The sequence below is a fragment of the Oryctolagus cuniculus genome, chromosome 15, assembly GCF_964237555.1.
Source record: "Oryctolagus cuniculus chromosome 15, mOryCun1.1, whole genome shotgun sequence".
NCBI lineage: Eukaryota > Metazoa > Chordata > Mammalia > Lagomorpha > Leporidae > Oryctolagus > Oryctolagus cuniculus.
Genome location: NC_091446.1, coordinates 70,900,483 through 71,031,493, shown reverse-complemented (window position 1 = coordinate 71,031,493; position 131,011 = coordinate 70,900,483). Strand labels below are relative to the sequence as shown.

The following is a 131,011-nucleotide window of genomic DNA, read 5'->3' as shown; positions in this document are numbered from 1 at the left end:
TTCTTCACATGGTGGGTAACGAAAAGAGCTCTTCTGCTCCTGCAGCTGTTGCATCGCTCCCTGAGCACTGGGAACACCGGGTAGCAGGGAAGGCCAATCAGGCTGCATGACCCTCATCTCTGACCTGGACCTCCCAAAATACGGTGCAGATGAAAAAGGATGAATAAACCTTGCTCCTGGAACGCCACGGGGAAAAGATCCACCTCCTACGTTCCCTTGATTCTCCAGAGCATAGCTCGGTGCCTCTTGAGCACCTCGAACCCCAGAATCCCAGGAGCCGTAGAGCGGGCTGGGAACCTCCCATGTGGGTGGAGTGGAGCAGACAGCTCCGCCCTGCACAGATGCCTGGGCAGCCTTGGGAGACCGCTCCTGGGAATTCTGCAGGCTTACACCTGGGGGACCTTGGACAGGGAGTGCATACGGCATCCTGACTTCAAGCACTCTGCGTCTCTTCCTGGCTGGTAGCCTGGCTCTTTTATTTTGGAACCAGTTCTAAAAAAGAAACAGAAATTATTTTCGAGTCTATATATCCCACAATGTAAGAGAATTTTGTAGTTCATCTTAGGATCAGTGTCATCACTGATTTGCTTCGTGACATTGAGTAAGACATGAAAAATGCAAGCACGCTTTCCTAGGGCTTCCTGTGTTATTATATTTATAATATGAGAATGCATTTACAGTAAATATGATATGTAAATGTATATATAAGTATACATTTATAATAATTAAAATCATGTAATTGTGCACAATTCTGGATTCCCATCTGCCTTCACAGGAGGCACGGGCCCTTATGTATGAGCAAATCCCTACTTTTCCAAATCTTCTACCAACCTATTTGCACCCTCTGCATTTAGACGTGAAGCAGCTGTTCTCAAAATACATTCTCTTAGCTTGCTTATTTTACTCCAACTGCTTTTCCAGAATGAATTCCTAATTCAACGTATTCTAAATCGTATTTTAAATGTCATTTTCTTCAAAGGCCATACCCAAAACAAACAAGCGTCTGCCATAACTTAGCAGTGTTACTTCATACCTTACCCTAAGTGTTTCGTGGAACCTCTACTCCTCTTTTTTCCTTTGTAAAATGAGGATAATTGGGGCCAGCGCTGTGGCGTAGTGGGTAAAGCTGCCACCTGAAGAGCTGGCATTCCTTATGGGCACCAGTTCAAGTCCTGGCTGCTCTACTTCCAATCCACCTCTCAGCTATGTCCTGGGAAAGCAGTGGAAGATGGCCCAAGTGCTTGGGCCCCTGTACCCACATGAGAGACCCAGAAGAAGCTCCTGGCTGCTGACTTCGGATCAACATAGCTCCGGCCGTTGAGGCCAGTGGGGGAGTGAACCAGTAGATGGGAGACCTTTCTCTCTCTGCCTCTCCTTCTCTCTCTCTGTGTAACTCTGACTTTCAAATAAATAAATCTTTTTCAAAAATAACACATAATATGTTTTAATATAGTCACATCCACAATGAGATGAAGAAGAAATGGGACCAAATGTCAACCCTGTCTTATGTGATGAAATGCTGTTATACTTTTTCATAATTAGTTGCTTTTTTATTATTGTCCACAAAGACATATTCATGTAAATACCTATGTAGTTTATGTACCTCGATTGTGTAAAACGAACAATGGAGTTTTTTGACCAGTTCCTCCTTGGTCGTATAGTCGGGATAAGGACTCTGCAAATGATTGATTCAGTATGTGCAGTTCCTCAGGTGTAAATTGATGGCGTGCTTTTCCTTGTCTTCTTCCATGTTGTGTTTCTATGTTGTCATGACCATCTCCTGAAAAATACAGAGAGAGAAAACATGAGAATATTAGCAAGATCCAGAAAAACAAAAGACCTCTGTGATAGAATAAAATTTTAGAAAGGTGATACCTTCCCTCTTACCTAGTCATAATAAAATGAATAATGGACTGTGGGCATATCTTTTGAAACTTATGGTGAGAAGATGATAGTATTTAGGTCATAAAGATAACAGGAGTGAAGAAGGTTTTCTTTAGCAAAAATTGATATACTACAAAGACAGAGATGGTGGGAAAACACCCAGCCACATTAGTACTTGAGGCAATGCAAATAAAGCAGCTGACAACAATGTGGTAAACAATAATTTAAATATATGGGGGCAAAGTGTCAAAGGACTAACACGGATTGACAAGGATAGGTCTGGTACCCCTATTGCTTGTTATCACCGCGTGGGCTTTTTTGCTCAATGCAATGAAGTTGAAAGTGGGCATACCCTCAAATGTGTCACTAAATGGCACTTGAAGATTTAACACCAAGTCCACAGGTCATATCCTTCACCCATGTCAGACATGCCAGCGGGAGGAAAGCACCGAGGGTCTAAACCTGTCCTCCGGTATGTGCTCATCTGTTGGATGCTGGAAGGGGAGTAGACTTTACGGACAAACCAATGTGTGCACAGTTCTCTGCTGCAGAGGCCACTAGAAGAACTGACACGAGGCAATCCTGTTTTTCCTAACTCAGAATTTAAGTGAAAAAACTTACAAGGACTGCAAACCGAATTAACAACCTTCATATGCCTGCTTCTAAGGGTATAACCTAGCTGCCAGGGGTTGGGCTGCAGTATGTTAAGCTGCCCCTGGGGACATCAGCATCCCACATGAGCAATGATTTGAGTCCATCTGCTCTACCAGTCCAGCCCCCCGCTGAATCCCCTGGGAAAGCAGTGGAAAACTGGCCAAGTGCTTGTGCCCCCACCACCCATGTGGGAGACCCAGATGGAGTTCCATGCTCCTGGCTTCTGCCTGGCCCAGCCCTGGCCATTGAGGCATTTGGGGAGTGAACCTGCAGATGGAAGACCCCTCTCTCTTTTCTCTTTATCTCTCTCTCTCTCTCTCTGCCTCTCTGTAACTCTGCCTTTCAAATAAATAAAACAAATATTCAAAAAAATTTTTAAAGAAATATCTTAAGCATTTAGCAGTGAAATGGGGTTTTGTGGGTTTTTAAAAAATATTTATTTATTTATTTGCAAGTCAGTGTTACTCAGAGAAAGGAGAGGCAGAGAGAGAGATCTTCCATCTGATGGTTCACTCCTCAATTGGCCTCAATGGCTGGAGCTGCACTGACCCAGAGCCAGGAGCCAGGAGCTTCTTCCTGGCTTGCGTGCAGGGGCCCAAGAACTTGGGCCATCTTCTACTGCATTCCCAGGCCATAGCAGAGAGCTGGATTGGAAGTGGAGCAGCCACTTCTCAAAGTGGCACCCATATGGTATTCCACCACTTCAGGCCAGGGCACTAAACTACTGAACCTTAGCACCAGCCCCCAAAAGGTATACAAGCAATTTGTATCCCTTTAACATACATTTAGAAACACACTTGTTGTTGTTTTGTTTTAAATTCGGGGCTGGTGTTGTGACATGGCAAGTTAAGCCTCTGCCTCCAGTCCAGCATCCCATATGGGTGCAGCTCAAGTCCCAGTTGCTCCACTTCCCATCCAGCTCCCCGCTAAAGCCCTGGGAAAGCAGCAGAGGATGACCCAAGTGCTTGGGCCCCTGCACCCATGTGGGAGGCTGGGAAGAAGCTCCTGGCTTCGGCCTGGCCCAGCCCTGGCCATTTGCTGCCAACTGGGGAGTGAACCAGTAGATGGAAGATCCCTCTCTCTATCTCTCTGTAACTGTGCCTTTCAAATAAATATAAATAAATATTTTTAAACATATAGATTATATGAGTAATTTGTGTAAAGCATTTTGTATGAACCCAAATTCAAACAGAGAACACACTGTTGGTTGTAACTCTTTCCTTCCAGAAGAGGCAAAGAGGGGATAAGGGCACTTTCTGTTCCCAGCAAAACTTCCCTGGGGAGCATCTATCTCTGAAATGCTCCAGGGTATCTGGTCCCTATCCCTGTTACCGGAAGAAATGCAGGGTTCTTGTCTTCATGCAAGAAGAATTCAGGCGTGAGTCAGAGTGTAGTGGGAGGTAAAATAGCAAGGTTTATTAGGGAAGGGGCATCCATAAGGATGGATGGGCACCTCTCCAGACAGGACCTGGGAAAGAGTGCAGTCGCTGGGACTGGGCGGGGGGAGGGGAGGAAAGAGTGAGGTTACATGGTTGAGTGGAGAGAGTACACCTGGCCAGAACAGGCGGGCAGCTCAGCAGAGAGGCAGAGGGCTGAGTGTGCAGTCTGGTTGAGGCCAGGGGTTTTTAAGGAGATGGGTCTTTGTCTTCACACATCTCCTCCTGAAACAAAGGATTTTATGGCTGTAAATATTAAGAAGCTCCTATCTGAGTTTTCCCTTGAAGGTATCAGACAGGAGGAAGCCTAGCTAGCACCATCCTGAGTTCAGAGGAAGGGTGAGGAGGACCCCCTAGAGAATGGGGATCCGGAGCAGGGTGTTTGAAATGCAGACACTGGGCTGCATCTGGGAGATTGTGGATTTGTCAGGCAGAAGGGGTGGGGACCCCCCCCCCACCTGGAAGGTTATCAGGAAGAAGGGGGTAGGGCAGAATGTGAATACCGGGCTGCCCCTGAAACATTGTCAGCAGATGCATATGCTGAACATAGATGTCTTCTCTTTAGGCCTTTATGTCACACACACACATAAGCTCATAACTGACTTCCTACCTAACATTCTCCCCTCAAGAGGCAATACCCAAAATTCTTCTTTGGGATTATGGGTGGAGTTCCATTTTCTGTAACTTCTTCGAAGCTGGCATGTGAGCATCGAGGAGGATTTGGGTATTTCCTCTTGCTATTTGTCTTATGGTGTGCAACAGTGGCCTTGGAAAGACTGTCCTGCTCGGTCCAGAGGGCTGCTCAGGTCGTCCAGTGGAATGGGCTGGAAGCCTTGTCTGACGACCATTTGGAATTTGACAGCTTTTAGTCTGTTAGAGACAAAACAAACAAGGGCATTAAAAACACACAGTCCAAAGAGAAGCAGCAAGATTACAGAGTTATTGGGCCAAGGAGAGGAAATAGCCAGGATTTCCATGACCAGATGTCAGGCCAGAAATCCCAGTCCTGCTTGGCCTGGTCCCGGAGCTGTTTGGCTTTATCCAGAAAAAGTACAAATTTGGGTCTGTACCTGTCCAGTCTGATTGACCCAGAGACAACATTCTTCCTGGAACATGGCACAGATACCTCTCAGAGAAGCAGTTAGCATGTCCAATATGTCTTTCTTTTATAACCTTTTGTAACTTCCACGCACCCTCTTCAACTTACTTGAAACATTCCATCATTTCCATTCCAGTCTAGAGTAAACTAGCCATCAGGATAAAGTCATTCTTACAAACCATGTCCTTTCCTCATTTTAAAAAAACTCTTTGCTTCTTAACCTTTCTTACCAAGAACACTCTTTCCTTCTTAACCTTTCTTACCAACCACACATTTCTATACTCGTGATGTTTTCCATAGAGCCTCGTTGGCTCTTTCTACCTTACTGGAAGACTGAGGTCTCCATGCAGAGTGAAGGGATCAGGTTATTCCTAGGGCCTTACAAATCCCTTGTGTAACCTGGGAGATGAGGGAAGACCCATTGTCGCTTTGTAAAGATTTTGGAAGACCAAAGCATGGGATAACTTCCTTCAGGACAGTTTTGCTCACTTCCTGAGCTCTTTTACTTCTGGCTGGGAAGGCTTCTACCCATCCAGTAAAGGTGCCTATAAGTACAAGCAGGCAGGTACCTATAGCATTGACAGAGGCTGTGTAAAATCTGTTTGCCAGCCTTCCTTGGGGTAAGTTCCCTTTTGCTGTATAGACCCCTGGGAGTTATTTTCTCTTATCCTTACCTAGTTCTAGAGCTCTAGTTAAGTGATCAGTTCTGCTAACTGAGCAGAACTTCCTGGGGGCAGAGCACGCTTCAGTAACGTGCCATGCCATAACTGTTGCATACCCTGAGAAGCAGGTCCCGTCTGACAAAGCTGCTTCCATCTATGAACCAAACTTCATCTGTGATAGTCAGGGAGCTGTCTTTTAGGTCCCTTCTGCTGGCATAGATCAAGTCTATAGTCTCAGCACAGGAGTGGAGGATACCCCTTTCTCCTGGAACTGGCATTAAAGTAGCTTGGTTAGATTAGAGCAATGCCTTATTTTTACCTGAGGGTTTTCTAGAAGGAGGACCTGATATTTTAGTATTCTGCTATCTGCGAGCCAGTGAGAGCCCTTTTGCTCTAATAGAGAATTTATTTGATGTGGGGTATAAAGGGCGATGTCTTGTCCCACTGTAATTCTAGATACCTCCTCTGTCAGCAAGGCAGCTGCTGCCATTGTCTTTAGGCAGAGAGGCCATCCTTGTGCAACCATGTCTAAGGTTTTAGAAAAGTATCCCACAGGTTGCTTAACAGGTCCCAGATCCTGAGTTAACCCTCCTAAGGTGCCTCCCTGCCTCCCAGTGATGTACAGCTGGGAGGGTCTCTCTGGATTTGGCAGTCCTAGCACAGGGGCTTTAGTCATAGCATCCTTTTGCTGAGCAAAGGCTGTGGTTTCTCTTTCCCTCAAAGGAGGGGGCTCTGCTTTGGCTGCCTGTCAGGAGCCTGGTTTAGGAACTGTGCTGTTTCCCTGTATCTAGGAACCTGATAGAGAAAACTGGGACTGCCTGAAGTTTGCAGAAGTAGGAATTTGCTGCATGGCCCATATCCTCTCTAGGGCTGGTTTTCTCTCCCCAGGGGTGAGGATAAGGGTTAAATAATTAAAACTCTAATGGACTAGCAATGCTTTGTTTTCCTCTTGTCGCTCCCCCTCTTCGTGGAGGAACGACACAGGACCCTGCGTTGTTCTTTTGTCTGCTCGGCCCTTCCCGGGTTTGCTGCTGGTCCTTCCTGGGTTGGCTACCGTCCCTTCCACCTCTGTGGAAGGGCGGCTCCCCCTGCCACTTTCCCCACTTCTGCGGGGGAGCGGCACACCGCCGACCGGCTCTCTCGGGGGCTGCTCAGGTGTTCCTTCAGATAGATGTTCCTGGTGCATGTTGTCTCTCTCCTCCTTTATAGTCCTCTTCCACCAATCCCAACTCTGCTACCCACACGCCGAGTACGCTGCTCTCCTCCAATCAGGAGCAGGTCCTACAGTTTATTGGTTGAACTGGAGGCAGCTGTGTAGAAGCTGTTTCCTCCTCTCCCAGCGCCATATTGTGGGAGAGCAGATGCATAGAATAAGTCTTAATTCCAGTAACTTAGTCTAGTCCGAGTTGCTCCCAGTTGCTCCCCACACCTCTGGATACCTAATTGCTAGTTTTGCTAGAAAGTTAAGCCAATGTACAAGACTAGAGTCTCAGGCTGGGAAAAGACAAACCAACAAATCATTTACATTTAACCATCTACATTATGGATTATTGTGCACCCCCCTCAAGAGATAGGCCCTTTAAGTCCTCAGTGAGGACCTGTCCAAATAGGTGCAGGACTATCTGAGTTAGCTGTTACTAAAAGCCCTGTTTTTAGGAACTGGCAGGGAGGGCTTTCTAAGCTTAATACTGTTGGATAGACTTTTAAGGCCTGGCTGGGTGTGTGAGGCCCAGACCTATCCATGAGGTGCTGGAAGAGAATCACAAGAGATGCAAATCTCCTTTAAGGGAGGCACCCTGTTGACTTGCATTACATGGCTGGAGTAGGAGGAGAGCTGAATAGGAGGCTGATAGAAATAGGCAACTTACGTTTCACTGACCCTAAGCCATCCCCAATAGCAGTGGCTGGAGCTGGAAGCTGGGCAGAGGCTGGGCAGAGCCAATGGCTTTTTAGCTCAGGGCCACAAGGTCCGCAGTTCTGAACCAGGAGTCCTTCGACACCCAGGGCCGTTCCGTGTCCAGTGGCTTTGCTCTTGGCAGAGCTGACAGAAGGCAGTTGCTGTCATGACAGCTGCTTGCCCAATACCCTGGCTCCTTATATCAGCAACAGGTGCCATTTGGGGTGCACTGGCCTTGCTGGGTCTCCTTGATGGCAGATCACCGTGCAGAACAGCTATTGATTGGCCTGTTGCCCATCCCTACATCACTCCTGCTGCTAGCTTGCTCCTCATTCTCCTGGTCTCTAATAAAGTAGACCATGGAGGCAGCCTCTATGATGTCAGTCAAGGGGGTGCTCAACCCATCCCTGATTTTTGAAGATTTCTTTAATATCAGGGTGAGCTAAAAACCTATGGTCATGGGCAAATTCTGACACTTAGTATTTTCCTGCAAGTTAAGACCATACCCATGAGGAGAACTATGACCTTTTAGGGAAGATCAACTGTGGTGACCTGCTTGCATACTTTGAGGTCATCAGTGCAATTTCCTATCTATCCCTCAGTTTGGTGTAAAGGGGAAGTTCTGCCCATTTACCGCATACACTGAAAAATCAATCTAGCTGTCACATTATTTCATAGTTTAACCTATTTTTCTGGCTATGCTGTTTGGTCCTCTATACTGTGGCCAGGCATTATTATAGAAAAGGTCAGTCATCCCTTACATAAGGTCTGGGGATCAAACTGTACATCACAATGGAGAGTCCTGCAGAACTATAGTAACTTCCCTTCTGGAAGAGAAAAGAGAAGTGAGGCAGCAAATTGGGTCTCTAGCCTGACTTCCTGGGCTTTCAGATTTAACTGGCATTTGACCAGTGTTTACTGCATAGCCTGACTTAGAGGAGAAGTTGTGGCAGACGTCTCTGCCATCCTTTGGCTTCCAGATATTTACCATGTAGCCAGTGGGTTATGGGCCTGGGTTTCCGGGTTTAACTAGTCTTACCGTGTAACCCATAAGTTTAAGTTTTTGGGCTTCTGGGCTTTCACTGTGTAGCCTGTGGACACTAGAGCTTCTTGGGATCCTGGAACCCAGTTCTCTAGCATCTGCCGCATAACCATCCCCCGTCGTCTCTAAGTCTCTTTTGGAACACTTTCTCCCTTTTGGCTAGACCTCCCATTTGATGCACATTTGAACTAGCAATACATTTGAACTAGCAATGCCTGGTTGTTCAGCATTAGCTGGACAGAGACTTTGTCAGTCCCTCTTTAAAGGATCTGGCTTCTGAGCCAGAGACTGGAGCAGCTAGAAAGAAACACGTTTATAACTGAAGTTTAGCATCATTTCACATCTTGGCACCACTTTTAATCTAAACAGCTGATTGGTTATTATCTCTGCAAGATGAGAGATATCTCTTTCGACATCTCCAGGGGCCCTCTGGGGATGTCAAAAGTCCAGATAATTTAGAACTTTGATTTTCAGAACGTCTGTTAAAGGTGCCAAGAGAACTTAGAGTATCTGGTCAAAATTCCTTAACATCCTGAAATGATAGCCATTCAATAGTCAGGGTGATTTTAACACTTTTAGACCAGATCTAATCATAATGATATTTAACAATGCTTTTCATCAATCTGAACTTAACAGAGACAGTAGAGTACACAATAGATTACTTTGGCAGAACATGAATGCTATGTCTCTTGTTGTCGAATAAACCAGAAATAAAAACCTTGAACATTAGAGTTAGCACACAAAATCATCACATAACTCAGAATTATTTAACAGAGTCAAAAAGAGCTTACAGGACCTAACTTTAGAAATGGCAGAGTAACCGATTAAGCAGACACTGTTAAAAAGAGACGTTACAGTTTTTGCAAAAACAGATTTAAGATTTACGATTGAGACCATTTACTAACATTAGTACACATTTTTTAAAAGCCCCATTGTTGGCCGGCACCGTGGCTCACTAGGCTAATCCTCCACCTTGCGGCGCCGGCACCCCGGGTTCTAGTCCCAGTTGGGGCGCCGGATTCTGTCCCAGTTGCCCCTCTTCCAGGCCAGCTCTCTGCTGTGGCCAGGGAGTGCAGTGGAGGATGGCCAAAGTACTTGGGCCCTGCACCCCATGGGAGACCAGGATAAGTACCTGGCTCCTGCCGTCGGATCAGCGCGGTACACCAGCCGCAGCACTCCAGCCACGGTGGCCATTGGAGGGTGAACCAATGGCAAAGGAAGACCTTTCTATCTGTCTCTCTCTCTCACTGTCCACTCTGCCTGTCAAAAAATAAAAATAAAATAAAATAAATGAAAATCCCATTGTTATAATAGAAGATCAGACTTCAACTTTAGGTCAGTGTAATTTTGGCATTAACACTCAACTTAAAGAAAACTCTGTAAACAATTTTAAAATTGTAAACCTTTTAAAACTTTTCATGACTTGCTCACACCTTCTGAAACTTTACATGTGTAGTTACTTTTACATAGTCTTGAATTGTCATGTATGGACAACCTATGAGAATACATGCTAACAAACTCAGTCTCTCTTATCAAATTTGAGATGTTAAAAGTACACATAATACATTTTCCCAAGTTTTACTTAGCACCGATGCCTAGATAACTTAAAACAGAGTTATTAATGAATACCACACCATTATCTGAATTAAAAGTCAAAATTACATTTCCCATGCTTTTAAGTAACATAAGGATAACACCTGAACAGCAACAGGGACACTAGTGCATGTTTACAACTTTGAAAAGATCTTCATCATTAAGAGAAACAAGTTTAAAGCATATCAAAGACATGTAAAACTGAGCAAGTGAGCCAATGAGCAAACCTAAGGGCGTTTGCATTAACTCAATTCTCTGAACCAATCTGTATTGGCTTACTTTAGTTAACAACATAAAGGCCTGTATACACAGAATTTACTTCTCATTTTCATAAGACCACTCTAGCTGGAAAGCAAAAACATGAATACAGCATAGGTCTGACACCATTTACAACATTTTAATACATTTCACATAATCTGAGTTGACTCAAACAGCTGTTACTTTAACAAATTTTAGAGTCTCGTCCTTTGAGAGTTCCAGGGATCTGATTGGAAGCTCAAAGTTGGAAGACTTGGTTTAGAATTTAAGCTGTCAGAGAGTCAAGTGGTTTAGTCAACAATTAGTATGTTTCTGATCAGTTGGGTAATCACTCAAACATTAAAACAGACAAATAATGTAAACAACTTCGCGTTGCAGTTTTCCCAATCAAGACTCATAATGGCAATAGAAAAACACAAAACCTTCAAGGCACGTGAACGAATGCTCTCATCAGATGAGTCAGGGACAGCAGCACAGAAAAGAACTAGTCATCAGCATATGAGCCCATTGCTTAGGCTTCCATGAACTGCAAAGAGAAACCCATCAGGTTGGAAAGGGTTAATGGATTACGTGTTCTGGCTCCCTTAGGTAAGGCCAGCAGTAGTATTGAATTGGAAATTCCTCCAGGGGAGAAAAAAAGCAGCCCTGGGTGGGTGGGGGGAGTGCTCTCCCTAGAGATATCTGGCTATGCCTGCCTGGGTGCAGCAGGCCACAAGGACTGGAATAGAGTGCAGAGAAAGGCTGGGATCCCCCATTTACAGGGAAGACTGCGCACGCCGGGGCCTAGCAGGACTGGCCGTGGGGTTGGGTAGGTGTGCCATTTCACCAAGAGTGCTGGGAACCTCCTATAATTCAACCAAATCCAGATCAATCAGGACTACTGCAGACACTCAGTCAATTAAAACAGATGGTTAACTTCAGCTCCTTTCCAGATTCAGTCCTCAGGCAATCAAAGCTTAGCAACAGTAATGGTTCACAAAAACTTTAAGACGCACCAGAGCTACCATAAGCTGCAAAGACAGAAAACCTTCTACCAGGTTGGAAAAGGTTAACATGTAACAGCTTTTCCCTAGGTGGAGAGACCTGTGGAATTCCCTCTCCCTTTCTCCAGGCCAGCAGTGTAGGAATGGAGATGAGCAGAGCCTAGCCAAGAGTGGGGGAGGGAGACGGAAAGCTACAGAGGATGAGACTTGAGCGACTGCCCTCACCTTCCCCTACAAATCCCAGCTGGAGGAGAGCATAGGGAAAAGCCCTGATGTCTGGGGCTGAGTGGGTGTTTGAAATCTCCTATCACTCAAGATTGCCCACTACCTAGTTGTCCGAGTTTACCTGGAGGGCCAATATTAGCCTCGGCCGAAGCTAAGCCCTGCTCGCGTAGCAGTAGGCAGCGTGACCAGGCATCCCTCCGAGAGAGAGACCTGGTCCTCGGGTCACAGTCCGGCTGCCGGGAAGCCAAAGAAAGCTCAGGGGGTCTCCAGGCTCTCAGCCAACTGCCCTTCCTAATTTCCCTCCCCTTCCTTACAATCCCTCTGGAGTTTCGGCCATAGCTAAGCTGTAGCCTGGGGGACTCCGTGTTCTCAGAGAGCTGTGGGGTGCTGGACACTCAGTGGTCACTTCCACAGATCTGGTCCTGCTTGAGGGAAGGAATACTGACCTCCAATGTCTTCTCAAAGTCCCTCCGTGGTCACCAAAATGTTACTGGAGAAAATGCAGGGTTCTTGTCTTCACGCAAGAAGAATTCAGGCATGAGACAGAGAGTAGTGGGAGGTAAAATAGCAAGGTTTATTAGGGAAGGGGCATCCATAAGGATGGATGGGCACCTCTCCAGACAGGACCTGGGAAAGAGTGCAGTCGCTGGGACTTGGGGGGGGGGGAGGGGAGGAAGGAGCGAGGTTACATGGTTGAGTGGAGAGAGTACACCTGGCCAGACCAGGCGGGCAGCTCAGCAGAGAGGCAGAGGGCTGAGTGTGCAGTCTGGTTGAGGCCGGGGGGGGGGGTGGGGGGGATAGGGTTAAGGAGATGGGTCTTTGTCTTCACACATCTCCTCCTGAAACAAAGGATTTTATGGCTGTAAATATTAAGAAGCTCCTATCTGAGTTTTCCCTTGAAGGTATCAGACAAGAGGAGCCTAGCTGGTACCATCCTGGGTTCACAGGAAAGGTGAGTAGGACCCTCTAGAGAATGGGGATCCGGAGCAGGGTGTTTGAAATGCAGACACTGGGCTGCATCTGGGAGATTGTGGAAGATTTGTCAGGCAGAAGGGGTGGGGACCGCCCCCCACCTGGAAGGTTATCAGGAAGAAGGGGGTAGGGCAGAATGTGAATACCGGGCTGCCCCTGAAACATTGTCAGCAGATGCATATGCTGAACATAGATGTCTTCTCTTTAGGCCTTTATGTCACACACACACATAAGCTCATAACTGACTTCCTACCTAACACCCCCAGCCCGGCCACTCACTAGAGCTCCACAGGAAAAGTTCCCAGTATTTCTGACCAGCAATGTGTATACCTTTAACACACATTTTTTTTTAAACTTTTATTTAATGCATATAAATTTCCAAAGTACGACTTATGGATTACAATGGCTTTCCCCCCATACCGTCCCTCCCACCCACAACCCTCCCCTTTCCCACTCCCTCTCCCCTTCCATTCACATCAAGATTCATTTTTGATTATCTTAATATACAGAAGATCAGCTTAGTATACATTAAGTATGGATTTCAACAGTTTGCTCCCACACAGAAACATAAACACACATTTTAAAAACACACTGGTTGTTGTTTTGTTTGAAATCAAATTTGTTTGTTTAAATAAAATCTCAGCAGTAAAACTGGCAGCTGAGCCCACAATCTTCACCTGGGAGGCCCCTCCCTCCCCTGTGATCCAGAGCAGCTTCTGGAAGGGCTTCACACCCTAAGGGCACCATTGTTCTGGGGCCTTGGATTTTGCCTCCAGGACAGAGTGAGGAGCTGAGAGGGCTCCCCCTCCACCATGGGCACTTTCCAAGGATTTTCTGAAGACCTCCTAGAGCTGGGAGGCCTCTGCGAGTTGATTGAGATGTCACACTCACAAGCTGCCAGACAGACTGGTGCTGACCCAGGACTTTTCTCACCCAGTGCTTGTTTAGAGAAAGAAGTCAGGGCCAGAACCCCAAGACCTTGCAACTCCAGGTTGTTTTTTTTTTTTTTCACAGGCAGAGGTAGAAAGAGAGAGAGAGAGAGACAGAGAGAAAGGTCTTCCGTCCATTGGTTCATTCCCCAAATGGCCATAACGGCCGGCGCTGCCTGAAGAATCTAACTCGGCTCCAATAGAAGAAGTCCTCAGAGAAACGAATATCATGAAACACCTATTCTTGGTTTCAAAGTGTTTTTTTGCATGAAAACATTTCTGAATTCCACTTTTCCACTGACACTGTGAAGTTCCCTGCTCCAGCAATACACGACCAAAGCTGGTTCCTACCCCTACCCTTCCCATCTTTCCCCACACCTCCCACCCCTTCATTCTGAAGGGAACCCAAGACACTGTTCTACCTAAACTACTTGCACGTACATCTTTAAAATGCAGAAAACTTTTTAAGGCAACCCCAAGTTGGGTTAATTTTTAAACACCTGAGCCTTTGGGAAATCCTACCCCTGCATTCAGCCAGGTGGTAGCCAGAGACAATGACACCTGTGACACTAGTGGCCCCTGGACCACGAGCCTGTACTTCTGATAGACGAAAGCTCAAACCCCCACAGAACACCAGGACAGAGAGAACCCAGCCTTTCGGACAAAGCCGCACACGGAAACTCACCATTGGAAGCCATGTCTGGGAGCCCTCCTGAGACTGTCTTCCTGGGCAGTGAAGTGAGGGAGGCTTGCACAGTATTCATTTAATATAAACCTGGGATGGCCACCCTAGGCACGCCTTAGATCCAGCCCCTCTCCAGCCCCTGCCACACCCTACACACAGCTCCCCCTAGGCACAACTGGCCTTCCAAAATCTCCATTTGTATCTCCAGTCACTGAACACCCACTGGAACTAATTTTCTCATTTAGCCCTGGCCAAATGATAACTGATAACTGAGAGTTTGGAGGCTGGTGAGGCCAGAGACTCACAGCGAATGAGGACGTTAAAGAATATAAGACTGCAGGCATTGTGGCAAAGCTTGTTAAGCTGCCACGTAGGATGCCCCCAGCCCATAGCAGAGTGTGGGTTCCAGTCCCAGTTACTCTGCTCCCAATCCGGCTTCACACCAAAGTAACCAGGGAAGCAGCAGGTGATGGCTCAGGTGCATGGGCCCTATAGCCTACACTGGGAGACCTGGATGCATTTCTAGGTTCCTGGCTTCAGCCTGACCCAGCTTTGGCTGTTGTAGACATTTGGGGAGTGAACCAGCAAACAGAAGGTTTCTCTCTCTCTTGCTCTCTCTCACTCAGCCTCTCAGGTACACAAAAATAAACGGTTTTCAAAAGTCAGCATAAGGGGCCAGCATTAAGGTATAGCGGGTATGGCAGCATCCCACACGGGTGCTGGCTCATATCCTGGCTGCTTCACTTCCCATCCAACTCCCTGCTAATGGCTTGGGAAAGCAGTGGAAGATGCCCCAAGGGCTTTGGACCCTGCCACCCACATGGGAGACTCAGAAGAAGCTCCAGGCTCCTGGCTTTGGCCTGGCCCAGCCTTGCCTGTTGCAGCCATCTGGGAAGAAGATTCTTCTCTCTCTCTCTCTCTCTGTAACTCTTTCAAATAAAACAAATCTTAAAAAGTCAATATAAGTCTAACATCATACAGTAATTAAATCATTGAAATAATTCATTCAAAACAGCCAAAACCTCCATAGAATAGTTTGAGAACTGGACGTCTGAAAGGACACTAGGGCTGAGAGAAAATGAACTAAAATTAAGTTGGGGAGCCGATGCTGTTGCATAGTGGGGAAAGCCACGGCCTGCCGTGCCGGCATCCCATATGGACACTGGTTCATGTCCAGGCTGCTCCACTTCCGATCCAGCTCTCTGTTACAGCCTGGGAAAGCAGTAGAGGATGGCCTAAGTGCTTGGGTCCCTGCACCACATGGGAGGCCTGGAAGAAGCTCCTGGCTCCTGGCTTCAGATCAGTGCAGCTCCAGCCATTGCAGGCAATTGGGGAGTGAACCAGAGGATGGAAGATCTCTTTCTCTCTCTCTCTTCCCCCCTTCTCCTTCTCTCTCCGTGTAGCTCTGACTTTCAAATAAATAAATAAATCTTTAAAAAATTTAAGTTGGACCTAGCCTGGTTTCCCTGGCTTTTTTTTTTTTTTTTTTTTTTTCTGTAATTCAAAGTTCAGTACCTTAGCACCGAGAATTTCCACTAGATGGTGCCTTTCCCTCTTCCATCAAACTTGTTTCAAAGAATATTTTGACCAGGTAAATTCACTTGCTGTTATGCTCTCCCCAACTCCAGGCAGTCACTTCTATTCTCATGCCATTATTTAGACATCACTGGCAAAGGTCAACATACCAGCTCCCACACTGCCCAATCTTAGGGTTCACCTTCTAAATCATCAACCTCTATTGGACAATCTCTCTTTTTCTACCTGAACAACTCAGGAGAGTTTTCATATTTTTCCTGTGGACCTTGACTTCGCGGGATGTTCACGGAGTAGTGCATTGACCTTGCTTTGTTAAGATTTACAGGCGTTGCTGGGGCATAGTAGGCTGAGCCTCTACCTGCATCACCAGCATCCCAGTTCCAGTCCCAGCTGCTTCTCTTCGGATCTGGCTCTGTGCTGTGGCCTGGGAAAGCAGTGGAAGATGACCCAAGTGCTGGGGCCCCAGCACCCGCATGGGAGACCAGGAAGAAGCTCCAGGCTCCTGGCTTTGGATTGGCCCAGCTCTTACTGTTTCAGCCATTTGGGGAGGAAACCAGCAGATGGAAGACTTTTCTCTCTGTCTCTCCCTCTCTCTCTCTATAACTCTATCTCTCAAATAAATAAATAAAACCTTTAAAATGTTATTTATTTATTTATTTGAAAGCAAGAGAGTGAGAGAGAGAAAGAGATCTTGCCTCTGTTGGTTCCCTCCTCAGATGGCTGCAATGGCTGGAACTGTGCAGATCCTAAGCCAGGAGCCAGGAGCTTCCTACAGGTCTCCCACACGTATGCAGGGCCCAAGGACTTGGGCCATCCTCCACTGCTTTCCCAGCCCACAGCAGAGAGCTGGATCAGAAGTGGAGCAGCCAGTTCTCAAACTGGCACCCATATGGGATTTCAGTGCTTCAGGCTAGGGTGATAACCTGCTAAGCCACAGCTTATCCTATATGCCTGCCTATGACACCAACACACATCCAATCCTGTGTATTGAGCCCTGCAGTGTAGGTGTGACCAGCACAAATATAGTCCCTGAAATAAGTATTCAGGTGAACTTTAGAAACACATGCCTCCCAATTATCACCTACAAGGAAAAGCCAGAACTTGGGGGAATTCCTGGCAGCTTTATGACCTGGCTCCCACTCCCGTTCAGCTTGGCCTTGGAGAATCACCACTGGCCAACTGTGAGCTCCCACCAGGCTTGTACATGTCTGAGAACTGAAAAACTCCGTCCTGCCAGCCTGACACCTGTTTCAAGTGCTACAGGAAGAGTTCCCAGTGATGCTGGAAGAAATTTGACCACAATCAAGTTATCAGCATGGCAATTTTGATAAAGGTCATCAGTTTAAAAAAGAATAAAACAAAGTGTGGTAACAAATGAATTTGAGATTCTGGTGCTCTACAGAGTGGACTTGTGTTTCCTAAATGTCTTTTCTCTGGACTTTTTATTATTATTATTATTTCCCAGAAGTTTGGAATTTTTTTCACTTTTGGGATCAATGACTTATATATTCATTTCCCCCATTGTTTCTGTGATGTCAACAGTTTAACTTAAAGTCCAAACCTATGTTCAGTTCTTGGTTTACCCGTTCAAAATGTAGTATTTTCAGAGCCAGAGTTGGGTGCAGTGGGTTAGGCTGCTGCTGTCTGCAATGCCAGCATCCCACATGGACATCAATTTGATTCCTGGCTGCTCCACTTCTGATTCAGCTCCCTATTAATGTGCCTGGAATGCAGTGCAAGAAGGCCCAAGGCTTTGGGCCTCTGCACCCACTTAGGATACTAGAAGAAGCTCCTGGCTTCAGCCTGGCTCAGCTCTGGCCATTGTGCCCATTTGGGGCATGCACTGGTAGATGAAAGATCTCGACCTCCATATCTCTCCCTTCCCCCCGCTTCGTCTCTGTAACTCTGCCTTCAAATAAATAAATAAATCTTTATTATTATTTGAAAGGTAGACTTACATAGAGAGAAGGAAAGACAGATCTTCCATCTGCTGGTTTACTCCTAAAAGGCTGCAACAGCCAAGCCTGGGCCAGGCAGAAGCCAGGAGCTTCATCCAGGTATCCTGTGTGGGTGCAGGCGAAGTAACACCTTGACAGTAGGGATTCCATTTTGGGGAACCTGAGACTCCATTCTGGGAAGGTGCCCTCCCCCCCACACATACACCATGAGGCTCTGCTCTGAAACTATGGTCTAAAACAGTTGAACAATAGCAGTCCACTACATCACACTGGCAGAGCATAGAAACCCCCTAGCATGATCGCTCAAGCTTGGAAGTGGATAGGCTGCACCTGGGTTAATGATAAAAATGTAATTTGTCTATGCCCTACATATGATTAAAACCAATACCTGGATTAATGTCAAGATTATAATTGAAATTGTTAAGATTGCAACTGGCATTGTCAAGATTATAATTGATACTCGTTTCGCATCGGTTTTAGGTCAGCTTGACCCCCATAACCATGTATTCCCCCCGATCCTAGCAACCATGTATTCCCATCCCAATTTTGCAGTTTTTGCCTTTATAAACCCTGTTGCTTTGGGCTTCAGGGTCGAGAGTTCTTTTGGGCATGAGCCCACTCTCCACCGCCGGCAATAAAGGACCATCAAATTTTATCAATGTGTGGTGCTCCTTTGTTTACACTCACTCAGGTACAACACAGGGGCCCAAGCAACTGGATCACCCTCTGCTGCTTTCCCAGGCACATTAGCAGGGAGCTGGATCAGAAGTGGAGTTCCAGCTGTTGAGGCCATCTGGGGAGAGGACCAGCGGATGGAAGACCTCTCTTTCTCTCCCTCTCTGCCTCTGCCTCTCTGCCTTTCAAATAAATAAATACATCTTTAATAATAAGTGGCACCACTGGGAAACAAATGGATGCCCATATGGGATGCTAGTATCGCAAGCAGCAGCTTAACCTAGTGAACAACACTGGCCCTAAGAAATCTTTTTTTCTTTTAATGTAGCATTTTTTTTCCATGACCTGACATGTTAAAGCCACAGCCCATCAGTTTGGTGAATCCGGTAAACTGTAAACTGGTGATTCATCAAACTGACTTCCAGCACACTGAGTTTTCCTAATGATTTTCTGTCAAATGCCCACTTAATGAGATTGCAGTTTCTTTTTTTTTTTTTTTTTTTTTTTTTGGACAGGCAGAGTGGACAGTGAGAGAGAGAGACAGAGAGAGAAAGCTCTTCCTTTGCCGTTGGTTCACCCTCCAATGGCCGCCGCTGCAGCCGGCGCACCGCGCTGATCCGAAGGCAGGAGCCAGGATCCAGGTGCTTTTCCTGGTCTCCCATGGGGTGCAGGGCCCAAGCACCTGGGCCATCCTCCACTGCACTCCCTGGCCATAGCAGAGAGCTGGCCTGGAAGAGGGGCAACCGGGACAGAATCCGGCGCCCCAACCGGGACTAGAACCTGGTGTGCCGGCGCCGCAAGGTGGAGGATTAGCCTATTGAGCCACGGCGCCGGCTTGAGATTGCAGTTTCTTTATCTTTTTCTCTTTATCTTTCTTTTCTTTTCTTTTCTTTTCTTTTCTTTTTTTTTTTTTTTGACAAGCAGAGTTAGTGAGAGAGGGACACAGAGAAAGGTCTTCCTTCCATTGGTTCACCCTACAAAGGCCACTACAGCCAGAGCACTGCGCCGATCCAAAGCCAGGAGCCAGGCGCTTCTCCTGGCCATCCTCCACTCTCTACTCGGGCCACACCAGAGAGCTGGACTGGAAGAGGAGCAACTGGGACAGAATCCGGCACTCCAACTGGACTAGAACCTGGAGTACCAGCGCCACAGGCAGAGGATTAGCCTAGTGAGCCGTGGCGCCAGCAATGAATGTGCATTTTCCCAAACCCAACTTTAGCTACCTGCTTGACCCTTTCTCAGACATCTCAATGCTTAATCCACTAGACTGCAACAATAGTAAGAACAACAGCCAACATTACTTTTTTACTCTGTGCCGCCTCTCACCTAACCATGAAGCAGTTATGAACGAATGTCCTCCATACCCAATTCCTGCAGGAAACCTACTGAGCATCATCATCATCAGTCATCACAATGATTTGAGCTTTACACCCTTGGGCAAGAAACCGCCCTGGTCCCACCCATATCTCAATACCACCTCCTGGGGCCAGCGCTGTGGCACAGTAGGCTAAGGACCTGGCCTGGAGCGCCAGTATCACATATGGGCGCCAGTTTCAGAACTGGCTACTCCACTTCCGATCCAGCTCTCTACTATGGCCTTGGAAGGCAGTGGAGGATGGCCCGGGTCATTGGGTCCCTGGACCCGATGAGACTGGGGGTGGGGTGTTGGGGGAGATTCTGGCTCCTGGCTTCAGATCAGCACAGCTATGGCCATTGTGGCCAATTAGGGAGTGAAACCGGCAATGGAAGCTCTCTCTCTCTCTCTCTCTCTATCTATCTTTCTCTCTCTCTTTCTGCCTCTCCTCTCTCTGTGTAACTCTGACTTTCAAATAAATAAATAAATAAATAAAAATTTATCAGATTTGTGAGCTGGAAGATCAGGCCTCCACCCCACCCCGAGTGACCTCATGCCCCTATCTGACCACACCTCTGTGCCCACCTACCAATCAGGGTAATTAACCTCTTGTCTGGAAAGGCAGGGACAGCCCTGCTATGAGTGGCATTAGGAATCAGAAGAGTTTTGATCTGCGGACAATTTCACAGTTTCTTCTAGCAATGAAATTTAATTTCACATTGTTTCTTCTAGCAACCAAAAACTACCCTAATTCTCCAGATGCATGATGCTTTCTTCATGTTGTTCTCCCCATCCGATGACACTGGGAGAGTGTGGGGTGTTTGCTGTGACTCAGCACATGCCCATCCTGCTCTGCAGACATCTCATCACACTCCTCTGGCACTACTGGACAGCCCTCTACTGCTGCACTACGTGTGAATTTACATGTGGGAGAGGAGAGTTCGAGTCCTGGCTGCTCTGCTTCCAACCCAGCTTCCTGCTAATGTGCCTGGGAGGCAGCAGAGGGTCCAAGTACTTGGGTTCCTTTCTCCACACGGGAAACTCAGATGGAGTCTTCCTGACTGTGGCTTCAGCCTGGTTCTGGCCCCACCCCAGCTGTTGTGAGCATTTGGGGAATGCACCAGAACATGGAATGGTTGTCTCTGTCTCTCTCTCTCTCTCCTGCCTCCCATCTCTGTCACTCTGCCTATGGTAACTAAGCGTACCTAAAAGGTATATATAGAAGTGAAATTGCCACTCTGAGATGCAATGATGGTTTACAGCCCTTGTCTCTACAGTTTGTTGAACTCTTTACTTAGTGTAGGGATAATGAGTATAAAGTATATATAAAGTATATATAAAGTATAAAGTAAACTGAAAATAAATCTTTGTAAAAATTAAGATTGGATGGCTGGCGCCGCGGCTCACTAGGCTAATCCTCCGCCTTGTGTGCCGGCACACTGGGTTCTAGTCCTGGTCGGGGCACCGGATTCTGTCCCAGTTGCCCCTCTTCCAGGCCAGCCCTCTGCTGTGGCCAGGGAGTGCAGTGGAAGATGGCCCAAGTGCTTGGGCCCTGCACCCCATGGGAGACCAGGAGAAGTACCTGGCTCTTGCCATCCGATCAGCAGGGTGCGCCAGCCGCAGTGCACCACCTATGGCGGCCACTGGAGGGTGAACCAAAGGTAAAGGAAGACCTTTCTCTCTTTCTCTCTGTCCACTCTGCCTGTCAAACAAAAAAAAAAAAAAAATAGGATTGGGACTAGGAGAGGGAGGAGGAAGAAGGATGGGAGCGTGGGTGGGAAGGATCACCATGCTCCTAAATGTATATATGAAACACATGAAATCTGTATATAATATTTGTATATTAAACTCGTTGCTGGAGACCAGCGTTACCCTGATACTCAAGCCAGACAAGAACAAAACAAGAAACGATAGGTGAACATCTCTGATGAACATAGATGGAAAATTTTTAACATACTGCCAAATCAAAACTTACAGCAATCAAAAACATCCGTCATGGTCAAGTGGTCATAGTTCAAGGATGCCTATATGTGGATGCCAGGGCCACAGGTGGTGGCCTAGCCCACTGCACCCAGCGCCGGCCCCTATTTATCGTTTTTTAAAAAACATGTATGTATTGGAAAGACAGTGTTACAGAGAGCGACGCTTGGAAAGGATGTCCCCTACAGATAGTGACCAGGCCAAGACGGGGCTGGCCGGGCCTCCACCAGCGCTTGGCGAGCCGGGGGCCCTCTCCCTCCCTCGGGCTGGGCGGAGCTGCCGCCCAGGTCCGCCCCTGCTGGTCCCGCGTCCACCACACTAGTAGCGCAGCCGGCCGCGATGCCAAGAACACAGCTGCAGCGATGGCGATGGCGATGATGGCAGGCAACGCGGCCTACTTCCAGAGGGGCAGTCTGTTCTGGTTCGCGGTCATCATGCTCTCCTTAGGCTACTGCACGGTAGGGGCCTCGGAGTTGGGACAACCGCCTGGAGCAAGCGCTCCTCTCATCCATGGGTCCGCCTCCACTTGGAGGAGAGCCCGCGCAGGCGCAGTTCCAGCTCTTCCCCAGAAGGAGGCGCAGGCGCAGGCGCAGGCGCTGGCGCTGGCGCTGGCGCTGGCGCAAGCGCAAGCAAAGGTTTTTGGTAGGTGTTCCTGGCCCTGCGAAACCAGTTGGCCTGGCTTTCCTCACGTGGGGGCGGGCACGTCTCCCCACCTGACCACTGAGAGCCATGGTACTGGCAAACACGATGGCCGGAAGGGATGCTACCGCCTATTGCGTACCGCCTGACCATTGCCATCCCTGCTCACGGGGCTGGGGCTGGGATACTTTGCGGTGAGGGGCGGGGCGCGAGCGCGGGCACTTGTGTTTTGGCCCTCCGGGCTGTCATAGCGCGAGGGGCGCCGTGGGAACGGCGTCGGTACGCATGCGCGCCTGGCGGTTGCCTAGGTTACGAAGCCAGCGGGCGCTAAGCCGGGTTTTAGAAGGTTTAGAGTGTTTGAAGCAGGGGGAGTTGCTTGGAAAACAGCGGATAAAGCCAAGGGATGGCTAGGATTTCACTGGTGAGCAAGAACCGGTGTGACAGCAGGAGGACAGCTCTACTGCGGGGAGGAGTGACTTTCGTCTCACTTCCAGGATAACGAACGGGAAAGAAGCCCGGAAACCGGTTGGGGGTAAATCGGTATCATGTAGGAGGAAGGCGAAGCTAGTTTGGATCTTTCCCGGGAGATCCTGGAACCTGGACGGGTGTCATTTCCACAGCGGCGTCGCTCTGACCACCTCCGCCCTCCTTTCACCTTGTGCAGGATGGAGGCGTGGGACTCTAGTTTTCCCGAGTGCCCTTTCTGTGCCAGGATCCCGCGACCCTGTTCGAACACACAAGCTGGGAAACTGAAGATTCGAGTTGGGATTTAGTGGAACTGGCAGATGCCAGCCCCTCTCCACCGCGTGGTTAGGAGGCCGCAGTGATATGTTGTACTTTATTGGAATATTGACTTTAAACAGCATCCTGGGAGAAGTAGTGTTGCCTTTGGTGCAGATCTAAGTGGAGCACTAAACTTTGGAGGGGTTGACAGTGATTCACAGAAAGGCTTGTAACAGAGCCTGAGGAGGAGTTGGTAAGGTCACCACAAAAACCTTACATGAACGAGGAGTTGCTGTTAAACCTTCGCGAGCCTGATTTTCCGAGTGTGTCTGCGTGGTGTGCAAGAGTGGAAGAGCATGATTCTAACTGCGAGACTGAGCCCAAGCCACCGTTTGCAGGACAGAAGCTGGCCAAAGCACGCAGACTCTTAAAGTCTAGGAAATAATGTTTGGGGTGGAATTCATGAAAAATCGGATCCACTCCGCCAGTGCACGGAGCCTGATCATCACCTCGTTTCTTTGGTGTAAACTGCCATTGGAGCTGCTTTTTAGAAATAGAGGATGGAGATTCGGGTGCCCTCCTTCAGACCCTGTTTCCCCGGTAGTTACTTTGGTAGAATCATTGTTCTTTCCTACCTGCCGGTCTTCAGGTGCCCTAATGGTTTCTCTGTGCCTCTGGTTCTCTTTCAGTGGTTGTCCTCTGGCCGCAGAGCATCCCTTATGAGAGCCTTGGGCTCCTGGGCTCGTTCACTCAGTCCCTGGTGGACCATCATCACACCCTCCTGCACAACAGGTAAGGAGAGCTACAGAAACGACACACTGGTCTCGATGGAGACCTTGAAGGCCTACACACCAAGTAGCTACTAGAGCAGGACTGTGGGGGACAGCATGACAGAGAGGTGCCAGTAAGAAGTGCTGGATTGGGCTGGCGCTGTGGAGTAGCAGGTAAAGCTGCTGCCTGCAGTACTGGCATCCCAAATGGACACTGGTTCTGATCCAGCTCTCTGCCACAGCCTGGGAAAGCAGATGATGGCCCAAGTCCTTGGGCCCCTGAAACCACGTGGGAGATCTGGAAGGAGCTCCTGGCTTCAGGTTGGCACAGCTCTGGTCATTGCAGCCACCTGGGGAGTGAACCAGCAGATGGAAGGACCCTCTCGCTATTCTCTTTCTCTCCCTCTCTGTCTGTCTGCCTCTCTGTAATTCTGCCTTTTAAATAAATAAAATAAACATTCAAATAAAATTTTTAAGAAGTATCTTAAGCATTTGGCAGTGAAATGGAGCTATGTGGGTTTTTTTTTAAACATTTATTTATTTGAAAGTTAGAGTTACACAGAGAGAGGAGAGGCAGAGAGAGAGAGAGGTCTTCCATCCAATGCTTCACTCCCCAAGTGGCTTCAATGGCTGAGCTGTGCTGATCCCAAGCCAGGAGCCTGGAGCTTCTTCCAGGTCTCCCACGTGGGTGCAGGGGCCCAAGGACTTGGGCCATCTTCCACTGCTTTCCCAGGCCATAGCAGAGAGCTGGATTGGACGTGGAGCAGCCGGTTCTCAAAATGGCACCCATATGAGATACTGGTGCTTCAGGGGAGGGCGTTAACCCACTGTGCCACAGCGCCAGCCCCCCAAAAATTTTCAAAAAGTGTTATAGTGCCGGGGCCTGAGGCTCACTTGACTAATCCTCCACCTTCAGCGCCGGCACCCCAGGTTCTAGTCCCAGTTGGGGCACCGGATTCTGTCTCCATTGCCCCTCTTCCAGTCCAGCTCTCTGCTGTGGCTCGGGAAGGCAGTGAAGGATGGGCCAAGTGCTTGGGCCCTGCACCCACATGGGAGACCAGGAGGAAGCACCTGGCTCCAGGTTTCGGATTGCTACAGCGCGATGGCCGCAGTGCCCATTTTGGGGGTGAACCAACGGAAAAGGAAGACCATTCTTTCTGTTTCTCTCTCACTGTCTAACTCTGCCTGTCCAGAAAAAAAACTTATACATTCAGGGCTGGTGTTGTTTCATGGCAAGTTAAGCCTCTGCCTCCAGCCAGCATCCTATATAGGTGCTAGCTCAAGTCCCAGTTGCTGCACTTGTCATACAGCTCCCCGCTTAGCCCTGGTAAAGCAGCAGAGGATGACCTGAGTGGTTGGGCCCCTGCACCATGTGGGAGGCCGGGAAGAAACTCCTGGCTTCAGCCTGGCCCAGCCCTGGCCATTTGCTGCCATTTGGGGAGTGAACCAGTAGATGGAAGATCCCTCTCTCTATCTCTCTGTAACTATGCCTTCCAAATGAATATAAATAAATGTTTTTAAACATATTGATTATATGAATAATTGGTGTAAAGCATTTTGTATAAACCCAAATTCAAACAGAGAACACACTGTTGGTTGGAACTCTTTCCTTCAGAACAGGCAAAGAGGGGATAAGAGCGCTTTCTGCTCCCAGCAAAACTTCCCTGGGGAGCATCTATCGCTGAGGTGCTCCAGGGTATCTGGTCCCTACCCCCAGCCCGGCCACTCACTAGAACTCCACAGGAAAAGTTCCCAGTATTTCTGACCAGCAATTTGTATACCTTTAACACACATTTTAAAAACACACTGGTTGTTTTGTTTTAAATCAAATTTGTTTGTTTAAATAAAATCTCAGCAGTAAAACTGGCAGCTGAGCCCACAATCTTCACCTGGGAGGCCCCTCCCTCCCCTGTGGTCCAGAGCAGCTTCTGGAAGGGTTTCACACCCTAAGGGCACCATTGTTCTGGGGCCTTGGATTTTGCCTCCAGGACAGCGTGAGGAGCTGAGAGGGCTCCCCCTCCACCAGCCCCCAGCCCATAGCAGAGTGTGGGTTTCAGTCCCAGTTACTCTGCTCCCAATCTGGCTTCACACCAAAGTAGCCAGGGAAGCAGCAGGTGATGGCTCAGGTGCATGGGCCCTATAGCCTACACTGGGAGACCTGGATGCATTTCTAGGTTCCTGGCTTCAGCCTGACCCAGCTTTGGCTGTTGTAGACATTTGGGGAGTGAACCAGCAAACAGAAGGTTTCTCTCTCTCTTGCTCTCTCTCACTCAGCCTCTCAGGTACACAAAAATAAATGGTTTTCAGAAGTCAGCATAAGGGGCCAGCATTAAGGTATAGTGGGCAGGTGGCAGCATCCCACATGGGTGCTGGCTCATGTCCTGGCTGCTGCACTTCCCATCCAACTCCCTGCTAATGGCTTGGGAAAGCAGTGGAAGATGGCCCAAGGGCTTTGGACCCTGCCACCCACATGGGAGACTCAGAAGAAGCTCCAGGCTCCTGGCTTTGGCCTGGCCCAGCCTTGCCTGTTGCAGCCATCTGGGAAGAAGATTCTTCTCTCTCTCTCTCTCTCTCTCTCTCTCTTTCTCTCTCTCTCTCTGTAACTCTTTCAAATAAAAAGAAATCTTAAAAAAAGTCAATATAAGTCTAACATCGTACAGTAATTAAATCATTGAAATAATTCATTCAAAACAGCCAAAACCTCCATAGAATAGTTTGAGAACTGGACATCTGAAAGGAGACTAGGGCTGAGAGAAAACAAACTAAAATTAAGTTGGGGAGCCGATGCTGTTGCATAGTGGGGAAAGCCACGGCCTGCCGTGCCGGCATCCCATATGGACACTGGTTCATGTCCAGGCTGCTCCACTTCCGATCCAGCTCTCTGTTACAGCCTGGGAAAGCAGTAGAGGATGGCCCAAGTGCTTGGGTCCCTGCACTGCATGGGAGGCCTGGAAGAAGCTCCTGGCTCCTGGCTTCAGATCAGTGCATCTCCAGCCATTGCGGCCTGTTGGGGAGTGAACCAGAGGATGGAAGATCTCTCCCTCTCTCTCTTCCCCCCTTCTTCTCTCTCTGTGTAGCTCTGACTTTCAAATAAATAACTAAATCTTTGAAAAAAATTAAGTTGGACGTAGCCCGGTTTCCCTGGCTTTTTTTTTTTTATTCCTGTAATTCAAAGTTCATTACCTCAGCACCGTGAATTTCCAGTAGATGGTGGCCTTCCATCTTACATCAAAGTTGTTTCAAAGAATATTTTGATGAGGTATATTCATTTGCTTTTATGCTCTCCCCAACTCCAGGCAGTCACTTCTATTCTCATGCCATTATTTAGACATCACTGGCAAAGGTCAACATACCAGCTCCCACACTGCCCAATCGTAGGGCTCACCTTCTAAATCATCAACCTCTATTGGAAAATCTCTCTTTTTCTACCTGAACAACTCAGGAGAGTTTTCATATTTTTCCTGTGGACCTTGGCTTCAGGGGATGTTCACTGAGTAGTGCATTGACCTTGCTTTGTTAAGATTTACAGGTGTTGCTGGGGCATAGTAGGCTGAGCCTCTACCTGCATCACCAGCATCCCAGTTCCAGTTCCAGTTGCTTCTCTTCAGATCTGGCTCTGTGCTGTGGCCTGGGAAAGCAGTGGAAGATGACCCAAGTGCTGAGGCCCCAGCACCCGCATGGGAGACCAGGAAGAAGCTCCAGGCTCCTGGCTTTGGATTGGCCCAGCTCTTACTGTTTCAGCCATTTGGGGAGGAAACCAGCAGATGGAAGACTTTTCTCTCTGTCTCTCCCTCTCTCTCTCTGTAACTCTATCTCTCAAATAAATAAATAAAACCTTTAAAATGTTATTTATTTATTGAAAGCCAAAAACAGAGAGAGTAAGAGATCTTGCCTCTGTTGGTTCCCTCCTCAGATGGCTGCAATGGCCGGAACTGTGCAGATCCTAAGCTAGGAGCCAGGAGCTTCCTACAGGTCTCCCACATGCATGCAGGGCCCAAGGACTTGGGCCATTCTCCACTGCTTTCCCAGCCCACAGCAGAGAGCTGGATCAGAAGTGGAGCAGCCAGTTCTCAAACTGGCACCCATATGGGATGCCAGTGATTCAGGCTAGGGCGATAACCTGCTAAGCCACAGCTTATCCTATATGCCTGCCTATGACACCAACACACATCCAATCCTGTGTATTGAGCCCTGCAGTGTAGGTGTGACCAGCACAAATATAGTCCCTGAAATAAGTATTCAGGTGAACTTCAGAAACACATGCCTCCCAGTTATCACCTACAAGGAAAAGCCAGAACTTTTGGGAACTCCTGGCAGCTTTATGACCTGGCTCCCACTCCTGTTCAGCTTGGCCTTGGAGAATCACCACTGGCCAACTGTGAGCTCCCACCAGGCTTGTACAATTCTGAGAACTGAAAAACTCCGTCCTGCCAGCCTGACACCTGTTTCAAGTGCTACAGGAAGAGTTCCCAGTGATGCTGGAAGAAAATGCTTTGACCACAATCAAGTTATCAGCATGACAATTTTGATAAAGATCATCAGTTTAAAAAAAAAGTGTGGTAACAAATGAACTTGAGATTCTGGTGCTCTACAGAGTGGACTTGTGTTTCCTAAATGTCTTTTCTCTGGACTTTTTATTATTATTATTATTATTTCCCAGAAGTTTGGAATTTTTTTCACTTTTGGGATCAATGACTTATATATTCATTTCCCCCATTGTTTCTGTGATGTCAACAGTTTAACTTACAAGTCCAAACCTATGTTCAGTTCGTGGTTTACCTGTTCAAAATGTAGCATTTTCAGGGCCAGAGTTGGGTGCAGTGGGTTAAGCTGCTGCTGTCTGCAATGCCAGCATCCCACATGGACATCAATTTGATTCCTGGCTGCTCCACTTCTGATTCAGCTCCCTATTAATGTGCCTGGAAAAGCAGTGCAAGAAGGCCCAAGGCTTTGGGCCTCTGCACCCACTTAGGATACTAGAAGAAGCTCCTGGCTTCAGCCTGGCTCAGCTCTGGCCATTGTGCCCATTTGGGGCATGCACTGGTAGATGAAAGATCTCGACCTCCATATCTCTCCCTTCCCCCCACTTTGTCTCTGTAACTCTGCCTTCAAATAAATAAATAAATCTTTATTATTATTTGAAAGGTAGACTTACATAGAGAGAGGGAAAGACAGATCTTCCATCTGCTGGTTTACTCCTAAAAGGCTGCAACAGCCAAGCCTGGGCCAGGCAGAAGCCAGGAGCTTCATCCAGGTATCCTGTGTGGGTGCAGGTGAAGTAACACCTTGACAGTAGGGATTCCATTTTGGGGAACCTGAGACTCCATTCTGGGAAGGTGCCTCCCCAACACACACATACACCATGAGGCTCTGCTCTGAAACTATGGTCTAAAACAGTTGAACAATAGCAGTCCACTACATCACACTAGGCAGAGCATAGAAACCCCCTAGCATGATCGCTCAAGCTTGGAAGTGGATAGGCTGCACCTGGGTTAATGATAAAAATGTAATTTGTCTATGCCCTACATATGATTAAAACCAATACCTGGATTAATGTCAAGATTATAATTGAAATTGTTAAGATTGCAACTGGCATTGTCAAGATTATAATTGATACTCGTTTCGCATCGGTTTTAGGTCAGCTTGACCCCCATAACCATGTATTCTCCCGATCCTAGCAACCATGTATTCCCATCCCAATTTTGCAGTTTTTGCCTTTATAAACCCTGTTGCTTTGGGCTTCAGGGTCGAGAGTTCTTTTGGGCATGAGCCCACTCTCCACCGCCGGCAATAAAGGACCATCAAATTTTATCAATGTGTGGTGCTCCTTTGTTTACACTCACTCAGGTACAACACAGGGGCCCAAGCAACTGGATCACCCTCTGCTGCTTTCCCAGGCACATTAGCAGGGAGCTGGATCAGAAGCGGAGTTCCAGCCGTTGTGGCCATCTGGGGAGAGGACCAGCGGATGGAAGACCTCTCTTTCTCTCCCTCTCTGCCTCTGCCTCTCTGCCTTTCAAATAAATAAATACATCTTTAACAATAAGTGGCACCACTGGGAAACAAATGGATGCCCATATGGGATGCTAGTATCGCAAGCAGCAGCTTAACCTAGTGAACAACACTGGCCCTAATAAATCTTTTTTTCTTTTAATGTAGCATTTTTTTTCCATGACCTGACATGTTAAAGCCACAGCCCATCAGTTTGGTGAATCCAGTAAACTGTAAACTGGTGATTCAGCAAACTGACTTCCAGCACACTGAGTTTTCCTAATGATTTTCTGTCAAATGCCCACTTAATGAGTTTGCAGTTTCTTTATCTTTTTCTCTCTCTCTCTTTTTTTTTTTGGAAAGCAGAGTTAGACAGTGAGAGAGGGAGACAGAGAGAAAGGTCTTCCTTCTGTTGGTTCACCCTACAAGGGCCACTACAGCCAGAGCACTGCGCCGATCCAAAGCCAGGAGCCAGGCGCTTCTCCTGGCCATCCTCCACTCTCTACTCGGGCCACAGCAGAGAGCTGGACTGGAAGAGGAGCAAATGGGACAGAACCTGGCGCTCCAACCAGACTAGAACCTGGAGTACCAGCGCCACAGGCAGAGGATTAGCCTAGTGAGCCGTGGCACCAGCAATGAATGTGCATTTTCATAAACCCAACTTTAGCTACCTGCTTGACCCTTTCTCAGACATCTCAATGCTTAATCCACTAGACTGCAACAATAGTAAGAACAACAGCCAACATTACTTTTTTACTCTGTGCCACCTCTCACCTAACCATGAAGCAGTTATGAACGAATGTCCTCTATACCCAATTCCTGCAGGAAACCTACTGAGCATCATCATCATCAGTCATCACAATGATTTGAGCTTTATACCCTTGGGCAAGAAACCGCCCTGGTCCCACCCACATCTCAACCACCTCCTGGGGCCAGCGCTGTAGCACAGTAGGCTAAGGACCTGGCCTGGAGCGCCAGTATCCCATATGGGCTCCAGTTTGAGAACGGGCTACTCCACTTCCGATCCAGCTCTCTACTATGGCCTTGGAAGGCAGTGGAGGATGGCGCGAGTCCTTGGGTCCCTGGAACCGATGAGACTGGGGGTGGGGTGTTGGGGGAGATAATGGCTCCTGGCTTCAGATCAGCACAGCTATGGCCATTGTGGCCAATTAGGGAGTGAAACCGGCAATGGAAGCTCTCTCTCTCTCTCTCTCTCTTTCTGCCTCTCCTCTCATGTGTAACTCTGACTTTCAAATACATAAATAAATAAAAATTGATCACATTTGTGAGCTGGAAGATCAGGCCTCCACCCCACCCCGAGTGACCTCATGCCCCTATCTGACCACACCTCTGTGCCCACCTGCCAATCAGGGTAATTAACCTCTTGTCTGGAAAGGCAGGGGTAGCCCTGCTTGTGAGTGGAATTAGGAATCAGAAGAGTTTTGATCTGCGGACAATTTCACAGTTTCTTCTAGCAATGAAATTTAATTTCACATTGTTTCTTCTAGCAACCAAAAACTACCCTAATTCTCCAGATGCACGATGCTTTCTTCATGTTGTTCTCCCCATCCGATGACACTGGGAGAGTGTGGGGTGTTTGCTGTGTCTCAGCACATGCCCATCCTGCTCTGCAGACATCTCATCACACTCCTCTGGCGCTACTGTACAGCCCTCTACTGCTGCACTACGTGTGAATTTACATGTGGGAGAGGAGAGTTCGAGTCCTGGCTGCTCTGCTTCCAACCCAGCTTCCTGCTAATGTGCCTGGGAGGCAGCAGAGGGTCCAAGTACTTGGGTTCCTCTTCTCCACATGGGAAACTCAGATGGAGTCTTCCTGACTGTGGCTTCAGCCTGGTGCTGGCCCCACCCCAGCTGTTGTGAGCATTTGGGGAATGCACCAGAACATGGAATGGTTGTCTCTGTCTCTCTCTCCTGCCTCCCATCTCTGTCACTCTGCCTATGGTAACTAAGCGTACCTAAAAGGTAATCTATAGAATTGAAATGGACACTCTGAGATGCAATGATGGTTTACAGCCCTTGTCTCTACAGTTTGTTGAACTCTTTACTTAGTGTAGGGATAATGAGTATAAAGTAAACTGAAAATAAATCTTTGTAAAAATTAAGATTGGATGGCTGGTGCTGCGGCTCACTAGGCTAATCCTCCGCCTTGTGTGCCGGCACACTGGGTTCTAGTCCCGATCGGGGCACCAGATTCTGTCGCAGTTGCCCTTCTTCCAAGCCAGCTCTCTGCTGTGGCCAGGGAGTGCAGTGGAAGATGGCATAAGTGCTTGGGCCCTGCACCCCATGGGAGACCAGGAGAAGTACCTGGCTCCTGCCATCAGATCAGCGTGGTGCGCCAGCCGCAGTGCGCCACCTATGGCGGCCACTGGAGGGTGAACCAAGGTAAAGGAAGACCTTTCTCTCTTTCTCTCTGTCCACTCTGCCTGTCAAACAAAAAAAAAAAATTTAGGATTGGGACTAAGAGAGGGAGGAGGAAGAAGGATGGGAGCGTGGGTGGGAAGGATCACCATGCTCCTAAATGTATATATGAAATACATGCAATTTGTATATAATATTTGTATATTAAACTCGTTGCTGTAGGCCAGCCTTACTCTGATACTCAAGCCAGAAAAGAACACAAGAAAGGATAGGTGAAAATCTCTGATGAACATAGATGGAAAATTTTTAACATACTGCCAAATCAAAACTGACAGCAATCAAAAAGATCCATCATGGTCAAGTGGTCATAGTTCAAGGATGCCTATATGTGGATGCCAGGGCCACAGGTGGTGGCCTAGCCTACTGCACCCAGAACCGGCCCCTATTTATCGTTTTTTAAAAAAGATTTATGTATTGGAAAGACAGCGTTACAGAGAGCGACGCTTGGAAAGGATGTCCCCTACAGATAGTGACCAGGCCAAGACGGGGCTGGCCGGGCCTCCACCTGCGCTTGGCGATCCCCGGGCCCTCTCCCTCCCTCGGGCTGGGCGGAGCTGCCGCCCAGGTCCGCCCCTGCTGGTCCCGCGTCCACCACACTAGTAGCGCAGCCGGCCGCGACGCCAAGAACACAGCTGCAGCGATGGCGATGGCGATGATGGCAGGCAACGCGGCCTACTTCCAGAGGGGCAGTCTGTTCTGGTTCGCGGTCATCATGCTCTCCTTAGGCTACTGCACGGTAGGGGCCTCGGAGTTGGGACAACCGCCTGGAGCAAGCGCTCCTCTCATCCAGAGGTCCGCCTCCACTTGGAGGAGAGCCCGCGCAGGCGCAGTTCCAGCTCTTCCGCCCCGGAAGGAAGCGCTGGCGCAAGCGCAAGCAAAGGCTTTTGGTAGGTGTTCCTGGCCCTGCGAAACCGGTTGGCCTGGCCGTCCTCACGTGGGGGCGGGCACGACTCCCCACCTGACCACTGAGAGCCATGGTACTGGCAAACAGGATGGCCGGAAGGGATGCTACCGCCTATTGCGTACCGCCCGACCACCTTTGCCCTCGCTGGTCATGGGGCTGGGGCTGGGATACTTTGCGGTGAGGCAAAAGGCGCGAGCGCGGACACTTGTGTTTTGGCCCTCCGGGCTGTCATAGCGCGAGGGGCGCCGTGGGAACGGCGTCGGTACGCATGCGCGCCTGGCGGTTGCCTAGGTTACGAAGCCAGTGGACGCTAAGCCGGGTTTTAGAAGGTTTAGAGTGTTTGAAGCAGGGGGAGTTGCTTGGAAAACAGCGGATAAAGCCAAGGGATGGCTAGGATTTCACTGGTGAGCAAGAACCGGTGTGACAGCAGGAGGACAGCTCTACTGCGGGGAGGAGTGACTTTCGTCTCACTTCCAGGATAACGAACGGGAAAGAAGCCCGGAAACCGGTTGGGGGTAAATCGGTATCATGTAGGAGGAAGGCGAAGCTAGTTTGGATCTTTCCCGGGAGATCCTGGAACCTGGACGGGTGTCATTTCCACAGCGGCGTCGCTCTGACCACCTCCGCCCTCCTTTCGCCGTGTGCAGGATGGAGGCGTGGGACTCTAGTTTTCCCGAGTGCCCTTTCTGTGCCAGGATCCCGCGACCCTGTTCGAACACACAAGCTGGGAAACTGAAGATTCGAGTTGGGATTTAGTGGAACTGGCAGATGCCAGCCCCTCTCCACCGCGTGGTTAGGAGGCCGCAGTGATATGTTGTACTTTATTGGAATATTGACTTTAAACAGCATCCTGGGAGAAGTAGTGTTGCCTTTGGTGCAGATCTAAGTGGAGCACTAAACTTTGGAGGGGTTGACAGTGATTCACAGAAAGGCTTGTAACAGAGCCTGAGGAGGAGTTGGTAAGGTCACCACAAAAGCCTTACATGAACGAGGAGTTGCTGTTAAACCTTCGCGAGCCTGATTTTCCGTGTATGTCTGCGTGGTGTGCAAGAGTGGAAGAGCATGATTCTAACTGCGAGATTGAGCCCAAGCCACCGTTTGCAGGACAGAAGCTGGCCAAAGCACGCAGACTCCTACAAGTCTAGGAAATAATGTTTGGGGTGGAATTCATGAAAATCGGATCCGTTCCGCCAGTGCACGGAGCCTGATCATCACCTCGTTTCTTTGTGGCACACATCCATTGGAGCTGCTTTTTAGAAATAGAGGATGGAGATTCAGGTGCCCTCCTTCAGACCCTGTTTCCCCGGTAGTTAGTTTGGTAGAATCGGTGTTCTTTCCTACCTGCTCGTCTTTCAGGTGCCCTAATGGTTTCTTTGTGCCTCTGGTTCTCTTTCAGTGGGTTGTCCTCTGGCCACACAGCATCCCTTATGAGAGCCTTGGGCTCCTGGGCTCGTTCACTCAGTCCCTGGTGGACCATCATCACACCCTCCTGCACAACAGGTAAGGTGACCTGCAAAAACAACACGCTGGTCTCACTGGAGACCTTGAAGGCCTGCAGTTGCCTTTAGGTATTGAAAATGGATCTAGTTCACGTTTAGGAATCTTTCCAGATTTCTGTTAGATTTTATCATTAGAAATCCCCCTTAAACTAGACTGTTCCCTGCTGCCACTTTAACTGCAGGTGAAACTTCAAGCAGATGCATAGGTAATCCTAGTCACTCTGAGATGTCAGGAAGTCCAGCTGTTAAAGCCATAAGCTTTGTTCTAAATCAGATCATCCGATCATCGAGCAGGGGCTGAGGAGCCTGGCTTAGCGAACAGGGTGCAGCTGGTGCCTTCTCTCTCGTTCTTTTTTCCCTTGTTCCCCAGCAACAGCTGCCTTTGGACCCCTTGGAATGGTGGGAATAGTTAGGGCATGGAGGACATAGTCTTCAGTGGGTGCTGCCTGGGGACCAGGCGTCTGGGAGCTGGGTATGCTGCAGACACAGTGCTGACTGTTTGTCTCTGGGAGGTCCTCAGAGGGATCCTCCTGTGCAGTTCTCTATGGCTGCTGCACGTGCCTCCTCCAGCCTGCCTCTTGCAGTTCCATCCTTGGCATTTGTGTTTAGGGGAAATCATCCTCTTAGTGAGGTTACCTTTGTGTTGGGCCTCCAGGTCAGATTACCATTTAACCCTCCCAATCCCCCATATCAAGTGCCCTCCTGCAAGACCTGCAAGGCTCACAGTAAGCAGCCTCCAGTTCTCCCCGCGGGACCTTCTGCAAGTGGGGTCCTCAGGGAAGTCCTGTTCCTTTGCTCTCCCTCCGTGCAGGCTGAACCCATCTCTATGCTTTGGAGTGACACAGTCGCCCTTTGCCAGAGTGCAAGGGGATTTCCAGGTGGCTTTGTTGAAACTGTTCTCTGGGCTTGAGACTGTGGTAGGAAATGCCCAAGTGTTCTGAGACTCCTTCCCAGTGGCCTCTTGGGCCTCCCTGAGGTCTTAGCCGAGGATGTTTGGCCCAGCCCCACAGCTTGACAGCTCTTGTGACTGGCATTTGGAGCCTCTAATGAAAACCAAAAGACTGTGTTGTGTTGTACACTTCTTTGAAGGGAGAAGGAGAACAAGCCCAGGGAGGTTGCGTCTCTCTTACTGTGTTCCTAAAACCAGTCCTTTAAGGATCTAACGTGTTAGAATGTGCCATAGCTCACTATCAATCAGAATTAATACTCCTTTTGATTTGTGAGATCAATGAAAGAGTAAATAAATTTGAATGCATGAATACATGAAGACATGGTATAAATTTGGAGCTTCCCAAATCCTACTGCCCAGGAATAACTACTTGTAATATTTTGTTGAGTTCCCTTTTGTTTTAATCCATACCTGGTAATTTTTAATTCAGTCATCATCCTGTAGGAAAGAGTACTTTGTGCTGTATGTAGATACAGAACTGACCTTGGAGGTGGCAGGAAACTAACATTTACTAAGCACCTTCCATGTGCCAGTCCCTAAACAGGAGCTCACGGACACAATCAGGTTATAAAATAATCTCTTAAATCCCATGTTTTAAAAATACATACCTTTCTGAATTTCTTTTAACCAGAGATACGATTGGACTATATGTTTAACTTATGAGGGAAGGTGACATGCCAGGTGGCCCTGGCCAGGGGAAAGGGCCTGTGGGACGTACGAGCAACTACCCTACAGGACATCCAGTTACCACCTGACAGGAGATGGAAACAGCACGGGGTAAGCGCAGGACCCGGGCCACTCTCTGCATCTGGGTGTCTTCCTGCCAAAGAGAGAAACCATGAAGTAATGACGGTGGATGTGGGAGTCTTAGAGGCTGGATATAGAGCCAAAGGGAGTCCTGCAAAGAAAAAGGTCAGCAGGCCAGCTCGGTCAATGTCAGGAGAGGGGCTACCTGGCCAGAGGCGCGCCTCTCCAACAGCTGATGATGGGCCATGCAGGCGACCCCTGTATCTCACCACCATCTTACACTGTTGAATTTGCCACCTCCTTAGGCTACCCACAAGCCTCTAGAAACACTAAGCTGAGCTCAAAGGCTTGCACTCGTCCTGGTAGAGCCTTCCTGATCACCCAGGGGCCGACCCAGGCCAGAACGTGAGCAATGTCCCCTGTCCCACAGCTGTGTCAACTCTGGGACCCTGAGACTGATTTGGGGGGAAAAATGAAAGCAATAGACATTTTCACACCAGCTCAAGACGGCTCAGAAATGCCATCACCCATTGCTGAAGGAAGGATCCAGACACAGGCAGGCTCAGAGGTCTCAGACCTGAGATTCAGATGGATAAGGCAGCCACAGCCCCTCAACCCATGCAGGGTTCACTTTAAGCTAAGACTCCAGAGTAAGATTTTATAGGAAAAAAAGGACTCCTCTGGACACATGGTTGGAAAGCCAGAGTCCTAATTCATTAAGAATCATTTTAAGTCAAGTCTAGAGGCCAAGAGAGAAGCATCAGGATGGGTGTCGAACCCAAGCCTGTGAATGCCAGATCTGTTTCTCCTCTACTACTTTTCTGAAGAAACCAGGAGCAGACAGGGAGCCAAGAGAGAAGGTGGAATTGCACTGCCCACCTGAGGCTTCCAGGCAAGAGCATCTAAGAGAGGGTGTCGCATCCTACTCACCCACCACTATTTAGCAGAAATAGCAGAGCTATTTCTCCAATATCCTCCCTTGGCCACCCACTGGTACTGCTCACTTGCTCCTGGCTTTGGATATTCTTGGTGGCATCTCCTTGCATAATGATAAATGTACAATGTCACATTTCCCAGACTGGTGAAGAAAGGTTGTTTTAAAAAATATTTATTTTTCTGTATTTGAAAAGCAGATATACAACAGAGGCAGAGACAGAGACAGTCTTCCATCCACTGGCTCATCCCCAAATGGAAGCAATGACTGGTGCTGAGCCAGGCTGAAGCCAAGAGCCAGGAGCTTCTTGTGGGTCTCCCACAAGGATGCAGTTGCCCTCCTCTGGTGTTTTCCCAGGCATTTTAGCAGGGAGCAGGATCAGAAGTGGAACAGCTAGGACTCAAACTCAGGGTCCACTCCAGTACACCGTAGGGTGGGAAGATCCTGGGGATGGGTGGCCGTAGCCAAGTCTTCTCAGCAACCACTTTCTACTGGAGGACCAGGAGCTGAGCTCCGGGGTTGCCCCACAGATGTCCATGGCTGATGCTTTGATAGGGCTCAGTGTGACTTTGGGACATTGTAGGAAGGGCATGCAAAGAGGATGATGTGCCCCCTACCCCCACCCAGACTCTCCTGTGGGTCTGGATCACACAGTCTCTGTTGAGGAAACCATCAGCATGTCTGTGGCTGCTGTGAATCCACTGTGGTGGCGATTGGACAACCAGGCTCACCAAGCTAAGAGGGACCTCGGTGGAGATGGAGAACTTAAAAATACCTTCGAAATGTCCTCTAGGAGTTGATTTTGACCACATCTCACCTGAGTCAGGTACACTAAGGTACACTTTGTCCACCAAGAAATTCTGCAGTACAACCACCCTGCCAGCAGAATTCACAGAGGAACATGCAAAGACCTTAAAGGGGAGGCACAGAGCTGAACAGGGACTGCCCCAACCCCTTAGCAGGCTCCCCATTGCAGCTGCCCGGACACACGTCACCCTGCTGTTCCTGATTCTGGCTCCCTGCTGGAAGTATTGCACTGTGCCGCACTGCACAGTGGGCCCCTTGGAGCCTCCACACACCAGACAGAGTGAAGGTCTGTAGTAGCCAGACGCAAAGTCCCAGTTCCCACCAGAAACAATTCTTGGGCTTTTCTCTGCACAGTTTCAGATGCAAGGTGCTAGGGCCAGAGACTCAGTGCCTGCTGCCTCAGGTTGTCACTGGGTGGTGCCTGACAACTCAAGTGACCAGGACAGGACCTGACACACTTGCACACTTCCGGTCCCCAGTCCTGCTTTGAAAGAGGTCGCAGGAAATGACTGGCTGGCTTTCCAGGGTTCTGTGCATAAGGAGCAACTGTGTATTGAGAAGGCCCCAAACTACAGGACAAATATGGCCGCATGCCCACCCCTCCAGCTTGGAGTGGACACCTCTCATCAAGTCCTAGAGCAGCTCCCCTGCCCCTCCATATATCAGACAAAAGGGGTTCATTTGCCTGGGGAGTCAACAAATGATTGGACTCCCACGACAATTCAAAGGACTGCTTTATTGTGACAAGGAGATTGGAAAGTACAGCTCCCTAAAACTACTGCCTCTGTGAGAAGCCATTTTTGAGGGATTGTAGAGTGAGGGCGTGGCTGGGATAGAGGAAAAAGAGAAGCAAGAGGGCCCTACCTGCTCAAGCAACCCACAGCAGCACGCATCGTGTGTTCAAAACCCAACTCCTGCTGGGCTCTTGCAGCTCTCCTTGCTGTGAGGCCCAATCCCTGGGGGTACAGCATTGCAAGATCACCCTTCTTGGAATATTCTTGGGAAAACAAGAAAGAGAATAAATTGTTAGATGCTGTGCCCCTGCCCATGCCCCTGCCTGTTGTCTAAATACTACTGTCTGAGTTACAGAATTTTTTTAAAGATGTATTTATTTGAAAGGCAGAATGACAGAGAGACAGACAGGCAGACAGAGTCTTCCATCCACTGGTTCACTCCCCCAAAAGGCCGCAACAGCTGGAGCTATACCAGGAGGAGGAGCTTCTTTCGGGTCTCACACATAGGTGTAGGGGCCCAAGGACTTGGACCATCTTCCACGACTCTCCCAGGTGCATTAGCTGGGAGCTAGATCAGAAGTGGAACAGTTGAGACTTGAACTGGCAACCATATAGGATGGCGGCTTTACCCGCTGCACCAGAGCACCAGCACCTGTAGAGATCTTTTTTTTTAATATTTATTTTTTATTTGAAAGTCAGAGTTTCACAGAGAGAGAGAGAGAGAGAGAGAGAGAGAGGACTTCCATGTGGTGGTTCACTCCCCAGTTGGCTGCAATGGCCTGAACTGTGCTGATCCACAGCTGGGAGGCAGGAGTTTCTTCTGGGTCTGCCACACAGGTGCAGGGGCCCAAGGACAAGGGCCATCTTCTGCTTTCCCAGGCCATAGCAGAGAGCTGGATTGGAAGCAGAGCACCAGGTTTCATACCGATGCCCATATGGGATGCCGGTGCTCAGGCCAGAGTGTTAACCCGCTGTGCCACAGTGCCGGCCTGGGAAGTAATGTTTTTTCACAGTTCCCTACTGGGAGGCAGCAACATACACTGCTCAAGACCAGGGACCGCACCCATGGTGAAATTTAAAGGACTCCATGCAATCTGGGTTTTTCTCCAAACTTTTCTTCCAAGGGACAAATAGCTGGCAATAAAACACCAAGATTAGAAGATGCTAGTCTAAAACTTGAAAATAACACATTTTCCATACACAAATACTCTAGGAATGAAAGCCCTAATGGTACTTCAGATGATTTATAGCAGTAAATTTAAAACCCTAGATGAAATGGACTTAGTATTAGCAAACATAATCACAAATTTTACTCAAGGAGAAATGATAGTTTTCTAATCACCTATAATGAGACCAGCAGGCAAAATCTCCCTATAATGAATCTATCAGAGCCGTCATTGTAAAATCCAAACCTTTAATGAAGGGCTAAGTGCAGTGTTGTACAAAATTATAGAAAATAGTAAGAAAGGTAGCATAACTAACTCCTATAATCCTAGTTTAACATGACACAAACCCCTACAATAACTACCAGTACAAAATGTCCTTCAAGAATATAAATGCCAACATGATAGAAAATATGTTCACAACCCTAACCAGCCACGCACACAAAGGATGTACACTATGAGCTAGTTCCTTTCTTTCAAGAACCTTCGACTCCCAGGTACACAATTGTAGTATCACAGGCATCTGCTGACTCAAAAGCCCAACGCCATTTCCTGCAGCCACATTTCTAGTCCCAGAAGTTGGCACCGGTGTGTTCCTCTTTCAAAATGTCCTGGATTTCAGAACTGGGCATCTCGGGCACCACCTTGCTGCGTATCTTGCTCGTGAGATTCTGTTGGAGAACCGAGTACCCGCAGAGCTGTGCTCAACACCTGCAAGAACATGAGCTCTACATCACCTTGACTATCTCCAGGCTGCTGCTGGGACAGAGGAAAAGGCACCCTGTTCTCTGCGCTGTTGTGATTCTGCTGCATTGGAAACTGGTCCTGGGAGGGCAGCTCCTGCCAGTAATCCGGAGGCTGCTGGGGCTGCTGAGGGTGCGTTCCCCAGCCATTCTGCTGCCATTCTTCACATAGTGGGTAACGAAAAGAGCTCTTCTGCTCCTGCAGCTGTTGCATCGCTCCCTGAGCACTGGGAACACCGGGTAGCAGGGAAGGCCAATCAGGCTGCATGACCCTCATCTCTGACCTGGAACTCCCAAAATACGGTGCAGATGAAAAAGGATGAATAAACTTGCTCCTGGAACGCCACGGGGAAAAGATCCACCTCCTACGTTCCCTTGATTCTCCAGAGCATAGCTCGGTGCCTCTTGAGCACCTCGAACCCCAGAATCCCAGGAGCCGTAGAGCGGGCTGGGAACCTCCCATGTGGGTGGAGTGGAGCAGACAGCTCCCCCCAGCACAGCCACCTGGGCAGTGTTGGGAGACCACTCCTGGGCACGTGGAGCGTTGTAGACAGCTCCGCCCAGCACAGCTTCCTGGGCAGCATTGGGAGACCACTCCTGGGCACGTGGAGTGGGGTAGACAGCTCTGTCCAGCACAGCCACCTGGCCAGCGTTGGGAGACCACTCCTGGGCTTGTGGAGTGGTGTAGACAGCTCTGTCCAGCACAGCCACCTGGGCAGTGTTGGGAGACCACACCTGGGCACATGGAGCGGTGTAGACGGCTCCACCCAGCACAGCTGCCTGGGCAAAGTTGGGAGACCACACCTGGGCACGTGGAGTGGCGTAGACAGCTCCACCCAGCACAGCTGCCTGGGTAGTGTTGGGAAACCGCTCCTGGGAATTCTGCAGGCTTACACCTAGGGGACCTTGGACAGGGAGTGCATATGGCATCCTGGCTTCAAGCACTTTGCGTCTCTTCTTGGCTGCTAGTCTGGCTCTTTTATTTTGGAACCAGTTCTAAAAAAGAAATGAAACAGAAATTACTTTCGAGTCTATATATTCCCCAATGTAGGAGAATTTTGTAGTTCATCTTAGGATCAGCGTCATCACTGATTTCCTTCGTGACCTTGAGTAAGACATGCAAAATGCAAGCACGCTTTCCAGGGGCTTCCTGTGTTATTATATTTATAATACGAGAATGCATTTATAGTAAATATGATATGTAAATGTATATATAAATATACGTTTATAATAATTAAAATCTTAATTGTGCACAATTCTGGATTCCCATCTGACTTCAAAGGAGGCACGGGCCCTTATGTATGAGCAAATCCCTACTTTTCCAAATCTTCTAGCAACCTATTTGCACCCTCTGCATTTAGACCTGAAGTAGCTGTTCTCAAAATATGTTCCCTTAGCTTGCTTATTTTACTCCAACTGCTTTTCCAGAATGAATTCCTAATTCAACGTATTCTAAATCATATTCTAAATGTCATTTTCTTCAAAGGCCATACCCAAAACAAACAAGCATCTGCCATAACTTAGCAGTATTACTTTATACCTTACCCTAAGTGTTTCATGGAACCTCTACTCTACTTTTTCTCCTTTGTAAAATGAGAGTAATTGGGGCCAGTGCTGTGACATAGGAGGTAAAACCGCCACCTGCAGAGCCGGCATTCCATATGGACACCAGTTCAAGTCCTGGCTGCTCCACTTCTGATCCACCACTCAACTATGGCCTGGGAAAGCAGTGGAAGATGGCCCAAGTGCTTGGGCCCCTGAACCCACATGAGAGACCCAGAAGAAGCTCCTGGCTGCTGACTTCGAATCAACATAGCTCCGGCCATTGAGGCCAGGTGGGGAGTGAACCAGCAGATGGGAGACCTTGCTCTCTCTCTCTCTGCCTCTCCTTCTCTCTCTCTGTGTAACTCTGATTTTCAAATCAATAAATCTGTTTCAAAAATAACACATAACATGCTTTAATATAGTCACATCCACAATGACATGAAGAAGAAATGGGAACAAATGTCAACGCTGTCTTATGTGATGAAATGCTGTTATACTTTTTCATAATTAGTTGATTTTTTATTATTGTCCACAAAGACATATTCATGTAAATATCTACGTAGTTTATGTACCTCGATTGTGTAAAACGAACAATGGAGTTTTTTGGCCAGTTCCTCCTTGGTCGTATAGTCGGGATAAGGACTCTCTGCAAATGATTGATTCAGTATGTGCAGTTCCTCAGGTGTAAATTGATGGCGTGCTTTTCCTTTTCTTCTTCCATGTTGTGTTTCTATGTTGTCATGACCATCTCCTGAAAAATACAGAGAGAAAAAACATGAGAATATTAGCAAGATCCAGAAAAACAAAAGACCTCTGTGATAGAGTAAAATTTTAGAAAGGTGATACCTTCCCTCTTACCTAGTCATAATAAAATGAATAATGGACTGTGGGCATATCTTTTGAAACTTATGGTGAGAAGATGATAGTATTTAGGTCATAAAGGTAACAGGAGTGAAGAAGGTTTTCTGTAGCAAAAATTGATATACTACAAAGACAGAGATGGTGGGAAAACACTCAGCCCCACTAGTAATTGAGGCAATGCAAATAAACCAGCTGACAACAATCTGGAAAACAATAATTTAAATATATGGGGGCAAAGTGTGAAAGGACTAACACGGATTGACGAGGATAGGTCTGGTACCCCTATTGCTTGTTATCACTGTGTGGGCTTTTTTGCTCAATGGAGTGAAGTCGAAAGTGGGCATACCCTCCACTGTGTCAATCAACTAAATGGCACTTGAAGATTTAACACCAAGTCCACAGGTCATATCCTTCACCCATGTCAGACATGCCAGTGGGAGGAAAGCACCGAAGGTCTAATCCTGTCCTCCGGTATGTGCTCATCTCCTGGATGCTGGAAGGGGAGCAGACCTTATGGACAAACCAACGTTGGCACAGTTCTCTACTGCAGAGGCCACCAGAAGAACTGACACGAGGCAATCCTGCTTTTCTTAAATCAGAATTTAAGTGAAAAAACTTACAAGGACTGCAAACCAAATTAACAACCTTCATATGTCTGCTTCAAAGGGTATAACCTAGCTGCTGGGGGGTTGAGGTGCAGTATGTTAAGTTACCCCTGAGGACATCAGCATCCCATATGAGCAATGATTTGAGTCCATCTGCTCTACCAGTCCAGCCCCCGCTGAAGCCCCTGGGAAAGCAGTGGAAAACTGGCCAAGTGCTTGGGTCCCCACCACCCATGTGGGAGACCCAGATGGAGTTCCATGCTCCTGGCTTCTGCCTGGCCCAGCCCTGGCCATTGCAGCCATTTGGGGAGTGAACCAGCGATGGCAGTTCTCTGTGTGTGTCTCTCTCTGTCACTCTGTCTTTTAAAAAGGTTAATCTGAACATACTATAGACTACCTAAGGCAAAACCGGAGACACTTCATCACAGAAACTGTGACATTCAAAATATAGTGTGGACATCGCTAACGTGCAGGCATGGGGAGAGAGAGAGAGGGAGACAGGGGGAGAGGGAGGGGGAGGGAGAGGGGGAGGGGAGAGAAGAGGGAGAGATAGGGAGATGGGGAGAGAGGGAGAGAGAAAGAGGGAGGGGGAGAGGGAGAGAGGGAGATAGAAGGGGGGAGAGCGAGAGCAGAGCTGAGGAAAGGGTCAGGGAGTCAGCCACCAAACCTCCAAATACACAAACCCCGAAAGCCCGTTGCTGTTCTCCTCGACTCCCCTTCCTTCAGCTTTCTCTAGCCTCTGCTCCCAGAGCACACCTGCACACCTGCACACCAAGTAGCTACCAGAGCAGGACTGTGGGGGACAGCATGACAGCGAGGTGCCAGTAAGAAGTGCTGGATTGGGCTGGCACTGTGGAGTAGCAGGTAAAGCTGCTGCCTGCAGTGCTGGCATCCCATATGGACACCGGTTCAAGTCCCAGCTGCTCCACTTCTGATCCAGCTCTCTGCCACAGCCTGGGAAAGCAGATGAAGGCCCAAGTCCTTGGGCCCCTGCACCCACATGGGAGATCTGGAAGGAGCTCCTGGCTTCAGGTTGGCACAGCTCTGGTCATTGCAGCCATCTGGGGAGTGAACAAGCAGATGGAAGGACCTTCACCCTATTTTCTTTCTCTCCCTCTCTCTCTGTCTGCCTCTCTGTAATTCTGCCTTTTAAAAATAAAATAAACCTTCAAATAAAATTTTAAGAAGTATCTTAAGCATTTGGCAGTGAAATGGAGCTATGTGTATTTTTAAAAAATATTTATTTATTTATTTGAAAGTCAGAGTTACACAGAGAGAGGAGAGGCAGAGAGAGAGAGAGGTCTTCTATCCAATGCTTCACTCCCCAATTGGCTGCAAAGCCTGAGCTGTGCTGATCCGAAGCCAGGAGCCCGGAGCTTCTTCCAGGTCTCCCACGTGGGTGCAGGGGCCCAAGGACTTGGGCCATCTTCCACTGCTTTCCCAGGCCATAGCAGAGAGCTGGATTGGACGTGGAGCAGCCGGTTCTCAAAATGGCACCCATATGGGATACTGGTGCTTCAGGGGAGGGCGTTAACCCACTGTGCCACAGCACCAGCCCCCCCAAAATTTTCAAAAAGTGTTATAGTGCCGGGGCCTGAGGCTCACTTGACTAATCCTCCACCTGCAGCGCCGGCACCCCAGGTTCTAGTCCCGGTTGGGGCACCAGATTCTGTCCCCATTGCCCCTCTTCCAGTCCAGCTCTCTGCTGTGGCTCTGGAAGGCAGTGAAGGATGGGCCAAGTGCTTGGGCCCTGCACCCGCATGGGAGACCAGGAGGAAGCACCTGGCTTCGGATTGCAACAGCGCGCCGGCCACAGCGCCCATTTTTGGGGTGAACCAACGGAAAAGGAAGACCATTCTTTCTGTTTCTCTCTCACTGTCTAACTCTGCCTGTCCAGAAAAAAAAATTATACATTCAGGGCTGGTGTTGTTTCATGGCAAGTTAAGCCTCTGCCTCCAGTCCAGCATCCCATATGGTGTCAGCTGAAGTCCCAGTTGCTCCACTTCCCTTCCAGCTCCCTGCTAAAGCCCTGGGAAAGCAGCAGAGGATGACCCAAGTGCTTGGGCCCCTGCACCCATGTGGGAGGCTGGGAAGAAGATCCTGGCTTCGGCCAGGCCCAGCCCTGGCCGTTTGCTGCCATTTGGGGAGTGAACCAGTAGATGGAAGATCCCTCTCTCTATCTCTCTGTAACTATGCCTTCCAAATGAATATAAATAAATGTTTTTAAACATACAGGTTATATGAATAATTGGTGTAAAGCATTTTGTATAAACCCAAATTCAAACAGAGAACACACTGTTGGTTGGAACTCTTTCCTTCAGAACAGGCAAAGAGGGGATAAGAGCGCTTTCTGCTCCCAGCAAAACTTCCCTGGGGAGCATCTATCGCTGAGGTGCTCCAGGGTATCTGGTCCCTACCCCCAGCCTGGCCACTCACTAGAACGCCACAGGAAAAGTTCCCAGTATTTCTGACCAGCAATTTGTATACCTAAACACACATTTTAAAAACACACTGGTTGTTGTTTTGTTTTAAATCAAATTTGTTTATTTAAATAAAATCTCAGCAGTAAAACTGGCAGCTGAGCCCACAATCTTCACCTGGGAGGCCCCTCCCTCCCCTGTGGTCCAGAGCAGCTTCTGGAAGGGCTTCACACCCTAAGGGCACCATTGTTCTGGGGCCTTGGATTTTGCCTCCAGGACAGCGTGAGGAGCTGAGAGGGCTCCCCCTCCACCATGGGCACTTTCCAAGGATTTTCTGAAGACCTCCTAGAGCTGGGAGGCCTCTGAGAGTTGATTGAGATGTCACACTCAAAAGCTGCAAGACAAACTGGTGCTGACCCAGGACTTCTCTCACCCAGTGCTTGTTTAGAGAAAGAAGTCAGGGCCAGAACCCAAGACTTCAGAACTCCAGCATTTATATTATTTTATTTTATTTTTTGACAAGCAGAGTTACTCAGTGAGAGAGAGAGAGAGAGAGAGAGAGAGCGAGCGAGCGAGAAAGGTCTTCCGTCTGTTGCTTCACTACCCAAATGGCCACAACGGCCAGCGCTGCCTGAGAATCTAACTCGGCTCCAATAGAAGAAGTTCTCAGAGAAATGAATATCATGAAACACCTATTCTTGGTTTCAAAGGTTTTTTTGCCCCAAAACATTTCTGAATTCCACTTTTCCACCGACACTGTGAAGTTCCCTGCTCCAGCATTACATGACCAGTGCTGTTTCCTCCCCCTACCCTTCCCATCTTTCCCCACACCCCCCACCTCTTCATTCTGAAGGGAACCCAAGACACTGTTCTACCTAAACTACTTCCAGGTACATTTTTAAAATGCAGAAAACTTTTTAAGGCAACCCCAAGTTGGGTTAATTTTTAAGCACCTGAGCCTTTGGGAAATCCTACCCCTGCATTCAGCCATTCGGTTGCCAGAGACAGTGACACATGTAACACTAGAGGCCCCTAGACCACGAGCCTGCACTTCTGAAAGACGAAAGCTCAAACCCCCACAGAACACCAGGACAGAGAGAACCCAGCCTTGCCGACAAAGCCGCACACAGAAACTCACCATTGGAAGCCATGTCTGGGAGCCCTCCTGAGACACTCTTCCTGGTTAGTGAAGTGAGGGCTGCTGGCACAGCGTTCATTTAATATAAACCTGAGATGGCCACCCTAGGCACACCTTAGACCCAGCCCTTGCCACACCCTACACACAGCTCCCCTTAGGCACAACTGGCTTTCCAGAATCTCCATTTTTAAATCATAGCTTCCATTCACTGAACACCCATGGTAACTAATTTTCTCATTTAGCCCTGGCCAGGCCCCAGGTGATCTGCATCACTGACAGCACTGATAACTGAGAGTTTGGAGGCTGCTGAGGCCAGAGACTCACAGCGAATGAGGACGTTAAGAATATAAGACTGCAGGCATTGTGGCAAAGCTTGTTAAGCTGCCACGTAGGATGCCCCCAGCCCATAGCAGAGTGTGGGTTCCAGTCCCAGTTACTCTGCTCCCAATCCGGCTTCACACCAAAGTAGCCAGGGAAGCAGCAGGTGATGGCTCAGGTGCATGGGCCCTATAGCCTACACTGGGAGACCTGGATGCATTTCTAGGTTCCTGGCTTCAGCCTGACCCAGCTTTGGCTGTTGTAGACATTTGGGGAGTGAACCAGCAAACAGAAGGTTTCTCTCTCTCTTGCTCTCTCTCACTCAGCCTCTCAGGTACACAAAAATAAATGGTTTTCAGAAGTCAGCATAAGGGCCCAGCATTAAGGTATAGTGGGTATGGCAGCATCCCACATGGGTGCTGGCTCATGTCCTGGCTGCTGCACTTCCCATGCAGCTCCCTGCTAATGGCTTGGGAAAGCAGTGGAAGATGGCCCAAGGGCTTTGGACCCTGCCACCCACATGGGAGACTCAGAAGAAGCTCTAGACTCCTGGCTTTGGCCTGGCCCAGCCTTGCCTGTTGCAGCCATCTGGGAAGAAGATCTCTCTCTCTCTCTCTCTCTCTCTCTCTCTCTCTCTCTTTCTCTGTGTAACTATTTCAAATAAAAAGAAATCTTAAAAAAAGTCAATATAAGTCTAACATCATACAGTAATTAAATCATTGAAATAATTCATTTTATTCTCAAAACAGTCACCTCCATAGAATAGTTTGAGAACTGGATGTCTGAAAGGAGACAGCGGCTCAGACAGAACAAACTAAAATTATGTTGGGGAGCCGATGCGTAGCGGGTAAAGCAGTGGGTGAAGCTGCCACCTGCAGTGCCAGCATCCCATATGGACACTGGTTCATGTCCAGGCTGCTCCACTTCTGACCCAGCTCTCTGCTATGGCCTGGGAAAGCAGTAGAGGATGGCCCAAGTGCTTGGGTCCCTGCACTGCATGGGAGGCTTGGAAGAAGCTCCTGGCTCCTGGCTCCTGGCTCCTGGCTTCAGATCAGTGCATCTCCAGCCATTGCGGCCAGTTGGGGAGTGAACCAGAGGATGGAAGATCTCTCTCTCTCTCTTTTTTTCCCCCTTCTTCTCTCTCTGTGAAGCTCTGACTTTCAAATAAATAAATAAATCTTTAAAAAAATTAAGTTGGCCTAGCCTGCTTTCCCTGGCCTTTTTTTTTTAAATTCCTGTTAAGTCAAAGTTCAGTACCTCAGCACCATGCATTTCCATTAGATGGTGCCTTTCCCTCTTCCATTAAACTTGTTTCAAAGAATATTTTGACCAGGTAAATTCACTTGCTTTTATGCTCTCCCCAGCTCCAGGCAGTCACTTCTATTCTCATGCCATTATTTAGACATCACTGGCAAAGGTCAACATACCAGCTCCCACACTGCCCAATCGTAGGGTTCACCTTCTAAATCATCAACCTTTATTGGACAATCTCTCTTTTTCTACCTGAACAACTCAGGAGAGTTTTCATATTTTTCCTGTGGACCTTCGCTTCGCAGGATGTTCACGGAGTAGTGCATTGACCTTGCTTTGTTAAGATTTACAGGTGTTGCTGGGGCATAGTAGGCTGAGCCTCTACCTGCATCACCAGCATCCCAGTTCCAGTCCCAGCTGCTCCTCTTTGGATCTGGCTCTGTGCTGTGGCCTGGGAAAGCAGTGGAAGATGACCCAAGTGCTTGGGCCCCAGCACCCACATGGGAGACCAGGAAGAAGCTCCAGGCTCCAGGCTTTGAATTGGCCCAGCTCTTGCTGTTTTGGCCATTTGGAGAGGAAACCAGCAGATGGAAGACTTTTCTCTCTGTCTCTCCCTCTCTCTGTCTGTAACTCTGTCTCTCAAATAAAGAAATAAAACCTTTAATATTTTATTTATTTATTTATTTGAAAGCCAGAAAGAGAGAGAGAAAGAGATCTTGCCTCTGTTGGTTCACTCCCCAGATGTCCACAACAGCTGGAGCTGGGCCAAGACAATGCCAGGAACCAGGAGCTTCTTCCAGGCCTCCCACATTGGTTGCAGGGGCTCAAGCACTTGGGCCATCTTCCACTGCTTTTCCCAGGGCATTAGCAGGGATTTGGATCAAAAGTGGAGCAGCTAGAACTTAAACCGGTGCTCACATAGCATGGAAACTTTACCTGCTACATCACATGGCTGGCCCCTGTACTGATTTTTTTAAAAATAGCTCTTACACCAGTAAGATCCCAAGGTAATCAGAGACAGACCTCTTAAAGGTCCCATCTGAGGTGCCAACTTTTATTGGAGTATGGGGTGCCAATTATATTACCGTTTGCTTCTTAATGAATTCACAATATTAATGAGCATCATGGGTTCTTGCCTAAGAAATCTGGATTTATACCAAGTACCAGGAGCCAGCCATGTCGAGGAAAATGTCTGCCAGAAAGGAAGGAGCAGGTGGCCCAAAGACGATGTGCAAGCCTGCAATGGTGAAAGAGACAGAGGGCCAAAAAGGGCTGGCCCACCAGGTCCCAGGCCTTTAATCAACTTCCAAAGGGGAGTGGTTAATTACCCTGATAGGCAGGTGGGCACAGGGGTGTGGTCAGGTAGGGGCATACCCATCCTGCTCTGTAGACATCTCATCACAACTCCTGTGTTGCTACTGTACAGCCCTCTACTGCTGCACTACGTGTGAATTTACATGTGGGAGAGGAGAGTTCGAGTCCTGGCTGCTCTGCTTCCAACCCAGCTTCCTGCTAATGTGCCTGGGAGGCAGCAGATGGTCCAAGTACTTGGGTTCCTCTTCTCCACATGGGAAACTCAGATGGAGTCTTCCTGACTGTGGCTTCAGCCTGGTGCTGGCCCCACCCCAGCTGTTGTGAGCATTTGGGGAATGCACCAGAACATGGAATGGTTGTCTCTGTCTCTCTCTCCTGCCTCCCATCTCTGTCACTCTGCCTATGGTAACTAAGAGTATCTAAAACGTTATCTATAGAAGTGAAATTGCCACTTTGAGATGCAATGATGGTTTACAGCCCTTGTCTCTACTGTTTGTTGAACTCGTTACTTAGTGTAGGGATAATGAGTATAAAGTAAACTGAAAATAAATCTTTGTAAAAATTAAGATTGGGACTAGGAGAGGGAGGAGGAAGAAGTGGGAGCGTGGGTGGGAAGGATCACTATGCTCCTAAATCTGTATATATGAAATACATGAAATTTGTATACCTTACATAAAATTAAACTCGTTGCTGGAGGTCAGCCTTACCCTGATACTCAAGCCAGACAAGAACACAACAAGAAACGATAGGTGAAAATCTCTGATGAACATAGCTGAAAAATTTTAACATACTGCCAAATCAAAACTGACAGCAATCAAAAAGATCCATCATGGTCAAGTGGTCATAGTTCAAGGATGCCTATATGTGGATGCCAGGGCCACAGGTGGTGGCCCAGCCCACTGAACCCAGCGCCGGCCCCTATTTATCGTTCTTTAAAAAAGATTTATGTATTGGAAAGACAGCGTTACAGAGAGCGACGCTTGGAAAGGATGTCCCCTACAGATAGTGACCAGGCCAAGACAGGGCTGGCCGGGCCACCACCTGTGCTTGGCGAGCCCGGGGCCCTCCTCCCTCCCCGCGGGCTGGGCGGAGCTGCCGCCCAGGTCCGCCCCTGCTGGCCCCGCGTCCACCACACTAGTAGCGCAGCTGGCCGCGACACCAAGAACGGAGCTGCAGCGATGGCGATGATGGCAGGCAACGCGGCCTGCTTCCAGAGGGGCAGTCTGTTCTGGTTCGCGGTCCTCACGCTCTCCTTTGGCTACTGCACGGTAGGGGTCTCGGAGTTGGGACAACAGCCTGCAGCCAGCGCTCTGTCATCCAGGCGTCCGCCTCCACTTGGAGGATGGCCGCGCAGGCACAGTTGCTGCTTGGATCCTCCCAGTAGAAAGGAGAGGAGAACACGGAAGGTGGCACAGGCGCAGTCCACTGCCAAGGCTTTTGGCAGGTGTTCCAAGCCCTGCGAAAACAGTTGGCCTGGCTTTCCTCACGTGGGGGCGGGCACGACACCGCACCAGACCACTGAGAGCCATGGTGCTTGCGAACACGAAGGCCGGAAGGGTTGCTACCGCCTACTTCCCTACGGCCAGCCATTGCCCTCGCTGGTCACGGGGCTGGGGCTGGGATACTTTGCGGTGAGGGGCGGGGCGCGAGCGCGGGCACTTGTGTTTTGGCCCTCCGGGCTGTCATAGCGCGAGGGGCGCCGTGGGAACGGCGTCGGTACGCATGCGCGCCTGGCGGTTGCCTAGGTTACGAAGCCAGCGGGCGCTAAGCCGGGTTTTAGAAGGTTTAGAGTGTTTGAAGCAGGGGGAGTTGCTTGGAAAACAGCGGATAAAGCCAAGGGATGGCTAGGATTTCACTGGTGAGCAAGAACCGGTGTGACAGCAGGAGGACAGCTCTACTGCGGGGAGGAGTGACTTTCGTCTCACTTCCAGGATAACGAACGGGAAAGACGCCCGGAAACAGGTTGGGGTAAACCGGTATCATGTAGGAGGAAGGCGAAGCTAGTTTGGATCTTTCCCGGGAGATCCTGGAACCTGGACGGGTGTCATTTCCACAGCGGCGTCGCTCTGACCACCTCCGCCCTCCTTTCGCCGTGTGCAGGATGGAGGCGTGGGACTCTAGTTTTCCCGAGTGCCCTTTCTGTTCCAGGATCCCGCGACCCTGTTCGAACACACAAGCTGGGAAACTGAAGGTTCGAGTTGGGATTTAGTGGAACTGGCAGATGCCAGCCCCTCTCCACCGCGTGGTTAGGAGGCCGCAGTGATATGTTGTACTTTATTGGAATATTGACTTTAAACAGCATCCTGGGAGAAGTAGTGTTGCCTTTGGTGCAGATCTAAGTGGAGCACTAAACTTTGGAGGGGTTGACAGTGATTCACAGAAAGGCTTGTAACAGAGCCTGAGGAGGAGTTGGTAAGGTCACCACAAAAACCTTACATGAACGAGGAGTTGCTGTTAAACCTTCGCGAGTCTGATTTTCCGAGTGTGTCTGCGTGGTGTGCAAGAGTGGAAGAGCATGATTCTAACTGCGAGATTGAGCCCAAGCCACCGTTTGCAGGACAGAAGCTGGCCAAAGCACGCAGACTCTTACAAGTCTAGGAAATAATGTTTGGGGTGGAATTCATGAAAAATCGGATCCATTCCGGCTGAAAAGCCCATGAGAGTATTTCAGGCATGGAAAGCCAAGACACTCTGGCAAAAAAAAAAAAAAAAAAAAAAAAAAAAAAAAAAAATACAACAACAACAACAAACAAAACCTAAATGAAAGATTTCTGTGAGTGAGATCCCAGTGGAAAGAACAGGTCTTCAAAGAAGGAGGTACCTTTCTCTGAAGGGAGGAGAGAACTTCCACTTTGGCTATGACCTTGTCTAAATAAGATAAGAGTCAGTGAACTCAAAAGACTTCCATAGCCTTGGCAACTCATGTCTGGAGCATAGAGAGATTACTGATGCCATAAACAGGAGTGTCACTTTGTAAAGTCAACAACAGGAGTCACTGTGCACTTACTCCTCATGTAGGATCTCTGTCCTTAATGTGCTGTACATTGAGATTTAATGCTATAACAAGTACTCAAACAGTATTTTTCACTTTGTTTCTATGGGGGTGCAAACTGTTGGATTCTTTACTTAATGTATACTAAACTGATCTTCTGTATATAAAGAAAATTGAAAATGAACCTTGATAAGAATGGAAGGGGAGAGGGATCAGGAAAGGGAAGGGTTGCGGGTGGGATGGAAGTCATTGCGGGGGGGGGGGGAGAAGCCAATGTAATCCATAAGCTGTACTTCAGAAATCTATATTCATTAAATAAAAGTTAAAAGAAAAAGAAAAATAGGATCCATTCCACGCGTCCATGGAGCCTGATCATCACCTCGTTTCTTCTGCGTAAGCTTCCATTGGAGCTACTTTTTACAAATAGAGGATGGAGATTCAGGTGCCCTCCTTCAGACCCTCTTTCGCCGGTAGTTAGTTTGGTAGAATCGGTGTTCTTTCCTACCTGCCAGTCTTCAGGTGCCCTAATGGTTTCTCTGTGCCTCTGGTTCTCTTTCAGTGGGCTGTTCTCTGGCCACACAGCATCCCTTATGAGAGCCTTGGGCTCCTGAGCTCGTTCACTCAGTCTCTGGTGGACCATCATCACACCCTCCTGCACAACAGGTAAGGAGAGCTGCAGAAATGACACGCTGGTCTCACTGGAGACCTTGAAGGCCTGCAGTTGCCTTTAGGTATTGAAGAGTGGCGCTAGTTCATGTCAGGCAATCTTTCCAGATATCTGTTAGATTTTATCATCAGACAGTCACCCCCTTAAACTAGACTGTTCCCTGCTGCCACTCTAACTGCAGGTGAAACTTCAAGCAGATGCATAGGTAATCCCAGTCACTCTGAGATGTCAGGAAGTCCAGTTGGTAAAGCCATAACCCATAAGCTTTGTTCTAAATCAGATCATCTAGTCTCATCGAGAAGGGGCTGAGGAGCCTGGCTTGGGGAAGAGGGTGCAGTTGGTGCCTTCTCTCTCGTTCTGCTTTTTTCCCTTGTTCCCCAGCAACAGCTGCTTTTGGACCCCTTGGAATGGTGGGAATAGTTAGGGGAAGGTGGGTGTAGTCTTCAGTGGGTGCTGCCTGGGGACCAGGCGTCTGGGAGCTGGGTATGTTGCAGACACAGTGCTGACTGTTTGTCTCTGGGAGGTCCTCAGAGGAATCCTCCTGTGCAGTTCTCTATGGCTGCTGCACGTGCCTCCTCCAGCCTGCCTCTTGCAGTTCCATCCTTGGCATTTGTGTTTAGGGGAAATCATCCTCTTAGTGAGGTTACCTTTGTGTTGGGCCTCCAGGTCAGATTACCTTTTAACCCTCCCCACCCCCCATATCAAGTGCCCTGCTGCAAGACCTGCAAGGCTCACAGTAAGCAGCCTCCAGTTCTCCCCGTAGGACCTTCTGCAAGTGGGGTCCTCAGGGTATCCCTGTTCCTTTGCTCTCCCTCCGTGCAGGCTGAACCCATCTCTATGCTTTGGAGTGACACAGTCGCCCTTTGCCAGAGTGCAAGGGGATTTCCAGGTGGCTTTGTTGAAACTGTTCTCTGGGCTTGAGACTGTGGTAGGAAAGCCCAAGTGTTCTGAGACTCCTTCCCAGTGGCCTCTTGGGCCTCCCTGAGGTCTTAGCCGAGGATGTTTGGCCCAGCCCCACAGCTTGACAGCTCTTGTGACTGGCATTTGGAGCCTCTAATGAAAACCAAAAGACTGTGTTGTGTTGTACACTTCTTTGAAGGGAGAAGGAGAACAAGCCCAGGGAGGTTGCGTCTCTCTTACTGTGTTCCTAAAACCAGTCCTTTAAGGATCTAACGTGTTAGAATGTGCCATAGCTCACTATCAATCAGAATTAATACTCCTTTTGATTTGTGAGATCAATGAAAGAGTAAATAAATTTGAATGCATGAATACATGAAGACATGGTATAACTTTGGAGCTTCCCAAATCCTACTGCCCAGGAATAACTACTTGTAATATTTTGTTGAGTTCCCTTTTGTTTTAATCCATACCTGGTAATTTTTAATTCAGTCATCATCCTGTAGGAAAGAGTACTTTGTGCTGTATGTAGATACAGAAATGACCTTGGAGGTGGCAGGAAAGTAACATTTACTAAGCACCTTCCATGTGCCAGTCCCTAAACAGGAGCTCACGGACACAATCAGGCTATAAAATAATCTCTTAAATCCCATGTTTTAAAAATACATACCTTTCTGAATTTCTTTTAACCAGAGATAAGATTGGACTATATGTTTGACTTTATATCTGCTATCATCAATTAATGACTATGCCAGTGTTTTGTTTTGCTTTGTTTTGTATTTCATTTTAAAGATTTATTGTATTTATTTGAAAGAGTTGCACAGAGAGAGAAGCAGACACACACACACACAGAGAGAAGGGTTTTCCATCCTCTGGTTCACTCCCCAGTTGGCTGCAATGGCCAGTACTGCACTGATCCAAAAAAGAACCAGGAGCTTCTTCCGTGTCTCCCATGTGGGTACAGGCCCAAGCACTTGGGCCATCTTCTACTGCTTTCGCAGGCCATAGCAGAGACCTGTATGGGAAGTGGAGCAGCAGGGACACAGCACTGGCCCCGCCATGGTGTTTGTTTTTGTTTTTTCCACCGTGCCATGTTTTTAAAATAACCTTGAAGGCAGGCACTTGGCCTTGCAGTTAAGATGCTACTTGAGGGATGACACTGTGGTGTAGCAGGTAAAGCCTTCGAGACTTGCAATGCCAGCATCTCATATGGGTGCTGGTTGGAGTCCTGGCTCCTCCACTTCCGATCCAGCTCCCTGCTAATGGTTTGGGAAAGCAGAGGAAGATGGCCCAAGTCCTTGGGCCCCTGCAGCTGTGTGGCAGACATGGAGGAAGCTCCTGGCTCCTGGCTTCGGGTTGGTGTAGCTCCGGCCATTGTGAACATAGAGAGTAAACCAGCAGATGAGGACTTTCTCTCTCTCTCTCTCTCTCTCTCTCTCTCTCTCTCTCTCTCTCTCTCTGCCTCTCCTCTCTCTGTATAACTCTGATTTTGAAATAAATAAATAAGAATCTTAAAAAAAATAAAAGAAACTCATGCCTTTGTCATGTTCCGGCTGGCTGTTTTTTAGCCTTTCTGCATCAGTTTCCTTCCCCATCAAGGGAGATTAGCCTATTCCTTGTAAGACCTTTAAGAGGATTAAATGAACTACTCCACTGAATGCCCCAGCATAGGGCCAAGCAAAGAAATGTGAGCTTCCCTTCTCCCCCTGTAATGTGTTAGGGAAAACGCTTTTGATTAGGCCTGAGTGTTTGCCCACTTTTCATGTGGTGAAGTTTAATTAAATATTGAAGATATTTAACACTCTGCGTAGGCATCATTTTAGTCAATGAACACCTGTTAGCTATCTGAAAAGGGCTCTAGAGGGCCCTAAATATCAGTAACTTACCAACTATTTGGGGTAATTTACTAACTATTTGCTTGTTCTTGGGGAGGGAGCCAGCTGGGGCCTTGGGGAGGAACCAGGAGGGTTGGGTGATACAGGGAGGCAGCTGGGGGCTCAGGAAAGCCGCTCACTTGCCAGCCGATGGAATGGACATGGTGCTGCAGAAGAGAGAACCAACCCCCTGGAAGGAAGATCCCATCTCCGGGTTTTCCGTCACAAGCTATCCAGATGGGCTGGATTGGTGACAATTCCAACGCCCACCCCGCCCACCAGGACAAGCCCTGGGTCCCAGCTCCACCTGGATCCCCCTTCTCACCCTGGGGGCCCTCTCTGCCATCCTGTCCATCTCGACCAGGAAGGCTGTCTTCCACTGGGCCACACATGACGTGGGTGCAGACGTTGCTCACTGTCCTCTGGGAGTAGGTCCTCATCTCTTCTTCCAGGCATCCCCGGGGCTGGGCACGCAGGAACAGTGAGGTCAGGAGGAGGAGCAGCATGGCCTGGGGAGAAGAACAGAGAGGAAAGGACATGATTTCGGCTCTAGGACACGGTATAGGGCATGGCCCAGCTCCTGAAGGTCAGAAGCAGCCACTCCTTACCCCTGCCCCTTCCTGCTATGGAGCTCAAAGCAGCCAGATGCTCAAAGTGATTTGGAGACAAGATGGGCACACGGTCCAGCCTCGGAGAGCACTGGGACTCTCACATGGGTTGACCACAATGTCCTCGTTCTCACGTCCCCCACGCCATTCTGCTTTTTCTTGGGCACTGCCATTGAAACAGCGGCCAGCATGGAGGGTCCTCACTGAGGCTGTGTGTTCCATCCCCAAGGACCCAGTGAGTGCTCCCTCTGGGCAGGACTTTTGCCTTCTTGGACTCCTTCACCTTCTCTGTAACAGGAGGTGGTTGGCTCAGCTCAGACAGGCAACCTTCTACTCCCTCACTGACTTGTCGCCTTGAGTGGGTTAGCAATGGCAACTCACAGTGTTGTTGGAAAATGAATGGGGGAGGGGGGTGGGGTGGGAGGGAAGGGCACTGTGGCATAGCGGGTAAAGTCTCCGGCTACAGTGCTGACATCTCATATGGCAGCTGGTTCAAGTCTCAGATACTCCACTTCTGATCCAGCTCTCTGCTGTGGTCTGGAAAAGCAGTGGAAGATGGCCCAAGTCCATGGGCCCCTGCACCCATGCAGGAGGCCCAGAAGAAGCTCCTGACTTCGGGTCGTCACAGCTCTGGCTGTTGCGTCCATCTGGGAAGTGAACCAGCAGATGAAAAACCTCTCTCTTTGTCTCGGCCTCTACCTCTCTGGAACTCTGCCTTTCAATTAAGGAAGGAAGGAGGGAGGGAGGGAGGGAGAGAGGAAGGAAGGATGGAAGATGAACCAGGGTTCTCAATGCCTAGTGACGTCTGACTGAGCTCAGTCTGCAAGTGCAGCAGCATATGCCAGGCGATTTGCCAGTTCTGAACCAGAGGTGGCCCCCAAGCAGAAGAAAGCCCCCGAGGGAACCCAGGGCACGTTTTCACCCAAGTTTCACCCACCAAGTTAGCAGCTGCAGAGACTCAGCCCCTCAGCTCTTCCCAGTGTACCTGAGAGGGCTGGAAGAGGGGACTTATGAGGGAAGGTGATACACCAGGTGGCCCTGGCCAGGGGAAAGGGCCTGTGGGACGTATGAGCAACTACCCAACAGGACATCCAGTTACCACCTGACAGGAGATGGTAACAGAGCACGGGGTAAGCGCAGGACCCGGGCCACTCTCTGCATCTGGGTGTCTTCCTGCCAAAGAGAGAAACCGTGAAGTAATGAGGGTGGAAGTGGGAGTCTCAGAGGCTGGACACAGAGCCAAAGGGAGCCCTGCAAAGACAAAAGGGTCAGCAGGCCAGCTCGGTCAATGTCAGGAGAGGGGCTACCTGGCCAGAGGGCCCCTCTCCAACAGCTGATAATGCGCCGTGTAGGCGAACCCTGTAACTCACAAGCATCTTGCGCTGTTGAATTTGCCACCTCCTCAGGTGCCCCACAAGCCTCTAGAAACACTAAGCTGAGCTCACAGGCTTGCACTCGTCCTGGTAGAGCCTTCCTGATCACCCAGGGGCCGACCCAGGCCAGAACGAGGGCAATGTCCCCTGTCCCACAGCTGCGTCAACTCTGGGACCCTGAGACTGATTTGGGGGAAGAATGAAAGCAATAGACATTTTCACACCAGCTCAAGACGGCTCAGAAATGCCATCACCCATTGCTGAAGGAAGGATCCAGACACAGGCAGGCTCAGAGGTCTCAGACCTGAGATTCAGATGGACAAGGCAGCCACAGCCCCTCAACCCATGCAGGGTTCACTTTAAGCTAAGCCTCCAGATAAGATTTTATAGGAAAAAAAGGACTCCTCTGGACACATGGTTGGAAAGCCAGAATCCTAATTCATTAAGAATCATTTTAAGTCAAGTCTAGAGGCCAAGAGAGAAGCATCGGGATGGGTGTCGAACCCAAGCCTGTGAATGCCGGATCTGTTTCTCCTCCACTTCTCTTTCTGAAGAAACCAGGAGCAGACAAGGAGCCAAGAGAGAAGGTGGAATTGCACTGCCCACCTGAGGCTTCCAGGCAAGAGCATCTAAGAGAGGGTGTCCCATCCTACTCACCCACCGCACCCCCGTTCAGCAAGCCAGTGCCCTTCCGGTTCCAGGCAGCTTAGTGGAGGGCAGACGGGCACCTCCCCACCCCGTGTGCCCCCACCTCCCAAACCCAACTACAAGACCAGAAGAGCTGCAGACCCTCCTCCCTTCAACTCCAGCATGGTACACTGTCCAGATGGCCACAGGATATTCATAGGCCACAGGGAAAAGAAAACGAGACACTCACAGGCTACTTCCTCTGGGGTCCCAGGAGCTCCAGACAAACTGGTCCTGGCTTGGCAGGTGCGCACTCTTTATGCCTGTCCTGTAAGCTGAGCTGCCAGGCCCTGGTCTTCTGAGAACTCCCTTCAAGAAGTAGAGAAGTTTTCTTCCTTGTTGACTCACTCCCTCTTACCCCCAACTGTGGGGAGCAAACCAGACTAGACTGTTACTGGAATTAAGACTTATTCTATGCATCTGCTCTCCCACAATATGGCGCTGGGAGAGAAGTAAACAGCTTCCGCACAGCTGCCTCCAGTTCAACTAATAAACTGTAGGACTTGCTCCTGATTGGAGGAGAGCAGCGTACTCGGCGTGTGGGCAGCCGAGTTAGGATTGGCGGAGGAGGACTATAAAGGAGGAGAGAGACGGCATGCACCGGGAACATCTATGGGGAACATCTAAGGGAACCCGTGCAGCCCCCAGAGAGCCGGCCGGCGGTGTGCCGCTCCCCTGCGGAAGTGGGGAATGTGGCCAGGGGGAACTGCCCTTCCACGGAGGTGGAAGGGATAGTAGCCAACCCGGGAAGAACCAGCAGCAAACCCGGGGAGGGCCGAGCAGACGAAAGAACAGCGCAGGGTCCTGTGTCGTTCCTCCACGAAGAGGGGGAGCGACATAATGGTGCCGTGACTCGGATATGAAGCCTAGGCAGGGCTTAGTGTCGTTCCCCCACGAAGAGGGGGAGCGACATAATGGTGCCGTGACTCGGATAGGAAACCTAACTCGGATAGAAAACCTAGGACGGATTAGGAAACCTAGAACGGATAGCAAACTTAGGAGGGAAGAAACGGGAAGAACTGGGAAAATATTGGAGAGAGAAACTAGCAAACAGCCTAGGGAAAAGCCGGACGAAAAAGGGTGCCGGAAGAAGCTATTGAAAGCCTAGGCATAGACTCGGATACGGACTACGGGGGGAAGCTGGGAGAAATCTCTAAGGTCGAAAGCGAAAGTGAAAGCTAGAACAAACAGACTCGGACGCGGACTGTGGGGAGAGGCCAGGAGAAATGAGGGAGGAATATCGTTGGAGGAAAGTTTGGGGAAACATACCGGGTAGAGAAAAATGTTAGGGAAATTGAAGCCGTGGGGGGCAGGCCAAGGCGGACACGAAAGCCACTTTGGGATTCTCAAGTTAGCCCGGGAATAGGGGGCGAAAAGTTGAAACCAGAAGCTGAAACGTGAGCCTGGTTGGGATCCGTCTGATTAGCCCGGGGAGCAAAGGACGGGAAGCCAAACCGTGGGGCGGAGACGTACGCTGGGTTGAATTCGCCAGGCTAGCCCGGGGAACTTAGATTGAATGCTAGTGGCGGACACGTAAGCTACGCTGTGTGACTCGCGGAAGCCGCCGCGTGCAGAGAGAGCACGGGGCGTGAATAGATAGGGAACGCTGGCGCGAGGCCGTGGTGCGGGCGCGAAGTGCGTGGAGACCGCGGAGCGTGCGCGCAGAGCCGGGAACCCGCCGGCGGGGCGAGGTGCCGGGAAGCCGCGTGGAGCCGTGAAGCTGCCGGCAGGGCGAGGCGCCGGGAAGCTGCGGGGATAAGAGAAACAGAAGTTTAGAAGTAAGATGAGGAAAATAGGAATGCTGGAAGATAGAAGTAAAATGGGAGAAATAGGAATGCCCGGAGATAGAGAAATAGAGAAATAGAAAGGCCTCCCCTCAACATGGCAATTAGAAGGCTTGGATTCGGTCTGCCCGATTAGTGAGGCGATGAGCACCTGGGCGGCTAGCAGCTTATGCGCCGCAGGTCACCGAAGACAGGCACGAATTAACATCAGTAAGGCTTCCCCACAATACCGCAATTAGAAGGCTTGGATTCGGTCTGCCTGATTAAGGCGGTAAGCGCCAGCAAGCAGCTCGACCAGAGTATGAGCTGCAGGTCACCGAAGATAGGCACGAACCAACACTAATAAGTCTCCCCCACAATACGGCAATGAGAAGGCTTGGATTCGGTTTACCTGATAGGTTTTGTAAGCACCTGCAGGCAGTTCTAGCAGAGCAGAGCATGCGCTGCAGGGCACCGAACACAGGCACGCATCAGCGCTTAAAAACCTCCTCACAACATGGCGAAGAGAGGACCCGGATTCGGTTTGCCTGATAGGACTTGTAAGAGCCTGTGGCAACTCTAGCAAGTAGAGCAGAGTGTGTGCCGCGGGACACCGAAGACAGGTGCGTATCAACGCCAAAAATAAAAAGAAAGGGGGATCTGTGGGGAGCAAACCGGACTAGACTGTTACTGGAATTAAGACTTATTCTATGCATCTGCTCTCCCACAATATGGCGCTGGGAGAGAAGTAAACAGCTTCCGCACAGCTGCCTCCAGTTCAACTAATAAACTGTAGGACTTGCTCCTGATTGGAGGAGAGCAGCGTACTCGGCGTGTGGGCAGCCGAGTTAGGATTGGCGGAGGAGGACTATAAAGGAGGAGAGAGACGGCATGCACCGGGAACATCTATGGGGAACATCTAAGGGAACCCGTGCAGCCCCCAGAGAGCCGGCCGGCGGTGTGCCGCTCCCCTGCGGAAGTGGGGAATGTGGCCAGGGGGAACTGCCCTTCCACGGAGGTGGAAGGGATAGTAGCCAACCCGGGAAGAACCAGCAGCAAACCCGGGGAGGGCCGAGCAGACGAAAGAACAGCGCAGGGTCCTGTGTCGTTCCTCCACGAAGAGGGGGAGCGACATAATGGTGCCGTGACTCGGATATGAAGCCTAGGCAGGGCTTAGTGTCGTTCCCCCACGAAGAGGGGGAGCGACACCCAACTGTGTGCTAAAACCCTGATGCTGAGAAACAGAACACTTCCCACATCATCACGTTAGGGTGATTCCCATCTGCACCCCACTGAGGCCCTGGGAGCCCAAAACAACCCCCTCAGTGTCTGTATTTTAGAGATGTCCATGAATCTGAGGTCCAGACATTACTGAGTTGCACAACGACCTAGAGTGACTTCAAAAAGAAACTCACATCTGCAGATCTCAAGAGCCAGGACCTGCCTTGTGCAATTTCCTTCTCCATCTCAACAGCCCGGATTGTGAAAGAGCTGCTTGGCATATCCGGGCAGGGGTGAGGCAGGTGCAGGAGCTGCAGAAGCAGCAGCCTTGGGCGGGAGTGGGAGGGAGTGACTCGTGGAGCTGCCACCTGTCCCTCTTTGGCAACCTGCTCCAGGCCTCAGAGAGCCCCCGTTTTCCTCTTGTGAGAGTGACTTCACAAGCAGGCCTTGACCTTGCCTTTGTTCAGACTTGTATTTTCCACTTCCTCCCCTGGTGTCTGCCTTGTGCGTTGAGATAAATTAGGACCCCTGAGCTGTGAACACTCTTGTCACAGGCCCGCATGAGGACCACATGAGGGAGCTATTAACTTACAGTGCTTGGGGGGTAGTGGTTCACCCTCTGCCACTGCTGTCATCTTTGCTCCTGTCTCAAGTCTTGTGACTTGATCTTTTGCATCAGTTTTGCCTAATTTTGCATGCAAGCAGACCTATTTCTCCAATATCCTCCCTTGACCACCCACAGGTGCTGCTCACTTGCTCCTGGCTTTGGATACTCCTGGTAGCATCTCCTTGCATAATGTTAAATCTACAATGTCACATTTCCCAGACTGGCAAAGAAAGGTGGTTTTAAAAAATATTTATTCTCTTTTTTTGAAAGGCAGAGTTACAACAGTGGCAGAGACAGAGGAAAATCTTCCATCCACTGGCTCATTCCCCAAATGGCAGCAATGACCGGTGCTGGGCCAGGCTGAAGCCAAGAGCCAGGAGCTTCTTCCAGGTCTCCCACAGGATGCAGGGGCCCTCCTCTGCTGTTTTCTCAGGCATATTAGGAGGGAGCGGGATCAGAAGTGGAGCAGCTGGGACTCAAACCCAGGGTCCACTCTGGCACACGGCTCAGGTGGGGTGGCCTTGAGGATGGGTGGCCGTGGCCAAGTCTTCTCAGGAACCACTTTCCACTGGAGGACCAGGAGCTGAGCCCTGAGGTGGCCCCACAGGCGTCCATGCCCGATGCTTTGATGGGGCTCAGTGTGACTTTGGGACATTGTAGGGAGGGCATGCAAAGAGGAAGATGTGCCCCCCACCCCCACCCAGACTCTCCTGTGGGTCTGGATCACACAGTCTGTGTTGAGGAAAGCATCAGCATGTCTGTGGCAGCTGTGAATCCACTGTGGTGGCGATTGGACAACCAGGCTCACCAAGCTAAGAGGGACCTCGGTGGAGATGGAGCACTTAAAAATACCTTCGAAATGTCCTCTAGGAGTTGATTTTGACCACATCTCACCTGAGTCAATGAATAATGCATTTCTAAGGTACACTATGTCCACCTGAAAATTCTGCAGTACAACCACCGGCCAGCAGAGGTCGCAGAGGAACATGCAAAGACCTTAAAGGGGAGGCACAGAGCTGAGCAGGGACTGCCCCAACCCCTTAGCAGGCTCCCCATTGCAGCTGCCCGGACACACGTCACCCTGCTGTTCCTGATTCTGGCTCCCTGCTGGAAGTATTGCACTGTGCCGCACTGCACAGTGGGCCCCTTGGAGCCTCCACACACCAGACAGAGTGAAGGTCTGTAGTAGCCAGACACAAAGTCCCAGTTCCCACCAGAAACAATTCTTGGGCTTTTCTCTGCACAGTTTCAGATGCAAGGTGCTAGGGCCAGAGACTCAGTGCCTGCTGCCTCAGGTTGTCACTGGGTGGTGCCTGACAACTCAAGTGACCAGGACAGGACCTGACACACTTGCACACTTCCGGTCCCCAGTCCTGCTTTGAAAGAGGTCGCAGGAAATGACTGGCTGGCTTTCCAGGGTTCTGTGCATAAGGAGCAACTGTGTATTGAGAAGGCCCCAAACTACAGGACAAATATGGCCGCATGCCCACCCCTCTAGCTTGGAGTGGACACTTCTCATCAAGTCCTAGAGCAGCTCCCCTGCCCCTCCATATATCAGACAAAAGGGGTCCATTTGCCTGGGGAGTCAACAAATGATCGGTCTCCCACGGCAGTTCAAAGGAGAGCTTTATTGTGCCAAGGAGACGGGGAAAGTACAGCTCCCTAAAACTACTGCCTCTGTGAGAAGCCATTTTTGAGGGATTGTAGAGTGAGGGCGTGGCTGGGATAGAGGAAAAAGAGAAGCAAGAGGGCCCTACCTGCTCAAGCAACCCACAGCAGCACGCATCGTGTGTTCAAAACCCAACTCCTGCTGGGCTCTTGCAGCTCTCCTTGCTGTGAGGCCCAATCCCTGGGGTGCAGCATTGCAGGATCACCCTTCTTGGAATATTCTTGGGAAAACAAGAAAGAGAATAAATTGTTAGATGCTGTGCCCCTGCCCATGCCCCTGCCTGTTGTCTAAATCCTACTGTCTGAGTTACAGAATTTTTTTAAAGATGTATTTATTTGAAAGGCAGAATGACAGAGAGACAGACAGGCAGACAGAAGTCTTCCAACCACTGGTTCACTCCCCCAAAAGGCCGCAATGGCTGGACCTGTACCAGGATGAGGTGCTTCTTCCGCGTCTCACACATAGGTGTAGGGGCCCAAGGACTTGGACCATCTTCCACCACACTCCCAGGTGCATTAGCTGGGAGCTAGATCAGAAGTGGAACAGCCGAGACTTGAACTGGCAACCATATGGGGTAGTAGCTTTACCCGCTACACCACAGCACCAGCCTCTGGAGACATGTCGCTTTTTTTTCATATTTATTTATTTATTTGAAAGTCAGAGTTTCACAGAGAGGAAAGTCAGAGAGAGAGAGAGAGAGAGAGAGAGAGGACTTCCATCTGGTGGTTCACTCCTCAGTTGGCTGCAACGGCTGGAACTGTGCAGATCTAAAGCTGGGAGCAAGGAGTTTCTTCTGTGTCTCCCATATAGGTGCAGGGGCCCAAGGACAAGGGCCATCTTCTGCTTTCCCAGGCCGTAGCAGAGAGCTGGATCGGAAGTGGAGCAGCCAGGTTTTAAACCGGTGCCCACATGAGATGCCGGCATCAGGCCAGAGTGTTAACCCGTTTCGCCACAGCGCCAGCCCGGGGAGAGCTGTTTTTTCACATTTCCCTACTGGGAGGCAGCCACATACACTGCTCAAAACGAGGGACCGCACTCATGGTGAAATTTAAAGGAGTCCATGCAACCTGGGTCTTTCTGCAAACCTTTCTTCCAAGGGACAAATAGCTGGCAATTAAACACCAAGATTAGAAGATGTGAGTCTAAAACTTGAAAATAACACATTTTACATACACAAATACTCTACGAATGAAAGCCCTGATGGTACTTCAGATGATTTATAGCAGTAAATTAAAATCCCTAGATGAAATGAACTTAGTATTAGAAATCATAATCTCAAAAGTTACTCAAGGAGAAATGATAGTTTCTAATCAATGATAATGAGATCAGGAGGCAAAATCTCCCTATAATGAATCTATCAGAGCCGTCATTGTAAAATCCAAACGTTTAATGAAGGGCTAAGTGTAGTGTTGTACAAAATTATAGAAAATAGTAAGAAAGGTAGCATAACTAACTCCTATAATCCTAGTTTAACATGACACAACCCCCTACAATAACTACCAGTACAAAATGTCCTTCAAGAATATAAATGCCAACATGATAGAAAATACGTCCACAACCCTAACCAGCCACGCACACAAAGGATGTACACTATGAGCTAGTTCCTTTCTTTCAGGAACCTTCGACTCCCAGGTACACAATTGTAGTATCACAGGCATCTGCTGACTCAAAAGCCCAATGCCATTTCCTGCAGCCACATTTCTAGTCCCAGAAGTTGGCACCGGTGTGTTCCTCTTTCAAAATGTCCTGGATTTCAGAACTGGGCATCTCGGGCACCTTCTTGCTGCGTATCTTGCTCGTGAGGTTCTGTTGGAGAACTGAGTACCCGCAGAGCTGTGCTCAACACCTGCAAGAACGTGAGCTCTCCATCACCTTGACGATCTCCAGGCTGCTGCTGGGACAGAGGAAAAGGCACCCTGTTCTCTGCGCTGTTGTGATTCTGCTGCATTGGAAACTGGTCCTGGGAGGGCAGCTCCTGCCAGTAATCCGGAGGCTGCTGGGGCTGCTGAGGGTGCGTTCCCCAGCCATTCTGCTGCCACTCTTCACATGGTGGGTAACGAAAAGAGCTCTTCTGCTCCTGCAGCTGTTGCATCGCTCCCTGAGCACTGGGAACACCGGGTAGCAGGGAAGGCCAATCAGGCTGCATGACCCTCATCTCTGACCTGGACCTCCCAAAATACGGTGCGGATGAAAAAGGATGACTAAACCTTGCTCCTGGAACGCCACGGGGAAAAGATCCACCTCCTACGTTCCCTTGATTCTCCAGAGCATAGCTCGGTGCCTCTTGAGCACCTCGAACCCCAGAATCCCAGGAGCCGTAGAGCGGGCTGGGAACCTCCCATGTGGGTGGAGTGGAGCAGACAGCTCCGCCCAGCACAGATGCCTGGGCAGCGTTGGGAAACCACTCCTGGGAATTCTGCAGGCTTACACCTGGGGGACCTTGGACAGGGAGTGCATATGGCATCCTGGCTTCAAGCACTTTGCGTCTCTTCTTGGCTGGTAGTCTGGCTCTTTTATTTTGGAACCAGTTCTAAAAAAGAAATGAAACAGAAATTACTTTCGAGTCTATATATTCGCCAATGTAGGAGAATTTTGTAGTTCATCTTAGGATCAGCGTCATCACTGATTTGCTTCGTGACCTTGAGTAAGACATGAAAAATGCAAGCACGCTTTCCAGGGGCTTCCTGTGTTATTATATTTATAATACGAGAATGCATTTATAGTAAATATGATATGTAAATGTATATATAAATATACATTTATGATAATTAAAATCATGTAATCGTGCACAATTCCAGATTCCCATCTGCCTTCAAAGGAGGCACGGGCCCTTATGTATGAGCAAATCCCTACTTTTCCAAATCTTCTACCAACCTATTTGCACCCTCTGCATTTAGACGTGAAGCAGCTGTTCTCAAAATACATTCCCTTAGAAACTCATAACTGGTGCATAGGGAGATTACTGATGCCATAAACAGGAGTGTCAATTGGTAAAGTCAACAACAGGAGTCACTGTGCACTTACTCCTCATGTAGGATCTCGGTCCTTAACGTGCTGTACACTGAGGCTTAATGCTATAACGAGTACTCAAACAGTATATTTCACTTTGTGTTTCTATGGGGGTGCAAACGACTGAAATCTTTACTTAATGTACACTAAACTGATCTTCTGCAAAAAAAAAAAAAAAAAAAAAAAAAAAAAAGAAAGAAATTTTCAATTCCCAACTTGACTCTCACTGGGATTAAACATGACAATAGGTCTGATCTGATTTCATCATCATTTTAAAAAAATCATCTATTATTTTTCACTTTATGTTTCTGTGTGGGAGCAAACTGTTGAAATACTTACTTAAGGTATACTAAGCTGATCTTCTGTATATTAAGATAATCGAAAATGAATCTTGATGTGAATGGAAGGGGAGAGGGAGTGGGAAAGGGGAGGGTTGTTGGTGGGAGGGACGGTATGGGGGGGGGAAGCCATTGTAACCCATGAGTCGTACTTTGGAAATTTATATTCATTAAATAAAAGATAAAAAAAAATACATTCCTTTAGCTTGCTTATTTTACTCCAACTGCTTTTCCAGAATGAATTCCTAATTCAACATATTCTAAATCATATTCTAAATGTCATTTTCTTCAAAGGCCATACCCAAAACAAACAAGCATCTGCCATAACTTAGCAGTATTACTTCATACCTTACTCTAAGTGTTTTGTGGAACCTCTACTCTTTACTTTTCTCCTTTGTAAAATGAGAGTAATTGGGGTCAGCGCTGTGGTGTAGTAGGTAAAGCTGCCACCTGCATTCCATATGGGCACCAGTTCAAGTCCTGGCTGCTCCATTCCAATCCAGCTCTCTGCTATGGCCTGGGAAAGCAGTGGAAGATGGCCCAAGTGCTTGGGCCCCTGTACCCACATGAGAGACCCAGAAGAAGCTCCTGGATCCTGGCTTTGGATCAACATAGCTCCGGCTGTTGAGGCCAGGGGGGGAGTGAACCAGCAGATGGGAGACCTTGCTCTCTCTCTCTGCCTCTCCTTCTCTCTCTCTGCCTCTCCTTCTCTCTCTCTGTGTAAATCTGACTTTCAAATAAATAAATCTTTTTCAAAAATAACACATACTATACTTTAATATAGTCACATCCACAATGACATGAAGAAGAAATGAGACCAAATTTCAACGCTGTTTTATGTGATGAAATGCTGTTATACTTTTTCATAATTAGTTGATTTTTTATTATTGTCCACAAAGACATATTCATGTAAATATCTACGTAGTTTATGTACCTCGATTGTGTAAAACGAACAATGGAGTTTTTTGACCAGTTCCTCCTTGGTCGTATAGTCAGGATAAGGACTCTCTGCAAATGATTGATTCAGTATGTGCAGTTCCTCAGGTGTAAATTTATGGCGTGCTTTTCCTTTTCTTCTTCCATGTTGTGTTTCTATGTTGTCATGGCCATCTCCTGAAAAATACAGAGAGAGAAAACACAAGAATATTAGCAAGATCCAGAAAAACAAAAGACCTCTGTGAGAGAATAAAATTTTAGAAAGGTGATACCTTCCCTCTTACCTAGTCATAATAAAATGAATAATGGACTGTGGGCATATCTTTTGAAACTTATGGTGAGAAGATGATAGTATTTAGGTCATAAAGGTAACAGGAGTGAAGAAGGTTTTCTTTAGTGAAAATTGATATACTACAAAGACAGAGATGGTGGGAAAACACTCAGCCACACTAGTAATTGAGGTAATGTAAATAAACCAGCTGACGACAATCTGGTAAACAATAATTTAAATATATGGGGGCAAAGTGTCAAAGGACTAACACGGATTGACAAAGATAGGTCTGGTACCCCTATTGCTTGTTATCACTGCGTGGGCTTTTTTGCTCAATGCAATGAAGTCGAAAGTGGCCATACTCTCCACTGTGTCAATCAACTAAATGGCACTTGAAGATTTAACACCAAGTCTACAGGTCATTTTTCCTTCACCCGTGTCAGACATGCCAGCGGGAGGAAAGCACCGAGGGTCTAAACCTGTTGTCTGGTGTGTGCTCATCTCCCGGATGCTGGAAGGGGAGCAGACCTTACAGACAAACCAACGTTGGCACAGTTCTCTACTGCAGAGGCCACCAGAAGAACTGACACGAGGCAATCCTGTTTTTCTTAAATCAGAATTTAAGTGAAAAAACTTACAAGGACTGCAAACCAAATTCACAACCTTCATATGTCTGCTTCAAAGGGTATAACCTAGCTGCCGGGGGTTGGGCTGCAGTATGTTAAGTTACCCCTGAGGACATCAGCATCCCATATGAGCAATGATTTGAGTCCATCTGCTCTACCAGTCCAGCCCCCCGCTGAAGCCCCTGGGAAAGCAGTGGAAAACTGGCCAAGTGCTTGGGCCCCCACCACCCATGTGGGAGACCCAGATGGAGTTCCATGCTCCTGGCTTCTGCCTGGCCCAGCCCTGGCCATTGCAGCCATTTGGGGAGTGAACCAGAGGATGGCAGATCTCTGTGTGTGTCTCTCTCTGTCACTCTGTCTTTTAAATAAATCTTTTTAAAAAGGTCAATCTGAACATACTATAGACTACCTAAGGCAAAACCGGAGACACTTCATCACAGAAACTGTGACATTCAAAATATAGTGTGGACATCGCAAATGATCAGGTGTGGAGACAGAGAGGGAGAGAGGGAAAGAGAGGGCAGGGGAGAGAAGGAGAGATAAGGAGATGGGGAGAGAGGGAGAGAGAAAGAGGGAGGGGAGGAGAGGGAGAGAGGGAGAGAGAAGGGGGAGAGCGAGAGCAGAGCTGAGGAAAGGGTCAGAAAGTCAGCCACCAAACCTCCAAATACACAAACCCCGAAAGCCCGTTGCTGTTCTCCTCGACTCCCCTTCCTTCAGCTTTCTCTAGCCTCTGCTCCCAGAGCACACCTGCACACCAAGTAGCTACTAGAGCAGGACTGTGGGGGACAGCGCGACAGAGAGGTGCCAGTAAGAAGTGCTGGATTGGGCTGGCACTGTGGAGTAGCAGGTAAAGCTGCTGCCTGCAGTGCTGGCATCCCAAATGGACACTCGTTCTGATCCAGCTCTCTGCCACAGCCTGGGAAAGCAGATGATGGCCCAAGTCCTTGGGCCCCTGCACCCACATGGGATATCTGGAAGGAGCTCCTGGCTTCAGGTTGGCACAGCTCTGGTCATTGCAGACAACTGGGGAGTGAACCAGCAGATGGAAGGACCCTCTCCCTATTCTCTTTCTCTCCCTCTCTGTTTGTCTGCCTCTCTGTAATTCTGCCTTTCAAATAAATAAAATAAACCTTCAAATAAAATTTTAAGAAGTATCTTAAGCATTTGGCAGTGAAATGGAGCTATGTGGGTTTTTTTAAAAAACATTTATTTATTTGAAAGTCAGAGTTACACAGAGAGAGGAGAAGCAGAGAGAGAGAGAGGTCTTCCATCTGATGGTCACTCCCCAATTGGCTGCAATGCCTGAACTGTGCTGATCCCAAGCCAGGAGCCTGGAGCTTCTTCCTGGTCTCCCACGTGGGTGCAGGGGCCCAAGGACTTGGGCCATCTTCCACTGCTTTCCCAGGCCATAGCAGAGAGCTGGATTGGAAGTGGAGCAGCCAGTTCTCAAAATGGCACCCATATGGGATACCGATGCTTCAGGATAGAGCATTAACCCTCTGTGCCACAGCGCCAGCCCCCACAAAAATTTTTTAAAAGTATTATAGGGCCGGGGCCAAAGGCTCACTTGGCTAATCCTCCACCTGCAGAGCCGGCACCCCAGGTTCTAGTCCCGGTTGGGGCACCGGATTCTGTCCCCATTGCTCATCTTCCAGTCCAATTCTGCTGTGGCCCAGGAAGGCAGTGAGGATGTCCCAGGTGCTTGGGCCCTGCACCCACATGGGAGACCAGAAGGAAGCACCTGGCTCCTGGCTTCGGATTGGCACAGCGCGATGGCCGCAGCGCCCATTTTGGGGGTGAACCAAAGGAAAAGGAAGACCTTTCTCTCTGTTTCTCTCTCACTAACTCAGCCTGTCCAGGAAAAAAAAAATTATACATTCAGGACTGGTGTTGTTTCATGGCAAGTTAAGCCTCTGCCTCCAGTGCCAGCATGCCATATGGGTGCCAGCTCAAGTCCCAGTTGCTCCACTTCCCTTCCAGCTCCCCGCTTAGCCCTGGGAAAGCAGCAGAGGATGACCCAAGTGCTTGGGCCCCTGCACCATGTGGAAGGCCAGGAAGAAGCTCCTGGCTTCGGCCTGGCCCAACCCTGGCCGTTTGCTGCCATTTGGGGAGTGAACCAGTAGATGGAAGATCCCTCTCTCTATCTCTCTGTAACTGTGCCTTCCAAATAAATATAAATAAATGTTTTTAAACATACAGATTATATGAATAATTGGTGTAAAGCATTTTGTATAAACCCAAATTCAAACAGAGAACACACTGTTGGTTGGCACTCTTTCCTTCAGAACAGGCAAAGAGGGGATAAGAGCGCTTTCTGCTCCCAGCAAAACTTCCCTGGGGAGCATCTATCGCTGAGGTGCTCCAGGGTATCTGGTCCCTACCCCCAGCCCGGCCACTCACTAGAACTCCACAGGAAAAGTTCCCAGTATTTCTGACCAGCAATTTGTATACCTTTAACACACATTTTAAAAACACACTGGTTGTTTTGTTTGAAATCAAATTTGTTTGTTTAAATAAAATCTCAGCAGTAAAACTGGCAGCTGAGCCCACAATCTTCACCTGGGAGGCCCCTCCCTCCCCTGTGGTCCAGAGCAGCTTCTGGAAGGGCTTCACACCCTAAGGGCACCATTGTTCTGGGGCCTTGGATTTTGCCTCCAGGACAGAGTGAGGAGCTGAGAGGGCTCCCCCTCCACCATGGGCACTTTCCAAGGATTTTCTGAAGACCTCCTAGAGCTGGGAGGCCTCTGAAAGCTGATTGAGATGTCACACTCACAAGCTGCCAGACAGACTGGCGCTGACCCAGGACTTCTCTCACCCAGTGCTTGTTTAGAGAAAGAAGTCAGGGCCAGAACCCCAAGACTTCAGAACTCCAGCTTTTATTTTATTTTATTTTATTTTATTTTATTTTTTGACAAGCAGAGTTACTCAGTGAGAGAGAGACAGAGAGAAAGGTCTTCCGTCCATTGGTTCATTCCCCAAATGGCCATAACGACCGGCGCTGCCTGAAGAATCTAACTTGGCTCCAATAGAAGAAGTCCTCAGAGAAACGAATATCATGAAACACCTATTCTTGGTTTCAAAGTTTGTTTGCACCAAAACATTTCTGAATTCCACTATTCCACCGACACTGTGAAGTTCCCTGCTCCAGCATTACATGACCAGTGCTGTTTCCTCCCCCTACCCTTCCCATCTTTCCCCACACCTCCCACCCCTTCATTCTGAAGGGAACCCAAGACACTGTTCTACCTAAACTACTTCCAGGTACATCTTTAAAATGCAGAAAACTTTTTAAGGCAACCCCAAGTTGGGTTAATTTTTAAACACCTGAGCCTTTGGGAAATCCTACCCCTGCATTCAGCCATGCGGTAGCCAGAGACAATGACACCTGTGACACTAGTGGCCCCTGGACCACGAGCCTGCACTTCTGAAAGACGAAAGCTCAAAGCACCACAGAACACCAGGACAGCGAGAACCCGGCCTTGCCGAAAGCCGCACATGGAAACTCACCACTGGTAGCCATGTCTGGGAGCCCTCCTGAGACCGTCTTCTTGGGCAGTGAAGTGAGGGCTGCTGGGACAGCGTTCATTTAATATAAACCTGGGATGGCCACCCTAGGCACGCCTTAGACCCAGCCCTTCTCCAGCCCCTGCCACACCCTACACACAGCTCCCCCTAGGCACAACAGGATTTCCAAAATCTCCATTTGTATCTCCAGTCACTGAACACCCATGGGAACTAATTTTCTCATTTAGCCCTGGCCAAATGATAACTGATAACTGAGAGTTTGGAGGCTGCTGAGGCCAGAGACTCACAGCGAATGAGGACGTTAAAGAATATAAGACTGCAGGCATTGTGGCAAAGCTTGTTAAGCTGCCATGTAGGATGCCCCCAGCCCATAGCAGAGTGTGGGTTCCAGTCCCAGTTACTCTGCTCCCAATCTGGCTTCACACCAAAGTAGCCGGGGAACCAGCAGGTGATGGCTCAGGTGCATGGGCCCTATAGCCTACACTGGGAGACCTGGATGCATTTCTAGGTTCCTGGCTTCAGCCTGACCCAGCTTTGGCTGTTGTAGACATTTGGGGAGTGAACCAGCAAACAGAAGGTTTCTCTCTCTCTTGCTCTCTCTCACTCAGCCTCTCAGGTACACAAAAATAAATGGTTTTCAGAAGTCAGCATAAGGGGCCAGCATTAAGGTATAGTGGGTATGGCAGCATCCCACACGGGTGCTGGCTCATGTCCTGGCTGCTGCACTTCCCATACAGCTCCCTGCTAATGGCTTGGGAAAGCAATGGAAGATGGCCCAAGGGCTTGGGACACTGCCACCCACATGGGAGACTCAGAAGAAGCTCCAGGCTCCTGGCTTTGGCCTGGCCCAGCCTTGCCTGTTGCAGCCATCTGGGAAGAAGATTCTCTCTCTCTCTCTCTCTCTCTCTCTCTCTCTCTCTCTCTCTGTAGCTCTTTCAAATAAAAGAAATCTTAAAAAGTCAATATAAGTCTAACATCATACAGTAATTAAATCATTGAAATAATTCATTCAAAACAGCCAAAACCTCCATAGAATAGTTTGAGAACTGGACATCTGAAAGGAGACTAGGGCTGAGAGAAAACAAACTAAAATTAAGTTGGGGAGCCGATGCTGTGGCATAGTGGGGAGAGCTGCCGCCTGCCGTGCCGGCATCCCATATGGACACTGGTTCATGTCCAGGCTGCTCCACTTCTGACCCAGCTCTCTGCTACAGCCTGGGAAAGCAGTAGAGGATGGCCCAAGTGCTTGGGTCCCTGCACCGCATGGGAGGCCTGGAAGAAGCTCCTGGCTCCTGGCTTCAGATCAGTGCAGCTCCAGCCATTGCGGCCAGTTGGGGAGTGAACCAGAGGATGGAAGCTCTCTCTCTCTCTCTCTTGCCCCTTCTTCTCTCTCCGTGTAGCTCTGACTTTCAAATAAATAAATAAATCTTTAAAAAATTAAGTTGGACCTAGCCCGGTTTCCCTGGCTTTTTTTTTTTTTTTTCCTGCAATTAAAGTTCATTACCTCAGCACCGTGAATTTCCACTAGATGGTGCCTTTCCCTCTTCCATCAAACTTGTTTCAAAGAATATTTTGACCAGGTGAATTCACTTGCTTTTATGCTCTCCCCAACTCCAGGCAGTCACTTCTATTCTCATGCCATTATTTAGACATCACTGGCAAAGGTCAACATACCAGCTCCCACACTGCCCAATCTTAGGGTTCACCTTCTAAATCATCAACCTCTATTGGACAATCTCTCTTTTTCTACCTGAACAACTCAGGAGAGTTTACATATTTTTCCTGTGGACCTTGACTTTGGGGGATGTTCACGGAGTAGTGCATTGACCTTGCTTTGTTAAGATTTACAGGCGTTGCTGGGGCATAGTAGGCTGAGCCTCTACCTGCATCACCAGCATCCCAGTTCCAGTCCCAGCTGCTTCTCTTCAGATCTGGCTCTGTGCTGTGGCCTGGGAAAGCAGTGGAAGATGACCCAAGTGCTGAGGCCCCAGCACCCGCATGGGAGACCAGGAAGAAGCTCCAGGCTCCTGGCTTTGGATTGGCCCAGCTCTTACTGTTTCAGCCATTTGGGGAGGAAACCAGCAGATGGAAGACTTTTCTCTCTGTCTCTCCCTCTCTCTCTCTGTAACTCTATCTCTCAAATAAATAAATAAAACCTTTAAAATGTGATTTATTTATTTGAAAGCCAGAGAGAGAGAGAGAGAAAGAGATCTTGCCTCTGTTGGTTCACTCCTCAGATGGCTGCAATGGCCGGAACTGCGCAGATCCAAAGCCAGGAGCCAGGAGCTTCCTACAGGTCTCCCACACTTATGCAGGGCCCAAGGACATGGGCCATTCTCCACTGCTTTCCCAGCCCACAGCAGAGAGCTGGATCAGAAGTGGAGCAGCCAGTTCTCAAACTGGAACCCATATGGGATGTCAGTGCTTCAGGCTAGGGCGATAACCTGCTAAGCCACAGCTTATCCTATATGCCTGCCTATGACACCAACACACACCCAATCCTGTGTATTGAGCCCTGCCGTGTAGGTGTGACCAGCACAAACATAGTCCTTGAAATCAGTATTCAGGTGAACTTTAGAAACACATGCCTCCCAATTATCACCTACAAGGAAAAGCCAGAACTTGGGGGAACTCCTGGCAGCTCTATGACCTGGCTCCCACTCCTGTTCAGCTTGGCCTTGGAGAATCACCACTGGCCAACTGTGAGCTCCCACCAGGCTTGTACATGTCTGAGAACTGAAAAACTCTGTCCTGCCAGCCTGACACCTGTTTCAAGTGCTACAGGAAGAGTTCCCAGTGATGCTGGAAGAAAATGCTTTGACCACAATCAAGTTATCAGCATGACAATTTTGATAAAGATCATCAGTTTAAAAAAGAATAGCTGGCGCCGCGGCTCACTAGGCTAATCCTCCGCCTTGTGGCGCCGGCACACCGGGTTCTAGTCCCGGTCGGGGCGCCGGATTCTGTCCCGGTTGCCCCTCTTCCAGGCCAGCTCTCTGCTGTGGCCAGGGAGTGCAGTGGAGGATGGCCCAAGGTGCTTGGGCCCTGCACCCCATGGGAGACCAGGAGAAGCACCTGGCTCCTGGCTCCCGCCATCGGATCAGCGCGGTGCGCTGGCCACAGCGCGCCAGCCGCGGCGGCCATTGGAGGGTGAATCAATGGCAAAGGAAGACCTTTCTCTCTGTCTCTCTCTCTCACTGTCCACTCTGCCTGTAAAAAAAAAAAAAAAAAAAAAAGAATAAAGCAAAGTGCGGTAACAAATGAACTTGAGATTCTGGTGCTCTACAGAGTGGACTTGTGTTTCCTAAATGTCTTTTCTCTGGACTTTTTATTATTATTATTATTTCCCAGAAGTTTGGAATTTTTTTCACTTTTGGGATCAATGACTTATATATTCATTTCCCCCATTGTTTCTGTGATGTCAACAGTTTAACTTAAAGTCCAAACCTATGTTCAGTTCGTTGTTTACCTGTTCAAAATGTAGCATTTTCAGGGCCAGAGTTGGGTGCAGTGGGTTAGGCTGCTGCTGTCTGCAATGCCAGCATCCCACATGGACATCAATTTGATTCCTGGCTGCTCCACTTCTGATTCAGCTCCCTATTAATGTGCCTGGAATGCAGTGCAAGAAGGCCCAAGGCTTTGGGCCTCTGCACTCACTTAGGATACTAGAAGAAGCTCCTGGCTTCAGCCTGGCTCAGCTCTGGCCATTGTGCCCATTTGGGGCATGCACTGGTAGATGAAAGATCTCGACCTCCATATCTCTCCCTTCCCCCCACTTTGTCTCTGTAACTCTGCCTTCAAATAAATAAATAAATCTTTATTATTATTTGAAAGGTAGACTTACATAGAGAGAGGGAAAGACAGATCTTCCATCTGCTGGTTTACTCCTAAAAGGCTGCAACAGCCAAGCCTGGGCCAGGCAGAAGCCAGGAGCTTCATCCAGGTATCCCATGTGGGTGCAGGTGAAGTAACACCTTGACAGTAGGGATTCCATTTTGGGGAACCTGAGACTCCATTCTGGGAAGGTGCCCCCCCCACCCACACACACACCGTGAGGCTCTGCTCTGAAACTATGGTCTAAAACAGTTGAACAATAGCAGTCCACTACATCACACTAGGCAGAGCATAGAAACCCCCTAGCATGATCGCTCAAGCTTGGAAGTGGATAGGCTGCACCTGGGTTAATGATAAAAATGTAATTTGTCTATGCCCTACATATGATTAAAACCAATACCTGGATTAATGTCAAGATTATAATTGAAATTGTTAAGATTGCAACTGGCATTGTCAAGATTATAATTGATACTCGTTTCGCATCGGTTTTAGGTCAGCTTGACCCCCATAACCATGTATTCCCCCCGATCCTAGCAACCATGTATTCCCATCCCAATTTTGCAGTTTTTGCCTTTATAAACCCTGTTGCTTTGGGCTTCAGGGTCGAGAGTTCTTTTGGGCATGAGCCCACTCTCCACCGCCGGCAATAAAGGACCATCAAATTTTATCAATGTGTGGTGCTCCTTTGATTACACTCACTCAGGTACAACACAGGGGCCCAAGCAACTGGATCACCCTCTGCTGCTTTCCCAAGCACATTAGCAGGGAGCTGGATCAGAAGCGGAGTTCCAGCCGTTGTGGCTATCTGGGGAGAGGACCAGCGGATGGAAGACCTCTCTTTCTCTCCCTCTCTGCCTCTGCCTCTCTGCCTTTCAAATAAATAAATACATCTTTAACAATAAGTGGCAACACTGGGAAACAAATGGATGCCCATATGGGATGCTAGTATCGCAAGCAGCAGCTTAACCTAGTGAACAACACTGGCCCTAATAAATCTTTTTTTCTTTTAATGTAGCATTTTTTTCCATGACCTGACATGTTAAAGCCACAGCCCATCAGTTTGGTGAATCCGGTAAACTGTAAACTGGTGATTCATCAAACTGACTTCCAGCACACTGAGTTTTCCTAATGATTTTCTGTCAAATGCCCACTTAATGAGATTGCAGTTTCTTTATCTTTTTCTCTTTCTTTCTTTCTTTTTTTTTTTTTTTTTTTTTTTTTTTTTTTGACAAGCAGAGTTAGACAGTGAGAGAGGGACACAGAGAAAGGTCTTCCTTCCATTGGTTCACCCTACAAAGGCCACTACAGCCAGAGCACTGCGCCGATCCAAAGCCAGGAGCCAGGCGCTTTCCTGGCCATCCTCCACTCTCTACGCAGGCCACAGCAGAGAGCTGGACTGGAAGAGGAGCAACTGGGACAGAATCCGGTGCTCCAACCGGACTAGAACCTGGAGTACCAGCGCCACAGGCAGAGGATTAGCCTAGTGAGCCGTGGCGCCAGCAATGAATGTGCATTTTCCCAAACCCAACTTTAGCTACCTGCTTGACCCTTTCTCAGACATCTCAATGCTTAATCCACTAGACTGCAACAATAGTAAGAACAACAGCCAACATTACTTTTTTACTCTGTGCCGCCTCTCACCTAACCATGAAGCAGTTATGAACGAATGTCCTCCATACCCAATTCCTGCAGGAAACCTACTGAGCATCATCATCATCAGTCATCACAATGATTTGAGCTTTACACCCTTGGGCAAGAAACCGCCCTGGTCCCACCCACATCTCAATACCACCTCCTGGGGCCAGCGCTGTAGCACAGTAGGCTAAGGACCTGGCCTGGAGCGCCAGTATCCCATATGGGCGCCAGTTTCAGAACTGGCTACTCCACTTCCGATCCAGCTCTCTACTATGGCCTTGGAAGGCAGTGGAGGATGGAGCGAGTCCTTGGGTCCCTGGACCCGATGAGACTGGGGGTGGGGTGTTGGGGGAGATTCTGGCTCCTGGCTTCATATCAGCACAGCTATGGCCATTGTGGCCAATTAGGGAGTGAAACCAGCAATGGAAGCTCGCTCTCTCTCTCTCTCTCTTTCTGCCTCTCCTCTCTCTGTGTAACTCTGACTTTCAAATAAATAAATAAATAAAATTGAGAAATAAATAAAAATTGATCACATTTGTGAGCTGGAAGATCAGGCCTCCACCCCACCCCGAGTGACCTCATGCCCCTATCTGACCACACCTCTGTGCCCACCTGCCAATCAGGGTAATTAACCTCTTGTCTGGAAAGGCAGGGACAGCCCTGCATTGAGTGGAATATGGAATCAGAAGAGTTTTGATCTGCAGACAATTTCACAGTTTCTTCTAGCAACGAAATTTAATTTCACATTGTTTCTTCTGGCAACCAAAAACTACCCTAATTCTCCAGATGCACGATGCTTTCTTCATGTTGTTCTCCCCATCCGATGACACTGGGAGAGTGTGGGGTGTTTGCTGTGACTCAGCACATGCCCATCCTGCTCTGTAGACATCTCATCACACTCCTCTGGCGCTACTGGACAGCCCTCTACTGCTGCACTACGTGTGAATTTACATGTGGGAGAGGAGAGTTCGAGTCCTGGCTGCTCTGCTTCCAACCCAGCTTCCTGCTAATGTGCCTGGGAGGCAGCAAATGGTCCAAGTACTTGGGTTCCTCTTCTCCACACGGGAAACTCAGATGGAGTCTTCCTGACTGTGGCTTCAGCCTGGTGCTGGCCCCATCCCAGCTGTTGTGAGCATTTGGGGAATGCACCAGAACATGGAATGGTTGTCTCTGTCTCTCTCTCTCTCCTGCCTCCCATCTCTGTCACTCTGCCTATGGTAACTAAGAGTACCTAAAAGGTAATCTATAGAAGTGAAATTGACACTCAGATGCAATGATGGTTTACAGCCCTTGTCTCTACAGTTTGTTGAACTCTTTACTTAGTGTAGGGATAATGAGTATAAAGTAAACTGAAAATAAATCTTTGTAAAAATTAAGATTCGATGGCTGGTGGCGCAGCTCACTAGACTAATCCTCCGCCTTGTGCGCCGGCACACTGGGTGCTAGTACCGGTCAGGGCACCGGATTCTGTCCCAGTTGCCCCTCTTCCAGGCCAGCTCTCTGCTGTGGCCAGGGAGTGCAGTGGAAGATGGCCCAAGTGCTTGGGCCCTGCACCCCATGGGAGACCAGGAGAAGTACCTGGCTCCTGCCATCAGATCAGCGAGGTGTGCCACCTATGGCGGCCATTGGAGGGTGAACCAACGGTAAAAGAAGACCTTTCTCTCTTTCTCTCTGTCCACTCTGCCTGTCAAAAAAAAAAAATTAAGATTGGGACTAGGAGAGGGAGGAGGAAGAAGGATGGGAGCGTGGGTGGGAAGGATCACCATGCTCCTAAATCTGTATATATGAAATACATGAAATTTGTATACCTTACATAAAATTAAACTCGTTCCTGGAGGCCAGCCTTACCCTGATACTCAAGCCAGACAAGAACACAACAACAAAAAACTACAGACAAATATCTCTGATGAACATAGATGGAAAATTTTTAATATACTGACAAATCAAAATTGACAGCAATCAAAAACATCCGTCATGGTCAAGTGGTCATAGTTCAGGGATGCCTATAATATGTGGATGCCAGGGCCACAGGTGGTGGCCTAGCCCACTGCACCCAGCGCCGGCCCCTATTTATCTTTCTTTAAAAAACATGTATGTATTTGAAAGACAGCGTTACAGAGAGCGACGCTTGGAAAGGGTGTCCCCTACAGATAATGACCAGGCCAAGACGCGGCTGGTCGGGCCACCCCCTTGCTTGGCAAGCCCGGGGCCCTCCTCCCTCCTCGCGGGTTGGGCGGAGCAGCCGCCCAGGCCCGCCCCTGCTGGCCCTACATCCACTGCACTGGGAGCAGAGCCGGCCGCGCACCCCAGTAAGGAGCTGCAGCGATTGCGATGGCGATGGCGATGGCGGCAGGCAACGCGGCCTACTTCCAGAGGGGCAGTGTGTTCTGGTTGGCGGTCATCACGCTCTCCTTTGGCTACTACACGGTAGGGGCAACCGAGTTGGGACAACCGCCTGGAGCGAGCGCTCCTGTCACGCAGGCCTCCGCCTCCACTTGGAGGAGAGCCCGCGCAGGCGCAGTTCTCGCTCTCTCGCCTCCCAGCGGGGAGGGAAGACAGAACCCGGAAGGAGGCGCAGGCGCAGTCGGCTGCCAAGGCTTTTGGCAGGTGTTCGAGGCCCTGCGAAACCGGTTGGCCTACTTTCCTCAGGTGGGGGCGGGCACGACTCCCCACCTGCGGACTGAGCGCCTGGGTCTTTCACGATGGTGCTGGCGAACTCGAAGGCCGCAAGGGATGCTACCGCCTACTTCCGGACGGCCAGCCCGTTGCCCTCGCTGGTCACGGGGCTGGGGCTGGGATACTTTGCGGTGAGGGGCGGGGCGCGGACGCGGGCGCCTGTGTTTTGGCCCTGCGGGCTGTCGGAGCGCGAGGGGCGCCATGGGAACGGCGTCGGTGCGCATGCGCGCCTGGCGGTTGCCTAGGTTACGAACGCCAGCGGAAGCTAAGCGGGGTTTTGGAAGGTTTAGAGTGTTTGAAGCAGGGGGAGTTGCTTGGAAAACGGCGGATAAAGCCAAGGGAGGGCTAGGATTTCACTGGTGAGCAAGAACCGGTGTGACAGCAGGAGGACAGCTCTACTGCGGGGAGGAGTGACTTTCGTCTCACTTCCAGGATAACGAACGGGAAAGACGCCCGGAAACAGGTTGGGGAAAACCGGTATCATGTAGGAGGAAGGCGAAGCTAGTTTGGATCTTTCCCGGGAGATCCTGGAACCTGGACGGGTGTCATTTCCACAGCGGCGTCGCTCTGACCACCTCCGCCCTCCTTTCGCCGTGTGCAGGATGGAGGCGTGGGACTCTAGTTTTCCCGAGTGCCTTTTCTGTTCCAGGATCCCGCGACCCTGTTCGAACACACAAGCTGGGAAACTGAAGGTTCGAGTTGGGATTTAGTGGAACTGGCAGATGCCAGCCCCTCTCCACCGCGTGGTTAGGAGGCCGCAGTGATATGTTGTACTTTATTGGAATATTGACTTTAAACAGCATCCTGGGAGAAGTAGTGTTGCCTTTGGTGCAGATCTAAGTGGAGCACTAAACTTTGGAGGGGTTGACAGTGATTCACAGAAAGGCTTGTAACAGAGCCTGAGGAGGAGTTGGTAAGGTCACCACAAAAACCTTACATGAACGAGGAGTTGCTGTTAAACCTTCGCGAGTCTGATTTTCCGTGTATGTCTGCGTGGTGTGCAAGAGTGGAAGAGCATGATTCTAACTGTGAGATTGAGCCCAAGCCACCGCTTGCAGGACAGAAGCTGGCCAAAGCACGCAGACTCCTACAAGTCTAGGAAATAATGTTTGGGTGGAATTCATGAAAAATCGGATCCGTTCCGCCAGTGCACGGAGCCTGATCATCACCTCGTTTCTTTGTGGCACACATCCATTGGAGCTGCTTTTTAGAAATAGAGGATGGAGATTCGGGTGCCCTCCTTCAGACCCTGTTTCCCCGGTAGTTAGATTGGTAGAATCGGTGTTCTTTCCTACCTGCCGGTCTTCAGGTGCCCTAATGGTTTCTCTGTGCCTCTGGTTCTCTTTCAGTGGGTTGTCCTCTGGCCGCAGAGCATCCCTTATGAGAGCCTTGGGCTCCTGGGCTCGTTCACTCAGTACCTGGTGGACCATCATCACACCCTCCTGCACAACGGGTAAGGAGAGCTGCAGAAACGACACGCTGGTCTCGCTGGAGACCTTGAAGGCCTGCAGTTGCCTTTAGGTATTGAAGAGTGGCACTAGTTCACGTTTAGGAATCTTTCCAGATTTCTGTTAGATTTTATCATCAGACAATTCCCCCCTTAAACTAGACTGACTTGTAGAAATAGGTTTGGGCCGGCATTAACAGGTAAAGCCGCCACCTGCAGTGTCGGTATCCCTTATGGTTGCCGGTTCGAGTCCCGGCTGCTGTACTTCCAATCCAGCTCTCTTCTATGGCCTGGGAAAGCAGCAGAAGATGGCCAAGTGCTTGGGTCCCTACACCCATGTGGGGGACCTGGAAGAAGCTCCTGGCTCCTGGCTTGTGATTGGCCCGGTTTCAGCTATTGTAGGTATCTGGAGAGTGAACCAGCACATGGAAGGCTTCTACCTCGCTCTTTCTCTCTCAGCCTCTGCCTCTCTGTAACCCTGCCTTTCAAATAAATAAATAAATCCTTATAAAAATTTTCTTTTTCTTTGGTACAGAGAAATTTTCCATACACTGATTTCGCTCCCCCTGATGCCCCCAACAGCCAGAGTTGGACTAGGCCAAAGGCAGAGCCAGAAACTCCATTCAGGTCTCCCACGTGATGGCAAGAATCCAAGCACTTGAGCCATCACCTGCTGTCTGTCAGGGTGTGCATTGGCCAGAAGCTGACTCAGAAACAGAGTTACCGAGACTCGAATCATACACCTGAATGTAGGATGCTGGTGTGCCAAGGGCAACTTAACCTCTTTGTTGTTGTTGTTTCAGGTATTGGTTTGCCTGGATGATTCACGTGGCAGAGTCCTTGTATGCCATGGTGCTGTGCAAGTAAGTCATTATTTAAGTCCTGGTCACCTTTCTCGTGGTATCTGGTAGAAGCTGAGCCACCACATTTAAATAATTCATGCACGCCTAGGCTGAGAGCACTCTGAGGTAGTGTGGAGTACCCATGTCTGATACTGGGCCTGACGCAGGAATACTCAGTAAATGTTCGGTGAGTGAGTCCATTTAGTTTGTGTTAGTTATTATTTACTCCGTTAGTGCATTAGGCTGACTGTTATTTTGTTTGTTTGTTTTTTTTTTTAACTTTTTAATTGTCTGTACAGCAGCACCTAGAACAAAAGATTAGGAGTCTGCCTCCTAGTGTGTGAAAGAGCTGAGTTACTTTCCTAGGCCGGTAATCTCCTATCTTGATGCCACAGTGAACCACCTGAGGAGCTGTTTCACTGTACATGTCTGGTTTCCACCAGAAAAATTGATCTGGCAGGTCTTGCTTCAGACCTACAAGTCTGTTCTTTCTTGAAGGTCTGCAGGTAATTCTGGAGCTAAATGCAAGTTAAAAGCCCCCAAACAGACCCTACTCAGCAGATGCTACTGTAGGTGACTACTATGTGAGAGTACTGAAAAAGATTCTTTGTACTTTTGGACAATTTGTTCTCCCCTCCGGGACCGTCTGCTAGTGGGGTCCTCCGTGAAGTCCTGTTCCTTTACTCTCCCACTGGGCAGGCTGAACCCATCTCTACGCTTTGGAGTGACACAGTCGCCCTTTGCCAGAGTGCAAGGGGATTTCCAGGTGGCTTTGTTGAAACTGTTCTCTGGGCTTGAGACTGTGGTAGGAAATGCCCAAGCGTTCTGAGACTCCTTCCCAGTGGCCTCTTGGGCCTCCCTGAGGTCTTAGCTGAGGGTGTTTGGCTCAGCCCCACAGCTTGACAGCTGTTGTGACTGGCATTTGGAGCCTCTAATGAAAACCAAAAGACTGTGTTGTGTTGTACACTTCTTTGAAGGGAGAAGGAGAACAAGCCCAGGGAGGTTGCGTCTCTCTTACTGTGTTCCTAAAACCAGTCCTTTAAGGATCTAACGTGTTAGCATGTGCCATAGCTCACTATAAATCAGAATTAATACTCCTTTTGATTTGTGAGATCAATGAAAGAGTAAATAAATTTGAATGCATGAATACATGAAGACATGGTATAACTTTGGAGCTTCCCAAATCCTACTGCCCAGGAATAACTACTTGTAGTATTTTGTTGAGTTCCCTTTTTTTTAATTCATACCTGGTAATTTTTAATTCAGTCATCATCCTGTAGGAAAGAGTACTTTGCGCTGTATGTAGATACAGAAATGACCTTGGAGGTGGCAGGAAACTAACATTTACTAAGCACCCTCCATGTGCCAGTCCCTAAACAGGAGCTCACGGACACAATCAGGTTATAATATAGTCTCTTAAATCCCATGTTTTAAAAATACATACCTTTCTGAATTTCTTTTAACCAGAGATAGGATTGGAGTATATGTTTGACTTTATATCTGCCATAATCATACACTTAAGCACTTCGCCATGTTTTTATTTTTTTGTTTTTCTTTTTAAAGATTTATTGTGTTTATTTGAAAGAGTTGCACAGAGAGAGAAGCAGACACACAGAGGGGGGGGGTTTCCATCCTCTGGTTCACTCCCCAGTTGGCTGCAATGGCCAGTACTGTACCGATCCAAAAAAAGGAACCAGGAGCTTCTTCTGTGTCTCCCATGCGGGTGCGGGCCCAAGCACTTGGGCCATCTTCTACTGCTTTCCCAGCCATAGCAGAGACCTGGATGGGAAGTGGAGCAGCAGGGACACAGCACCGGCCCCGCCATGTTTTTTTTTTTTTTTTTTCCCCTGCCATATTTTTAAAATAACCTTGAAGGCAGGCACTTGGCCCTGCAGTTAAGATGCTACTTGAGGGACGACACTGTGGTGTAGCAGGTAAAGCCTCCGAGACCTGCAATGCCGGCGTCTCATATGGGTGCTGGTAGGAGTCCTGGCTCCTCCATTTCCCATCCAGCTCTCTGCTCTGGCCCGGGAGTGCAGTGGAGGATGGCCCAAGTGCTTGGGCCCTGCGCCCACATGGGAGACCGGGAGAAGCACCTGTCTCCTGGCTTCGGATCAGCGCGGTGCGCCCACCGCAGCGGCCATTGGGGGGTGAACCAACAGAGGAAGGAAGACTTTTCTCTCTGTCTCTCTCTCACTGTCCACTCTGCCTGTCAAATAAATAAATAAATAAACAGTGCTTCCTGTGAAACCATAAGATCAAAATTATGGTGCTTATATTTTGTACTTTTTTTTTTTTTTTTTTTTTTTTTTTTAGGTATAAAGGAATCACAAATGGTCGGGCTCAGCTACTCTGGTTCCTACAGACTTTCTTCTTTGGGATAGCATCTCTCCATCTTGATTGCTTACAGACCAAAGCGCCAAAAACAAAATTAAAAGCAAATATACAGAAGTTTCCTCTACTTAATTCAGACACCTTTCCAGGGTGACGGGGACTGCCATTTTCACTCAATGATATTTCTATTTTGTAAAAAGTGTCCCTCAAAGCTATCTAGGACCCTGCAGTTACTCATTTTTCGTATAATATGCTGTGGTTGAGCTTGAATAGACCAGTTAGTTAACAAGGAAATAGGAAAAGTAAATACAAGTTTACAAGTAAATTAAGGAACTAGGAAAAGATTTTAGCCTTCAGCTCTGCGGACTCAGCACAGAAGAGGGCTTCCCCCCCACCTTCTTAAGGGCCTCTGGCGCTGTGGGCTCTGCTGTCATCTGGGCTGAGACACACGCTTGCTAGATTTGCTTGTTGGTTTTTCTTTGCTCCTTTCCTTCTTGTTAAAACATCTTGGCCGCACTACCACCATGTTAGCTCTCCTTCCCTTAAATTCTCTCCATCTTTCTGGACCAAGATGTAGGGACACTTCTACAATACATCAGTTCCTTATACATTTGTTAGGCACCTCTAAGGCAGAATCTTACCCTTTCAAACTTCTGTTTCTCAAATTACAGAGAAAAATAAGGAAGTTGGAACGGGCAGACTGAGTGATCACATAGAGGCACGCTGAGAATCAGGGCTGGTGGCCTTCCCTGCTGCTGACCGAAGTGTCCTTTCCCTACACTGGACCCCGGGACACGGTGCCCTGTGGCTCGCAGGGGTTGATTGCTGCTCCAGCTCAGGGTGCAGCTTAGCTCTACTTCCCCCACCTTACCTGTCCCCCTGCCATGCACGGAGTTGTTTGACCAGTGTTGATTGCTGACTTCACTTTCTACTCGTTCATTATCATTCCAATTTTTATGTGAAAACTACAGGACTCATTGCATACACTGTCCTCTCAAAAGACAGCCGCAAGACCTTTGGCTGACTGTGTCACCTCTTGGTGAGACTCCCCATGGGAAACTGTCTCTTTTTCATGCTTTCATGTTCTCCATCACTGTCTCCAGACTCCAAGTGTCTTCCTCCAGCTCTGAAGAGTCTAGCTCATGGTTTATCCATCAAGTTAGTGTCTTCCATTCTGGTGGATATATCTTACTACTGTTGACTGGTGGGATGACTCTGTCACCATTAGGAGCCATTAGGCCTCCTTCCCTAGAGGATGGCTTACTTGTTCTCTTTGGACTAGTCTTCATACCCCTTCCATAATATGGGGAGGGGGCAAGTTATTTGTATTAAGCAGACATTTATGAGAAACAACTACCTCCCCCAAAAGAGAGCTTCCAATTGAAACCACAATATAAAAGATTATGGACTGGGGCCACCGACCCTGTTGCATAGCACGTTAAACCTCCACATCACACATGGGCACTGGTTCCAGACCCAACTGCTCCGTTTCTGATCCAGCTCTCTGCTAATAATGTGCCTGGGAAAGCAGCAGTGGATGGCCCAAGTCCTTGGCCTGCAGCCTCGTGGGAGACCCAAAAGAAGTTCTGGGCCTGGCTTCAGCTTGGCCCCGCCCCAGCCACTGTGGTTATTTGAAGAGTGAACCAGTGGATGGAAGATTGCTGTCTTGCTTGCTCTGTCTTTTAAAGAAAAAAGAATATGGACTATGAATTATTTCTGGTGGTATTTGTCTTAAAGTTTTTCTCTAGTTCTCTTGTGATTATGAGTTGCTTTTCACTAAGGAACCCCATTTTTGACCATGGAGTTAAGCATCATGGAAATCAAACCCAGTTTTTAAGAAGTCCTTTCCAAAGAGAAATAATAATGACTAATATTGGTGGTGCTGGGGACCGTGCTATCAGGTTATTGAAAGAAATGGGGGCCGGCGCCGCGGCTCACTAGGCTAATCCTCCGCCTAGCGGTGCCGGCACACCGGGTTCTAGTCCTGGTTGGGGCGCCGGATTCTGTCCCGGTTGCCCCTCTTCCAGGCCAGCTCTCTGCTGTGGCCAGGGAGTGCAGTGGAGGATGGCCCAGGTGCTTGGGCCCTGCACCCCATGGGAGACCAGGAAAAGCACCTGGCTCCTGGCTCCTGCCATCGGATCAGCACGGTGCGCCGGCCGCCGCGCGCCAGCCGCGGCGGCCATTGGAGGGTGAACCAACGGCAAAAGGAAGACCTTTCTCTCTGTCTCTCTCTCTCACTGTCCACTCTGCCTGTCAAAAAAATAAATTAAAAAAAAAAATTAAAAAAAAAAAAAGAAAGAAATGGATTAATTTAAATAAAATGCTGTGAGTTATCTCTTCAACCAAGTGCTTTTTTGTGTTTCTCAGTTTTGATATATTATCACATATTTGATTCTGTCTCAAATAGACTTTATGGGACTGTTTGTACGGTTCAAATATCAGTTTTTCACTGACAGAGAAATGCAGAATGCTGTGGTTTCGGGGTATATCCCTCTTAGGTTTATAGAGGCCCACTTTTTTTTTTTTTTTTTTTTTTTGACAGGCAGAGTGGACAGTGACAGAGAGAGAAACAGAGAGAGGTCTTCCTTTGCCGTTGGTTCACCCTCCAATGGCCGCCGCGGCCGGTGTGCTGTGGCCGGCGCATCGCGCTGATCCGATGGCAGGAGCAGGTACTTATCCTGGTCTCCCATGGGGTGCAGGGCCCAAGCACTTGGGTCATCCTCCACTGCACTCCTGGGCCACAGTAGAGAGCTGGCCTGGAAGAGGGGCAACCGGGACAGAATCCGGCGCCCCAACCGGGACTAGAACCTGGTGTGCTGGTGCCGCAAGGCAGAGGATTAGCCTAGTGAGCCATGGCGCCGGCCAGAGGCCCACTTAACTCTTGCACACACACTGAGGCACTGGGGTGGACACCAGTGTATTTGAATTATAGGACTTCCTCTTGTTTTCATTTCATTCAGCATTTGATAGAAACTCTGCAGCAAGTGAAGAATGTTCAGGCATTTTCTTTCAGTGCCAGAAGTATAAAATCATGCCATCTTATGTGGGATTTTACTATGGTGGGGTCTTAGCAGATGGTGCTGGCTGTTCAGGTCATAGACCCATCCACAGCCTCACAGTGAGGGGAAGTCACTTACACAGCAGCATCACACAGGAAGAGGCCGATTCTGGGCCTTGGGACGCTCCCTCCCTTGCAGCCCAGGAGCTTTGATGTCTGTGAAGGAAAAAATAAAAATGGAGGCATCTTTATGTTGTAGTCTTAGCAATGATATGAGAAAAAAAAAAAAAAAAAAAAGCTTTGAGTCTGAGAAAAAAATCAGAGGCATCTTACTGGAATCGACTTGGAAGGCAAATGGACTAAATTGTTTTCTTCCCCACCCTAAAGATTTTCAGAGCGTGCATACTTTGGAAAAATAGAAAAAAGGACCAAAGCAAAACAAATTGCTTCACAATTTACTAACAGGCCCGATTTATAAACTAACAGTATTTCCTACATTCAATATGCTATGACTCAATAGAGCTCAAGTCTAAACATGTTTGATCAGCCACAGTGTTAACAGCCTTGAGTTTAAGAGGTCGTGTTCCAGATAGGTGAAGTTTTTGTTTTAGCAAACAGCTTGCTTTTCAGAGGCCCTTTATGTCTTTACACTGAGAGTCCGAAAACTGCAGAGAAGTTAGGGAGCCTGCAGTTGAGGTATAAAACAGTGGAACAGAAGAAAACAGCCCAGAAATAAACCTGGACATTTAGCAGTCAATGGATCATCGACAGAGAGGCCAGGAACACACAGGAAAGGACAGTCTCTTCACTCAATGCTGCTGAGAAGAAATGGATGTCCACATGCTGAAGGATGAAATTGGTCCCTTGCCACATGCCATTTGCAAAAATAAAAATGCATTGAAGACTTAAATCTAAGATCTCAATTACTAGAGGAAAATAGAGGGGGCAAGTTCTATAACGTTAATCTGGGTGATGGTTTTATGGCTCTAATCCCAAAAGTCCAGGCAACAAAAGATAAAATAGACAAACTGAAAAGCTTCAGCACAGCCAAGAAAATGATTAACAGAGCAAAGAGAAAAACCTACAGAATGGGAGAAAAATTTTTGCAAAGCATACATCTAATAATATCCAAAATATGCGGGAACTATACAACTCAATAGCAACAAAGCATGCGCCAGTTACTAACGGTCAAAGGACCTGGATAGACATTTCTGAAAAGAAGACATAGAAATGGCTCAGCATCATTGTTCTAAACACTGATAATAAAATATCCAAAGCCCACAGCTTTTTAAGGCAACCATTGTCCCCATTTTACAGTTAGTGAGTTAGAGACATGAAGGGAGTTCCTGCCAAAGATGACTGACTAGCTCAGGTGGAGGACTCCCCCGCTCCTGCGATGGACCTGAAGAAATAGAAGCTTCAGGTTGTAACCTGATCCTTGCACCTCGTTAGCGACAGCACAGGCCATGTGCGTGAGTGTTAGCAACATAAAACCCCACTGGGGATGGGATGTAGTTTATAGAAACAAATAGGCAGCCCTCAGGCATTTGCTGCACCAGGCTCCCAGCCCAAATGTGGATTGTATTATTATTTTTCCTTCAGGGTTTAGAGGTGAAAATCTCTGGACTAGTGGATGGGCCTCAAACAGGGACACACTAGTGGGGTTCACAGGAGCCTGGAACTCCATCCAGTCTCCCACATGGGTAGCAAGAGCCCAGGTACTTGGGTCATCTTAGTCTGTTTTACCAGGTGCATTAGCAGGGAGCTGGACTGGGAGTAGAGCAGTGAGGACTGGAACCAGCACTCTCATGGAATGCCAGATCACAGGTGGTGGCTTAGCCCACAGCGCAATGGTGCTAGCCCCTAATTCCACTTTTCTATAAGCTTTTTGAAGTATCCTGGTAGGCAAGGGCCTGGCCTTGGCCCTGTCCCAGTGCCGAACATCAGATATCGTGGTTGATTCCCCAAGGGCAGTAGGTGGATTGGCCTCACGAGAGGAGCTCTGAGGACATCAAGTCGGCTCACTGACTTAAGCCAATTTTCACTTAATTCTTGACAATTTGCCAACAAGCATTGGGTTGCCTACATTCCATGTTGCTCTTTTAGGAGGAAAAAATCTGAATCCAAAACAGTGTGGAGAGCCAACTGAAATCTACACGGGTTTGTAAACATGACAAGTCATTACCAGGGGAGAGAAAGGCCCAATCTGGCCAACTGCGGAGCTCAACTTGGATGCCTTAAAAAGCTTGCTTTATTTCACTCAACGTAACTAGAAATGCATTAGACTCCACAGGATTTGAGATGATATCATGTTTGCTGTTCACTTTAGAATACTGAGAGAGACTGCAGAAACCCACACACACCGCCTCGTTTTACTCTGGGAGATGATCGGAGGACGTTGAGGATAGCAGTCACCAGTGTAGTGGTGGCAGACCTAGGTCCCAGACCCCTTGCTGTTTCACCAAGCTGCAGTGTTGCATGAGACATCCAAAGTAATACTCTCAGCTCCCAAATATTCTACAGATGCTGTCCAAGAATGATGCATTCAGAATGAGAATAGTTTCTGTCATCGTTAGCTGCCTCAGACCCCCACATCCTGTTCATGTTATTGACATCTGCCTTTCCTATGCAGTGTCCATAGCAATGCACAAATATTGGAAACCCTCCTCAGACCCTGGGGTTTTCTTGCCGTTGGATAACGATGCAGCAGTACTATGTTGCACATGTACACAGAATGGGGGGTATTTATAGCATTTATGGAGCTTTACCATCTGCACAGCCAGGGAGTTTGAAAGCTGGGTTCTGGGTGTTACAGAGTATTTCCTAGGAAACTGAAAAATAAATACATTATGAAATTTTGGTTTTCAATGTGTTACTGATGGTGTCTTGGCATCCCGTCAAGCCTGCTGCAAAATACACTTTGCACCAGAAGGGGCATTTCTTGTGTAATCCATTGTGTCCTTGGAATCCGCAAGAACCCCACCAAATGACTTCTGTGTTAATAAGAGCATATAATAATTGAACACTCACTGTGTGCGAGGCATTATGCTAAGAGTCTTGGTTGCATTCTTCCATTTAATCTTCACTTTAACCCCTGGGAGGTAGGTGATGCTGTCCCTTTTTTCCTAGTTAGAAAACAGGCCTGGGCTGGTGCCACAGCTCACTAGGCTAATCCTCCGCCGGCGGCGCTGGTACCCTGGGTTCTAGTCCTGGATGGGGTGCCGGGTTCTGTCCCGGTTGCTCCTCTTCCAGGCCAGCTCTCTGCTGTGGCCCAGGAAGGCAGTGGAGGATGGCCCAAGTGCTTGGGCCCTGCACCCGCATGGGAGACCAGGAGGAAGCACCTGGCTCCTGGCTTCAGATCGGCGCAGCGCGCCGGCCGTCCATAGCAGCCATTTAGGGGGTGAACCAACGGAAGGAAGACCTTTCTCTCTGTCTCTCTAACTCTGCCTGTCAAAAAAAAAAAAAAGAAAAGAAAAGAGAAAACGGGCCTGATAAATGAAGTAGCTTGTTTATTTCAGAACTAGTGAATGGTAGCACCAGGATTCAAACCTACATCCCTGTGACTCCGAAGGGCCTGTTTGTAACATGTGTCCAGAGGCTACATAAATAACAGAGGCAACCACAGCATAAAATCACTCTGCAATATCAATAGAGTTACAGTGAAGTATGTTTTCCTGGGAAATACACTTTTAAAACGAACTCTAACCTCTGATTCCTTCTATGACTATAGAAATTATTCCATCTCTCCCTCAAACAACAGATCCATTTGAAATGTCTCTCCAAAATGGCATCTGTTAAGAAACTACAGCACTTTACTTTGAGCATAAACAAAGTTCTTACCAGAAGGGGTTAATGCAAGAAGAGGAGGAAAGGTCAGCCCAGGAATACAGGGTTGGGTGAGAGGTTTGCTATGGCTAGCAGGCATCAGTGGCACTGAGGGCCTCTGGTTGGGCATGATCAGGCCTTTCCCCTGAGCAGATATGTGTGACATTCCCCCACCCCACCCGGGCTCTGTCACTATGGGGGAGATTGGACTGAGCAGGTCAGTTGTAACTGCCCACCAGGTGTGTCTATCCAGACTTAGTGGGGCAAGTCAGTAAACGGACGTTGACCTTTAGGGAAGGTGAAACAGACACCAGGTATCTTCAAATAAGATCAAGGTGGAGAGTAGGAGGCTGCTAAGCCTGGAGGTGGCGCGGCAGCCAAAGCCGTGTGCCCAGGAGTGGGCGGACTAAGTCCTCCATGGGGCAGCACGGTGTGGGGCGAAGCCAGTTAGCTTGCAGCAAGCTAACTCGGCCTCCATATTTAGAAGTTCTAAAGCAAAGGTTCTTACCCTGGGGTCCACTGATGGGTCAGCAGACCTGAGGATTGGTTTGTTTGATGAAACCCCTCTACATTCTTCAAACATGAAGGGCAGCTCTTTCTATGATTATCATTGTTGTTAATTACTCTATTAGAAGTTGAAATTGAAGGGCCTTAAGCTGCCGCCTTCAACACTGCCATCTCATTTGAGCTCTGGCTGCAGACCCAGCTGCTCCACTTCCAAGCTGACGATCCACCTGGGAAAGTGGAAGAAGGTGGCCCAAGTCCTTGGGCCCCTGCCACCCACATGGGAGACCCTAGTGTAAGATCCTAATGTAAGTTCCAGGCTCCCACGTTCCAGGCTTTGGCCTGGTCCAGCCCTGTGCATTGCAGCCATTTGGGGAGTTAACCTGTGAATGGGAAATGGATCTCTCTCTCTCTCTCTTTCTTCATAACTCCACTTTTCAAATAATTAACAAGCAAATCTTTCAAATCTTTTAAATATTTTAAGAATTGAAACTGAGAACATTTTTAAAAGCTTGTTTAATGATTCATTTGAAAATAGCAACAGTGAATGAATTGCCATGAACACATCTCAGCAGTAGTATGAAATTAGCTCTCACCTAATGGGCCCCTTGAGATCGGCCTTAAAGTACAAGTTGTAGGATATGAAAGGGCATAATGAAATACTTAAGATAAAGTTTGCTATGCTTTATAATATCTGATGTAAAGTGTGTTAACCACTATGGAATATGTTAAAAATCTTATAAAAATTTGTTTTTATTACATGATGTATTTTATCATATAAAATATTACTATATATAAAATACACATAAAATATACCCTGAATTTTGATATTATGAAATGTGTTAAATATCTTAGAAAAGTTTGCCTAATATGGACAGCTTTGTTTCCTTGGTTAACTGTTTACTGTCTCCACCTACTACAGAAAGAGTTAGTTTTTTTTCCTATATAATCTGCCTAGAGAGCAAAGATCCTGTTTCACCAGAATAATTTTCTGGCCTTTGTGTTGATTTTATTATGCAGCTGATTATTTGATTTAAGAAAACAAGATTTTTAAATTAGGAGACAGCTGAAGTTCATTCCACTCATGTTACTCTCTGGGTTTATTTTTAATTGTTTTATTTTTCCCTTTCAAATGGGTAGACAAATATCATTTCTCACAAGTACCTATGATCCTAATGTAAGTGTTCAAATGCCCTGTTGGTTTTGGATTATTGCTCTCCCAAAATCAATCCTAAATATTAAATAAAATTTCAAGGATAGCTTTCCTAGGAAGTCCACTGGAAATCCAGAAAGCTTTGATACTGAATCCCCATAGAAAGAGAGGTGCCAGAAATAATTAGATTTATTTGGTGTTACCATTGATGAATTTCACAGGAATAAATAAAATTAGTTTTGATCAAAAGAAGAAACTGTAGGACAAACTTGCTTTCTGTGGCCAACTAAGCATTGTCTGCAGCACACCCTACCTGCTGATGCCTTGGGAAAGTAGCTGATAGAAATGCAAAATAGGCCGGCGCCTTGACTCACTAGGCTAATCCTCTGCCTAGCGGCGCAGGCACACCAGGTTCTAGTCCCGGGCGGGGCGCCAGATTCTGTCCCGATTGCCCCTCTTCCAGGCCAGCCCTCTGCTGTGGCCAGGGAGTGCAGTGGAGGATGGCCCAAGTGCTTGGGCCCTGCACCCGATGGAAGACCAGGAAAAGCACCTGGCTCCTGGCTCCTGCCATCGGATCAGCGCGGTGCGCCGGCCGCGGCGGCCATTGGAGGGTGAACCAAAGACAAAAGGAAGACCTTTCTCTCTGTCTCTCTCTCTCACTGTCCACTCTGCCTGTCAAAAAAAAAAAAAAAAAAAAAAAAAAAGAAATGCAAAATAATTCTTGTCTCTAGACACATCCCTTCTGTCCTCACCAGTGAAGCTTCTATTGACTTCCTGGCCCTACTCTGAAAGAAGCTGGCTTGGGCTCCATGTGTACATTGGTTTCAACATTCCTTTGCTTCATATGAATTCCCACTTTTTTTTACTTCCCTTTTGAGTTAGTTATAATCTGCCTGGTTCCCTCATTGATTCATTGAAATTAAATCCTTAGCACATGTTTTGTTAGAGTAGACCACCCGAAAAACATCACCAAGAGACATGTCTCTTATGCAAACAGCACGGGGAAGTTTTATTGATTATCCAGCATGCTGGGGCTGTCTGATCATCATGAACACAGCAGCCCCGAATAACCAAAGGTTAGGGTTTATAAAGGGAAAAACCGCAAAACCAGGAAGGGAGGAATACACGGTTGCTATGCACGGTTGCTATACACAATTGCTAAGATCAAAAGAGAGTACATAAAATCAAAAGAGTATATGGTTACTGGGGTCAACATAACCTAAAACCTAAGTGAAATTAATATTCATCATAATCTTGACAATACCAGTTACAATCTTACAATTAGCAATTAGGACTTGACATTAATGTAAGACACAGACAAATCACATCTTCATTATGAACCCAGGTAACCCAGGGGCAACTTTTTGTGCTTGTAAGCTTGAGCAATCATGCTAGGGGGGTTTTGTGCTCTGCCAAGGGTGATATAGTGTACTGCTATTGTTTGACTATTTGAAACCATAGTTTCAGACCAGAGTCTCACGGTGGGGGGGGGGGGTGTTGGAGTCTCAAGGACTCCAAAATGGAGTCCCTACTGTCAGGGGGCTACTTCAGTTTGTTTTATATCTGTTTGAGAGTCATAATTTTACTTTAAAAAAAAATCTTAATGCATAGAATAGACATCAGTTCTGTATAAACAAGGGAAGCCCTGGGCATCAGGGTTTAATTCTTTCCCTTAACCATGGTTGAAAATACATAGAAGACCAAGATTACGTGGAAGGCAATAACTGGGAACTGGCATTAACTTTCAGCAGTTCAATTATTTGACCTTCTCTGCATGCAGTAGCCTTGGGGGTAGGTTGCTCTCCTCTCCTACACCTGTGTACCCTTCTTAGGTGGAGCTCAAATAATCCCTTCTCACCTTATAGCAGCAGGCAGGACTGAGTTAAAGATACAGGCCTGGAAGAGTAATATCAAAGGTATGTGGTATAATCAAGGAAGGCTCAGAAACAGGGTGGGCTAAAGGTCAGTCCTGGGTCAGGCCTTTGGGCTCCCGGGTAAGTCATTGGTTAGGACGCCCAGTGTCTCAGACCTGAGTGCCTGGGTCCAATGCCCGCCTCCATGCTGACCGCAGCGTTCCTGCTAAACGCAGGCCCTGGGAGGGGGCGGTGATGGCTCAGGAGGTTGGGTTCCTGCCATTCATGTGGAAGACCAAGATTGCACTCCAGCTCCCGGCTTTCGCCCCAGCCATCAAAGGCACTAGGGAGTGAGCCAGTGGATGGAGTTTCTCTCTCCCTCCCTCCTTCCTCCCTCTCCCTCCCTCTCAAATAAATAAATAGTTAATCAAAAATAATGATAAAGGTTGGTCCTATGCAGTTAAGCAGTTGCTATAGCACTGAGTTAAAATGAAGATAACACTGAGGTTTAAAGACAGGTTTAAATACTGAGGTTTAATGAATTCTTTAAAAACTTTTTACTGAAGTATAACATATATACGTTTAAAGAACTAAATTCACCAAAGGAACCAGCAGTGTCTGGTGCTATGATACGGCAGGTTAAGCCAACACTTGGGACACCCACATCCCATATTGGAGTGCCAGTTTGAGTCCTGGATACTCCACTTCCCATCCAGCTTCCTGCTAATACACCTGGGAAGGCAGCCAGGATGAAATTCTTGGCTCCTGGCTTCAGCCTGGCCCAGAAGTCGCTGCTGTGGCCATTTGGAGGGTGCACCAGTAGGTGGAAGATCTCTCTCTCTCTCTCTCTCTCCCACCCCCACCCCCACTGCATCCTCCCATTCCCCATCCTGCCTTTCAAATAAATACATCTTTTTTAAAAAGTTGAATTATAGATTTTTTTTGTGTGAAAGTCTTTCATTAATTATACTTGCATCCATAATGTTGTATGTAGTGGTGAATCATTCATTACCTAATCTGATGTTGGTGGGAATTTAGATCGTTTCTAGTTTAGAACTATTATGGTGGGTAAAGCCGCCACCTACAGTGCCGGCATCCCATATGGCCGCTGGTTCAAGTCCGGCTGCTCCACTTCCTTCCAGCTTTCTGCTGTGGCCTGGGAAAGTAGTGGAAGATGGGCCAAGTGTTTGCACTCCTGCACCCACGTAGGGGACCAGGAAGAAGCTCCTGGCTCCTGGCTTCGGATCAGCCCAACTCCGGCCATTGTGGCCATTTTGGGAGTGAACCAGGGGGTGGAAGCCCTTTCTGTTTCTCTGCCTCTGCCTCTCTGTAACTCTGCCTTTCCAATAAATAAATAAATCTTTTTATAAAAAAAGAACTATTATGATAGTGCAGTTATAAACATTCATTTTTTTTCTGAGACTTAGTTATTTGAAAGGCAGAGTGACAGAGAGAGATAGAAAGAGATCATCTGCTGCTTCACTCCTCAAGAGGCCACAATGGCCTAGGCTGTGCCACGCCAAAGCCAGGAGCCTGGAATTCCATGCAGGTCTCCCATGTGGGTGGCAGGGGTCCAAGCACTTGGGCCATCTTCTGCTGCTTTTCCAAGGCCATTAGCAAGGAGCTGGATCAAAAGTGAAACAGCCAGGACTTGAACGGGCACCCATATGGGGAGCTGGTGCTGCAGGTGGTGGCTTTACCTGCTACACCACAGCACTGAACCCACAGAAAAGTTTTTTGAACCAAAACAAACTCATACTTTTAATTCTATTTTGCATGTATACTTAGGCTTGGAATTGGTAGAGTGTTTTTATTTATTTATTTATTTTTAAAGATTTATTTATTTATTTGAAAGACAGAGTTACACAGAGAGAGGAGAAGCAGAGAAAGAGAGAGGTCTTCCATTCGATGGTTCACTCCCCAACTGGCTGCAACAGCTAGAATTGTGCCAATCCAAAGCCAGGAGCTTCTTCCGGGTCTCCCACGCGGGTGCTGGGGCCCAAGGACTTCGGCCATCTTCTTATTGCTTTCCCAGGCCATGGGGAGAGCTGGATAGCAGAGAGCTAGATCAGAAGTGGAGCAGCCAGGTCTCGAACCGGCGCCCATGTGGGATGCCGGCACTTTAGGCTAGGGCGTTAATCTGCTGTGCCACAGTGCCGGCCCCAGTAGAGTGTATTTATATCCGTATGTATATTAAAAATCTTGTGCTAGAGTTGTGGTACAACAGGTCAAGCTGCCACCTGCAAAGCTAGTCTCATATAAGCATGGGTTTGAGTTCCGGCTGCTCTACTTCCAATTCAGCTCTCTGCTAATGTGCTTGGGAAAAGCAGCAGATGATGGCCCAAGTGCTTTGGCCCAGGCCACCCATGTGAGAAACCCAAGTGGAGTTCCTGGCTTCTGGCTTCAGTCTGGCCCAGCCCTGGCTGTTGTAGCCATTTGAGGAGTGAACTAACATATGAAAGTCTCTCTCTCTCTCTCTCTCTCTCTCTCTCTCTCCCCTCTTCCCCCTCTCTTCCTCTCTTCCTCTCTTCCTCTTTCTCTGTAACTCTGCATTTTAAATAAATAAATAAATCTTTTTTTTTTTTTTTACCGTCTTGTATCTCTGAGTCTAATCCAACATAGCAGGGTTCACTTTATCCTTTTCCCTTTCCTTGCTGTGGTTTCTGTGACAGAAACCAAGCATATTTATTTTCTCCATCCTAGAATATCCATATTACGAAGCCTCATTCCCCAGCTCTGTCTGCTGAAAGGGCCTAGAGCCGGGACAGCCCAGGTCTGGATTTCCAAGAGGAAGCAGGCTTCCTTGGAGCCATGGCTGAGTCCAGGATGGAAGCTGGGGAATGACAGGATGAGTGCTGAGTATCAGAAAGGAAAGAAGCACTCAAAGTGGGGATAACTCAGACAGACAGGAACCCTCTTACCTGGCCTTATCTGGGACAGTTTGACCAAAAAACAATGTTAGGAATAGATTATAACTGGCAAACTAACTTCCCATAAGGCTGAAATAGACAAGGGAGCCCATATATGGAGAGAAGAGAGTTCTTTACAGTTGAATTCCAACTAATAAATGTAGAAGAAATTATGGAAATAGAAAATCGACCACCAGAGAATGCAGTGGGAATGAATGTTGCAAATAAAGAGCCAAATGAATGCTCAAACTGGTGAAAGTGTGATGCTAAACAAGATATTTGCATAATGTACTTACAGGTGTATTTCAAAAAGATTGTGGAAAATGGAATTAAAAGGTACATTTTCATGCAAAAAAGTCTGTGAAACCATGCACTTGTATTAATCACAGAAGAAGAAGAAGAAAAAAAAAACAGTGATTGTATAGTGAAGAAATGTGACAGACATCGTATTCCAGGGCTCATGTGGGACACAGTGTCCTGGAGGGGTGCAGTGGGAAGGGCGCATGTGGGACACAGTGTCCTGGAGGGGTGCAGTGGGAAGGGCGCAATAGCACTTCTGTGGTGTTCCCACACAAAACGCAGCTCTTGAGGTCATGAGCAGGGCAATCCTGGCAACGTCCCAGGCAGACCTGTGACTTTCCAATAGTATTGTACTAATGTCAGTTACTTGGCTTTCCCAACTCCTGTGAAGTTATGTAAGGTGTTAATATTTGGGAACACCGGTGGAGTGTATATAGGAATCCACTGTCTGGTTTTCGTAAGCATAAAGTTACTTCAGAAGAAAAAGAAAGAGAGGAGTCAGTTGTGATTGTGCCATCCTTAAGACAGAAACCCTGGCCAGCACCTCTGCTGCAGGTACAAAGTGCTCCCCTGACAGAGGCAGTCAAGGTCCTCAATAATGAATCCAGACTTTTCCCCACATTTATATTAGCTCCGCCCACGTCCATCAGCCGCCCATGCCCTGCCAATTTCTCTGGCACAGGCTTAGAAAAGCCTGACTCATGTCCTAGGACCCCTTTCATGGGGCCTTCACCTTACACCCAGAGTCAGCTGCTAGGCAACCCTGCAGTGCAGTCAGCCCTGGGTCGTGACCTTGGAAACCTTGAACTCCCTTGGGGGGTTGGGGATGTAGGCTCTGCGGGTCTGTCATTCCCTACACCCTGTCTGCCCTTAGGAAGCTTCTGACTTGCAAATAAACACAGCCAGGAGAAGGGAAAGCAGATCAGAGGTGGGTAGGGTGGGTAAGGGAGCCTGCACAGCTCTTCGGGGCTGTGGTTTTCCTTTGGCCTCTTCTGCTCAGAGCGGGCTGGTCTGCCCAAAGCTATGCAGCTGTTAAGAACAAAAATCCCCATTTGAACACAGCCTTCTGCCTCCTTTACTAAGGGCTGCTAGCTCCAAAAAGGCTTGGAATAGCCAACCATGTAGCATCTTCATACAGTTTTCATTTCACCCTGACACACCTCAAGGTCATCTCTGGGGACAGCCTTGCAGAGAAGGTTCCCAAAGAGCTGGCAGGAAATGCGACTGACTCCCCTCTCCCCAGGCCTGCAGAGCGTCCCAGTATCACAGCTGAATGCATTCTGGGGAAACAGCCACGGACGTGACAACGAACTGAATGCACACTTAACAGTGTGAACCTGCAGCAAAGTCATCTCAACCCTGAGCAGCTAGAATACCAGCACCACAGTGGGCTGGGGCTGAGCTCATTTGCTGGACCCCTTTATTCCTGATCCCGCTCCTTGAAATGTGGATTTATCGGGGCTGAGGCTGTAGCATAGTAAGCTAAGCCACGGGTTTGTGTCCCGGCTGCTCCTCTTCCGATCCGGCTCCCTGGTAATGGGCTCCCTTGGAGGCTTCAAGTGATGTCTCAAGTGCTTAGGTCCTTGCCTCCCTGCCATCCATGTGGGAAACTCTGACTGAGTTCTGGGCTCCTGGTTTCACTGACCCAGCCCCAGCCGTTGTGGTTACTTGGGGAGTGAACTAACAGATGGGAGATTTCTCTGTCTCTTTTCCTCTCAAATGAATTAATTAAGTAAATAGAAACAACATCTTAAAACCACTGGCTGGGAAACTTCTCTTGCCAAGCTCTAGAATAACTACAGAAGCCATCCAACGCCTGCAGTATTGGCTGAGGTCAACTGAGAAGCTAACTACACAGTGTTTCACAGGGTGTTGAAATCCATGAACGTTAGCTGCTAGGACTATCATTATTGATATCCTAATGGGTAATAGTGAACCGCTGCCCTCACCCTGCACCTCCCTTCTCCCTGTACCAAGCAGACCTACTCATCTACATCCTCTGTAAGCTGGGAGGATTTGGGACTGCCTGCAAGAAAGGCAGAGGGCTCAAAAACAAAAAACTTCTTAAATACCAACTTGTGAAGACACCACACTGCTTTTCCTGGGACCCAGCAGAGAGATCCACATCACATTTTCCTGGTTCCCTTTCTCTGGCTATGATCCGTGCACCGCGTGCTAGCAGTCCTCTCCATCTGTGAGAGAGGCAGTGGGCCTTGGCCACGGGGCCTGGATCTTTCTGCTGGTGGCTCTGGAAATACTGGCTGGTGCCAGAAGGAGAAGAGAAAGAGGCTTTGTGCAGCCCAGACCCTCCCAGCCAGCGAGACTGGTCCAAGTGGCCTCCATCTCCATCCCCAGAGGGGTGGCCAGCCCCTATTTCCTGTTTCCTTGGCCCCTCGCCCTTGGAAATGCCAACAGAACCTGCCAGCTCCTCAGCACAGCCAGCCTCAGAGGATGCAGCCCACAGCCCAGGGACTGGCACGGGCACACATCCCAGATTCCTAAATGGCCCCTGTGTACCTTGGGCCACCTCCTCAGTTCTCCAAGCCTCACATGGTGTTCAGCGTGGATCCTGGTGCTACCTGCCAGGGTAAAGGGAGCACTAAACGAGAAGGAAGCTCCTGCACATTGGGGCACATCATTCATGCAGCCGGTGCTGGGTGTTCCCCCTAGCTACAGCAGTTGTCACCCTGAGCCCCTAAGTAGCCCACTTGCCCCTTCTCAGCACACCCCCTGCTCCAGAACCCCTCACTATCTAGAGACTTTGCTGAGGCCTCAGAGTCAAGAGGTCTGGGAATATTGAAGAGCACAGATTATGCAATTAGCAGCTGGCACTGCAACGCAGCAGATTAAATTGCTGCTTGAGACTGGAATCCTATGTCAGAATGCCTGTTTGAATCCTGGCTGCTCCACCTCTGATCCAGCTCCCTAAACATGCTCCTACTTGGATTCTTGCAACTTATATGGGAGACCTAGATGGAGTTCCTGGCTCCTGGCTACAGCCTGCCCTGGCTGTTATGGCCATTTGGGGAGTGAACCAGTAGATGGAAGATTCTCATTCTCTCTCTCTCTCATTCTCTCTCTCTCTGTCTCTCTACTCCTCCCCCTTCTCCCTCCCTCACTGTTGTTCAATCAATCAATCAATCAATATTAAAAAAAAAAAAAGATCCTGGCTGCTGCTGCGGCTCACTAGGCTAATCCTCCACCTGCGGCACCAGCACCCCAGGTTCTAGTCCTGGTTGGGGTGCCAGATTCTGTCCCCGTTGCTCCTCTTCCAGTCCAGCTCTCTGCTGTGGCCTGGGAAGGCAGTGGAGGATGGCCCAAGTGCTTGGGCCCTGCACCCGCATGGGAGACCATGAGGAAGCACCTGGCTCCTGACTTCGGATCAGCATAGCGCGCTGGCTGTAGCAGCCATTTAGGGGGTGAACCAACAGAACGAAGACCTTTCTCTCTGTCTCTCTCTTTCTGTCTAACTCTGCCTGTCAAAAAAAGATCCTGGAACCAGATCCACCTGTAACCCTGGATGAAATATATTTAACAAATCTTATCTGAAAGATGCACATGAAGAAACTTAAATATAATTAGTACTGCAAAGACTAATAAAGATATTGCATATACAGCCTTTGAAGAATGCCTGGTTCAGAGATAAGTTCAGTTATTCAGGGATAAGTTTAGCAAATCACAGAACAAAAGTAAATAATGAAGCTCTTTTATAATTAGCCCCAGCTGGCCATCAACATGCTTTGAAGCCCAACATATGGTTGGCATATTTCCCTGATTCCTGCTGCTGGTTCCAGTGCCCCTATTAATTTCACTGTTCGTTTCCCGTTTCCTTTCTCTTGCCATGATCCGTGCACCGTGTGCTAGCAGCCCTCTCCGTCTGTGAGAGAGGCAGTGGGCCTTGGCCACGGGGCCTGGATCTTTCTGCTGGTGGCTCTGGAAATACTGGCTGGTGCCAGAAGGAGAAGAGAAAGAGGCTTTGTGCAGCCCAGACCCTCCCAGCCAGCGAGACTGGTCCAAGTGGCCTCCATCTCCATCCCCAGAGGGGTGGCCAGCCCCTATTTCCTAGGACATAGTGAACTGGATCCCTGTTATCTTCTTGCTCAGTTTTCTTCTACATGTTTGGGCTGGTTTCCATTGGCACAAGGAAATAAGTTGATTTCCAAATAGCTATCTCTCTCTCTTTTTAAGATTTATTTGTTTATATATGTAAGAGTCAGAGCTACAGAGAGGGAGAGACAGAGAGAGAGCTCTTCCATCTGCTGGCTCAGATAACGCTCCTGGCTCCTGACGTTCGCCTGGCCCAGCCGCAGTCATTGAGGCCATCTGGGGAGTGACCCAGCAGCTGGAAGCTCTCTCTGTCTCTCTCATTCTGCCTTTCAGATGGATAAATATATACATATTTTTTAAAAAGGTAACATTAATTATCTTAGTAAGAAAATGTCCCTTTATTTCTATTTTTAAAAGATTTATTTATTTATTTGAAAGGCAGAATTACAGAGAGGCAGAGGCAGAGAGAGAGAGGGAGAGAGGTCTTCCATCCGCTGGTTCACTCCCAGATGACCACAACGGCTGGAGCTGTGCCAATCCAAAGCCAGGAGCCAGGAGTTTCTGCTGGGTCTTCCATGTGGACGCAGGGCCCAAGGACTTGGACCATCTTCTGCTGCTTTCCCAGGCCATAGCAGAGAGCTGGATCAAAAGTGGAGCAGCCAGGACTCAAACTGGCGCCCATACGGGATGCTGGCACTGCAGACAGCGGCTTTACCCACTAGGCCACAGCGCCAGCCCCTACTTCTACATCTTTGAATTTGTTGTTTTACTGTCGGGGTCTGCTCATCAGATAACACTTTCAGGATTAATTGAAAATATAAGGCTATGTTGATTTTTGTTTCTTTGACCTTAGCACAGATGTGATGACTTTTTTTCCAGTCCTCACTAAATAGCCAGCCAATAATTTATGTCATGTTCAAATTAGTGGCTAAATGAGACAGGATGTGATAAAGCATATTAGGATATTTGGATGTCCATTTGGGAAAAAATGTTTTATGTTTGAATCTTTCCTCCCAACCACATAGAAATTCTAGATGGGTTAGAGATTTTGTCTTTAAGAAACCTTAAAACTATTTGGAGAAAATATTGGAAAATATTTTTATAGTCTCGATGTGAAGAATCATAAGTAAGTTGTGATAAACTTATATAAGCCATAAAAGAAAACACAGAGATTTCGCCACATGATATCTAAAACTTCTCTATGATGAAAGAGACCACAAAGTTCACGACAATGGGAGGCAGAAAGAAAACATTGCCAACATATAGGAGAGGACTTAAAAAAGTTTGTGGAAAAATGGAATTAGAAAATAAATTTGTTTGGCAAAACAAATTTTGAAATCCATGCAGTTTTTTTCATAATATGCATAATATCCATGAGCTTTTCAAAGATGCTTGGAACAACAGGCAGTAGACTAATAATCAAAGTATGTAAAGGGGAGAAGTGGGGGGAAAAAGAACATTTGAATAGGCAAATAAAGCTCAACCCTCACTCTAAATAGCAAATAAATAAAAACAAGGTAAAATCATCAAAATCTCAAAACGTAAATATCCGGCACTGCAGAATGCACAGGGCCACAGCTCTTCCACCTCCAGGCTCTTCCGCGCCAAAAGTATTGTCTGTGAATGGCACTCCTGCAGTGCGGTTCCAGTACAGGTTCCCATGGAGCGGGGTGCACCTGGAGCTCAGTTCTCTGTGCCCTGCCACTCCAGTGTTTGGGGGACAGTTTGTGATATATTCAGCAAAATATCAAAGACCCTCTGACTCAATGATTCTTCTTCCAAGAATCTAGCCTTTCAGAAATATATGAATATCTAATAGTGCATAAAGATATATGCAAAAAAGATATTCTTTGAGGCACATTTTATTTTGGGGAGAAAAAGGAAATACCCTATGTGTCCATCATGAAAATAAAAATAATGATGTAAATAAGGATGCATCTACTCATGGGATATTTTGCAACTCTTCCTATTCTTAAATGTTTGTTTTCATATATTTGGAAGGTAAAGTGACAGGCAGGGAGAGAGAGCTCCCATCTGCCTGCTCACTCTCCAACTACCTGCCACAGCCTGAGCTAATCAAGGCTGACACCAAGCACCTGGAGCACCATCCAGGCCTCCCCCAAGCTGCCGGAGCCCAAGCACTTGAGCTATCTTCTGCTGCCTCCCAGGATGCACTAGCAGGAATCTGGATTGGAAATGCAGTAGCCAGGACTCAAACTGGTGCTCTCAGGGAGATGGGAGCACCCTGGGCAGCAGGCTAACATGCTCCAGATAATTTGCAACTCTTTAAAGGATTTGTACTCACGTTCAACAATCTTCAGTATTTGATGCTACAGCAGAGATAAACATGAACATAAAAAATATTAAAATTATCTCGTGTCGGAGCCAGCACTACAGTGTAGAAGTTTAAAGCCGCCATCTGCAGTGCCGGCATCCCATGCAGGCGCTGGTTTGAGACCCGGCTGCTCCATTTCCTATTCAGCTCCCTGCTGACCTGCCTGGGAAGGGAGAGGGGGATGGCCCAAGTGCTTGGACCCCTGCACCCCCATGGGAGGCCAGGAAGAAGCTCCTGATCCCTGGCTTAGTCCCCCAGCCATCGAGGCCATTGGGGGAGTGAACCAGCAGATGGAAGATATCTATGTGTGTGTGTCCCCCTCTCTCTCTGTAACTCTGCTTCTCAAATAAATAAAATAAAATTTTTTAAATAAAATCTCATGTTGCATTCCAATGTCTACATGTTTATGTCTTAATCTGCATTATACAGATGGGCAACACAAGATGGGTAAGGAAAAGCCTGCTAAACCAAGAGGCCTGAACGGGACCCTTGAGCATGGGGAGTGTAGTGAGTGGCAGTTTTCATGCTATACTCCATATACTCACTCCGTGCTCCACCACAAGGAAGCATTGTATACAGTTTTATAACATTAAATTCAAAATATTTTCTGAAGCCCACTGGCTGTGTGCGTTGTAAGAATCCTTGTGGGTTTGGCTGTTCTTTGACAACTTTCCACCTGGCTAAACTACCCAGGAGTGTCCTACCACATTCTTGGCATTCCTGGAATAAACCGTTTCTTTTTCTAAACCAGCTCATCTGGGCATCATAATTCCCAGGAGAATTTTTTTTTTTAAATTGTAGATCCAAATCTCCTTCACTGACTCAGAATTTCTTATTTTGCTGTGGAGGAGGAAGTGCGAGTTACGGTTCATGTGGCAGCCACACAGCCACAGCCACGGCCACGGCCACAGCCACAGCCACAGCCATGGCCACAGCCCAGGAGAAGGTGGAGAGGGAGGCTGGATCCTCAGGGCCGCCCCAAGGCATGAGATGAAAGTGCTCCATTTGGAGCTGCAAAACAACAACAGATGCATTAGGGCTGGGCCTTTTGTTTTCCCCAAAACTCAACCTTTTCTAATGCATTTGTTGTTCTGTAAAGGGGGTGGGGAATTTCCACTTGTTCTCTTCTAAACCACTGCAGGATGCTTTGAAGCTGCCTTAAAATCCCATCCAGTTCTTAGAATTAAGAAACCCACAAAGTCTGCTTCCAGAGGAAGAAGGTAACAGAGTTGCAAGGTGTGTGTGTGCTTTGTATTGTTATCTCAGGGCTTCAAATCAGACTGCACAGCTGATCTGTAGAAAGGGGCCTGTGAGGGTCTCCAGGGCAGATCAGAGAGGCCAGACATGCATACTCCTACCCTAGGTGCATGCATACTCCTACCCTAGGTGAGGTCTGTTAAGATTATAAGCCTTACTGCTTTGTGAATGCCCTAAAGGCAGATGTGAGTTTACCTATCTAATGCAAGGCTTAAGCCTCTGCTGAACACTCTGATTTTGATTGTATTGGGGCCTTTTACTTTTACAGAGCTGCAAACTGTCCACAACTGATAGCAATGCAAAATAGTTCTTTTGTCTCTAGATAGGCCAGTCCTGCCACTTGTACAGGTTCAGGTGACTCCAGGCCTTCCTGCCTCTATTTGCACCATATCACAGTCTATATCAGATAAGGTACAGGGCAGCAGGTGAGGCCCAACTGTTGCCCTTGAGGCCATATAGGGAGGGAAGATCTCTCTCTCTCTCTCTCACTCTGCCTTTCAAATAACTAAACAAAAACTTTGATGAAAAGTATTTCAGGCTGGCACCGAGGCTCAATAGACTAATCCTCCACCTGCGGCGCCAGCACACCGGGTTCTAGTCCCGGTTGGGGTGCCAGGTTCTGTCCCGGTTGCTCCTCTTCCAGTTCAGCTCTCTGCTGTGGCCTGAGAAGGCAGTGGAGGATGGCCCAAGTGCTTGGGCCCCTGCACCCCATGGGAGACCAGGAGGAAGCACCTGGCTCCTGGCTTCGGATCAGCGCGGCCATTGGGGGGTGAACCAACGGGGGAAAAAAAAAAAGGAAGATCTTTTGTTAGAGTCCGAAAAAGCCCACCACCCGAGGAACGACTCCAAGAGACCTTTCTCTCATGCAACCAGCAAAGGGTTAAAGATTTATTGATTATCCAGCATGCTGGGGCTGTCCGATCATACATGAGCAGAGCAGCCCCGAATAACCAAAGGTTAGGGTTTATAAAGACAAAAACCACAAAACCGGGAAGGGGGGGAATACATGGTTGCTATGCATGGTTGCTATACACAGTTGCTAAAATCAAAAGAGAGTACATAAAATCAAAAGAGAGTATATGGTTACTGGGGTCAACATAACCTAAAACCTAAGTGAAATTAATATTCATCATAATCTTGACAATACCAGTTACAAGATTACAATTAGCAATTAGGACTTGACATTAATGTAAGACACAGACAAATCACATCTTTATTATTAGCCCAGGTAACCCAGGTGCCACTTGAGCAATCATGCTAGGGGGTTTTTGTGCTCTGCCAAGGGTGATGTAGTGCACTGCTATTGTCCGACTATTTGAGATCATAGTTTCAGACCAGAGTCTCACGGTGGGGGGGTGCTTTCTCAGAATGGAGTCTCAAGTGCTCCAAAATGGAGTCCCTACTGTCAAGGTGCTACTTCACTCTGTCTTATTTTTACAGCTGTACCAGGAATGTTATAACCTGTAAGCTTAAGCTTAACTTTTTACACCCGCACATATACAATTTTAACTTTTCACTTTCTCTCTGTCTCTCTCTCTCACTGTCCACTCTGCCTGTCAAAAAAATAAAAATAAATAAAGAAAAATATTACAGATCTGTGTCTGTTTTTTGGACTGATAGTGACTTTCTAGGGTGCATCCCTTATTAATGAGTTCGATAAAATCTTTAGCTCCTGATTTAACGTTTTTTTGGAAAAGCATCTTTTCACATCACTGTCCCTTCTTTCCCGGAAGAAGGACTTCCTACAGAAGACCCAACAGCAAGCCTGCGATCCCACAGACGCTGTCTGAGGCCATCGGAGCCCTTTCTTGTTCCTCGTGGAGAAAAGCTTCTTCGCACCTGGGGGGAGGGGGGGGCTTTGGCGCCTGTGCCACAGCTGTGGGTGACAGCGGACTCAGTCTACCCGTCTGTGCAAGGAGCTCACAGCGACTGCCTGAACCCCGGAGCTGCCGCCCAGCCTCCCCTTGCGCCCTGCACCCCGCGCCCGGGGCCCCGGCATGCAGCCGCTGCCTGGGAACGCTCCCAGTCCCGCACGACTGCCCCTCCGCCCGCGGGGGGTCTCTGGGCTCCGCGCCGCTCCTGGGGTGCGGAGGGACTCGGGAGGGGGCGGGTTCACTCGAGCCAGAAAGCCCGGAGCCGCCCAGGAATTTTGGCTCGGGCTGGGAGCATTTCCTCCCGGGCTGGCCCGGCGCGATCCCGCGGAGGGCTGTCGCTGGCAGACGCGCACAGCGCTCGGTCCCGCCGGCATCATGCGGCCCCTGCTGTGCGCGCTGGCCGGGCTCGCCCTGCTCCGCGCCGCGGGCGCTCTGGCCGGTGAGTAGGGGCCGCGGGCCCGCGATGCGGGCAGGGGACTGGGAGCCCGGGAGGCCCGCCGAGGGCAAGGTGGGGATGAGCGAGTGAGAGAGATGCCAGGCAGGGAGGGAGGGAAGGAGGGAGTGACAGAACTGAACCGGCGGGGAACAGAGGCACAGAGAGAGACAGGGGAGAGGGGAAATAAGGGATTAGAAAGAGGTTTTGGAGAAACACAGATACCAGTTAGGGCAGAAAACAAAAGCAGTTGAGAGCAACAGAGCAAGAAACAAGGATTGAAATGGAGAGAGACGGAGACCGATGTTTTCAGAAAAACCTATTGAGAAAGTTGAGAAAAGCTGGGGGGGGGGGTGCCAAACTGCTGGTGAAAGGAGACAGGAAGGGGTAAAAGGTCAAGTTTGTAGGGTGGGGCAGCCCTGAGGCCAGCTGGGAGCAGGCCTGGCTTTCCAGGGCCATGCACTGGAAGCTGAGCTCCAAGGCCAGTGACCCAGGCAGGGCCCCACACGGCCATCCGGCCATCCTGGAGCCAGGCAGACGGCCCCTGCCGTGTGGGGACAGAGTCAGATTCCAGGTTTGTTTCTTTAAAAGATGTATTTATTTATTTGAAAAAAGAAGGAGATCTTCCATCCACTGGTTCACTACCCAGTTGCCTGCAACAGGCAGAGCTGGGCCAGGCCGATGAGGAGCCGGGAACTCCATCGGGGTCTCCCATGTGGGTGGCAGGGACCCAAGCACTTGGACCAATGGTCCACTGCTTTCCCAGGCTAGCAGGGAGCTTGTTTGGAAGTGGAGCAGCCAGGATTCAACCCGGCGTCCTGATATGGGGTGCTGGCGTCACAGACAGCACCTTAATCCATAATGCAGGCCCCCAGGATCCAGCTTGCCGGAGAGCTTTCCTGAAGGCTGAGCTGCCTTGAGTGGAGGAACAGGGAACGAGCACCCCCACCCCCACCCCCATGCGTGCGCCCCTGGCTGAGTTCCAAGCTTTGCATTGTCCGCTTAATTCCCCTTCTCATGCCGGTGGTCTTCAGGCTGCCCCTGCACAGGTGGGGCACAGACAGGATGACAGTGACAGAGAGGTCACTCCAGAACTGCACATTCCACAGCACTGTGCAGGGTGCAAGCCAGAGAGTGCTTGTGGCTCATCCGAGTGCCCAGGGGAGGGAAGGCTCAGAGCCCTCACCAAGCACCCAGCCCTCCTGTCCCCTCGCTGGGCCCTGTGCTGGGACAGAAGCCTCCCGGGGCCCTGTTGGGGCCCCATGACCTGTGTAGGTGGGCACTCCAGGAAAGGCCCCGGGCCCTAGGCAGGGCTCATCGAGGAGGAGTGACACACACCTGCTGCTGACCCCGGGATGTGCCCGGCCAAGAGCAGGCATCCACACACAGGACGCTGGCTCTCTTGGACAACCCCAGGGCTCTCTCTGAGCCTCCGTTTCTGCACCTGTTCAGGAGAATCAGCCGTTTCATCACAAGGCTGCCGACGAGTGCCTGCCCAGGCCCTCGGTACAAATCCTCCTTGGCCCAGCTCCTCTCTGCCCGGCCTCACACTCCCAGAGCTGAGGGCACCCAGCAGAGCCTGCGACTGGCTGACTTTCTGTGGCCCCTGTAGCCGCAATTGGTATATACACTTTAATGTGAATTTCCTTTAAAATATTTTTTTTCTTCTGATTATGTATGTTTAGAAGCTACAGATTAAGAAAAAATAAAGAGGAAAGTATAAATACATGCATGAATATAAGTTCACTTTTTAAAGATTTATTTATTAGAAAGGCAGAGCAACATAGAGAGAGGGGAGGAGAGAGAGAGACAGAGACAGAGAGAGAGAGAGAGAGAGAGAGAGAAAGAGAGAATCTTCCATCAGCTGGTTCACTCCCCAGGCCTGCAAGAATCCGGACTGCGCTGGGTTGAAGCTATAAACTTGGAATTCCATCCAGGTCTCCCACATAGGTAGCAGGAATAAAGTGCTTGAACCTTCATCCGTTGCTTCCCAAGAGCATCAGCAGGGAGCTGGACCAGAAGTGGAATAACCAGTACTCAAACTGGCACTTCCATACAGGAGGCAGTGGCTTAACCACTGGACCACACCACTCACTCCTCTATTCACACATTTCGTGTATAACCTTCAGGTTGAAGATAATATCCATTTTTTTCTTACTTTTGTTTATAAAATTTTCTAAAAGATTTTATTTATTTATTTATTTATTGAGAGGTAGAGTTATAGACAGTGAGAGGGAGAGACCGAGAGAAAGGTCTTCCTTCCGTTGGTTCACACCCCAGATGTCCGCAACAGCCGGAGCTGTGCTGATCTGAAGCCAGGAGCCAGGTGCTTCCTCCCAGTCTCCCACATGGGTGCAGGGGCCCAAGCACTTGGGTCATCTTCTACTGCTTTCCCAGGCCATAGCATTGAGCTGGATCAGAAGAGGGGCAGGTGGGACTAGAACCGGCGCCCATAGGGATGCAGGCAGAGGATTAACCTACTGCACCACAACACCGGCCCCTACAAAAAAATTTTTGATTCAAAAATATACTGCACAGGGCTGATGCTATCGTGTAGTAAGGTAAGCTTCTGCCTGCGGTGCCTGCGTCCCATATGGAGCCTATTCTTGTCCTGGCTGCATCTGTTCTAATCCAGCACTCTGCTAATGCACCTGAGAAAGTAGTAGAAGATGGCCCAAGTGCTTGGGCCCCTGCACCTGCATGGGAGACCCGGAGGAAGCTCCTGGCTCCTGGCTTTGAATGGTCTCGGCTCCAGCCATTGTGGCCATTTAGGGAGTGAACCAGTGGATGGAAGAACTTTCTCTCTGTCTCTCTCTGTCTGTATCTCTACCTCTCAAAAAATAAACAAATTTTTTAAAAAATGTACTACAAAAAATAGAACAGTATAATGTATCTGCCAACCCTGTTTCAACAAGTACAATTCAGGTTGAGCATTCCTAATCTGAAAATCTGAAATCCTCCAAAAATCTGTAATTTTTAAAAAAGATTTATTTACTTATTTGAAAGTCAAAGTTGCAGAGAGAGGGAGGGAAAGGCAAGGAGAGAGATCTTCCATCTGCTGGTTCATTCCTCAAATGGCCACAATGTAATTCCAACCCCAAGCATTTAGGTAAGGGCCTCCCAACTTGTATAATCTCTACTCTGTCTCATTTCCCTTAGATATTATAAAGGAAATTCAGGCACACATATTTTCATCTATAAATATGTCTTTGTGTATTTCTAAAAGATCAGTACTCTTGTAATGAACATAACTGCACTACCATTATCACTCCAAAAATGGACGATAATTCCTTAGTATCATCAAATACTTAATCAATATTCAAAAGCATTCTGGTTGTGCTATATATTTTAGCATTTCATTTGTTTGGTTCAAATAAGGTGTGCGTTTGGTAATATGTCTGTTAAATCTGTTTAAATAAGTTCTCACTCCATTCTTTTTCCTTAAAATCCATTTGTTGAAGAAGCTAAGCTTGTCCTGTAAATTTCTCCACATAGACTTGGCTAATTGCAACCCCATGTGGTCATTTAAGTGTTTCTGTGCCCCTTGTGTTTTCTAACTTATAGCTAAATCTAGAAGCTGGAACTAATTCAAAAGAGTTTTCATTTGTTTGTTGTTCATTCATTCATTCATTCATTCATTTGAAAGGCAGAGCAACAGAAAAGGAAAGAGAGACAGACAAACGGACAGAAAGATCTTCCATATGCTAGTTCACTCCCCAAATGACCACAACAGCAGCTGGGGCTGAGCCAGGCTGAAGTCAAGAGCCTAGAACTCCTTCAGTCTCCTACGTAGGTGGCCAGGGCTGAAGGACTTGGACCATCCTTTGCTGCTGTTAGACCGGTGTCGGATCGGACTCAGTTAACCCAACGAGAGATTTGGTGATGCCAAAGCAAAGAGGTTTATTGTTCTGGCCCAGGCTAGGGTCCACACCTCCAACTGTCCCGGCAGTCTTCTGACAAGGACCCATCCCGTTTCCTTTGCGGGGTTTATATAGGGTTTTCAGAGACATTCTATACATTATAGCACCATTCAGCAAATCATCTCATCCCGTGGGAAATTCAAAAAACCTCTCTTAAGCTGATTAGTGCGTCCAGTGGTGGGAATGGACCTAGTAAAGGTGGTTAGATGGCTTTGGGGTTGATGCTTTTTAAAATGATTGGCTAAAGTCTAGGGTCCGAGCCGCTAGGGTGAACCTGCCAAACTGCAGGGTCTCGGGATAGAATCAGTCACCTTAACTGCCTGAAAAGACACCTGGAACTTTAGAGATTTCCCTGCTATCTGCTGATTGGCTGTTGCTAGGGGAGCTTATCACAAGGAGAGTTTATTTCTCTTTTATTAGGAGCTTTTAGCTTAGGGTCCAGGGCCCGGTTAGGCCTAGTCTAAAATAGCTGCACCTTGATCCGGGCAGGTTCTTCACTGCCTTCTCAGGTGTATAAACAGGTAGCTATATTAGAAGTGGAGCAGCTAGGGGCCAGCGCTGTGGCGCAGCAGGTTAAAGCCCCAGCCTGTGGCACCAGCATCCCATATGGGTGCCAGTTCAAATCCCAGATGCTCCACTTCCAATCCAGCTGTCTGCTATGACCTGGAAAAGCAGTAGAAGATGGCCCAAGTCCTTGGGCCCCTACACCCACATGAGAGACCCAGAAGAAGCTCCTGGGTTTGGATCAGTTCAGCCCTGGCTGTTGTGGTCATTTGGGGAGTGAACTGGTGGAATGGAAGACCTCTTTCTGTAACTCTTTCAAATAAAATAATTCTTAGAAGAAGAGGCCGCCACCACGGCTCACTAGGCTAATCCTCCACCTATGACGCCGGCACACAGGGTTCTAGTCCTAGTTGGGGTGCCGGATTCTGTCCTGGTTGCCCCTCTTCCAGGCCAGCTCTCTGCTGTGGCCCGGGAGTGCAGTGGAGGATGGCCCAAGTGCTTGGGCCCTGCACCACATGGGAGACCAGGAGAAGCACCTGGCTCCTGGCTTTGGATCAGTACAGTGCACCAGCTGCAGCGGCCATTGAGTGTGAACCAATGGAAAAAGGAAGACCTTTCTCTCTGTCTCTCTCTCTCACTGTCCACTCTGCCTGTCAAAAATAATAATAATAATAATAATAATAATAATAAAATAATAAATAAACTGCAAAAAAAAAGAAGAAGAAGAAGGGGAAGAGAAGCAGAAGAAAAGTGGAGCAGCTACAGCGCATAGTGGCCCTCTGGTTTGGGATGCTGCATTGTAAGTGGCTGCTTAACCCTCTGCACCACAGTGCCAGCTCCTGGAGTTTTTGTGAGAATACTTTAGAGTCTTTATTATTTTTATTTGTATCTCTTTGATTGTTACTGGAGTTGAACTTTTTTTAAGCTTTATTTATTTATTTACTTATTTGAAAGAGTTGCACAGAGAGAGAAGGAGAGGCAGAGAGAATGAGAGAGAGAGCGAGAGAGAGGTCTTCCATCTGCTGGTTCACTCCCCAATTGGCTGCAATGGCTGGAGCTGTGCCGATCTGAAGCTAGGAACCAGGAGCTTCCTCCAGGTCTCCCATACAGGTGCAGGGGCCCAAGAATTTGGGCCATCTTCTGCTGCTTTCCCAGGCCACAGCAGAGAGCTGGATGGTAAGTGGAGCAGCAGGACTGGAACCGGTGCCTATACGGGATGCCAGCCCTGCAGGCAGCAACTTTACCTGCTACGCCACCGTGCTGACTCTGGTGTTAAATTGTTTTTTTTAATTAAAGGCATACTGGTCATTTCTATTAATTCTCACTAATTGTCAGTTTTCTTCTTTTGTGCATTGGGATTTTTTCTTATTGATTTGTACATGCTCCTTACATATTAAGTGAAGTAAAATGGATTGTGTGTTTCTTGAGACCTTTTTTGAAGGTAAAGCTTTAATTGAGCTCCTATTTTGCTATCAGAGGGATCTTAAATCCTGAGATCCTAGATCTTTTAACTAGTGTAGCCATTCCCACGAGCGTCTCAGGTTCCACTGGGGAAGCTGTCAGGGTCCAGCACCATCCAGGTCCCCAGGGACCAAAATCAGGCTTCTGCTTTTGTTTTGGGTGAAAGAGGATGATGCAGTGGCCTGTGGTGAGGATTGTGGTATTTCTTACAAAAATGGGTATATCTATCTATATATATATAGATATAGATATAGATATCCACCAAAATCCATACACACACACACATATACACACACACAGGCAGCATCCTGCGGTGTTTTTTGTTTGTTTTGTTTTGTTTGTTTGTTTGTTTTGACAGGCAGAGTTAGAGAGGAAGAGATACAGACAGAAAGGTCTTCCGTCTGCTAGTTCAGCCCCCAAATGGCTGCTACAGCCAGCACGCTGTGCCAATCCGAAGCCAGGAAGCAGGCGCTTCCTCCCGGTCTCCCATGCGGTGCAGGGCCCAAGGACTTGGGCCATCCTCCACTGCACACCCAGGCCACAGCAAGAGCTGGCCTGGAAGAGGAGGAACTGGGAAAGAACCCGGCACCTCAAGCGGGACTAGAACCCGGTGTGCCGGCACCGCAGGCAGAGGATTAGCCTAGTGAGCCGTGGCGCAATCCTGTGGTTTTTGAAGTGTTTTACTACATTGTAACTCATTGGAACTCATTCAGTGGATTAAGATCAATGTTTCAGGGCAGGTGTCTGGCCTAGCTGTTCAGATGCCTGTGTCCCATACCAGAGGGGCTGGGTTCTGTTCCCGATTCCAGCTTCCTCTAATGCACACCCTGGGAGGCAGCAGGGGATGGCTCAAGTAATTGGGTCCCTGCCATCCATGTGAGAGGCCTCGATTGAGTTCCTGGCTCCTGGTTTCAGCCTGGTCCAGCCCTGACCATCGCTGGCCAAGAGTAAACCAGCTTGCTCTCTCGCTCTCTCACTCCCTCACTAAGTACCCTAGGTTTCCTGTATGTTCAGAGAGCAAACTGCCTCAGCAGCCCCGGCCACCAGCTGATCTGCCTCTGCATTGACGGAAGGGAAACTAATGCAGGTAACCGAGGCAGGCTCTTCGTCAGGGCAGCTTTCTCGTGCCCTGAGTAAAACATCGGCACAGCAGACACTCACTGTGCTGGAGTGACATCCATAAGCGCTCAGAGCAGTCTGCAAGGCTCATAGCAGGTCTAGAAAGTGACACAAGGGAGAGACCCCTTCCCTCCCCCAGAAAACGCAACACAAATGCTCCTCCACTCCCAGCTCGCCCGTGGGAGGCTTAAGCCTCCTCCTCCAGCTTCAGCCAGGACAGCTGTCTGTAGATTGGAGTTCCTCATGCAATCACTTGAATATGCTTCAAAATGACACTGATGGTTTGGATCGAATCACAAGTGTTTATGCAGACAGTGGATGTGGTGAGTGCTATTATCCTATGACATCAAATGCGGTCAACGGGAAGTAGGCCCCAGGTGGCCCCAGGTGGCCAGAGCTGCTGGCCAGCGCAGGGCGTGACTGGTGATGCTGAGGTCTCCCGACACCTTTCAGAGTCGCACCCAGTACACAGAAATCTTTTACGTTGCGGGCATGTCCTTACTGACCGGGTCCCAGACACAAAAGATCTCCCCCTAAGACCTGGAAGCAGGAGGGGAGCCGCAGAGGACAGGACCCAGGGCCACGTCTCAAACTGGGGCAGCCAGCCCGGCGCCTCCCCCGACCCCGGCCCCTGGGCTCCGCCCTGCAGTCTTCCCTCACCAGCGCCCAGTGCTGCTCCTCCACCCGTGGCCACTGTCCAGGGCGTACATCAGGAGCCAGGGCAGAAACAACCCAGCACCAGGGAGGTCCGGGGTGGGGAGGGGAGGCTGGGGAGCCTCGGGCTTAGCTGCTCAGGGTCCGTCCTAGTAATCCTTCTGCCGCTCCCATTCCTCTTGTTTCCTGACAGCCTCGTGTGTGTGTGCACGCACGTGCACGGGGAAGGCCCCCAGTTACGGTCTTGCTGGAATTTCTGGTCCTAGAAGCAACCTCTCCTTTCCTTTCTCTGTCTCTGTCCTGGGAGCTCCTCCCTGAGGCTTCTCAGCAGGCTCCGGAAGCCCAGGGAGCCTCCTGGGGGAGCCACAGCTGGGAGGGGGCGCCACGCGGCCACCCGCACGCTGAGACAGCAGAGGCTGAGAGAGGAGAGGACAGCTGCTCCCCACCCCGCAGTGAGAGGCTGTCGTAATGCCTCCCAGCCAGTGCTGGGGGGGGCCCCCCGGGGAAGGGGAGGTGGCTGGGGAAGGGGCTGCTGGCAGGCTGGCTTGTTAGGGCCCTGTTCCAAGCCTTCTCTCTCAGATGACCTCCTGGGGCCTGGCTGAGCTCATCGGCAGTTGCACCTGGGTGCTCAGCGCGCAGTTCTGTGCAGATGTGAGGGGTTCGGCTGTGCCTCGGCCCGGCCTTTTCCCTGGAGGAATTTGGCGGCCAAGTTAGAGCTCATCGCAGACACACAGAGCACAGGGTGTTTTCAGCCGAGGAAGAGGAATGAATTCACGTTGTGGGAGACTGCCAAAGCCAGCTGATCCCCACTTGACCGGCAGGGTTGCTAAGCCGGGGATAGGGTATGAGCGGGAGGGCTATGGGGGCTTGGGCGGACAGGTGTGGCTCCAGGGAACAGATGAGTGAGAGGCTCTTGGGCACAGCTGCAGAGGTGTGTACATACCCGGACTCACACCAAGGAGGCCCCTCCTCCCCCCAGCTGCCCACCCTGCGGGTGAGAACAGCTCTTCCCGCTCCTTGGAAGTCTCCCCTACAGGCTGCGCACCCCAGCTCCAAATGAGACAAATGAGTCACAGCATGGCTTCCCTTCACCACAGCCACCTCCAGACCTGCCCCAGTGGGGTCTCTCACACCTCCTCCTCCCCCCTAGTTCTGAGCATTTTATGTGGGTGCACTCCGCCCACGATTGTGTGTGCTTTTTGCCAACAATCCCATCAGACAATTGGCTTTTAGAATGGAACATTCCAGAGCCGGCGCCGTGGCTCAATAGGCTAATCCTCCACCTTGCGGCGCCGGCACACCGGGTTCTAGTCCCGGTTGGGGCGCCGGATTCTGTCCCGGTTGCCCCTCTTCCAGGCCAGCTCTCTGCTATGGCCAGGGAGTGCAGTGGAGGATGGCCCAGGTGCTTGGGCCCTGCACCCCATGGGAGACCAGGAAAAGCACCTGGCTCCTGGCTCCTGCCAGGATCAGTGCGGTGCGCCGGCTGCAGCGGCGGCCATTGGAGGGTGAACCAACGGCAAAGGAAGACCTTTCTCTCTCTGTCTCTCTCTCTCACTGTCCACTCTGCCTGTCAAAAAAAAAAAAAAAAAAAAGAATGGAACATTCCAGACCATACAAGGAGCCTTCAAAAAGGTCATGGAAAATGTGTATTAAAAAAAAAAACCTGGCCGGCACCGCGGCTCACTAGGCTAATTCTCCGCCTTGAGGTGCCGGCACACCGGGTTCTAGTCCCGGTCAGGGCGCCAGATTCTGTCTCGGTTGCCCCTCTTCCAGGCCAGCTCTCTGCTGTGGCCCGGGAGTGCAGTGGAGGATGGCCCAAGTCCTTGGGCCCTGCACCCCATGGGAGACCAGGAGAAGCAACTGGCTCCTGCCTTTGGATCAGCGCGGTGCGCCGGCCGTGGCAGCCATTGGGGGGTGAACCAACGGCAAAGGAAGACCTTTCTCTCTGTCTCTCTCTCTCACTGTCCACTCTGTCAAAAAAAATTAAAAAAAAAAAACCTGCAGAATTCAAAATTTTTTGCACGCAAACAAATTTACCTTTTCATTTCCATTTTCCACGAACTTTGTGAAGTACCCTCGTGCACGCAAAAACAGAATGGTCGGACCATCCATCCTCACGCTCTCATCACACAGCTTCAACAACAGGCAACTCTCGGCCAATCTCATTGACCTTTTACACCCACCCACGCCTCTCTCCCAGCCCCATCCCAGGCCTGCATTATCCCCAAGTAAATCCAAGACATCATAGCATTTCTTCCATAAATATTTCAATATGGGTCTCTAAAAGACTCACTTTAACAAAATAACCAAAGAGCCATTATTACATACTCTTCCCTCCCCAAATTCCACAATAATACTGTCGTCTTTTGACCGGGCTTCTCTCTCTTTTTAGAAATTTGTGTTTATTAATTTTGGGCAAGATCTCCCATCTGCTGGTCACTCCCCAAATGCCCACAACAGCCAGGACGAGGCTGAGCCGAAACTGGGAGCCAGGAATCCTGTCCGGGTCTCCCACGTGGGTGGCAGGGACCCAACTGCTTGAGCCATCCATCGACTTTTGCCTCCCAGTGTCCGCATCAGCAGGAGACTGGAACTGAGGGTGGAGCCAGGACTTGAAGCCTAGCACCAGTGTCATATGGGATGGCGCTATCCTAAGTGTCCCAACCATTGCACCAAATGCCAGGCCCACCACACTGGTGTCTTTCGAAGAGGCTTTTATCTTTTTAAATTTTTATTTATTTGAGAAGTAGACAGATGGTGGCTGAGGGCAGGGACTCAATCCTGGTGGCCCACATGGGTGGCAGGAATCCAGTGACTGAAGCTATTACTGCCACCGCTCCCTGCCCACGGTCTGCATTAACAGGAAGCCAGAGGCTGGTGCCACGGCTCAATAGGCTAGTCCTCCGCCTGCAGCGCTGGCACACCAGGACCTAGTCCCGATCGGGATGCCGGATTCTGTTCTGGTTGCCCCTCTTCCAGGCCAGCTCTCTGCTATGGTCTGGGAGTGCAGTGGAGGATGGCCCAAGTGCCTGGGCCCTGCACCCCATGGGAGACCAGGAGAAGCACCTGGCTCCTGGCTTCGGATCAGCGCAATGCGCTGCTGCAGTGTGCTGGCCATGGCGGCCATTGGAGGGTGAACCAATTGCAAAGGAAGACCTTTCTCTCTGTCTGTCTCTTTCACTGTCCACTCTGCCTGTCAAAAATAAATATATAAATAAATATTAAAAAAATTAAAAAACAGGAAGCTAGAATTGCGAACAGAGTCAGTTATCAAAACCAAGCACTCCATAATGGGGCACTGGCACCATAACCACTAGGCTTAGCAGTCACTGCTGAAGGCAGCGGAAGATGACCCAAGTGCTTGGGCCCTTGCACCCATGTGGGACACCCAGAAGAAGATTCTGGCTCCTGGCTTTGGTCTGGCCTAGTTCTGGCCATTGCAGCCTTTGAGGAGTGTACCAGCTGAGGGAATCTCTCTCTCTCTCTCTCTCTATATCTGCCTCTCTCTGTCTGTAACTCTACCTCTCAAATAAATAAAACTCTTTGAAAAAATAAAATAAAAAATAATTTTTCCCCACGGGTTAGCAAAGTGTCCTGGCTCCTCCACTTCCCATCCAGCTCCCTGCTAATGGTTTGGGAAAGCAGAGGAAGATGGCCCAAGTCCTTGGGCCCCTGCAGCTGTGTGGCAGACATGGAGGAAGCTCCTGGCTCCTGGCTTCGGGTTGGTGTAGCTCCGGCCATTGTGAAAATAGAGAGTGAACCAGCAGCTGGAGGACTTCTCTCTCTCTCTCTCTCTCTCTCTCTCTCTCTCTCTCTCTCTCTCTGCCTCTCCTCTCTCTGTATAACTCTGATTTTGAAATAAATAAATAAGAATCTTAAAAAAAATAAAAGAAACTCATGCCTTTGTCACGTTCCGGCTGGCTGTTGCTTAGCCTTTCTGCATCGGTTTCCTTCCCCATCAAGGGAGATTAGCCTATTCCTTGTAAGACCTTTAAGAGGATTAAATGAACTACTCCACTGAATGCCCCAGCATAGGGCCAAGCAAAGAAATGTGAGCTTCCCTTCTCCCCCTGTAATGTGTTAGGGAAAACCCTTTTGATTAGGCCTGAGTGTTTGCCCACTTTTCATGTGGTGAAGTTTAATTAAATATTGAAGATATTTAACACTCTGCGTAGGCATCATTTAGTCAATGAACACCTGTTAGCTATCTGAAAAGGGCTCTAGAGGGCCCTAAATATCAGTAATTTACCAACTATTTGGGGTAATTTACTATTTGCTTGTTCTTAGGGAGGGAGCCAGCTGGGGCCTTGGGGAGGAACCCGGAGGGTTGGGTGATACAGGGAGGCAGTTGGGGGCTCAGGAAGGCTGCTCACTTGCCAGCCGATGGAATGGACATGGTGCTGCAGAAGAGGGAACCAACCCCCTGGAAGGAAGATCCCATCTCCGGGTTTTCCGTCACAAGCTATCCAGATGGGCTGGATTGGTGACAATTCCAACGCCCACCCCGCCCACCAGGACAAGCCCTGGTCCCAGCTCCACCTGGATCCCCCTTCTCACCCTGGGGGCCCTCTCTGCCATCCTGTCCATCTCGACCAGGAAGGCTGTCTTCCACTGGGCCACACATGACCAGGGTGCAGGCGTTGCTCACTGTCCTCTGGGAGTAGGTCCTCATCTCTTCTTCCAGGCATCCCCGGGGCTGGGCACGCAGGAACAGTGGGGTCAGGAGGAGGAGCAGCATGGCCTGGGGAGAAGAACAGAGAGGAAAGGACATGATTTCGGCTCTAGGACACGGTATAGGGCATGGCCCAGCTCCTGAAGGTCAGAAGCAGCCACTCCTTACCCCTCCCACTTCCTGCTATGGAGCTCAAAGCAGCCAGATGCTCAAAGTGGTTTGGAGACAAGATGGGCACACGGTCCAGCCTCGGAGAGCACTGGGACTCTCACATGGGTTGATCACAATGTCCTCGTTCTCACGTCCCCCATGCCATCCTCCATTCTGCCTTTTCTTGGGCACTGCCATTGAAACAGTGGCCAGCATGGACAGTCCTCACTGAGGCTGTGTGTTCCATCCCCAAGGACCCAATGAGTGCTCCCTCCAGGCAGGACTTTTGCCTTCTTGGACTCCTTCACCTTCTCTGTAACAGGAGGTGGTTGGCTCAGCTCAGACAGGCAACCTTCTACTCCCTCACTGACTTGCTGCCTTGAGTGGGTTAGCAATGGCAACTCACAGTGTTGTTGGAAAATGAATGGGGGAGGGGGGTGGGGTGGGAGGGAAGGGCACTGTGGCATAGCGGGTAAAGTCTGGCTGCAGTGCTGACATCTCACATGGCAGCCGGTTCAAGTCTCAGATACTCCACTTCCGACCCAGCTCTCTGCTGTGGCCTGGAAAAGCAGATGAAGATGGCCCAAGTCCATGGAAAGTCCAAAGAAAGGTGGTTTTAAAAAATATTTATTCTCTTTTTTTGAAAAGCAGAGTTACAACAGAGGCAGAGACAGAGGAAGAAGTCTTCCATCCACTGGCTCACTCTCCAAATGGCAGCAATCACCGGTGCTGGGCCAGGCTGAAGCCAAGAGCCAGGAGCTTCTTCCAGGTCTCCCACAAGGATGCAGGGGCCATCCTCTGCTGTTTTCTCAGGTGTATTAGGAGGGAGCGGGATCAGAAGTGGAGCAGCTGGGACTCGAACCCAGGGTCCACTCTGGCGCACGGCTCAGGTGGGGTGGCCTTGAGGATGGGTGGCAGTGGCCAAGTCTTCTCAGGAACTACTTTCCACTGGAGGACCAGGAGCTGAGCCCTGAGGTGGCCCCACAGGCGTCCATGCCCGATGCTTCGATGGGGCTCAGTGTGATTTTGGGACATTGTAGGAAGGGCATGCAAAGAGGAAGATGTGCCCCCCACCCCCACCCAGACTCTCCTGTGGGTCTGGATCACACAGTCTCTGTTGAGGAAACCATCAGCATGTCTGTGGCTGCAGTGAATCTACTGTGGTGGCGATTGGACAACCAGGCTCACCAAGCTAAGGGGGACCTCGGTGGAGACGGAGCACTTAAAAATACCTTTGAAATGTCCTCTAGGAGTTGATTTTGACCACATCTCACCTGAGTCAATGAATAATGCATTTCTAAGGTACACTATGTCACCTGAAAATTCTGCAGTACAACCACCGGCCAGCAGAGGTCGCAGAGGAACATCAAAGACCTTAAAGGGGAGGCACAGAGCTGACCAGAAACTGCCCCAATCCCCCAGCAGGTCAACACCGCAGCTGCCCTGACACCTGTCACCCTGCTGTTCCTGATTCTGGCTCCCTGCTGGAAGTATTGCACTGTGCCGCACTGCACAGTGGGCCCCTTGGAGCCTCCACACACCAGACAGAGTGAAGGTCTGTAGTAGCCAGACACAAAGTCCCAGTTCCCACCAGAAACAATGCTTGGGCTTTTCTCTGCACAGTTTCAGATGCAAGGTGCTAGAGCCAGAGACTGGGTGCCCGCTGCCAGATTCGGTCACTGGGTGGTGCCTGACAACCAAGTGACCAGGACTGGACATGACACACTTGCATACTTCCGGTCCCCAGTCCTGCTTTGAAAGAGGTCGCAGGAAATGACTGGCTGGCTTTCCAGGGTTCTGGGTGTAGGGAGCAACTGTGTATTGAGAAGGCCCCAAACTACAGGACAAATATGGCCGCATGCCCACCCCTCTAGCTTGGAGTGGACACTTCTCATCAAGTCCTAGAGCAGCTCCCCTGCCCCTCCATATATCAGACAAAAGGGGTCCATTTGCCTGGGGAGTCAACAAATGATCGGTCTCCCACGGCAGTTCAAAGGAGAGCTTTATTGTGCCAAAGAGACTGGGAAAGTACAGCTCCCTAAAACTACTGCCTCTGTGAGAAGCCATTTTTGAGGGATTGTAGAGTGAGGGCGTGGCTGGGATAGAGGAAAAAGAGAAGCAAGAGGGCCCTACCTGCTCAAGCAACCCACAGCAGCACGCATCGTGTGTTCAAAACCCAACTCCTGCTGGGCTCTTGCAGCTCTCCTTGCTGTGAGGCCCAATCCCTGGGGGTACAGCATTGCAAGATCACCCTTCTTGGAATATTCTTGGGAAAACAAGCCAAGAGAATAAATTGTTAGATGCTGTGCCCCTGCCCATGCCCCTGCCTGTTGTCTAAATCCTACTCTCTGAGTTACAGATTTTTTTTTAAAGATGTATTTATTTGAAAGGCAGAATGACAGAGAGACAGACAGGCAGACAGAGTCTTCCATCCACTGGTTCACTCCCCCAAAAGGCCGCAACAGCTGGAGCTATACCAGGAGGAGGAGCTTCTTTCGGGTCTCACACATAGGTGTAGGGGCCCAAGGACTTGGACCATCTTCCACGACTCTCCCAGGTGCATTAGCTGGGAGCTAGATCAGAAGTGGAACAGTTGAGACTTGAACTGGCAACCATATAGGATGGCGGCTTTACCCGCTGCACCAGAGCACCAGCACCTGTAGAGATCTTTTTTTTTAATATTTATTTTTTATTTGAAAGTCAGAGTTTCACAGAGAGAGAGAGAGAGAGAGAGAGAGAGAGGACTTCCATGTGGTGGTTCACTCCCCAGTTGGCTGCAATGGCCTGAACTGTGCTGATCCAAAGCTGGGAGGCAGGAGTTTCTTCTGGGTCTGCCACACAGGTGCAGGGGCTCAAGGACAAGGGCCATCTTCTGCTTTCCCAGGCCATAGCAGAGAGCTGGATTGGAAGCAGAGCACCAGGTTTCATACCGGTGCCCATATGGGATGCCAGTGCTCAGGCCAGAGTGTTAACCCGCTGTGCCACAGTGCCGGCCTGGGAAGTAATGTTTTTTCACATTTCCCTACTGGGAGGCAGCAACATACACTGCTCAAGACCAGGGACCGCACCCATGGTGAAATTTAAAGGACTCCATGCAATCTGGGTTTTTCTCCAAACTTTTCTTCCAAGGGACAAATAGCTGGCAATAAAACACCAAGATTAGAAGATGCGAGTCTAAAACTTGAAAATGACACATTTTACATACACAAATACTCTAGGAATGAAAGCCCTAATGGTACTTCAGATGATTTATAGCAGTAAATTTAAAACCCTAGATGAAATGGAATTAGTATTAGCAAACATAATCACAAATTTTACTCAAGGAGAAATGATAGTTTTCTAATCACCTATAATGAGATCAGGAGGCAAAATCTCCCTATAATGAATCTATCAGAGCCGTCATTGTAAAATCCAAATGTTTAATGAAGGGCTAAGTGCAGTGTTGTACAAAATTATAGAAAATAGTAAGAAAGGTAGCATAATTGACTCCTTTAATCCTAGTTTAACGTGACACAAACCCCTACAATAACTACCAGTACAAAATGTCCTTCAAGAATATAAATGCCAACATGATAGAAAATACGTCCAAAACCCTAACCAGCCACACACACAAAGGATGTACACTATGAGCTAGTTCCTTTCTTTCAAGAACCTTCGACTCCCAGGTACACAATTGTAGTATGACAGCCATCTGCTGACTCAAAAGCCCAACGCCATTTCCTGCAGCCACATTTCTAGTCCCAGAAGTTGGCACCGGTGTGTTCCTCTTTCAAAATGTCCTGGATTTCAGAACTGGGCATCTCGGGCACCTTCTTGCTGCGTATCTTGCTCGTGAGGTTCTGTTGGAGAACCGAGTACCCACAGAGCTGTGCTCAACACCTGCAAGAACGTGAGCTCTCCATCACCTTGACGATCTCCAGGCTGCTGCTGGGACAGAGGAAAAGGCACCCTGTTCTCTGCGCTGTTGTGATTCGGCTGCATTGGAAACTGGTCCTGGGAGGGCAGCTCCTGCCAGTAATCCGGAGGCTGCTGGGGCTGCTGAGGGTGTGTTCCCCAGCCATTCTGCTGCCATTCTTCACATGGTGGGTAACGAAAAGAGCTCTGCTCCTGCAGCTGTTGCATTGCTCCCTGAGCACTGGGAACACCGGGTAGCAGGGAAGGCCAATCAGGCTGCATGACCCTCATCTCTGACCTGGAACTCCCAAAATACGGTGCGTATGAAAAAGAATGAATAAACCTTGCTCCTGGAATGCCACGGGGAAAAGATCCACCTCCTACGTTCCCTTGATTCTCCAGAGCATAGCTTGGTGCCTCTTGAGCACCTCGAACCCCAGAATCCCAGGAGCCGTAGAGCGGGCTGGAAACCTCCCATGTGGGTGGAGTGGAGTAGACAGCTCCGCCCAGCAGGGCTGCCTGGGCAGCGTTGGGAGACCAATCCTGGGCACGTGGAGTGGAGTAGACAGCTCTGTCCAGCACAGCTGCCTGGGCAGCGTTGGGAGACCACTCCTGGGCACATGGAGCGGTGTAGACAGCTCCGCCCAGCACAGCTACCTGGGCAGCGTTGGGAGACCACTCCTGGGCATGTGGAGTGGGGTAGACAGCTCCGTCCAGCACAGCCACCTGGCCAGCATTGGGAGACCACTCCTGGGCTCGTGGAGTGGTGTAGACAGCTCCGCCCAGCACAGCCACCTGGGCAGTGTTGGGAGACCACACGTGGGCACATGGAGTGGTGTAGACAGCTCCACCCAGCACAGCTGCCTGGGCAAAGTTGGGAGACCACACCTGGGCACGTGGAGTGGCGTAGACAGCTCCGCCCAGCACATCCGCCTGGGTAGTGTTGGGAAACCGCTCCTGGGAATTCTGCAGTCTTACACCTGGGGGACCTTGGACAGGGAGTGCATACGGCATTCTGACTTCAAGCACTTTGCGTCTCTTCTTGGCTGCTAGTCTGGCTCTTTTATTTTGGAACCAGTTCTAAAAAAGAAACAAAACAGAAATTACTTTCGAGTCTATATATTCGCCAATGTAGGAGAATTTTGTAGTTCATCTTAGGATCAGCGTCATCACTGATTTCCTTCGTGACCTTGAATAAGACATGAAAAATGCAAGCACGCTTTCCAGGGGCTTCCTGTGTTATTATATTTATAATATGAGAATGCATTTATAGTAAATATGATATGTAAATGTATATATAAATATACGTTTTTAATAATTAAAATCGTAATTGTGCACAATTCTGGATTCCCATCTGACTTCAAAGGAGGCACGGGCCCTTATGTATGAGCAAATCCCTACTTTTCCAAATCTTCTACCAACCTATTTGCACCCTCTGCATTTAGACGTGAAGCAGCTGTTCTCAAAATATGTTCCCTTAGCTTGCTTATTTTACTCCAACTGCTTTTCCAGAATGAATTCCTAATTCAACGTATTCTAAATCGTATTCTAAATGTCATTTTCTTCAAAGGCCATACCCAAAACAAACAAGCGTCTGCCATAACTTAGCGGTATTACTTTATACCTTACCCTAAGTGTTTTGTGGAACCTCTACTCTACTTTTTCTCCTTTGTAAAGTGAGAGTAATTGGGGCCAGTGCTGTGGCATAGGAGGTAAAACCGCCACCTGCAGAGCCGGCATTCCATATGGACACCAGTTCAAGTCCTGGCTGCTCCACTTCTGATCCACCTCTCAACTATGGCCTGGGAAAGCAGTGGAAGATGACCCAAGTGCTTGGGCCCCTATACCCACATGAGAGACCCAGAAGAAGCTCCTGGCTGCTGACTTCGAATCAACATAGCTCCGGCCGTTGAGGCCAGGTGGGGAGTGAACCAGCAGATGGGAGACCTTGCTCTCTCTCTCTGCCTCTCCTTCCCTCTCTCTGTGTAACTCTGATTTTCAAATAAATAAATCTGTTTCAAAAATAACACATAACATGCTTTAATATAGTCACATCCACAATGACATGAAGAAGAAATGGGAACAAATGTCAACGCTGTCTTATGTGATGAAATGCTGTTATACTTTTTCATAATTAGTTGCTTTTTTATTATTGTCCACAAAGACATATTCATGTAAATACCTACGTAGTTTATGTACCTCAATTGTGTAAAACGAACAATGGAGTTTTTTGGCCAGTTCCTCCTTGGTCGTAAAGTCAGGATAAGGACTCTCTGCAAATGATTGATTCAGTATGTGCAGTTCCTCAGGTGTAAATTGATGGCGTGCTTTTCCTTTTCTTCTTCCATGTTGTGTTTCTATGTTGTCATGACCATCTCCTGAAAAATACAGAGAGAAAAAACATGAGAATATTAGCAAGATCCAGAAAAACAAAAGACCTCTGTGATAGAGTAAAATTTTAGAAAGGTGATACCTTCCCTCTTACCTAGTCATAATAAAATGAATAATGGACTGTGGGCATATCTTTTGAAACTTATGGTGAGAAGATGATAGTATTTAGGTCATAAAGGTAACAGGAGTGAAGAAGGTTTTCTTTAGTGAAAATTGATATACTACAAAGACAGAGATGGTGGGAAAACACTCAGCCACACTAGTAATTGAGGTAATGCAAATAAACCAGCTGACAACAATCTGGTAAACAATAATTTAAATATATGGGGGCAAAGTGCAAAAGGACTGAAACAGATTGACGAGGATAGGTCTGGTACCCCTATTGCTTGTTATCACTGCGTGGGCTTTTTTGCTCAATGGAATGAAGTCGAAAGTGGCCATACCCTCCACTGTGTCAATCAACTAAATGGCGCTAGAAGATTTAACACCAAGTCCACAGGTCATATCCTTCACCCATGTCAGACATGCCAGTGGGAGGAAAGCACCGAAGGTCTAATCCTGTCCTCCGGTATGTGCTCATCTCCTGGATGCTGGAAGGGGAGAAGACCTTATGGACAAACCAACGTTGGCACAGTTCTCTACTGCAGAGGCCACCAGAAGAACTGACACGAGGCAATCCTGTTTTTCTTAAATCAGAATTTAAGTGAAAAAACTTACAAGGACTGCAAACCAAATTCACAACCTTCATATGTCTGCTTCAAAGGGTATAACCTAGCTGCTGGGGGTTGGGCTGCAGTATGTTAAGTTGCCCCTGAGGACATCAGCATCCCATATGAGCAATGATTTGAGTCCATCTGCTCTACCAGTCCAGCCCCCGCTGAAGCCCCTGGGAAAGCAGTGGAAAACTGGCCAAGTGCTTGGGCCCCCACCACCCATGTGGGAGACCCAGATGGAGTTCCATGCTCCTGGCTTCTGCCTGGCCCAGCCCTGGCCATTGCAGCCATTTGGGGAGTGAACCAGAGGATGGCAGTTCTCTGTGTGTCTCTCTCTCTCTGTCACTCTGTCTTTTAAATAAATCTTTTTAAAAAGGTCAATCTGAACATACTATAGACTACCTAAGGCAAAACCGGAGACACTTCATCACAGAAACTGTGACATTCAAAATATAGTGTGGACATCGCTAATGAGCAGGTGTGGAGAGAGACAGACAGGGAGAGAGGGAGAGAGGGGGAGAGGGAGGGGGCAGGGGAATGAAGAAGGAGAGATAAGGAGATGGGGAGAGAGGGAGAGACAAAAAGGGAGAGGGGGGAGAGGGAGAGAGGGAGAGAGAAGGGGGGAGAGCGAGAGCAGAGCTGAGGAAAGGGTCAGAAAGTCAGCCACCAAACCTCCAAATACACAAATCCCGAAAGCCCCTTGCTGTTCTCCTCGACTCCCCTTCCTTCAGCTTTCTCTAGCCTCTGCTCCCAGAGCACACCTGCACACCTGCACACCGAGTAGCTACCAGAGCAGGACTGTGGGGGACAGCATGACAGAGAGGTGCCTGTAAGAAGTGCTGGATTGGGCTGGCACTGTGGAGTAGCAGGTAAAGCTGCTGCCTGCAGTGCTGGCATCCCATATGGGCACCGGTTCAAGTCCCAGCTGCTCCACTTCTGATCCAGCTCTCTGCCACAGCCTGGGAAAGCAGATGATGGCCCAAGTCCTTGGGCCCCTGCACCCACATGGGAGATCTGGAAAGAGCTCCTGGTCAGGTTGGCACAGCTCTGGTCATTGCAGCCATCTGGGGAGTTAACAAGCAGATGGAAGGACCTTCACCCTATTTTCTTTCTCTCCCTCTCTCTCTGTCTGCCTCTCTGTAATTCTGCCTTTTAAAAATAAAATAAACCTTCAAATAAAATTTTAAGAAGTATCTTAAGCATTTGGCAGTGAAATGGAGCTATGTGTATTTTTTAAAAATATTTATTTATTTATTTGAAAGAGTTACACAGAGAGAGGAGAAGCAGAGAGAGAGAGAGGTCTTCCATCCAATGCTTCACTCCCCAAGTGGCTTCAATGGCTGAGCTGTGCTGATCCGAAGCCAGGAGCCTGGAGCTTCTTCCAGGTCTCCCACGTGGGTGCAGGGGCCCAAGGACTTGGGCCATCTTCCACTGCTTTCCCAGGCCATAGCAGAGAGCTGGATTGGACGTGGAGCAGCCAGTTCTCAAAATGGCACCCATATGGGATACTGGTGCTTCAGGGGAGGGCGTTAACCCACTGTGCCACAGCGCCAGCCCCCCCAAAATTTTCAAAAATTGTGATAGTGCTAGGGCCCGAGGCTCACTTGACTAATCCTCCACCTGCAGCGCCGGCACCCCAGGTTCTAGTCCCGGTTGGGGCACCGGATTCTGTCTCCATTACCCCTCTTCCAGTCCAGCTCTCTGCTGTGGCTCGGGAAGGCAGTGAAGGATGGGCCAAGTGCTTGGGCCCTGCACCCACATGGGAGACCAGGAGGAAGCACCTGGCTTCGGATTGCAACAGCGCGCCGGCCGCAGCGCCCATTTTGGGGGTGAACCAACGGAAAAGGAAGACCATTCTTTCTGTTTCTCTCTCACTGTCTAACTCTGCCTGTCCAGAA

The 131,011-nt window shown here is 48.8% G+C and overlaps 1 protein-coding gene and 1 pseudogene across 4 annotated transcripts; both read left to right on the top strand.

The window, feature by feature from the left end:
* Nucleotides 1–22,447: 22,447 nt before the first annotated feature.
* LOC103347245 (uncharacterized) lies at nt 22,448–67,903 on the top strand. Of its 4 annotated transcripts, none has more exons than XM_070057930.1 (4): nt 22,448–23,784; nt 23,874–23,976; nt 34,685–34,788; nt 53,868–56,402. In XM_070057930.1, exons 1-4 carry the CDS (start codon nt 23,745–23,747, stop codon nt 53,900–53,902), a joined length of 282 nt encoding a protein of 93 aa, XP_069914031.1. In that variant the 5' UTR covers nt 22,448–23,744; the 3' UTR covers nt 53,903–56,402. The 4 variants fall into 4 exon arrangements, 1 of the variants encoding a protein (XP_069914031.1); XR_011382461.1 differs by lacking the exons at nt 22,448–23,784; nt 23,874–23,976 and adding exons at nt 32,572–34,566; nt 63,276–67,903 and having other exon boundaries at nt 53,868–53,971; XR_011382462.1 differs by lacking the exons at nt 22,448–23,784; nt 23,874–23,976; nt 53,868–56,402 and adding exons at nt 32,572–34,566; nt 63,276–67,903.
* A 13,182-nt stretch (nt 67,904–81,085) lies between these two features.
* LOC127489550 (transmembrane protein 254-like) lies at nt 81,086–86,264 on the top strand (annotated as a pseudogene).
* Nucleotides 86,265–131,011: the final 44,747 nt, after the last annotated feature.

Bases quoted from the DNA above. Each gene is read 5' to 3' on its own strand.
- LOC103347245 (XM_070057930.1), top strand. From the start codon at position 23,745: ATGGAGATTCGGGTGCCCTCCTTCAGACCCTGTTTCCCCG. The intron at 23,785-23,873 runs GTAGTTACTTTG...GTTCTCTTTCAG, and splicing joins CTTCAGACCCTGTTTCCCCG to TGGTTGTCCTCTGGCCGCAG. The intron at 23,977-34,684 runs GTAAGGAGAGCT...GTTCTCTTTCAG, and splicing joins CACACCCTCCTGCACAACAG to TGGGTTGTCCTCTGGCCACA.